This window comes from Falco cherrug, chromosome 9 (assembly GCF_023634085.1).
Source record: "Falco cherrug isolate bFalChe1 chromosome 9, bFalChe1.pri, whole genome shotgun sequence".
Taxonomy (NCBI): Eukaryota; Metazoa; Chordata; class Aves; order Falconiformes; family Falconidae; genus Falco; species Falco cherrug.
Genome location: NC_073705.1, coordinates 53,393,005 through 53,537,183, shown reverse-complemented (window position 1 = coordinate 53,537,183; position 144,179 = coordinate 53,393,005). Strand labels below are relative to the sequence as shown.

The following is a 144,179-nucleotide window of genomic DNA, read 5'->3' as shown; positions in this document are numbered from 1 at the left end:
GAGAGGAGCCAGCACAGAACCCCTGATCAGGCAAGAAGGGAAGGGCTAACGCAGCCACGACGAGGATGTGAGGCTGGAGAAAAACTCTGAGAGGAAGAAATAATTGCGGTGGGGAGGCAAATGAGAAATGTTTGATAAAAGGATGTTGGTTAGCTACCAGGGTGGAGCGAGTCACAAAGAAAAGATGAGCATGTCAGGTGGGGAATCGGCAGAGAGGGGTATTAGGACTGTCTCCACAGAGCACACAGGGAGATCCTGCCAGGAATGCTGTCTGTGCTGCTAGCCACCGCATTGATAAATGTGGGCTGAGTTTAAAAGAAAGCTTATATTCAACCAAAGAGTGAAGTTTCTTGAACTTCATGGGCCAAAGGAGTCGGGCAGTGAGGTCCCTTCCAGCCACAGACCCCTGTGTTCCTATCGGGCAATAGCCTTGGGGAAGTGGGACCTTGGTAATATTTTAGCTGTAAACTCAGTGTCTTTATGCTGGGGCTCTGGATTATCCTGTTGGACTTGGTGGAGCACATCTGTGTGTGCTGCAGCGGCTAGCCTGCAGTCATGCAGTGAGTAGCCAGGGATAAACTGCCCGTGTCATCATCTGCCAGTGAGGGTGGCAGCTCCCGACAGTCGGTTGCTTCAGCACGTGGCTGTGCCAGATAGGCTTTAGATCGACGTTCCTGCCAAAGCCTGAGATGTACACATTTTTCCAGGACGGAGGCTGAGCATCTGGGTACTTGGTTCTGACAGCAACAAAACTGCAGCAAGAGTGCTCTGCTTGTCTGTCGTAAGGGCAGTGCATTGAGGTTCTTGTTGGAAGATGCCTACCGAGCCTGACTTTGCACTCTGGTGTCACTGGAGATGGCATGGCAGAAGCCATGTGCAAATGGCATCCTGCTATCGGTGCCTCTTCTGGAGACTGAAGTGGTGGTGGGACTGCCCCAGGTGCCTGCAGCTGCCTGCGGGAGGGGAAGGCGGTAGGAAGTGGGGGGCACGTGCACCCCCACTGCGCGTTTTGCAGCAGCTGCCCTTTGAAGGAGCAACTGCCTGAGCTGGCAGCCAGCGCTGGAGAAGAGACGATAAAGACAAGTCATCCTCATTTCAAGTTGCGGTATTTTGACTTAGTTAAAATATTTATCTAAGAAATCTAATGGGGAAATGTAAAAATGTAAGTTTGTGAATGTTCCAAGGAATAGGAAGAAAAGACAAAAGGCCTGGGAGAAAATACCACAGTATTTTCATTCTTTTAATGATATCTGCTGGTTTTTTTAAATGCCTGGGCATGAAGGACTTCCTGTATTGGTCTGATTGCAAAGTACTCGTAAAGCCGAAGCGTAACAGTTATAAACAGTGCTCCTTTTCTGACATCCCATGTTCTCGAGCTCAGGAAGCGTAATACCAGCTATTCCCCCTCCTATTTATTGCATCCAGCTTTTTAAGTAATGGGCCAAATAATGATTGCAGATGCTATAATCAACATTTTTTTTAATGATACAGAGCTCTCTTTGCAAAATAATTAGTTCTGCAGAGCTCTATGGTACAATACAAGAGGAACACTCTCCCAACTTTTTTTAACCCCAAGTTAATTGGAAGTACAGAGCCTGGAGGTTGCAAGGCAGGCCAAGGGCAAGCCCGGGAACCTCAGCCCCAGGATTATTGTAGCCTGGTGGGTGTGAATTGAGCTTAAATACTGGACATGGAGCTGCCCTGGACACACCTGAATGCTTGGAAGAACCTGCTTGGCTCCTGATGGCCGCATAAGTGGGTTGTAGCCTCTGCCTGTTAAAATTGGGCTGTGCCCTTCTATCACATTCCTTGCAATTTTCTATAGGTTCCTTGCAGCTTTTCCAGAGGTTCACAGGAGACCTGTTCCATGGACCCAAGCAGTAATAACTGAGCTCTTGGGGATAGGGACCGCAGGGAACCCATCCCGGTTTCTTACAGCAGCAAATGCAGAGACGGTGCCTGACAAAACCAAACAGCTGACCCATCTTTTCCAAGGGGCTCTTGAAATCCACTTGAAAGAATCGGCTTTTGTGTCGTGGTTTAAACCCCAGGCAGCAACTGAGCCCCCGGCAGCCTCTTGCTCACTCGCCTCGTGTCAGGACTGGGGAGAGAACTGAAAAGGTCAAAGTGAGGAAAGTGGTGGGCTGAGACGGAGACAGCGTACCCGGCCAGGCAACACCGCGCACAGGAGCAAAGCAAAGCCCGGCACTGGTTCCCCGCTGCCCGTGGCAGGCAGGTGCTCGGCCATCCCAGGGGAGCAGGGCTCCAGCACGCCCAGCGGGGACTGGGGAAGGCCAACGCCATCGCTCCCAGCGTCCCCCCGTCCCCCTTCGTCCCCAGCTCCATATGCCGAGCGTGACGGCGCATGGCACGGGGTATCCCTGGGGTCGGTCGGGGTCAGCTCCCCCGGCTGTGCCCCCCCAGCTCCCCGTGCCCCCCAGCCCGCTCGCTGTGGGGTGGGGGAGGAGCAGGAACGGCCTCGGCTCCGTGTAGGCACCGCTCAGCGGTCACGGAAACATCCCTATGTCATCAGCACGGCTTCCAGCACAGACCCAAATCGTGGCCCGCACCGGCGGCTGTGAAGGCAACCAGCTCCAGCCCGGCCAAAGCCAGCACATCTTGCTATAGAAAAACCCAGGTGTGCTCTGTGTCCTCCCCGGATGGCCAGGACGGTGGCTGGGTGCAAAGTGGATGGGGTTTGTTCATGCCGTGGCTCCTGGCCGCTCCAGGCCACACTGGTGAGGTCCCTTCCTCTGTTTTCCCTTTTGTCTGTTTGGATTTTCAGCTCATGAGCAAAAAGGTCTTGATTCACGCTTGGCACAACATGGCTCTGATCTCAGCGGCAGATGCCAGATGCTGCCGGAATACAAAGAAATAATGAAAGTAACCCGAAATGTGTGAGTCAGCAGTAGGTGTGATGGGGGTGCCTCCTCTGCTTTCTTTGTTTCTCTGGTTTTCTTCCTCCATCCTCTCTGCCATCAGCTTTAGTCTCAGCTTCTCATTTCTCCTCCTATTTTCTTCCTCCAGCTTCATTCCCTTTTGTCTTTCTTTTCTGCCTTTTGCCATCTCCTTACTACCCACTCCTGTGATGCCCATTCCATGTTGTGGAGGAGTGACATTTCCCATGACGCTTAGGAGAGCTTGACTCTTTGGTAACTAGAAATCTATTTCCATGCTGCTTCAATTCCTTGGCACCCCCATACCATTAGTGCTGTCTCAGCAGCGGACATTGCATTTATGGAAATTCGGAGTGTTCCTTCCTTCCTTCCTCCTCTAAACACAATGCTGTGTGCGGGTGTCATTGCAGAAGTGCTAACTGCAGTCAGTACCTCTTGAAAAACATCGAAAAACGCTGAATTGCTTTAGTTCTGCATTGTGAATCGCTAATTTTATTTCTTCCTAACACTACGTACAGTTTCTACTGGTTCTGGAGGTCACTGGAGCTTTGTAAGTGCAGCCAGAAGTGTTTTAAATAGACATTGTGCAGCATAGCGATGCCATCAATCTCCCATGCCATTATTATATCTAGAAAGTTGGATTTGATATCCATTTTCATATTTAAAGTGAAATTACTGGCAAGCCGCCATATCCCGTAAGGCACAGAGAGTGGTAACTTGTTCATAAAGGTTTATATGAGTGTAATACTATTACCTGTTGGTTTGGGATATTTTTCAACAAATCAAGAACTGCTGGCAGCCAAATGGTTTTTGAAGAGGGTCTTTTCTCCTTAACTGGTCTTACTTTATTTGTTCATTTCCAAGCCTGTGTGTAGTCTAGCTCTAATAATGATTTGATCTTTTTAACTGGAGTCTCGTAAGCTTCAATTATTAGCTTGCCCAGAAATGCTTTGCTTTTTGGCTTTTACCTAGGGGGGGGGGGGGGGGAGGAAGAAAAAACTCAGAAAATAATAGCAGAATGTAAGTCTGTGGCATATTGAATTAATTTCCTGTTCCACTTCTGCATCAGCTAACCAGACAAATAACCAATTTGTTAAGGGCTCTGCTACTTCCTTCAATCACTTGCTCACAATACACTTTTTACATTTTATTTCCTGGTTTTTCCATTTCAATTCCTTGCATCCCCTGCAGGTCTCTCTGTTTCGGTGCCAACAGCAACATACCCACTGAGGGAGGGCAGGGTGTGAGCCTGCGCCTCCCAGCAACCCCATCCGCCCCCTGCCACATGGGTTTTCTGCAAGGTCCCTGACTCAAAGGACACCGAGTTCTTTGATGAGCATCCCTTTACGTTCCTCTTGCCAATTCGCAGGGACCCAAACTGAGGATCCTGCTGGTGCCGCCTCTGTTGCTTGGCCTTGCCTTATCGGTGGCGGCAGGGATGAGGGCTGTTTCAGGCGTGTTCCCAGTTCACTGAGCTGTTTCTGAGAGCACTGAAACAGGAGTATTGCCACGGCACGGCACGGCACGGGGAGGAGGGTGTCAGTGGTCTGTATTAGGCAGCAGCATTAAGCAATCGTAACAAACAGGGCTTTTATTATTTTCCTCTCCTGCCACATGATGAATTCTTTTGGAGACTGGTACAGCACTGGATAACTAAGCGCAACGTGGTTTTTTGCTTCGTTCAGTGTATTTTGTGGGTTTATATTTGTATTTAGGAAATTGATTCTGGACACTGTGCCAGGGGCCTCTTTCCAGAGAAATGGAGGCGACGGGGAGAGAAAAACCAAAGGGCGCTCTGCGTTTCTGGGTATGCTGCTTGAACTGCCAAATGTTTCCTTGCAGATAAACAATCCTATAGGAAAATCTCTAAGAAAAATAAAGACGTGTAATTTGAGACTTCTTGAGTAGAAGTTAAAGAGGGCTTTCAGTGTACTCTGACGGACCGGGGAGGAAGTACATCAATTTGATTGCAGTATTGTGTAGAGCATAATAAATATTTTATTACCAGAGACTATCCTTTAGTTACTAAACAGTGTGGGGCAGATTCTGCTCTCAGATGGTGTCCACACATTGGCAACTCTGTGAATATCATGCGAGTTTGTTTCTGTGGTTGAGGACAGTATTTGGGTCAGATACGGCAAAGTTTGCACATAAAATGTTCAAGCACCGTGTAAGAAAACTCTCCAGGCTGGCACCGTAGCAGTGCGTGTTAGGGCAGCGGTTGTTGTTATGAATCTAATGCTGTTTCTGGTTTGACCATAAAAATACTTTGGCCTAAGGCTGGAATTTGATAGATGAGATGAATTAGACTATTCCAATGCTGATGATACAGGATTATATGTATTTTGAAATACAGTGCAGCCTTGGCTATCCGAATGAGAGGGGCGGATAGTGAATGCTGTTTTGTAGGGTGAGCTGAGCAGGCGTAGCTGGTTAAAGAATCTTCGGTCTTTCAAAAGAATCTTCAAGAATCAGTTATCTCTAGGTTTTGGGAGTTTCTGCAGGTGTTTGCTGTGCAACGTGCATACATCTCTGTTGGAAACGAAACTCGAGCAAATTCCAAACAAAAGGTCAGTAAGGATGGATGGTTGGGAACCAGCACCGGTGCGGATGGAACTGCATTTGACTGAAGCAGTTCAATAGCAGATTCAGTGTGTGTGTGTGTGTGTGTGTGTAAATAACTGGGGCAGCTTTTTACCGTTGGAGTTTCTTTTTTGCGTTCAGTGTGATGCAAGGAAGCCAGAAAGCCAGTGGGAAACTGGGGAAGGAACATGCGTGAAAACCAGCAGCAGAAATCTTATTTTCTGGTAATCATTTATGAGCTTTCTCGCCAGCTACCACACTAACTTTTGCTTTCTGGTTTTCCTGCTGTCATACAGTAATAGTTTTAAGTTTGTCATGCTGGAGGGAGATGCCAGTATCAAACTGAGAATTAAGTAAATGGTTTTGATTGGTATTGAAAAGTGTTCTCTGCTTTAAGCTAAGTTTTAATTTAACCTAATTACACAATAATGTAATGGGTGTTCAGTTAATCCTGATAGTTAAAAATTCAGAAGGTAAGGCAAGAGGCATGTCCTTACCCAGACACATGGTAAGTGCTTTGCAGGCTGGCAAGGACGTGTGAAATTCCTTGCATTGCAGGTTTACATTCAAGTGACTCTTCGTGTCCCTTCATGTGCTTTTCCCTCTGGGACTTTTTCGGAGCTGTGTTTAATACAGAAGCACTAGGACACCCGTGAGTTATGGGACAATAATTCTGTGTCAGATACTGTGAGAATGAAGCTTATTTTACAAGAATTCCCTTTGATGGAAGTAGGGCCCCTAATTCAAACTCGAGTGCATTTTAAGAGACATATACATGCACACAATAAAATCCAGGGAGAACAATTTGCATAGAAAAGCCAGGAAACAGCTGGTCTTACAGACAGCTTGAGATTTTAGGGGTGGTTTTCTGGGGGAATAGAGGTAGAGTCAGGCAAAAGAATTTTAAATCCAGGCTGGTTTTGAGAATTTTGTTTAATATTGCATATGTTGGAAAAAAATCTAAAAACACAGCTGTGTGCTGGCTCCTGAGACCAGGTAATTTTACCTACTGTTAATATTGAGGTTGTTGTTCTTTGTTATTTTTAGCTAGCAGTAATGGTAAGAGACGCTTACTTGTCTGGGTCATATATGTATGTATTTGCTCTTATTTTAAATTCTTTCCCATAGATACAGTTCAGCACAATCAATGCCAACAAAATTATTTTGAAAGCAGATTAGATTAAAAATCTCATCCCTACTGAGCTTCCCATTGGTATATGAGACGATCCTTAGAGAATTAAGATTTGTGTCAGCGACAGAAATGTTCGCATGAGATTGCTCAGCCTCTTGCTGGCCATTTTCTCTTTAAATATTTGACAGAAGTGCCCGGCCAGGCTAAATTCAGTCAGTGTAGTATACTTCAGGAGGTTGATGACTAACACCAGAGCAGGAGAAAAGTATCTGAGAAGCATTTTTCTGTACGAGCATGTTTGTAAGTGTTTTTATTCCAGATTGTGTTGCTGGTGACTTGGGGCTCTCCTAGAAGCAGGTCAGGACTGTTCCTGTTGGGAAGGCGTAGCTGTGTGTGGGCTGAACCATTTCCAAACCCCAGCTGGCGGGGGTCTGCACTGGGAGTACCTCGGGTTTGCTTTTGTTGGGTTTCTGTAGAAGCGTTGTACCGTTCAGTGATAATTTAAGCCTGATCCTTGCCTCACGGAGCCAGAGGGATGCTTTCCAGTACTGTGATTTGAGTTGGGGGATAAGAGGATGGCGCGAGCAGCCCTGGATCGGGGTGATGGGGCTCGCACCCTGTGATGTTTCCCAAAACCATGGTGCCATGGAAGCAAAACAACCTCATCCCCTCTTTCTTCCCCCATCTCCTGGACAACTTGAAACATCTCAACCCCATCGTTTACAGGCTTGACTGTAGGTGTATGTGCACGCACGCACACACCTTGGTGAAACTGTAATAAAGCCAACGGGTTCATCTCACGGCACTTATTTATAAATGAGTTCTTTCTTCCCTGAATTTTGGTTGAACTCGCTGGTATTCATCCCACACAAACGTTCTGGCTGCTGCCAGCAGCCTCTCTGCAGTGATGGAGCCAGTTCTGGTCATGCGCAGTGGGGGTCTACAGGACTCGGACCTCAAAGTCTTTGAGGCAAGATCTTACCTTGCCTTTTCTACACTGTCTGAAAGCAGGTTGGTGCAGATTTGTGAATAATAAATGTAGAGTCTCGGGCTCCCCCTGCTCTGCCTGTATCAAATCCATTTTTATAGTCAAGGGTAAGTCCCAAGACTGGAAAACCATTTGGCTGCCAGAACACCGTGGTTCCAGATGGTTTAGGATGACAATAAAGGTATAGTAAAGGTATATTAGGGTCATTTGGTATCCTTGCCACTTCATGTATCTATTGTAGCAAATCATTTAATAAAAAATAAGCAAGGCTGTGACTTTGGAAATAAAGTTAGGGAGCCTCCCATTGTTGCTGCTTTGGTTGGCTTTATTTGAAACAGGAGTTACTCTTTTTATAGATTTATTGCCCCAGCCTAGCTTAAAAGGGAAGGGGGACAGGACAATCAACAGTGATTTATTTCTTTAATGCATTTTAAATAAGTAGACCCCCAAGAAGGAAGCAATGGTGCATAATTACATTACACTGGTCACAAAACTTGGGCTGTTCCTGCTGCAGGCTGATTATTTAACACCTGGTGAGTGTAAGTGAATGCACTCCTAGGGCTGGAAGCTGCGACTTCCTCTGGTTTTTACAAAATTTATTTTCTGGTAGCAATTTCTCTCTCCATTTCTGAAAGCTAACAAACATTTTTGCCACGTCTGGTAAAGCAGATTGTCTTAATGTTATCTTTCAGTTAAAGTGCTGTGTAGAGAGGTTTCACCCAGTGTTGTGTGAAGGTTGGTTCCTTTTGTCCTGCCTCCTTCTCCCAGTGTGAATGTGGGGAGCGGGAGGCTGGAGGAGGAGGGACAGAGGTTTTTCCCTGTCTCCCTCTGAACCCCATCACCTCTTGACTGGCAGAGACCTTTCCCCCGTCCGTCACATCCCACCAAAGGAGGAGGGGGAGGTGACTCCGATTCACAGATCCCCTTGGTTGAGTTAAGGTGAAACAACATTCAAGGTCTAGGCGCACCCATTGATTTTACTGAAAGACTTTACATAATGAGTTTCCCATACAGCTCGACATCCAACAATATTCAGCCTTACAGAAAATTAAAGTAAGCCTTGCAGTTGTTGACCATATGTGTGGGGTCTAGGCCTTGCGTTACTAAGAAAAGAAAGAATAAAAGGAAAGGAGAGGACAGAGAGAGAGAGAGAAGGAGGTCACCAGTCCTGGGTCCAGCGACAAGCCTGCTGGCAGGGGGTGTTTCTGTCTGTAGGAGTGCTCATCCAGAAGTCCCCCTCAATGGCACTTGCCTTCGCCTTTTATTTTTATGCTTCAATGTGGACCACCTCTTACCTAAATTAACCTTGCTTGCTATGTAAATTAGTACATCTGCTCCTTACAGGTGGGGGGAGGTGGGTAGGTGGGCAAGTCCTTTTGGTCTTGAATTGAGTTGGTGGTCGAGACTCGATTCAAGACCACCAGAGGTGGTCCCCCTGCTGCATTTACCTTCCCCCAGTTACTGCAGACACCTACTGCTTCAAGGCCACACAAAGTAAAATTTCGTTTGGTCTCGCGAGTGTTTGAGACATCTCTTGGACAAGCTGAGGGGATCTTCACCCCCTGTTCCCTTACCGAGTTTCATCTCCTGCCATTGCCCCGTACCCTTCTGAGCAAACCGTTCTCTGTTCCAGGGGGTTACAAGTTACCATGGTGTTAGGTTGGTTGTTCTTCCAGCTGGGTCTCCTACACTGTCCCTCACAGCCTGCTCTGTTTGCAGAGGTGCCAGTCCTGGACCTCTGCACTGAGGGTTCCTATAGCTTCGCTCCCACATCCATACACTGCCTCTCCTCTATCCTTGTCCTCCCTCTCCTGTATTCTGTGTGCACTTCCCTCAGAGGAAAGGCTGCGTGGAGCTCCTTTCCAGATTGCAATCTCTTAAATTAAAGAAAGCAAAATCGATTTGAATATTGCATTTGCCTACAAGGACCTCCTGCTAATTTCTATGGTTTTTACAATTGTGTTTTCCTGTTTTTGTTTAGTTTTTTTCATCTTTATCACTTCCCTGCTGCTGACTAAAGGAGCTACACAACAGGGGAAAGTGTGACTAACTCACTGCCTGCACAGGGGAAAGAGTGAGACTGCTTCTACACATGCTGGTGATAAATGTACAGAGTAAACAGAATGGAAAAGTGGAGAAAAACAGCTTTTTTTCCTACAGTCTCTTTTTTTTTATAGCAATGTTAGTCATTTCTTCCAGCAAGTATAGGTTAAAACAACTCCCATCATAAGGTTTCTCACAGAAGAAGCAGTATCAGCTTAAAATTTTTACTTCCTTCTGAAATTGTTTTTAATGACTCCTCTTGTAAGAAGGACTAAAAAATGTTTTCCTGCTTTTTTTTTTAGTGTCTCCTTTGGTTTGACAGCAAGTCATATAGATGCAATTTTTCTCCTTCTCCCTTGTGTTCAGGTCCTGTGTCAGCTTGGCAGGTATTGCCTGTATCAGCTGGGAGGGAAAACGTTTAATCAATGGGAAAAGGGCAGGGGGATTCACCCCGGCACAGGTCCCGAAACCAGCTTTAACTTTGGTTGAAATGGAGTATTCCAGATGACAGCATCCCTTTAATTAAGCAATGTAATACCAGTGATTTAAAGCCCGCTGAAATCAATGGAAAGATGTCATGGGCTGCAAAGGGCTCTGCAGCAGGTCCGGTCTCCTTTTGTGGTACAGAAACGATGCTTCAACAATTTAAGAGCCTGGGGAGGCTGAGTCAGAAGCACGACGAGTGACCTGCTCACGTATTAGGTCAGCGGCAGGGAAGAAATAAAGGTTTGAGCTCAGCCCTCACTGACTCGGGTGCTAATGAATGGCCACGTTTTCCCTTCACGAAGTGTTACGGCAGAGCTGCTTTTATATTTTTCCTCCAACTATCCCAGCGTGGCTTTGGAAAGGAAAGGGAAATCTATTTTGCTTGTAAATACAGTATTGCAATGTTTGTTTAATGTCTTTGTTTACTTTGAAAGTTAGTCCCATACTAATGAATTTATAAAACCTACATTATCCATAAAACTGTCACTGGTGCAAAATTCAGTAATAACTCAGGTAATGTATTTAAACCACTAGTGAGTGTGCTCTATCCTTGAGTTGATAAATTGTATAGCTTCATTGGGTAGGAATCAGCAATTTTATGTGGCAATTAATTTTAACAGCAATAGGAAGCCAAAGGACTAAATTTTTACCCTTGGTTTTCTGCATGTGTGTGGGAATATCTTCGTGTTTAACAGTCAGGTTGCAGACCTGGGGAACAGTGTGTGTGCAGGGGGAATGTCTCTTGGCAGGCGTTACGGCCGCACTGCTCCAGCTCACAGTCCAACCTGCTCGTTAAACCATTTGGGGGGTTTCTCATCTTTTAAAATATATGTCAGAAATATGGCAGATCGCAAAAATCATCTGTCCCCAGGATACATCTCGCTTTACCCCCCTCTCCTGCATGAACTTGCTGTTTGCCTTTTTTATTGTGTAAGTCACCGGCATCAGAGATGATGCTGAAATCATGAACGTGGAACCAGAGATGAGTGTTTCTGAAGTGATTCTGGTTGTTTGTTTTCCCTTTTCTGGTCTCTGATACCCAGCCTAGAAAGACCCCATTTGTACAGTTGCCTGCAAAGCTGTAATTGTGTAGGATCTGATCTGGGAACCCAAAGTGCCTTAATTCTAATCTTAGCTCCTGCTGCCATATTTACATAGTGGTAGCAGGTCATTTTACTTCATATTTATATCTGTAACACTAACTGCATCCTCAGGAGTGTACAAAAAGCAATGTAGTTCCCCTAAAGCTAAAATTTGCCTTGTAGCAATAAAAAATACCAAGGGAGGTAATCTGACGGGGATTTATTTATCATGCCATGTTTTGGGGTTTTTTGCTGTTTGTGAAACCATCTAAAGAGAGATGGGGTGCAGGGGTGGGTTTGGGCACTGCTGGGCAAAACTTCACATTGTTGAATGTATGGGGCGAATAAGGGTTTTGCTTTGAGGCATCCATCCTCGCTGCAGCAGCACAGCGGTCTGTAAGATAAGCCCAGGACCACAAATGATGAGCAGGGGTGGTGTGCGTAGCTCCTGAGTGTTGTATTTCAGATGTTGGTCTCCCATCTCTGGCCTTGGAGCACTTGGTGGCTCTGTGAGTGCCACCAGCTCATGGCTGTGGATGTATCTGCATTTCAAACATCATTTGTGTTATGGCTGTGTCAGTTCTCAAAATGGGATGGTGGCCCTGAAATGAGGTTTGGGAAAGTTATGAATGAGGTCATGGGCATGACAGAAATTTCATTTTGTCCGATTCTTACTCTGCTGTTTGGGGTTGCACAGAGTTACTGGTCTGTAAAATGAGGTCGCAGCCAGGAAAGAAAGTTTGGGAGCTGCTGCTTTAGCGCTTGGGATGAAATTAATTATTTGTATACCTTGGAGGGTTACATTTTTAAACGAGACAGCTGGGTTAAAAAACATGGTCCGAATTCATTGCGAAATGCATTGTATGATGGCCAGCTTCTGAACCGTGCACTCCCTTGGTACACTACCAACCAGAAATTTCAAATTGCCTGCTTAAAACTGGCCGTGTAGTCACCCAGATATTTCATCATGTTATTTTAAAAATCTCGGTGGCTCCAGATGCTCCAGGACCATGGAGGAGTTTGTTGTAGCTGCAGTAGGAAAAGTTGGTCTGATGTAGCTGTGCAGCTTGCATTATACCTGCAGATGACTTAGGCAGCAGAAATGCGGATGCAGAAAGGAAGGCTGGCCTGGCTAAAACCAGCTTAAGAAAAAAAATCATCACCAGTATAGGACTGGATGTGAAAAACGCAATACTGAAGTTGTAAACTGTGTGGCTTCAAAGGAAAATATTCTCTTAATTTTTCTAAGATTAAAATGCCTATAAAATAATACCCTTTAAAAAGCCGAGTACTTCTCAAACACCAATTCAAAATGCCAGTAATTCTCAATTTGCAAAAAGAAAAATCTACGGCAAAATTACTGTGGTTTTGTGCACAAAACCTGTGGGCTGTCTGGAAGAGAAAAACCTGATAAAACAGCAGAGCCAGGTACTTGTGTGTGCTTTTCAAGGGGAATTTCTCTACAGGGCCTCCTTTCCTGCTATGTCCCTTGCCACCCATTGCCTATTCTGTCTGCTGGTAAGCTCTCTGATCTCCCCACCATCCTCCTTGCTCTTCTGCTTCAGCGTGGCACACAGGATTATTTTCAAGGTGAATGTTTAGATGCAGGCCATGTTCATAAGAATGAGTCATTTATGTATTCTTTCGAGTCGTGAAGTGCTGACTCTGGATATTTATTTGTTTTTCTACTTGTTGCTTCCTTCTGAAAAAGTCCCGAACAAATATTTAAAGGTGTTCTGCTTAGGCTTGAATTGCTAATTAGTTTTCAGATCTCTGTGCTTTGGGGATAATTGGTCGGAGGAGAGGGTGCAGCCCTCCCTCGCTGTCCATGCCCAAGAGATGCCACGTGGGCAGCTGCCAGTTGGTAGTGCTCCTCCAGTTGCAAATTCAGCATTTGGTGGAGAAATTTCTCTTTGCCTCGTTCTTATGGTTTGACTTGTGACTTTATTATTGCATGGTCTGAGTTCCAAGGAGGGGAAAAAAAATAGCAGGAAAGGAAAGCAGGGTTTCGGTATGCTTCCTGCATCTTGAGGAGCCGTGCTTTGTGTCAGCTGCTGATAAAGAGGTCTTCAAACCCACAGGTTTTGAAACACAGCCTATGGCTAAGCATCAGAGAAAATAGATGCCTCTTCTGTCTCTGAAGTGCCATTTTGGAGCAGTCTGTACTAATACTCTTTGGCTGCAGGGAAGACATATTCCCCAGCTCAGGGCTGACACAGGTATTCAGCAGCTCCTGGACCACCAGACTCCTGCCCCTGTGCAGACAAGAGGTGTGAAGAAGTGCGGAGGACTCGCAAGCAGCGGATGCTGCTTTCCAGTGTAGCTGTTGGCTTCCGTGTTCCCGCAGCCATCACTCCAGATAGATAAGCAGGGCAGGACACTACTGTGCTGGTATGTCTTAGATGGCTGAAATGAAATTGAAGCTGCATCAGAAAATTTAGATGGGTTCCTTCAGCTGTTTTTCTCCATTTGCCTCGCTGGAAATGGTAGAGCAATGCAAGAAGTTGTTTTTCGTCCTATTAGATGTAGCGGAGGTGTGGATTCCCAGGCAGGTCCCAGGTAGCTGCAAAGATACAGATTTACTTGTCCTATTAGGCTGTATATCCCTGTGTGCATATGCAGTGCTGCTGGCCAAACTTTGATTAAAACCACTTCATCCCTCGCTCTCTTCAGTCTACAAAGCATATTTTGATTAGGAAGGACTTATGACCGTCCTGCGCTCTGTCAGATGCACCTTCCTGGTCCCCAGGAAGGAAAGCATTCACAGCTCAGTCCCCGCTCGGGGAATGATCGGTGGGTGTATCTGATGCTGCATGCGGAGCCAGGGCAGACACTTGCGGTACGAGGCAGTCCCGAAGCCTTGCGATATGGCCTTGCCAGAAGCGAACCCCTTCCTTCAGCAGCTGCTGTAACTGGCTGTGGTGATGATAGCTGGCTGCTCCAGAGACGGCTTATCCCATCACAGGCTCCGTCCTGCAAGACACGGCGGCACGTGTGGTGGCCATCTCTGCACTCGGTTGGTTCTCTGTCCTTTGAAATGTTGAAGCTTCCTTATTGCTCCCTCCTCCTTGCCCTCTCTCTCTCCTTCATTCCCCAGTTTCACCACTCTGTAAAATGCAAGCTTTGCATTTTTAGGGAACTGAAGAAATGGTCCATCTCCCAGGTTCCTTGGGTGGCACTGTGAGAAGACTGTGGGTGCAGGTGTTTATGCTTAGGAGTCACAGAACTCCTGCATGCTTGCAGTAGGTCCATGTTCACAATGGTATTTTATAAACCCCGGCCCGTGAGACCATTCTTCCCTGCTAGCACTTAAGATGGTGTCTACGAGTGTTGGCAGACACGGCACCGACTCTGCTGCAGGCTGCCCCAAAGCGGTGATTGTATTTGCCTGCTTCCTAGCAACTTTGTGTGCTGGTTCAATTACAAAGGACTTGGAAAAACGCGCTCCATCTGGTTTTCCAGCCCCAGATGCGACCACCCCAAAGAGTGATCTAATTCTTCTGTATTTAGACTTGAAAACTTCTCACCAGTTGGTGGTGCGGGAAATCAAATAAGAGTCCTTAGGAGCAATAAGATCCACATGCTGGCCTAATTGCACATGGAGCTAGACTGCTGCTCCTACTCCAGTGTATTTGCAATGCTGCTGTCAAAGGCGTATTGTTAGGCTAGGGGAAGACCCACAAATTTTAATTTGAGTAATAATTTAATGTGGTCCAATAATTAGCTATTCAGGATAGGGGCCCCTTGGCGTCTGGTGTGGTGTGGTGTGCTGTGTGGTGTGAGGGGAAGGCAGGCAGACAGGGCGCACGGGCAGCCTCTGTCTGTAGACCAAGGTTTGTATCTTGACCTGCGTTTCAGTACAGTTGTCTTAGTCTAGATTAGATCGTCTGGGAGTGTTGTTCTTGTTTTAATGTGTCTTTTTGAATTAGGACCAAAAAAGCGCTGCCGCTTTCCACCTCTGCGGGCTGAGTCGGGAGGGCAGGGTGCGTTGTGCGGAGCGAGGGGCAGAGCCCAAGCCGCAGAGTTACTGAGGAAAATGTCACACAACCTCGACGGAAAGCTGGAGTGTAAAATTTCCTCCCTCCCTCGCTCTGCGGAAGGCACTGTCCTGTAATTTCTTGGTTGTGAACTTTTTGTCAACAGAGGGCTTGGGATCGGAGCCTTATCATTTTAGGGCTTGTCCTTAGGCGCTGGTGGCTCGTCCTACCTGGCCCACACTGCACTTTCCTACATGTACAGAGCCAGCTGGGGAGCCTGTCAGGGAAAGTTTGAAACAGCTTTCCTCGCGCTTAAAACTTCAGACTGAGTTTTCACAAGGGGGTTACCAGCCTTAAACATGCCCTCTGTTGATTCATGCAAGCCCTGAGCCGCGCTGGTGGTTGTTTTCTGTCGGGGTTTCCTGTGGGAGCCCCCGCGCCGCTCAGAGGAAGCGCGGCCAGGCCAGGCCCACCGCCATCAGCCTCCTCGGTGGCCCGGCGGCGGCAGGGAGCAGCGCCAGCCCGCTGTGGAGGGCAGCCCCGCCGCCGGGCAGCTGTGGAGGTGAGCCTGGCTATCCACACTCACTCACACACACAAAAAATAGTAAAAAGGCACAACCCCTTGGGACCCATGTTTTGTCAACAAATCAAGCAGGCGCTATTTTAAGCGGCTATGTACCTAATGCTTCCTGTTTTTCAGAAGAAACTTCTTGTTTTTTCACTTTTATGTTGACGGATTTATTTTAACGGCTTGTTCCTGAGGCAGTGCGAAGGATTTTCCCCCCCCCAGCCCCCCCCTCCCTTGGCGAGTGGGGAGCGGTGGCCCACCCGGGGCTGCCGGGGGGCCGCAAGGCTGCCCTCGCCCTGTCCCAGGGGTCGCCCGGGGCGTTCCTGGGTGCACCGAGGGGCCTGGGCAGTGGGCAGCTGGCGGGACGGCCGCCGCGGGGCTCTCGTCGTTTTGTGAGCGCTGCTAAGTTAAGCCATGTGTGGTTCTCTTTCGAGGAGCGGTGGCCTAACCAATAAGGACAAAGTAAATAGCATTCATTTCCTGCTGACCTTTTAACACGAACAGATGTTTTCTCTTACAAGTACCGTAGGCCACTTCAGTCCCTGACCTCATCAAGTGGGCTGCTGCCGTTTTCATACTCAGTAGTCTATAAAACTGCTTTTTTAACCTGTTTTGCTGAGACCTACCTGCAGGAATGGGTCTCCTGCCTTGGTCAGGACCCATGTGCCTTTAAAGTTTCTGACTTTTCTGGATGAACCAACCACTTCCTCCTCATTTTTGTCCTCTGCGGAGGATGGCAGATGTTTCCTCTGATGGGTTCTATCAGGCAGCCCAGGGGAAATGAGTTTCCCTTTATAATATTTTCCCTAGCCATCCTCACACAGGTTGGATTTGCAACCCCATGGCTGGAGCAGTAAGTCCATCACCATTATCCCTGTTTGTGGTGGTTGAGCAGAATGGAAGGGGTCTTGGAGTCACCTCCAGGCTCAAAAAGTAAAAGGTTGGCTGTGCCGGAGCTGAGGTTTTCATCAGTGTAGTTTCCCTTCAGTGCTTTCTGCACTGCTGGAGCCATCTTGGCACCTGCTGGTGCCTCCTCCTCTGCTGCCCTGTAGGTCATGGTCCTGCTCAGGGGAGTGAAAGTGATCTCAGCTCCATCCCAGGCTGCTCTGCTTGGAGATCACCTGGGTGTTGCTTTTTTGCTGTGTGGTCTTCCCTACCTCATCTCTAAATCTGCTGCTGCAGATGATGCTGGGTGGGAATCTGTGCAGGAATTGAAGGAGTTTGGGAAGCAAATGTGTTGGGAAGGAGCAGTAAAGCTTTCTCATTCCGGCTGCCTTTTTATTTGCTTTCGGTCAAGGGTCATGCAAGTCTGAGCATGACTTGTGTGCCCAAAAATATCAGAGATGCCTAGTTCATCCTGGAGATGGCTACAGGAAGTTTCTGTGCTGGTTCTCCTGGCCGGAGCCTGCTTTCCTCGGCCAGTCCATCGTGGAGATCAAGGGAGCAAGCTCTGCAGTGAGGTAATGGAGGAGACAAACATGGAGGCAGGCGAGTGTGCATGCCGTGAATTCATTCGAGACCTTTGACTGTGGGTGAAGAGCTTTTTTCCAAAGTTGGCATTGCAGTAGTGTCTCATCTGATGTCATCAGGCAGGGCGAGGTGTTGCCATGTCTGGGATGAAAAACGCACACCTGTGGTGCTTAAAGGACAGTTTATTTGCTGTGCTGTGTAGTGCGCAGCTTGTGTTCCTGGGTTAGCAACGTTCAGTTCGGAGAGCAAATCATTTGGTCTTCTTTTGGTTTCAGGTGGAGGACATTGGGGATATGAATAGATACCAGTATGATTTTCAGTTATTGGGTTACACCATCTGGAAAGGGATGTATGTTAATTTAAAGTTCATGGAATAACCTTTATAAACTAATTTTTTTAATACCATGCTGAACGTAGGTTGATAGAGATTCCCAGGTTTCACTTGTTGAGTTTTTGGCCTTTCCCTAAAGAGATATTTTGTTTTGTATTTGTTCTTTTAGCACTCTCCATATGTATTTAGTGGAGGGTGTTCAGAAGTTTTACTCCATGAGTTGTGATTTCTATCCAAGAGCAGTGAGTCTGTGCAGGACAAATAGCTCTTTCTGTGGGTCAGGTTACCCTCCTTTTCCTGTTCGATTAAAAAGAGAAGTATGCACAATCTTTAAAATTCCTGAGTATTACCCAAACATTACCATTTTTATGGTCTGAAGTTTAGAGAAAATGAGTCAGAAGCATTTTTAATAAAGGATTGCTCAAAACAGAGTGGAGCGTGATTCACATTAACAAATCAAGACACAAGAGAGGCCACAAAGAAGCCTTTAACCTGATACTCACTCTTCCCCATGAGTATATTGCAAAGCGGATGGCTGAGATTTCCCCTCTGCCCATGGCGCCTGGCAGCGGGGGGAGCAGCATGCAGGGAAGGAGCAGCAATGGATGTTGCTGAGCGGTCACAACACTGCTTCTGCGGCAACTGGGTTGAGTGGGAGCGGTGCACGGTGCGACCGGCCCCTGCTCCGGTGGTGCCTGTCCTCTGTCAGCCCCTGTTCAGTCCGTCTTGCAACTTACCTGCTAACGTCTTCCTGGGCAGGTTGGTTGTACAAAGTGTTTACATCCCAAACATCCCTGCCTGAGGAGTAGGAATTCTGCCTGTCTTGTCTATAATTTTTTTATTGGTCAGTGTACTTAGAGGCAATGACTAATTATCATAGGTAACCGTGAAGATCAAACCTTTGAGCTTGAAGTGGAAGAAAGCCTGCAGTTTGGCACCTTTGGCAAATGCGCCTGGCTTTTCCTCAGCGGCACTCGGACCTAAGCGTGTGTCCAGCACCGCACTGGCCTGTTCTGAATGTTAAGGTCAACATGGCAAGAGAGATGCCGCATCTACAGCAGTGTGCTGCTTGTAGGGGCTTTGAGCAAGGAGCCAGCTTCTTTGGCTCTACCTGAAAGCAAGGAGCGTTCACAAAGCACCCTTGTAATACAACCTTTGTGAGAAGAATTGTTTAACAAATAGCCAGATAATCTAGGTTGCCTTTTCCACGGTGTTTTAGTTTGCCCTGTGCTGGCAGGCAGCCTTTCCCAGGTTTAACCTTGCACAAAAGATTTTATCTTGTGAGTCTGCGGAGATGGCTGCTGGTTGGGGAAAACATCACTGACTTACCAAGTGGATTACTGGGCAAAATCGATTTTACTTGGTACATTCATATGCTGAAAAGCAACATAATAGTGTCTGCTTTGCTTCCACACCAGTGAGGGTGAAGTGCCCCAGCGTGTATTGGAGACCCCATACCAATCTGAGAGGTGATATGCGTGTTTTGGACCATATTTATCACCAGCGTAATTCTGATGGCATCGTTTTGACTGACTGAACGAGACCTGCGGAAGTGCCTTAGGTATACGTACTGATGTATGTTTTGTGGCTGTCTTTACTTAAGTATTAAACATTGCCTGTGAGCAATGAGAGCGGAGACCTTCCCCATGCTCCTTGCGGCTTCTTTGGTTGATATATGGTGTTTTCCCTCCTTTTTGTCAAAGTGTCCTCTGTTCCAGAGATAATACAATTGCTATGCAGTGCCGTGCAAATACTCTTCTGTATTTGTATCTCTTTTCTATTTAATTATACTGTATAAATGTCCTCGGTAAATTTGATAAGTTGGATGAAGGATATTGATTTTTGAGTCTCTCTTGTGCAGGGCTCCTTGTAGTAGCGGCAGCCATTCACCAGGCCTATTTCCCGAGGAGGTTTTGAAGGTTCAGCATTTAAGTAGCTACAGGATAACAAAGGAATTTCTTTCTCTGTGCTCCCGGTTGAGCTGTTGATTGCAGGTTTTAAGGCCATAGAGAAAACATTAGTGTTGGGCAGGTTTTTTTTAAAGCCTTAGGCGCATGTCACCTGCAAAAGCAGTGGGATGGGAACTCAAGAGTACAGAATAGACCCGTTAACCTTCATTCTTGCAAATAAAGCCTGCTACCAGCTTTGGGAAGAAATGAGAGAGGGATGCTCCTGGGGTCGGATGAGGTCCTGGGGCAGCAATGGGGGGACCCTGGGCTTGCATCTGGACAGTCCTCGTACCTCACCCTTCCATCACCCCATGGCTGGTGGTGGGGCAGGAGGAGTGGGAGACAGACCAGTGGGCGTGCGTGGAGGCAGAAGGGAGGAGAGAGAATTTGCAGGGTTAAAACAGGAGGACCAGCGGCCTATTTTTAACTGCAGTTTTGAATGTGAAGTGTCACCAATGTTAAAAAAAGCTGCCGGTAAATGGTGGGGAAGATGCATGCAATAGTGGAAAGCCAGCTGCAGCTCTTTGAACTGTTCGCTGGTGTTTGTGAAGAGGCTGTGAACACTTGGTTAGTGTTAATGTTTTAATTTTCCTTTTCTCAGCCTGAGGTCTCCCTAAACAAGCGACTTTCTTTAAACTGTGCTTAGCTGTCAGCCTCTCAAGATTATTTTTGTTCTTCAAGAGGAAAAGAAGGGAGAAATGTAGATATTTGTGCACTTTCCTATTACACTCGCTTTCTTCACATTCTCTTGGAACATAAAATGTTTTCCTTTCCTTTTTTAATGCTGAAAATTGGACGGTGATTTTTCTGGCTAATTTCCATGTATTTCTCATACAAGATTTTAGCCTTGATCTATAATGCAGGCCTGTGGCTGTTCTTGCTAAAAGTTTGGTCCCGCTGGGGCTTTCATTATAAATCCTTATTTTCAGTAGCAAATTGCTTTCTGCAAATGTCACCTCTCGGAGCCGGCTGGTTTGGGTGGGTAGGGGGGCAGCATCCCCACACCATCGGGCCCCGCACCCCTTGGCTGTGCACCCACAGCTCCCCAGGATTTGGGAACCTGGGGATTTAGTGTGCTTGCCTGCTCGCAGCATTAAGGCAGGAGGCTGGAGCCATTGCAGTCTATCATGTCAATGATCCGTCGGATAATGCATCCCCAAGTAGTGGCTGTTTCTGTCTATTGTGTCAGCGATCTGTGCATTAAAGGGACCCGAGTAGGTGTTGCTACAATAAACCGTAACAGCTCTATAGGAGCCGTCACAGTTCATTGCATCAATAATCTGTGTATTAAGGCATCCCGAGCAGGCCTTGGCACACAATGGACTGTTATGGCTCCAGATGAGCCTGTGTAAATTTAGGTCAATAACCTGAGTGGTGTTAAATCCCAAAATAACCTTGCTACAGCAAGCTGGCATGGCTTCTAAGAAAGATGTGTAGATTATGCAAACGTGTGTTTGTTGCAGAGGATACTCTTGACTTACCACTAAAGGTTAGTGGCAGGAGAATTATTTCATCTTATTTATTACTGTTATCTAACCTCGCTCCACTCACTTGGCTCCCTCCTTCCCTCTCCTTTCACTCCTCTGGAAATTAAACTGTGTGAGCAATGCTGGAAGAGCAGTGAAGGCGAGATGTGGAGGGAGAGACGGGGATGGAGGGATGGGAGGAGTGGGGAGGAGGCAGCGTTTTGCAGTTGAGCTGCCCCAAAGCTACCCTGCATCCTGACGAACTCTTTCCCACGGGACTTCATGGAAAAACTGTCACACATTTCCATCCTGACTGTGCTTGTGCCTGACCCTGTGGAGCTCAGTATTGTCTGGAGCATGGGTTTTGCATGAGGGGAGCCCAAAGAGCAGGAGGGTCCCCCGGGGCTCGCCAGACCCTTGCTTACTCCAAAAGACATCCTCCATCCTCATCCCTGACCTGTTTTTTGATCCAAGCCCTCTTGATCCTTGATGCCCCAACATCTGGCTGGGCTCCTCTCCTCTCCACCGTGCTTAGCATCCTTCTCCTTCCTTCATTTCTCATCTCCCTTAGACAAGGCCCTTTTGTAGGTAGGTTGTGGGGAGAGGAGTGCCTTCAGCACAGGACGGCAAGACCCGTTTGCATTGTGGGTGTACGCTTGAATGGAGACGTAGCCTTGAACTCTTGAACTCTTTTTTTTTTTTTTTTTTTTTTTTTTAGAGTAAAGCTGCTGTGTGCTGACAAACAGGACTCACTCCGATGGAAAGAGACTGTATTGTAGGAGCAGATCTTAGACCACAAGAAATGGGGTTTTCCACATTTCATTCTGAGACTTTCCATTTGAGATTTCGCCAGCAGTTGGGCAGCAAAAGATGAATTAGCTGAGCTGTTAAAGGTATTACATGTGTTTCCCCCTTCAGAGACTTGTTAGAACATATTTTCTTCAGTGATAGTAATAAGTGTTACAAACAAAACCCAGTTTTCCCCTTTGAATATTCCTTTACACAGAGCATCATCTACATAAAAAAAAAAAAAAGTATGTTACACAACAAGAATAGCTTCAGGCTATTTTATTTTATGTTGCTAAATAAGTCAATGCAGATGAGGACTTTTTATGTAAGAGTGGCTTGTAAATATAAGCACTGAGATAAGGGCAAACTAATTCCAAAGATTTTCTGGAGACAGAAGAGTGTCACCTCTCCTTTTCACTATTCCTGGCCCAGGCAGAACTCCCAGGAGAGGCTCTAGGAGATTTGATAAAAAAAAAAGCTTGAGATATCTGTGATATAATGAGAAACACAAGGAGTTTGTTCCCTAGGGGGAAGTTCAGTGTGCTAGTGAGGGGCTGAGTCTCCTGGTCTGCTGGGCCATGGTGCAGGTGGGGCATGAGGGGCTTCACCTGCGCTCTTCAGGTGAGATGGGTCCATCCTGAGTGAATGGCAGTCAGTGCTTATGGTTCCTCCTCTGGCCCTCACCTGGGGCATGAAGGTGTGGGCTGGTGTGCACCACTGTGATCTTTCCTGGGATATGGGCATGTGTCCCCTAAGGAGCTGGGCTGAGGCCACCAAGGTACCATCCACAGTACACATCCGTGCTATTGCCCTGCAGTAGCGTTTGGTTGCTGTGCGACAGGACCCAAAGTGAATGTCCCGTGCTGCTGCTCATTGCTGGAGCCATTTGGGTAAGATGTAATTGTCTGATCCTGATCATGGAAGAATTAAGAAATTAAGAGTCAGAGGTAGTATTCAGACTTGGAGACACTTCAGTCCTACATCCTGTAAACCTGTAGGTGGGCTGTGGTGGCTGGCATGAGGGTGCTGTCATGTTCCTGTCACGTCAGCCCACTGATGCAGCTGCTGGTTACGCAGCATACGAGGTGGGCACCGCTGTGGGACTGAGGTGCCTTCACAGACGGGCTGCGAGGGGGAGATGCCATAGGGGAAGGAAGAACTGTACTCCCCGAGTATCCCATGTGTTTGCTTGTAAGGGTGCACTCATCTAGTTGCTTCTTCATTATTTCATTTTTTTAGGAGTGATACAGAGCCAAGGACTTGAAAGAGTTGCAAAGACAAGTGGTCTTGGTTTTAGTGTTGGTCCTTTAGCTTGGGCACCCGAAGGAAAGCATTGATATCCAGGGTCTTTTTGGTAGTCTTTGTGTTGCTGCACTTGCTGTTTTGAACTTTCGGTTAAGGAGGAATTCAGGAGTAACTTGTGAGTATTGTGGAAGTATATACTACGTACAGATGTTTAATGCAACCCCGCATAGGCGGGAGTGGCGGGTGCCGCAGTGGTGAGCGGTGGCCAGCCCTGTGCTTTCGGCCAGAGACCGGCGAGGGAAGTGGGCTTGGTGGGCCAGCGGTACAGAGCTGTGGGGGCGGGAGGAACGCGAGGCTTTACGGGGGGCACAGGGTGCATGTGTGGCAGGAAGGGGGTATGGAGGTTGGGAGGATGTGGCTCTTGGCCACATGAAGATGTTGGTATGCAGCTCTTACTCAGGAAGTTTGGCCACCCTGATTATAAACATACGTATATTTGGAGATGTACAGCAAGATATCTGTCTCTTTCCTTATTTGATTTGTATTTAGATGGAGGGAGGAAAACCACCAAAGCAGGGAAGTGGGTGGCTTTGCGTGGTTTCGTAGCCAGCAGAAGCTGTAAACGGTTTAAAGTTCACTTTTAGCATTATAGTAGTAACTAGAAGGAGACGTCTGAAGGTAAGTGGTAATGTCCTACCTCTTGGCAGTGAGGAAGCTGGATTTGCCTTTGTTCAGAAGCTCCTGAGGTGGATGAGCTCTCCCCTCTAGCTCCAGAGATGGGTAGTAGTGCCATGGTACAATTTAAAGAATATTCTTGGTTAATCGTTTTCAAACCTTAAAATACAAACTGCTGTTTGTGAGAGTAAAAAGGTTTGCTGTGTCAGAGTTAGCAGCGGGGAAGAAGTGCACAGAAATAAACCAAACCTTGGAAGCAACAATAGCTGCACACCAAAAGTGTTTATTTAACCAGGACTTTTCATAGCTGTTTCATCTTATTTTCCTTTTGTCCTTGCTCTTGCTTGCTCATCTATATACAGCATATGGAAAGGATGAAAAGTGGCAATTACTAAATGAGAGTAGACAAGAAACTGTTCTCCAGCAGCTGAGATGGGGGTTAGAGATGCTGTTGACAAGCCGTTCACTCTGCAGTATAAAATGCCCTCTAATGGCCACGTAACTGCATAACTCATCTGACAAACCAGCAAACAGTCATTTTTCTTGGGACTTCTAATTTGGCTACGCTGATTTTGGTACAGGAGCAACTAGTGGCTTGAGTAGAAGAGAGCTTTTGTTTATGCAGGTGCACAAACATTGAAAGTTCACCTTGCTCCAGCATTAATGTTTGCAATTAGTAAAAATAAATTACAAGTAATTTAAGGAACTCTGGTAAAACATAGAATGAGATTGTATTTTTCAGTATGGCAGGGACCTTTGGAGACTATATGATTATTTATTTACCGTTTCCTCTTGTTTTATTTGAAAGGTTAAGGGTAGTTTCCCAGCCAGTTATGAGCTATGGCAGTATCAGTGTGTGTGTTATCAGCATCAGATACTTAGAAAAACAAGATAAGAGAGGCTGAAGGAGGCCCATGATTAATTAGCAGATGGATTAGGCACTCTTGAAGCTAAGTGGATAATTTGGGTTCAGCTCCTGGATATTGTTTTGCCCACCACCAGGCCCCTGAAGGCTGTCGGTGCAGGGTAAGCAGAGCATCAACCTGCTTCACTTTTGATGCCGGAAAGAGAGATGACAGTTATTTTCTTTAAAGCAATTTTCTTGCTGTCTGTTTGCGTTGCTTGTTTGTATTTTAGCTTTAGGAATGAATGGAGTGCCAGTTCTGGTATTTCCTAGTTTTACTTGAAAACTCACAGAGGGCTCTTATTACCTGACAAGGGAGCATGCCTGACTCTTCTCTTCTTGAAGTCAAGAACTAGTCACTAATGTTGAAAAATAAAATTGGGGGGGGGGGTAAAGTTGAAAAATAAAATAGGTATCTCGTTCCTCTCTCTTTTGTACCATGACTATTGTGGCAACTTGCATATTGACGTTCCAGTAGGTCTTTGTAACATCTTTCTGGCTACCAAGAATCCAATCTGTAGTGCAGTTTACCTGAAATACAATTCTTAAAGAAATTTTAAAAAATTCCAGTTTCAAACAAAAGCCTCATGCTTTATGCATCAGTATGATGGAAAGGAAGGAAAATGCTACAAACCCATATGTCTTTTTCCTTTGAAGGGCATATATATGTATAATTGTGATTCTTTTACTGAGTCAACAAGCAGCTTTGATGGAACAGAATTGATGAGGGATACTCGCCGTGACTTTCAAGGGCTGAAAGGAATGCAAGATCCAGCCCTCAATGTCGTCTTTGAAGCCTTATTATTTTAGCACAGTCTGTATCTTGTTGCATAATGTTTTAAGATGTGGTCTGCATCATTATGTAGCGCATTTAATTTAGCAACAGATGTGCAGGCTCATATGCCGTTATGGTACATTTTGTTCACTCATATAATAGCAAGTTCCTCAAAATTGTTACCAGTTCTTCAGCGCAAGACTCCTACAGCATGTTGTTATTCTTTTCTGCATGGTGAAGAGCAGAAGAGCTCTTTATTTGCCATCAGCAGGTGCTAACGTGGGAGTGCCAGCTCTCTGTGAAGCAGGTTTAACCTGCTGCGTTACTGCTTTCTCTGCAGGGCTGCAGCACCCAGCGAGTGCACTTTCCCCAGCAGGTGGGGGACAGCGCAAGGTAGGCAGTGGAGGGGCAAGACTTCAGTTATTAGGTTTCTGGGCAGAAAAAAAGGGAGGCACCTAGACAAATAATGCTTATTGACACCCACGGTGTCATCTAGTCATTGCCACAGAGAGGCTTAATGCAAAACATCGCTGAACACTCTGTGGCAGAAAATTCATACTGGTAACTAGTAAAAGTTATTAACAGTGGTTTTGTAGTGAGGGTCCATGGGGGGGGATGCACGCTGCTGGGAGCCTGGCACTAAGGTAGTTCTCCCTGAAATTGGAAAAAAGCCTTTTTGTTTCTCCTGGCATCCTATTTCCCATGCAATGGCTGAGAGCATTTAAGGTAGTGGGAGAAGTCTGAACCCTGGCCATAGAGAAATAGTGTGATTCCTCTTCCCAAGTGTGAGGGTTTACATACCTCAGGCATTTAAAAGAAAATAAATTAACTTAGATTTTCATTAGCCATAATAAATAATATGTTTGTTCTCACTACTCATATAAATGTTTAATCCAGTTTTGGTTCCTGCTGGTCTGTTGGGCTTAATGGTGTCTTGACATGGTGAGTTCCTGTCGTGGTTTAACCCCGGCTGGTAACCAAGTACCACGCAGCCGCTTGCTCAGTGCCCCCTCACCCAGAGGGATGGGGAGGAGAGTTGGAAAGGAATGTAAAACTCAAGGGTTGAGATAAGAAGAATGTAATAATTGAAACAGAATAAAAATGAAAGAACAATAATAACAATGATGACAATAACAGTTATAATGAAAAGGGGGAGGGAAAGAATAAAATCCAGAGGGAAAGGAAGAAAGACAGACGTGGTGCAAAATGCAACTGCTCACTACCCCTCGACCGATGCCCAGCCAGTGCCCGAGCAACGGTCTGCCCGCCCCGGCCAGCCCCCCAGGCAGACACTGCACGCGTGACGCCCCGTGGTATGGAACACCGCTTTGACCAGTTGGGATCAGCTGCCCTGGCTGTGTTCCCTCCCAATTCCTTGTGCCCCTCCAGCCTTTTTGCTAGCAAGGCCTGAGAAACTCGGAAGTCCTTGACTTGGTATAAACAGTACCTAGCAGCAACTAAAACGATCAGTTCGTCATCCACATTGTTCTCACATCAAAGCCAAAGCACAGCACTGTCCTAGCTCCTGAGAAGATAATTAACTCCATCCCAGCTGAAACCAGGACAGTTCCGCATGTTGTTTTATTGTGCTTTAAAAGAAAACATCCAAAAAAAGGATCTCCGAAAGGATCGTGTTGCCTGTCCCTTCCCTTCTATGTGCTTCCCTCCTCCCCTGCAGTCATGCCAGGGCTTTAAAGAGAGGAAAAGGTGATGGGGCCTGATCAGGGGCATCACGCTTAAGGATGTGCTGCTGGCATAGGGAGGAAGGATGACACAGTGTTCTCAAAGTGTTCCTCCTGCATTGTACTGTCTCCTTTGTCCGCTTCCCTCCCCTGTCATTATCTCTGTGTGTCTCCTTCTTTCTTCTCTCCGCGTTGCCTTTCTTATGCTGAACTCTGCTTCCCAGCCCCTCCTGTCCTCCCCACGGCAGCTGCCGATGTCTGAAATCATCAGCTGTGGAAATGGCCAGCTAGTTCAGCACAGTTACCACCTGGTGATGCTAATGCAGGGCTTACACATTTCACAGCTCTGAGGGCTGTTCTTGCGTTCAAATCTCAAATCAAGTCCAATCGAACTTTGGAAAACTGGATCTTAATGCAAAGGAGGCTGCAGGGAGAGCTGTCCTTGGCATTGACAGACACTAACTTCATGATTATGGACCACTTGGGCATCCTGGTCTACTTCCAGCTGGGAGGACTGATGTCCTGCAGTAATCACATGTACAAAACCTTCTCTGGGAACCTTCCCTTTCCCAAGAGCCTAGGAAATGTCCAGTGGTATCATCAAAGCATTTGGACTGAATTTTCCCTTACTTAAGTAAGGAGTTGTACATGTGGAAACCTAATTTAGATGTGAGGAAGGACAGAAATTTTCCTTTGCTTGTTGGGAAATGGGAGCTTTTGCAGTTTGTGGAGCTAGGAGTTTTCTGTAGTAGAGAATCTCCATTTTGTTGTTGCTGTATTTCATAGAGGGTAGAAAATGTAGTCAGAAATTGTGAGCAATGGGTTTCTGACTCCTCTAAGAGTCCCGGAGTGCGTGCATGCTCTTTTTGATCGTTTAGAAAGATGCTTGTATTTGAAGTTAAAGAGGAGTCCCACTTAACCCACGACCATGTATTCATTGGCAGGAGTGGTGCATTCGTACCACTTGTTCACACACCTCGAAAGGCACCAATTGCAGTTTTATCACCTCCTGGCCGACGAGCTGCGCCCTGGGCAGGACTCACAGGTGCGGTTTCACAATGCTTACCAGAGCCTGCGGTGCTGCAGTGGGGCTGTGCCCTCGCATCGGCTTTGGCTCATCGCAAAACGGGGTGTAGGGAACACCATTCTTCTTTCCCAGAGCTGTGCACAGGGAGGGAATGCGTGAGACATGCTTTTCTCCGGAGTGTGCTTAATCACCTGCTGGGTGCTGCCCTGGTTTGATGGCAATGCCTGTGATGGATTCTCTAAAATAGATGTTGCCCATGTTTGTGCTCCTGTGCTACCTATGTACACCATAAAAAGATGCTGAAACGGTGCTAGTTGAGAGAGAGCTTAGAAGACAATACATTCTTCATAAAGCCACCTTTCTCTTATTTTTGTCTAACAGGGCATTTTATTTTGCCAAATCACCTTTTCTTTCTCTCCGTTTTCCATCAAAAGCAGGAAAAATAAGCTCTAAAAGAGCTTTCTCTGCTCTCATTTTCTGGCTCATGGATTGTGGTATTTAACAGGCAGTATTAAGAAGCTATTTAAATGTGTCACATCAGGATTGTTTTTTTCCTAAAATTTTGTATTTAAATATGTCCCTTCTTTAAATAAATAAATAACTGCTGGGCTATCATTGTGTCCGAGGGTTTTCAAGAAAATTTACATTTTGAAAGACACTGTTGGAGGCTAACATGGCCATGCAATTACTGTATGTAAATCACTTCACTTGTTTCCTAATCTTGCTGAAGATGAAGTACAATTTTTGTGCATGCGCCTCTCTCTCCCAAATTTCCTTATACAATGAGGTTTTCTTGTATTTTAATTGCTGACCATGATTTTTGTTCTGCCTAGCCTGATTATATTTATTTTATTGCAGGGGAAACTTAGCCTTGCAATTGTTTTGAGATTGGGTTGGGTGTAGAAATCATTGAGGGTAGATTGAAGTTGGGTGTGCAACCAGTTGCGTCCTCCATCCCACAAATGGAAGAACTGCTTTCTTAATTACAGCATCATATGAAGGCTAGGGACTATCTGCTTGTTTCTGTGCCCTGCACATCTGCTTTTCTCCATTTTATCCATCCCTGCCAAATCCTGCTCAGCAGCTCCTGCCACATTTTTAATAAGTCTTCTGAGTTGGGCTTTTATTGCTGGTTGATATCGTGGACACCTGTCAGACAAAGATGGAATAGTTAAACATCATTAGGAAGGAGTTCATTCATGGGCATTACATTAAGCTGTGCGGGATTCTGATAATATGAGCAGTAATTTCTCAGATTGTTATTAGTTTCTTTTGTAGAAAGTTTTTCTCCAGGGAGTAATGCAGGGAATTGAGATGGCAGGAGAAAAAAACTTTAATGGAAACGTTTGTCCCCCAGAAAATGCACTCTGTCAAAATTAAATACAGTTTGCATATTGATTTTGTTTGGGAAAGAAAGGGGAAAAGAGTTGCAGCCTCAACATAATGAATCATTTCAGCATTTTCAGAACAAAATGCTAACTTTTTCTCCCCTGACATGACTTTTTAATAACCTGGTATTTCTCCCTGAAATTGGAGTGGGATGTAATAGACGTAAAAATTCATGTGTATGCTTTTAAATGTTGATCATGGAAATGCTTTTAGCTACCGTGGCTTTAGCTACACTAACAGTTTAGGTTTTGTTGTAAGAAATATTTTGACTGTAGCAAGTGTCTGCCTCTGGAATGGAAGTTTTCTGCTTCTTTTAGAATGGTGCATTAATTATTAATGTGAGTGGGAATCGTGCTCTTTAGCATCCCTATGTTTAAAAAAAATCAATTAATTATTGCTATAAATCTCAGAGATTATGCTGCAGTTGCGCTGCTGGGAAATTGGCCATTAACTACCAGGAAATCGCCTATCTTCCCTTAGTCAGAATTCAGTTGTACCAACACAACCCTTTTCCTTTTATAAATTAACTCTCAATGTGATGCATAATTGATAACCATTTATAATAATAACAATAATCTCCATGAAATTGTCATCTCAGTACGCAGCGGCTTTGTTAGAGCCTTTACCCCTCGCAAGCTCAGCCTAGGCTATTGCATTTGTTAACTGTGTTTTCTGGGAAGGTATTGCTTCACTGGCGTGTTTTTAGGAGAGCTGTACGCTGTTGCAGAGGAATAAAATGTGAGGTAGAAACACCTGACTGGACTATGTGAATATGAAGAACCTGACGTGTTTTGAGAGGATGGGTTAATTGTTGCTATCACGGCTCTACAGAAGGGGAGGCAGAAGGTTACAGACATTGCCCAAGGTCAACTTTTGGACATCAGCCTGGATTTTCCTGGTTCGTGGTGTCTTCTTCTCATCTGTCCTATAGTACATGAACCTGGTGGTTTTTTACTTTGTTGTAAACATTTTGTTTGCAAATAATGCAGTTTGAATAAGTGGTATCAAGTTTATGGTTGTTGCTGGCTTTTCAGACTTTATTTTGTTAACCCTTTCTTGTACTTTGTAGGCAGGGTGGTTGAGACTTCGTGGCACGATACAGATGGCCACTTAGGAGAGGATTTCTTGCTGTGCTTGAGCTTGTGCCTGTCTTCTTCCTCTTCTCTCTTTGCAAGGCCTCCAAAAATGTGGTGGTGTTTTGCTTTGTTTCCAGAAATCATAGCTTTGCACTAATTCTGCTCTTTTGGTGCCTTTAAGTGGGCTTAAAAGGGTAGTGGATGGCTGGTGGGGGCAGGAGCCTCTCGAGCAGGATCCATCCCTGGAAGGTTTGTAGCTCTTAGCGTGGTCATCTGTCTTCACCTTAAAATAGAAACGGGGATATTGATTCACTGGTCGTATAGCATAACTCGGTAAAAAATCAGTGCATGTAGCGCTGAATTGTTTGAATTCAGTTGTCAGCATGACGTCTTTTCTTGTATGTCACGATTCATGAATGCTGCTGTGGAATCTGCTTTGAAAAACTCGTACCTGGATTTTCCAGCAAAGCTGTTGGGTAAAAGTGCCACAGTGGCACATTCAGGAGCTGCAGGAGCGTCCGGGGGTTAAACACACCTTTGGCGCTCTGGCAGAAGGAAAGCATCACACCTGAGAGGATCCGTTTAGGGTCTTCCTCCGTGTCACCAACATGTAGACAGCCTGCAGCTGTTATGTCTCTTTGTAGAGCATTTCTTGTAAGTTAGCCACACATATCACTCTATGGATTGCTTTATTTCATTAGCATTTAGAAGCGTGTATGCTAGAAAGAACAGAGCCCTGGCACCCAAAGTTTAATGTGAGTCCTTCAAGTCTGAAGGTAAGGACAGGCTACAGTGACAGCTGGAATATGGATCAAGGTCTAGTTGCAAATTCAAGGTCCATTGATGACTTTTACAGGGCAAGGCTTAACCAAGACATGACAGGGGGTTTGTGTGTGTGTGTGTATGTGTGTGAAAGTACTGGAAGAGCAAAAGCTCCTTCTGTTTTTCATACGCTCTCTAAGAATCTTTCAGTGTCTGTGAGCCTACAAAATAGCTTAATGGATTTTATCTGCTAGGAATAGATTTTTAAGACAGAAATAAAAGTAGGAAGGCCATACAGTGCTTCAGCAGTTCTTGTGTACAATGCTGTTTTTTCTGATCACCAGGAAGATAAAGGAGCCGGCTGTAAGCCTGACGTGCAGTATAAGATGTGTGACCGGTGGGATGGTGGAGTTGGCAGTGCTAAACTCACAGCTGTCCTTTCCGAAACCCTCTCTGCTGTTGGGGATGGGCAGGTCTCACCTGACATGCTGGAAACCCTAATGAATCCTTCCCTTTCTCTGCAGGATCGACAGTGGCGGTATGCACGCCAATTCCTGTGATTTTTCCTAAGTTCCTGGGGGAGTGCTTTGCTTTTTGAATCAGAAAGTTACAAAATACCATCAAGAATGGCACTTGTGGATAAACACAAAGTCAAGCGGCAGCGACTGGACAGAATCTGTGAAGGTAAGAGTACACTCCAGTTTTTCTATAGATGCTGACAGATGGGTAAGGTAGAACATCTAATTTTCCTTGTCTTTTACAGTGCTTAGACATAAAGAGACCCAGTTCCAGGACTAGATCCCCTGTCCTCTCTGTTGGCTCAAAAAACAGTCATACTGTTCTTGAAACACTGAAAAAGGATATACTAGTTACTCATTTGAAAGTTATCTGTAGTCCTTGTTAATAGTATTTTTGTTTCATTACTAGGTCTTCTCCTTTTATCCTTTATCCTTTTAGACTGAAATGGTCTAGTCAGTCCCAATTTGAAACATAGCTTAAATTTATACTGTCTTTAGAAGAGGGTTGTGCTCTGTTAAATGTGCTGCTTTCTGGAGGTCTCCTCCAGCCAGAGAAAGAGCCGGGACACAGAGGCTGGTACCGTAACTCTTCCTTCCCTTCCCACTCCAAGCAGGGCCAGTTGTAGTGTCCAAGACAAGTGTCACTCGAGGCGGTGAAAGTATACGATCTGTAATGTCGACTATCATCCTATAAGAAACAGATGGAAAATTTAAAAGTTGTTGTTGGAGTATTTCTTATGGTTTTGGACATATTGTTGGCACAGCATTTCTTTCATTGGTGTGTGGTGATAAGGCGGATTTGCTGTGACTCGTTCTTTATTAATAGTGTGTTACAGTGTCACAGCACAGCTGACTTCTATCCTTTATTTCAATTTTCTAGCAGAAAAAGTTTTTTGGGTAATGTTTTCTACTGCAGCTCGCATAACTACATTACTTATGATAAAAATCAAGTGATGGCAAACAAGCTCTGACATTCAGGTGTACACTCCAGTAACTCTCCTGTGCAGACACACTCCTGCAAGTTTTACCATCAGCAGCAAAAGCAGAACAGAGTGTTATTTTTAGGAAGAATATCTGAAGTTATGTCTCTTAAAGAGTTCCAGTGTTATCTGCTCTTAAGGAGATGGATAGTGGCCTCAAGGTTAACAATGTGCAGTATTACTTGACTGCCAACGAGGTGAAATAGGTTTTGCTCGTGGATGAAAGCACAGAGCTCACAGAGGAGTTGTACCACATCTGTTCGAGCAAAGTGGGGCTTTGCGGAGTTTTTAGCAAGTGTAAATGCTGATCAGCAGGACAGGGTGTTTTTTGCCTTGATTTTTGTGTGTAGCATATTGCTTACGCTAGTATGCCAAAGTAACGCTCCTTTGCTGTTACTTCAAACTTGTCATGAGTTACTTAGCTCTGTTAATTTTGGAGGCAGAGCAGAGAAGATGAGAACTAGGAGGGAGTATCCAGGGTACACTGCAGTGTGGAGCTGCATATTTCTCCTATTGAATGTCATAAACACTCAGGTGTAGTACGCTATCTCATCTTCAAAATTTACTTTGAACTTGACTTAAAAGAGTTGTATCAGCTGAGCCTGGATTTTCAAAAGCTGCCTTCCCGGTTTGATGTTTACTATCAGATCTAGTTGCTGAGTGTACAAGAAATTCGAAAGGATCGTACGACAAACCTGCTAACAGAGCTTTAGATGTGATTGAAGTTTAGATTATTTCCCTCTGATATATGAGCTTTTTTCATCTTTCTTGGTTAAAAGATATTCTTTTCTAATCTGTAATGTGCAGAATACAACTTTAAAGTATACTTTGTCATTTGCCACTTGTTTTCTGCATTGATTGAAATGATGGGATTCATCGTTGTAAGACACTTGTGTTGTATTTATAAGTAACAGCTTAAGACTCAGTGTAAACAACATGGTAAAATTACCTTGAAAATTGCAAAAAGCTTAGGATTTGACAAAACACTAGCCCTGTAGGACACCAGTATACTATACTGGCATCTCTGGTGGCTATTTTTTATTATAGGCTCCTAATCTTGGATTATAGCATAGCAAAGCATTGAAGAGAGGCCATCCCAGCTGCTGTGAAAACACACTTTGAAAAAGAATGAGCATTTCTCTTTGTTTTGTCTTAAAAGTTATAAGGAATAGTCGGTGAAAGATGAGGAGAAATTAGGGAACTGCTTCAGCAGACTGAGGAGAGGAGTCTTTGCTAACAGAATGGTGTTCAGTGAGAAGAATCTCCACTGTTCCAGCAAGCTGAGGGCAACGTGGTCCAAAGAAGTTGCTATTAATGAGTTCTTGTTCTGTGGATGCACTTGCACAGTTTTCTCTTTAAAAAGTGAATGGGCTACAAAGCTACTTGATGAAAAGCTAAATGTTTTGTGGTATACAGGTGGATTTCTGTACTTTTTATGAAGTTGTATATACTGTACCATCCCGTTTACACTTTACAACACAAACCCTTGGAGGGTTTGCTAGGAATGGACTTCATTTCCATGCAGAAGGATGGTAGTAGGTCTGGAGGTGGAATATCCTCAGGCTACATGTTGTAATCACTATCCATACTGCCGAATGGATTCTCCTTCATACAGGCTTACTAAAACATGTTGAAGGAAATAGCTTACAAACTGTTGTGGCATTAAAAGAGTATATTAAAGAAGCTGCAGTGTTTGTATTACTCTCTTAAACATGCATCTGGCATGGAAAAATAATCCAAGACATACAAGGAGGTGGTATCTTTGAAAACACCGGCTCATAGACTTTATAGGCAGGTTTATGAGTCTTCCAGGGAGAGAAGCAGTTCAGTCTTATTGCATTACTCAGCTTGACCAGTTCCTCTGTTTTTTTAATATATAGTTATGACGTCTCTGTATGACGGAGTTACTTTTTGCTCCAAGCAAGCTGTCTTGAAGAGGTGAGCTTTTGGCACCAGGTTACGGATTTTGCTCTATAGAGAAATACAGGTGGGACAAAGGAGATAAAGGAATTTTAGGGCAACAGCCTGCAGTAAAGACTTTTAAGAGTAGTCTGTTAAGAATTAAGCAGGTTTATGATCCCATCCAAATGAAGCTAAGTCAGTGTGCTCATAGTGATCGTGGCTTAACTGTTTCTTTCTTTTCTGGTTGTCCCAGAAAGCTTGGGTGCCTATTCTGTAATTGGATCCATGTGAATGGAAAGATGTACTCAGTGAATGACTGGGGCTTTTGAAAATAATATATGCAGCGTGGTTTACATAATTCCTGTTTGTGGAATTGTGTCTAATTACGTAGTGGGTCGAAATATGCTTTAGAGGCGGAGCTGCTGGTGCTGTGTTTAGTTAGACTTGTCCAGCACACCCTAGTTCAGATCCTGTTCCCATTAGCTTGTAATTCTGCCACATTTAAAATTTGTTTGAGCTGAAATTTTCCATTCCATGATGAGTTTTTAGCTCAGGGTGAATTTAAAAAAAAAAAAAAAAAAAAAAAAAAGTTCCGGCAAAAATTGGGAGCTGTATCTGAGTGGGAGATGGAGAGGGATGTTGGTTTTGCTGCGTTCGAAACAAAGGAGAGCTGCGGTCCTGCAGCCATGCAGTGTGGAAGCTGCTGTGCCGCTGGTCTGGATAAAAGGGGTCTGAATTTTGCAGCAGAGTTGCTGTGGTGTGAGGAGTGTTCCCATTACTGTTGTCAGATTTGGGGCAATTTCTCAGCCTTTGAAAGAAATGAAGCGAGCACAGGTAACGCAGCTGAGGGTCGTGCCACATGCTCTGTAACGCTCCTCCAGGTGCAGAGGTGGCAGGTGGGGGGGGGCACCTCTCACATGTCTGCAAAAGCCGAGCAGCAGGATTAGGTGAAGATGAGTGCAGAGTAAATCAGAGCAAGGAGGCAGGATGGAGCCTGCGCGAGGAAGGGGAGAGCAGGAGCTCAGGGAACTGGCCCTCAAACTTCGGTGCTGCAAGAAATAAGGTTACCCTTCGATCCTTCATGACCGTCCCTCATTTTAATTTGTTACGATGGTCTCCAGTTGCATGATCCTACAGGCATGTGTGTTATATGTCTTTGTCTTGTAAACCTGGCAGGTTCCTCCTGCTCTTCCTCGGTGCTCCCAGCCTCGGCGGCCTCCCTCTGGGCAGCAGAGAGTGAGTGAGGCTCCAGGTTGAGGAGGACCCGTGGCAGGCCCTGCGAAGATGACAGAATGTAGGCAAGATGTGCACTATTGCTAATATGCTGGGTTTCTTGTTTTTTCCTGTTTATCCCTTGCCGTTTCATGGAAGGGAAGGTTGAGCCACAGAATCCAGCTGCTGACAGTTGTGTCTCTCCCTGGCAGCACCCTGGTCAAGGTGGCTTGTTGCAGCCTGCAGGAATTTCAAACCAGCAGCAGCAATAACCCTCAGGGCAGAAGCTCACCTGCCTTTCATTTAGAAAACAACAACAGAGGGAGATCAGGTGTAGGTTTTTTCTGTGCTACCTGTGGTAGAACAAGGTGTCTAAGAAACTCCAAGCTCAGAAGACCATGGTACTCCTGGCACATGGCATCCATCACTCCTGTGGGACTCCAGTGCTCACACAAGGCATTCCTGTGCAAGGCAATGAAGTATCACTTCTGCTGCCCTGCCTGCTGCTTGCTCAGCCATTCTTTATCCTGTGCTTCTGTGAATATGGTTTAAACAAATATTAAGTGATACTGGGTCTAGACAAGGAGTGAGGAGTAGCTGTGCAGTTGCTGGCAGTGTCTTTGGGAACAGTCTGTCTCGGAAGCCAGAGGAGAAGGCGCTATGGCAGTGCGCAAGGTTGTGTTGTCTTTTCCTCACAAAATGCAGAAACTTAATGGGGACAGGGCAGGAGTGGTGGCACATCTAGGGTACAGGATGGCAGTGTCTTGTCTGTGTGTAAAACACAGGTTTCTTAACACCTCTGAATTCCTCTCTGATGATCCCAACTGCTGCCTCTGCTCCATACCATTGCAACTGTGCTAGCCTGCTGCCTTCAGCACCAGTGCCATGAAATTTTAATGCCTGGCTTTATAGGTTAAAGTTTGCGCTGACATTTATGAGTCAGTTAAGCTTTCAACACACGCCCCAAAAGTGGCAGCGCTGAGATGAACAAGAAGCAAAGAGAAAAAATAATTGCAAGGCCAAGTGAGCCCAGACATCTTCTGATTGAGTTTTTGCTTCAGGATTTGTCATTATCCAGTGGGAAATCATGTCTTATGCGTCAGTTTGTGCCACCAAAGCTCTGTACTTTGCAAAATAGCAGAACAGTTTGCACTGCCAAACAAGCCGCTCATATTCTTTGTTTTCTTTCAGGTCCTGTGATATGTCTAATGGCTGATAAATGCCAGCACAGTCACATAATACTTTTCAGTGCTTAATGCATGAGTCTTTTGGCTTTTGACTTACTGATTAATATTCTGAGTGGCACCCTAGTGTCATCTTCAGATGAGGCTTCTCTGGTGCTACCCATAATTTATAGTTCCTGTAGGAATTACTCAAGTATTTCCCTTCTGGTCCCTATAATATCTATGTGTGGTGTTGGACCTCCCCATACCCTTGTTTATCAGTGGGTGTGGGGCACCATCGTGGGTACTGATGCCTCTTGGATAGGTCTGAGTCCTTTGATGCAATAGTTTGTCTTGAAAACCTTGAATCAACACCTTCCTGTGATACACGGGCCAGTGGCGATGGTTGTTTTCTCTCTGTTCTCATCTTTCCCCACTGATTTTGTGGCCATTCAAAGGAAAAGGAACAGAAGCCCTTGAGTGATATACTTGCATTTTCAGGCTGAAGCAGGAAACTCAAGATGAACTAGGAGATGCCTTTGTTCCTCCAGCAGCCAGTTCAGTTGATTGCTCGTTATCTGTTTGTTTGCGGTGGTGCCTGCTGTTTGCTGGATTTGGACCAAGCCCTCATTAAGGAGGGTATCTGCTCTGAATTGCACACAGCATAGAGCACCTGATGGTTAAAATAAAGTACATACGATCTGAAAAGGAGCTGACGTCAGCAGCTGCTGCACAGAGCAAAATCCATGCATCCTGCAGCAGTTGGGAGACGAGGTGGCCCTAGTGCTGCGTATCCGCGCCCGTGTCTGGTCATTGGGCTGAATTACTGAGTTGGGGAAGCTCTCCCAGCTGCAGTTGCTGAACCATCCATAAACAACCCAACAACAAAATCTGGGGAGTTTTTCTGTGGGGTTAGCAGTCCAGGTTTCTTGCAGGCGGCCTGGAGGGTTTCTGTGGAGCACAATGTGAGCAAAACAGGGACTTGAGGTGGTGGGAGAGGTGTGGTAGCACTGGTGGGAGTCTAAAGCTGGCTCGTTTTTTTGCAAAGGTGAGGAGGGGTCTATGAAATGGAAGAGGGAATTTGGAGAAGGAAAGGATGGTTTCATCATTAACAAAATAACCTCAGCTGTGGCTGTGTGAGGCTGGTTAAGTCGTTTCAAGGGTGGACAGAAGAAATTCAGTATTCCACATTTTCACCTGTGATGGAAGTCAATGCAAACCATATCCAGTAATATTGGAATAAATATACTATGTAATGCTAAGTACTCTGGTAAATTCAAACCTGGATCTGTGGCAGGGCTGGGTTTTGCCTGCTGTTTATTTCGGTTTCTCATCCATAAAAGTGGACTTAATATTCACACTGTCAATTATTGCTTGAGGTGAATTTCCTTATAGTTAAAAAAACCCACAACCAACCCTCAATAAAAGTGCCCCTGAAGAATTGTAATGGTTCTGACTTTTCAGCAGTATTTGAACAGTGTGTCCTTGAGGTCTGGGCTCACATACCACTAACAGCAGAATGCGGCATAAGTTCTCTTTCAACAACTACAGTCCATTTGCGCTAAAAAATAGAGGAACCTTGCTCGTAGAAGCAGATGGGAAAATGTACTTAAAAACTACAAGACAGTCAGAATGAAAGTTGTACAAGCAACCTGAATTCTGGCATCCTGTTGGTTTCCAGGCCTTAGTGTTTTGTTAACATAGTATTGTGTAGGAAATAATCAGTTTAAAGACATTGTGGTACATGTAATGCCAGAAAATTATTTGTTTCAATGCTCAGCATCACTCTTCCAGGCACATCGCATGTGTGAGGGTCTCACGTGTGACTGGGCAACTCTGGAAAGTGGCTGCCTCCAATTCTTGCTCCTTTGTTTAGCGTAGCAGTGGCCAAAATCAGTACGTTTGATATTTGGGTGGAGGAATTTTCTTCCATTCTTGCAAATTTGCATGCCAAGTATCATCTGATAATACTTATTTTTACTGCTTAGAAATAGAATTTTATTATCTCAGGAAATTCTTATCACCACTAGTCATTTGATGAGAAACAATGAGTTAAAGATGATATCAAGTGTGGAAGAAACTGCTTGTCCTGAGTAAAAGTGACTTATTTAGAATAAATATAGACCTTTTTTTTTTCCTAGCAGACTTGAAGTTCTTTGTTCTGTGAATATAAAACACAGTACAGGGATCCCACCCCCCCTTCCCCAATAAAGCTTTTTATGCTTTTTTAGGAAAAAAAAAGTTTCCACCTCAAAGCACATAAACTATCAGGCTTTTAGGGAAGGGTTGCTTACCACATTTTGCCCAGAGAAAAAGCAATGTTAGCTTGTCAGATCCTCTGCCGTTGCAGCCTGTGCTGATTTATGCTAACTGAAGATTTGTCTGGCTGCTTCTGATGTTTTTCTCTTTCAAGAGTCCATATGAAGTTCTTTGGCCTTTACAGAGGTTTCAAAAAGTCGGTTCGAATTAATACAAAAGCTGAATTATAACTGGTTTTACCAGTGTGGGCAATGAAAAGTATGCCACCCAGCAGTGCTCTTAATTACTTTTTCACTGACAGAGTCATAGCAGGTTTGGGAATTACTTGCCATTAATAGGTTTTGTTAAAAGTTTAAGATTTTTTTAAAACTGGACAGAATGCTGTGGATGAAGAAAGTTGAAGTAACCTCCTTGGGTTCACAGACATTATTCAAGCTTATTGACCATATTCTATGATTTTCCAACTCTTTTACTGTGCTGAATCAAGAACTCTATATTTGTAAGTGGACGTCTGCTTTGTGACAGGGGTACTGTGTAGCTTCTATCTGCAGGTGTGCTGTTGTCCATATAGCATGGAGGCATAGGCTGTTCAAGTAGTCTTCCAGTTCTGTGTAGATTTTTTTTTTCTATACATTCACTTACATGCAGTCTATCTCCTGTGACACGCCATAGGGGGATATGCATGACAAGATGTAGAACTTGAGCCAGATATGAACCCAGCCTGGCAAAATCCCCCAGGGCATCCGGTAACGAGTAAGACACATTCAGATAAGGTTAGAGGCAAAAATTTTATTAATTTGGTGTGCAACTTTTTTGTAGTAGATACATGACTCAAGCTATTGCAAGAAGGAGAGCTCCCCTTTCCCTGAGCTGTATGCACAGACATAGGAGGAAATACCTCTGTTGTGTTCTTCTTGTGTTTAAGTCCACATTTATGGTAACTTAATACGTGTCCAACTCTTAATTCTGCCCTGCATTTTTCCATTTTCCCCAGCCTTAAGACAAGGAGGTTCCATGTAACATACTTTATAACTTCATGTCATTAATTAAGAAACAATTACAGATGATGACTTCAATACCATCAACTTAATTTTCATCCTCACCACATTTCCCATTTAAATTAACTGGTTTAGGGATTAACATGTTGTCATCATATCTGGTTTTTTTTTCCTCTTATGCTAAAACTTCCCCTGCATTTAAAGATTACTCAGAAAAGTGATAATATCCCCAGAATATGCAATGAGAAGCCACGTTAAGGGGCTGTTGGAGCAGTGGCCCTGGGGCAGCCCTATTCCCGAGCTCCAGAGTTTGGCAGTGCTGCAAAAGCTGCCTCCAGCATCCAGGGGCTGGAAGTTGGTTGCTTTACCTCTTCCAAGTACATGATGGGAAGTGATCAGTCTTCAGGGACAGATGAGAACAGGATGGATTTTCCCTCAAAATACCAGAATAAAACTGGTATCTAACTCCTAAGTTAGAATCTTTCAAGGACTAATGACATTTGGGTCTGGACCAGACTTTCAGGTTTGATTCGGATTCTATTGAATATTTACTAGCAAATATTTTGACAGGAGTAGGACATCTGGCTATACTAAAATAAAGCTGCAGAGAAACACACTATGCAACTTTTTTTTTATATTTTTTGTTATCCACAAACAGATGTAATGGATCGAAGTGCCAAAACAGTGAAGGTTTTCATTATGTCTTTTATATCTGAGAGCTTTCTTCAAAGAGCAAGTTTCCTAGAGATGGTTGTGCATTTTTGGTGCCTTAAAATTAAATGGCATTGATCATTTCTTACTGACACTTTTATGTAGCCCATTAGCTTAACACTATTAATCTGTTTTGTCTTTTTTGTAGATTGTCTTTTTAGTTTTTTTAAAACAAAACACTCTCTGCTGCCATCTAGCACCTCAAAACTTACTAATAAACAGCTTCAGTTCACAAAATAGCCCATACTTACAGACTGACATCTGTTTTTGAGAGGAAGCAATGTTGCTGCCTGCTGATGATAACAGGTATTTGATTGAATCAGCAAATGAACCGAAGCAAGGGGTGCAGTACTGGCATCGGGGTCAGCCCCATCGGGGAGCAGCTGTCCCCCATAACCATCCCCGGGGAAGGTGGGGGACCACAGTAAGACATACCTGCAGATGCGGTCCCTCCACATTTGACACTTTGATTATTGCAATACAATAATACATAATACCAATCTTAAAAAAGCAATCCATAAGTGTTTTTTAGCTGACGTAGTATTGCCTCCTGATTTGGTTCAGTTTGGTTTTGATTTTCATTCTGGTTTTTATCTGCAAGGGAAATATGCGTTTCAAGCTCTTGGTATCATCAGGCCAAGTAAGGCAGAGAGACACCCTGAACCCCAGCCTGTTTATCTCCTCAGGACCATGTTACAATCTAGTCATTAATTATTTTTTATGCAAAGCCCAGACATGCATGGCAGAGTTCAGAATTACAATATATATTCATTTAACAATGGTTTTCTCTACTGCTTTCTGGGACAGATATAATTCCTATGCTTTTCATTACATGTGCTATTTAAATCTTGATCCTGAATTCTTATTAAAAATGATGAGATTTGACCTCAAAGTCTAATACCCAGTTTTGGAGACACGGTGCTTGATGTGATTTCTAGGGGATTATTTTTTAAGAGCGTTCGTAGATTAGATCTTTGCGAATAGCTGAGGGATGTGCCCAATGAACCTTGTCTACTGGCTTTTAGACTGTCATTCAGCATCCAGATTGATTTTTATTTTGTAGTCCTTGAAAGTGTGTAGTTTTGTGGTGTAGGGATACATCTGATATTTTTATTATCCCTTTGTTGATTCAGGAATGTGACAATGCTGTTTCTGCTAACTCTTATTAGAGTTCCCCCGTACTCGAAGGCAAAATTGTTTCTGATTGAAGTTTTGAGAGCTTGTAGGGCTCATTCCAATGGCTCAAAGTGTGTTTTACAGCTGGGCTTCTTGTTTTTAACTATGAGTGTATTTTAGATGATTGCTAGCTTCCTGCATTTGTTACCTGCAATTTGATTTTCATCCTGGATAGCAAATCACCAAGGCTTTGCCAGAGGAGCAGGGTCACATGAGGTGGTAAGTTACCACTTGCTCGTCAGGGTGCTTCTGCACGTACCTTATTCTGCAATAAATACAAGCTAATTGGAGGTAGGGTACCCTTCAATGAAAGATGGGTGAAATGTTTCCAGCCAGAGAGTCGTTGGCATGTGGCAGTGATTTGAGACGCAGTGCTGGCTGGCTGGGAGGATGGGAAGGAGCCTGTCTTCTACACCAAACTCCTTCCGAGCAGACATAGGAACAAAAAAGCAGCAGAGCGGCACGTGGTCAGGTCCACAGGTCACTGTAGTTTCCTTGTGTAAAATGCTCCTGTGTGCCTTCTCAGCACGATGCCAGCTGGTGTGAGTGGAAGAGGCTTCGCATCCTCTCTCGTCATGTTGATGTGTAGGGTTTCAGGGGATTCTTGGGGGATTACTCAGGATGGCGCTGCAATAGTGTATCACCAGTTTTGAGAGTAAACGTCTGCTTTATTTGGCATGGGAAGCAGACTCCTTTGCTGTGCCTCCACATTTGTTTGAGTACAATACTGAGGTTTTATTTTCCATATGCACAGGTCCATTTGTGTGTAGCCAGTGGGAATGGCAATTGAACCCAGTTACAGATTCCGGTTTGTGCACAACATTTAGAGGCAGTGTGTGCTAGTGCATTCCTGTAGCTTGTCACGCATGTAGAGCCAATGGTTATGGCATATTTCTACCCCAGTGCCAGAGGGGTTGAGTTACAAATGGACATAAGCTTTTGTATTTTGCTTTAAAGTCATCAAAATACAGAGTTACATGAGGCAATGATTGTTTAATAATCGGCTGATCTTAAGAGTGTTTTGTTGTAACACACCAAGTTGGTATTTGAGAGTGTTTTGTTGAAGTTACAAAGCATCTATGCTTTTGGTTTGGAAATTGGTAAAAGCATGTGGCATGGCTTCAAGCGCTGAGTGCTTTCAGATGCTGTTCTGTTCCTTTGATTATTGAAAATGATTCCAGCACAATCCTGCTAATTTTCTCTTTGTACTCCTCTAATTTCAGGAGACTGTTAGAAAGTCCATCTAGGCAGAGTGCTTATTGCCACTGTGAGAGAAATTTTTGCAGAGCCAAATTTTAGCAAATGCAGTAATTTCCAAGGATTTGGAACATTTCCTTTGTGCTTTTCTTCTCCCAATCTTTTTTTTTTTTTTTTTTTTTTGGTGCATATGCATGTGTGTGTGTGCATTATTCACGGTTCATGCTATTCGTTTTCTTCTCCAAAGCATCCATGGTATACTGTGGTATAGTTTAGCACCAGCTTGTTTATGCTTCCCCGGTATCCTGCAAGCTGAATGTAGGAGGACGTTGTTCAGTACAGGATTCCCGAGCTTTGAGGGTCATTAGGCACAATCACATGTGGTCCTTGAGAGCCCAGGCAGTGAGGCCAGAAGCATTTATCCCACCAGTAGCTTTGTACCTTGTCACTTGAAAACATCTGACAAACACTGATTAATCTTAACACTGTCTGAATGTGATAGGTGTATATTATTATATACCTCTTGATGGAAGAGGAATCTGCAAGTAAGAAATTAAGCAATTTACTTGCTGACAGTGACATAGCAAAGTATAAAGGCTGAGTGTCCTGGTACCTGCTCTCTACATTAACATGAGACACGTTTGTTCTCTAGAGGATTTTGTACTACCAGGGGTAGGAATCCTTTCCTTTGAAAGAGAAATAGCCATTCCAATACTGATGCACCTTACAGTTTTTGCCAGTAATGACATTTAGCATATTCACTGCATTGTTTCAGTTCCACTCTCCCAGAAGGAAATGATTTGGGAGAAGACATCAACATTTTACGACATTTTTTTTTCTAATAGAAACAACATTTAAATTTGTAATTGAAGAGTGTTTTACAGTAATAAAAAAGCAAAACTAAAATCAAACTATTTTGCTGCACAGAGTAATTTTTCCAGCAACTTGCTTTCAAAATTAGTAATGAAAGTTTTGCATCAATGTCAATGAAATTTCACATCCAGCCTCTCCTGAGTCAGTGCTACAGACACCAAAAAATGTTTACACAGTTGTGTTGCAGGTTTAGCATCTTGATTTCTTACAGTAGGTTTTATGTGTAGAACAGACACTCCTCATGGGAAGAAGAGGGCACTTTCTGGCACTGGCTAAGATACTTGTTTCATATCCACTGCAAGTGGTCTCCAGACTCAGATTTCATTCATCTGGTTTTGAATGCAGTGTCTAAACGACAGGCCCACCTTTCTTCTACTCTGTCATTACCTTTTTTTCAGAGCAGACTTCTGTAGTCATTGTATCATAGCAAAGTTTACCATCTATTAGATCAACACTAAACTGAAACTCAGGTTATTAAGTCAAAACTGCATTTTTCACATGATCTGAAATACCAGAGCGTTTAATCTCTTGATCAGCTTTTTTTTTTTTCTTTTGTGTGTGGTTTTTTCCTCCCAAATACCTCCAGAATTAAAAGATAAAGGGAGGATAAATTTTCCGCCTGTCCTGCAGTCCTTCGTCTCCCCCTCATGTCAGGAATGCAGGTGCTGGTGCCTCCTCCACTCCCAAGAAGCGCAGAGGAGATCAGTTGTGTTGGGTTGTGCCCCATGCCTCCACGTCCTCTCTTGGCCATTGGTGCCTGGGCCTGAACTTAGAAACACCGACAGCTACAGGAATTTGCATAGGCATTGCTTTTAAGAGTGCCAAAAAAAGAAAAATAAAAGACCCTTACTTCCCAGCCATAAATATTTCATTCTGATAATTTCTTAGTCAGTCTTGATTCACCGGGGATGTCACGTTTCCTTTGCTGCTGTGGTGGCATGGGAGACTCCTGGGCCCATCTTTCCTGCTGGCCATGGCGTGTTTGGCAGGTCTTGGTCAGCAAGAAGAGGGGCCAGCAGAGCCCTCCAGAGCGGACATCTGCCCCATGGCTGAAGGGAAAAGTACAAGTCCTACAGCCCCTGGGCCTGCAAGTGTTTACCTCTGCTTGGCTTGGAGCACAGGAACAGTTAATTTGTTCCATTGAGGTCAGTTCATATGGGATGAATTATCCATATGCATGAGTGTTGCCAGCGGCAGGTCTGAAGTTAAAGTTTCCTGGCTCTTGCGACGCAGGTGTGAGAAGAACACATCCTTCTGCCCAAGGGCTGCGAGGCTGCAGGCTGGTGCGGTGGCACATGGGTGTTTTTGGAGCCCAGGCGTGCGGCTGCCCCTGCACTTGGGCTTGAAGGGAGTTCGGAGGTGGGTTGTCTGGTCCTGCTGTCACCCATGTGTGTGCTGGAGCTGGGCAAGGCATGGCCACCAGTTCCAGATCTGTTGGTTTGGGTGAGGTTTCTTTTGTGTGTCCATCATGCTGCCCAAGGGCTTATTAAAGCTTTTGTTTCTTTCAGAGGTAGTAAACGCTCAAAGCTGCCTTCTGACTTCCCTTGCAATTGTTCAAGATCAGCATTTTTGAAATTGAGTTTCTCTGTGGTGTGTTTTTTTCCATTGCAGACCAGGGCTTAACATGGTGGCTATGTTCATTAATGATTTCTCTGAACACAATGCTGGAGGATGCCCTTGATCTATAGACCAGAATTTTTTATTTTTTTATTTTTTAATACATTTTTGGTAGCTTTCTTCTGCTTCTTCAGAACAAACAAATGGCACAGATCTCACTGTATCCAGTTGGGAATACATTTTATTCTTTAGCAAAATGTTGTTGTAATAAAATGTTTTTGTTTGTTAAAATGTTCTCTGCTTTATTTATAAGCCACAAATGTGTCTTCCCATTTTGACTCTTACAAAAGAAGAAATTTTCCAATGTGTCTTAAGTTTGTTAGTTAATTCAATATAATGCCAATCAGATATTCTCTGAGAATTGCATAAATAATCTTTTGGGGACCATGTTTTGCATGTCTGTATAATATCCAAGATAATTTTAAAGACTGTGGTTCTTGGGGATGGAATCGGAGGAGTGAATGTTTGAAGAGGATTTATAATATTTACTGCAATAAAGAAATTTAGGGATTACTCAAAGATCCTGTCAGTATTTGGGTCAGAAATATAGCCCAGAGGTATTAGTATGATAGGCAAGTATAAGCATTAGACTGTATTAGTGATTTAGCTATCATAATAGCACAATGGTCTATCATGTGATGGCTAGTGCACTAAACATTTATTGTGGATTAGCCAGGAAAAATGTGCAAGCTGTCTTGCAGACAGACCAGGGAAGGTGACTGTTACTCCTTTTACTGGGTCTGTCCTGGAAGGGGCGTGTGTGAAGTGAAGAAATTTGTGATCACAGCAGAGAAAGGCAAAATCATTTATGTCTGATTTTTTTTTTAATTAAAAATGGAAAATGTTTCACTAGCAGTGGTTAGCAAAATAAGTAACGGTTGACCTATTCTTTTGAAAAGGAATACTTGAGCATGAGCAGCATGTGATAATTTAGATGCATGTTTTGGGGAGCCATTTTAATATCTCCTCTGAAAACAGTGGCTATATACAGAATTTTTTATTACATTCCCAAATAACAGGTTTCTTTGGCCTGATTCTGTTTAAATTCTTTTGCCTACTTGAAGTGTAAAAAAAAAAAAAAAGCTTCATCCATGTGAATATTGAAATACTGCTAGATACAAACTGAGTTTTGTCTGATGTTTCGAAGTGTTTTCCCATCTCATAAACATGTCATTTTGCCATAGGAAGACGAAGATAATAGGCAGAAGTCTCCCGTTCCTTTTTGGTTTGTAAGACCAGGCTTTAGATCCTTTGATCCTCCCCTCTTTCTCTGTGACCTCTGCTAGCATCTTAAAATTACACATTCCAGATTACACCTCCACAATTTTCTGTCCTGGGATGGTGAAAGGATTTGCGTATTATGATAATAATGTAAAGGATCCTTTTGGAGCCTAGTTAGTACGGCTAATTTGAAACTACAACAAAAAATGTAATTTCCAAACCAAATTACAATATTCATAAAGTATTGAACAGATACTTAACTAATTTCTAATCGCTCTTGTATTCTTGAGTATCTTGCATTGGCCTTTTTTTAGGCCTGCCTGCTTGCTGCCATTTAATTTGTCCTTAGCTGTGTGCAGTGGATTAGCATTTCATCAGAGTGGATTAAGATTGAGCTGACACTGAAGCTTTCTTTTTTATTTTTACATGCACGTGTGTGGGGATGAGCGGATACGTGCATGTTTTGTTATCTCACTGCCAGTTCCTGGTGGGTGCTGGTACAGACTGGAGCCCTGGGTGTGCAAGGAAGGAGACAACTGAAAAGTGTGTTTAAAAACCAACATGGGTAAAAAAAAAAAATATCATTCCCCCGGGAGAAATTGCATTGAGGTTGCTGGCTGGGTCGGTACGGGAGATTTCATCGGGCTAAAATGATGTCACATGGAGCAAGGGCTTTAGTGGTTTTATTTAGCTCCTAATCCCCACACACTGCTCGGCCAGTTGTCCATGTGCACGCCGTCCCCAGCGGCAGAGGATAAAGCATCTGGGCTGAGTGCAGCCGCCCTCTTCTGCGGCTGCACGGCGCAGGAAGGGTCTCTCCCTCCACCGACCTGGAGCGAGAGCGGGTGGCAGCAGCTTCTGCATGTTTTGCCTACTAAGGTTGCGAAGAATTAATAATTCAGGCAACACTTTGAAAGGCAAAACCGCCGGTCAGTGGTTTCTGAAGTCCCAGGGGGGCTCAGGCGAGCGCGGTCTGGTTTTGATGAGCGCTGGAGAAGTGCTGAGAAGGAAGGCACCTCCTCTTCTCCGTTTCGGCGGGAGCAAGTGGCCTTGCAGCGATGCCCATCCCCAGCAAGCACCCCAACATCGGCCGCTCGCAGAGCTGGGACGCTGCCGGCTGGTACGAAGGCAACTGGGAGAGCGAGAACGCCTTTGAGTACCAAAGGCTGCCAGGCCGGCGGAGCTCCCTGACCTACGGCAGCGAGGGCGGCTGGTATGAGCCGCCTCGAGCGAACAATATCATCTTGCAGGGCGGCGCGGAGCTGAAGCAAGAGGCGTACCCATACCAGGATGCCACCTTCGCCCCAGGGCCCCTCAGGAAAGGCTCTGTCCCTGACTTCACCTACTGCGACCGGCAGGCAGCCATGGCAGGCCGGGGCTCCCTGCCACCCCAGGATTACTACAGCGACCCGTCCCTGTCGGCTAGGTCGCCCAAGGACCCCCGCAGCTACCGCGACCAGGCGGTGAGCAGGCCACTGGCGAGCTACGGGGCGCCCGGCAGCCGGCTGTCCTGGGACCAGGCCTCGGGGCGCCCGCCCGCCCCACCGGAGGCCGCCCGCCTCTACAGGGACACCAAGCTGGCCCTGGACGGGCAGCGGATGCGTGGCAGAGATGTCCCCCCAGCCTGGTATGGCGCGGAGCCCTCTGGCCCACGGTACGCGGCGGAGCCGCCTGCCTTCCCTGGCAGGCAGGCCTACGGTGACGGGGCAGAGCGGCCCCCCCGAGCCAGGGGCGGGCAGGCAGGCTGTCCCCACCTGCCTGGTGGTGGACCCCACCAGCAGTGCCGGCAGCAGCTACGGGCAGGGCAGGGAGAGTGCTGGTGCCAAGGGCCCCTACGACAGCTACGAGGCAGCAGTGGCGACGCCTTCCCACCCGCCAGTTCCTCCCGCCTTCCCCGGGACGGAGGGGAAGAGAAGCTTCGACCCCGAGTTCGTGGCGCTGCTGCGTGCGGAGGGCGTCTCAGAGAGCACCTTTGCCGCCCTGCTGCAGCAGGGCTTTGACTCCCCGAACCTGCTGGCCATGATGGAGGAGAACGACATCAAGTCTGTGGCTCCAAACCTGGGGCAAGCCCGCGTGCTCTCCCGTATCGCCCACAACTACAAGACAGAAATGCAGCTGCAGAGGCAGGAGCGGAGGAGCGGGGCCCTGCGCCTCAGGACCCGCTCCAACAGCTTCAGCCACCGCAGTGAGCTGCCGGGAGACTATGGGGCACCCCTCACCTCGGGGCCTGCTGTGGATGGCCCTGGTGCCCCGCAGCCCCCGCCTCCGTTGCAACCACTCTCCCCAAGAGTGGGGGAGATACACCGCCGGCCATCTAGCGCCCCGACCCAGCACTTGCTGGAGACCACCACCTACCCTGCCTCCGCGGGGGCTCCTCAGGGGCCGCACTTCCTCCCCAGTTCTGGATACAGCACCCCCTTGCCTTGCAACGTGCACCCGCGTCCGGCCTCTGCCTACTCTGCTCCAGCCAGCGTGCCCATGACCACGGCCAACCCTCACGCCAGCCCTAAAACGGCTTACCCCACCACCTACACCGTGCCCATGGAGCTGATGAAGAGGGAGCGGACAGCAGCAGCGTCACCAGCGCCCAGCCCGCACGGTAGCCCACAGCTCCTCCGTCGGCCGGCAGCGCCGGGGGACAGCAGCCTGGCACCCACCGGACCTGCTTTCCCTGCCCAGCTCTCCCCGTACCCGAAGCTCAGCAGGCGCACGGGGCCCCCTGTCATCGTCTCCACCATGGCATCGCCTGAACCAAGTAATTTCCAAAGGGTCTTAGCCCATAGGGTAGTTTAGAACCACCTTGTTGTTGCTTCCTTTACCCCCTCAAAAAAACACAGTCAAATAATACAGAGTTTCATGCGTAAAGATTAGACTATTTTCTATGTAGAAAAGGAGGTGAAGGGGATTTCTTTGCAGGGCCATGCCGGCTGCACAGAGTTAAAGATGCTGTTTCTCGCTCTACAGTTAAATTCCAAATATTTTACTTGTTTAGCCAACTTCAGTTAAAAGTGAGCAGTATCTCGGATAATGCTTCCAGGGTTAATCTTGCCATTCCTGTTGTTTGTAGAGAACAGGAGATTAGATACTGCGCTGGCTGAGCAATTAGGACTACAGGGTTTGCTGCAGATTGACTTTTTACCGCTGTTATCAGGCGCAAATGTGTTCCTCCAAGGAAATGGTTAGCATTGTTTTGACTAAATTCATCAGATAGCTAATGGTGTTATTCGAGAATCGACTTACCTTTGGCCATTACCTTAGTCTTTTCTTCGTATTATTAATTTGCTGTTTTATCAGGCATACAAAATAAAACCCTTGATTTCCTTCTAGAGATGCCTGTAAGTGAAGTGATATAGCTGTTAAAGTAATAGGTCTGTGCTTAAAACTAAAAGCCTGTCATTAAGCACTAGAACAATAAAAATGAATGGTGGCTCCCAGTCTTCCCTCCCTTCCCCTTCTAGAAGCGCTCAGACCCTGGGCTGCTGAGATGTAAAGCTGGATAAGCTGAGCAGGCTCCGCTCCTCCGCTTTGGAGATGTACATTGATGATAACGCTCTGAGCCTGACAGAAGCTAACCCAAAACCCACACTGCTAAGTACGAGGAAATTTGGCAAATCCATTCATTTGTGGCTTGACTTGCTTGAAAAATGTTGAAAGAAATCCCTTGAAATGTTTTTCCTGGTAGTGACTCTTTGAGCAGGGAATTTGCTCCCTGTGCAGTTCAGCTGAACTCCCATGCACACAAGTCTCAAACAATGCGCCGTACCAGCATGCACGCACAAAGCTTAAATAAAAGGATACCATTTATAGGCATAGAGACAGTGCCAAACTGGTGATGCCGTTCCACAGGAATCTAAATAAAGAACGATTTTGTGAGTGGAAATGATAAAGTTGTCAAAATGTAGACGCTTGGCACACCCCTTTCCCCAGTTTACCATAATTACACAGCTAGGAAGTAGATGCTGTTTCTTTCAGGCTTGTGCGTCCTTTATGTAGCTGGTGTAATGTATTGATTTCTAAAAAATGCTTAAATATTAGGCAACACATTCTGTGTTGACATGGATCAGACACAAAAGCAGTACATCCAGGCAGTATTTTTAAATAAACAATTGCCCAAAGCCTGAAAAAAAGACAAACTGGCATAATGCGAGGAACACAAATATGTTCATTTATTTGCAGTACGTCTGACTGAGGCAGTCGGTACTGATGCAGGGAAAGCCCTGGGGCAAGGGACCACCAGAGCACATGCATTGGGAGAGACCTCCTCCACCACAAGGAACGGACCCCTTCTTCCACATCTCATATATAAACTGCAAACCCTATTCTCTAAAAATCTAGATATTATCCCTTCCCTTTAAAAGAATTACTGGTACGCAACAAGAGGAAGCCGGCAGTGTTTCTGTGCTGCTGAGTTCTTTCTCTCTACTGAACCCCTGAACCCTTTTTTTTTTTTTTTTTTTTGCCTACGACCAGCTCATTTGCATGGGGATGACATTTGTTGCTCCAGTAATTTCATCTGATAATGGCCAGCTTGCAAAGCGGATCTGAAAACATATTCCTTAATTATGTGTTGCTAAGCAACGAGAGGGTTTGGCCATAATCACAGAAAGATTATCTTCTCATTGAAGTCCCTGAAAGGTTTAGCTGAAGTAGGACCTGTAAAATTGTCTTCATTTTGATTTATTTCCCCTTTTATTTTCCAAATAGCCTGAGAGGTTTTCTTCCTGTTAAACTATATTTTAAAAGTAGAAGCCAAGGTAAGACACATGGCAAATGGAAGGATACGGATTAGAAATGGAAGGCGTGGCGGTTTGTGGATGTTTGAGCTGTGTTGAGAAATTGCTCTTTAAGGAACACCATTGCTAAGGAGTGTTCACACTTACATGCAAGGTGACAAGCGAATATTACAAATATGTTAAGATGTTTCTAAAACATTGAGTGGGTGACAGAAACTTGACTAAATGCAGGAAAATTGTATTTGCCAGCAAGAAGAGACAAGATGCATTTTTAGGAGCAACAGACCTCTTAGCTGTTGCTTTGGTTGTAGATACGTGAGACACAAGGTGAAAGCAAGTTCAGTATTAAGGTCTGTCTCTAAATGGCTGCAAATAATTTCTGTTGGTATAGGTTAATCTCTTCTCAGTTAGCAGAGGGTTATAAAACATGTATTTCAGTCTGGTGATGTTTTGGAGCTTCTTATATGGATAGGAGTTTAAAACGGATCATTTTGGTTATTTTTAAAGTCTCGTTGGACTATGTATTGTAGTCTTTCTACAGTGAGTTGTTTCTAGATACCTGATTTGTGATTTTGTGCTGAGCTTTGACACTCCATGTGGATTCTGCACAGCTACTGTGTACTTTGGAGTCTGGGCAGAGGGCTCACGGGAGGAAGGCGTCTTCTACTGCCTGGTATTTCTGATGGCAGGGACAGCGTCCTGGCCAGAAATATAGGCACACACCACATGCTTACGGGCCACTCACTCCAGTACGGTTCGATAAGGGAAAATGATCAGTGAGATTTATTGCTGCAACTTCTTTGCATTTCATAAAATAATTATTAAGAAGTTGTTGGATAAATTGCCCTTCCTGAGAATTGCAGAGTTGTATGAAGAGAAGATGGTGAATGAGCACCTGAAATCTGTCACTGTGGTGGTAGAGTGAGGGGGTATAGGTGCAGAGAGCGGTGTCTCTGGAGCTGAGCCGGTGTCCTGTCCTGGGAACTCCCCAACCGCAGCTCTGGCAAAGCTGCTTCTCTCTGAGTCATCAAGAGCTTGTCGGCGAAGCTGGCAGGAACGGCTTCCCCAGGGAGAAACATGCGCGGAGCTGGCTGCTCCTGCAGCCTTGCCATCCGTGGTATCACAGGTAGTGAATGCACCAAACCATCTCAGTGGCAAGCAGGAAAAAAACCCTGCAATGTCTGAGTGACAAAGCTATGTCAGCTGGCAGACTGCTGCCAGAGCCGGTTTGTGGCCAGCCTTCTGCTGGAGAGGGTGGTAATGCAGGAAATAAACAGTGTAGGTCAGCAAAGCTGGCAAGGGCAAACCGTGTCTAATGGTCACTGATCAGATTACTGGAGCTCCTCCTCCAAAATGCTGCATCTTCAAATTATTGTGTTTACTAGTATTTTTATTAGAGTACTTGATTTATATTTTTTTTAGCCACTGTTTGAGTCTTAAACCTGTTGGCTGATAATGTATTATTGTAGCTAGCCTAGACTTGTCCCGACCGAGTGGTCTGTCCAGATTTCTGTTTCTGATGATGGACTTAGGGGGAGCTCTGATGAGGAATGGGTGATCGCAAATATGTCTCTTGGATGGTTTTTGAAACTCTAGTTTACATGTGAAGATACAAAAGCTTGGTCACAAGAGGGGAGATGCTTCCCACAGGGATGAGGAGCAGGGCTGCCCCGTACAAGTCAGGTAGGTATCGTAAGGAAGAAGGAGCAAAATGAGCTTCTCCTGAGCAGGGAAAGCCAGGCTGAGGCTAGCTGCCTTCCTGAGACAAGTAGTTCCCTCCATTGTAAAGGGGACTCATCTCTTTTATCAGCTTAGAGCCCAGCTAGAAATGCCTTTCACTGTGATTAGCTCAGCTCAGATTATACTGTTTAACACTTGGTTGTGATTCTTTTTATTGGCATTTGCTGCCCTGTGACAGATAAAAATTGTGTTAACCACTCATCAGTTGCAGGTTGAAGCTCTGCATGTTGGCAGCCCACAAAGAGGAGAGGGCATAGTCAGGAGCAAGAGCCTTGATGGTTGTTCAGGGATGGTTAAACATTGTTTTAAGAGTACTGCATTGAAATTGTCGTAGCTTTCTATGGGCAGAGAGTTTAGTGGTGGTACTTCATACACAATATAAGTTTCATGAGCATTTGTTGATGTTGGTTTCTTGTCTGCCCAATGTACCGTATAGCAGACAGTTCAGAGATCAACTTCAGGTTTTCTTCACTGTGTTTTCTGTACAGGCTGTAGCATGTAATCACAATGTATACATGTAAGGCAGCTCAATTAACAATCCTGAGGGAAACAGCACCAAAAGAAGCTCTCTGTACTGAATAAATCTGATTTAATTTGTACATTGACCTGACAGACCATAGCAAGTCCTTGGAGTCATTCCCAGCTAGTGTGTTACTCAAGGTAAAGTGAAGTTTTCACTGCATTTGCTGGCAAAATTACTGACTAATGGTTTTAAAGGGAATTGTAACTTCCATACAAAAATACTGTTTGAAATAAGCAGACATGTCTGGCTAGTGTCTGCTGTCCTGATGGTCACAGCATTGTTCTCAAGACATTAATATCTGACGAGGGTACTAGCTGGAAATATGCGCAGAGAGTTTGGGAAGGCCTTTGAAAGGCACACAAGGACTCTCACTAACCTCAGTTGGGCAGATGAGTGTGCAGATGTGTGCTGTATGTGGATCTCAAAATTGAAGTTATCAGAACTGCTCACATTAGTAGGGTAAGTGGCTGAGGAACAGAGCGTGCGAGACCTGCTTTAAACTACCTTGATAAGCTATTGACTATCTTGGCCAATATGCGCACACGATTCACTGATTGCAGAGAATACACTTTTAAAACACTTTTTTAAAGGTTGAAATACACTTTTTATAATGGTTTTATCAAAAGCAATATAAAGTGTCAAACTCATTCCAGTTGCAATTCATTGACTTTAGTGCCATGGCAATAAAAATGAATCTGGTCTGTCAGAGGAGATGTCAGATGCACATGTGTTGTCATCTTCAATTTACACTTTCCTTTTACCTGGTGTCTGTAGTTCTCTATCATTGTTAGGACTTTTCTTATATCCAGATCATTCCCTGGCTATATTTGCTGACGTTTTTTTAGCTTTCTCATAAGTAGTTTCCATAGCTACAAACTTAGTGTTCATAGAGGGAAAAATTTTTAAAGGTTTCTTATCATTATTGTATTAAACATTTTTTTTAATTTCTTCTCCTTGTCCTTCTCATAGCATTACACTGCAGATGAGTTTAATGAAAATGCTACACAACTGAATTGTCTGTTATTTTTATAAGGAAAGTAGGTGCTGAGCTGAATCCTTAAAAAACAGACCAACACCGTTAAGCAACTGATGTAGAATAACTGTTGCAGACATAGGACATATATTAGTAAGGTTTATGTATAGCAACTGGCAGATGAGCTTTTGACTTTTACACCTAAATAACACCCGATGTTAGCATTCCACTGGCTTTCGGTAAAGAAAGCTAATTTTTAATCTTTTCTGTCTACTGTTTCTAGTGTTTTGTTAAAGATGAAATGTTACTTCTGGAGGTTCGATTCCCATGTGTTATTTTCCCAGTATTTAGTTTCACCTCTCCAGTAGAGGCGTGCTGGGCAGCCATGCCCTGCTGCAGTGCAACCGGTGCATCCTTAGGAAGGGTTTGGGCAGGGGTGCTTTTGGCAGCACGGTGGGACCCTCGCCCTCTGACTAGAGCAGCTTTGTTTAAACAGGAGGTTTCTGAGTCCTGTGCCTGGCCGGTGTGACCGCCAGCGCTGTGGCCGGGAGCCTTGCCTTCTGTACTCGCAATCCAATTACCTGCTCCAGAGCAGATGGAGCGGATTAGTGCCCGGCTTCCCTTCCTCCACCCTCTCTCCCAGTGCAAAGGGTGTCGAGGCCAACAATTGGCTTAAACATGGGTCCCATGGCACAGCGTAGCATGGCACTAGCCCTGCCTGTGCCGGGCCACCCTGTGCCCTTGCTGGGTGGAAGGCTTTCCAGCTACAAGGCTGCTGCAGTTCATTTCCCTGCTGCGATGGCTCCAGGTCTCAGGGAGTTCGGAAGACCTTGACTTTTAACCCTGTTTGCCAGGCATAAATTTCCTTTTTTTGTTATTAAGAAGCATCTGCAGAGCCCACAGACAGATGTATGAGAATGTGCTCAGTGTTTGAACAGCTGGTGCCATCGCTGCCAGCCATAGGGTCAGTGGTGGAGGCTTGTGGTTCCTTCCCTCCTGTGAGCACCCCACCAAGCCATGGGAGCACCCCCGGCCTGGGGGGGTGCATCTCAACCACCAGATGTGGGGTGGTCAAGGGAAATGGCCTCTTGCCGTATGTTGCACATGGAAGCAGAGGCAGCCAAGGAGGGGCTGGGAGAAGAGTGGGAGTACAGTACTCTTCCTGCAGTTCCCAAAAGCACTATAGTCCCTGGGAGGAGGGTGGTTTAGGCTCTGTAATCTGAGAGATAAGCAGGTTGTTGTGGTAAGAAGGAAACCAGCAGGGCTTACCTGAGTGGTTGAAGCCAGTGGAGATCCTTGGTAAATACTGATATGAACAACCAAGATGGCATTGTCATGTTTTATTTATATATGAAGATACACATACACATGAAAATGGGGAGAAAAACTCTCAAAAATACAATCAGTGTATCAGTTCTTATCCATTTGGGTCAGTACTTTTGCGGAGACTTCATTGTTTGCAAGTAGTGACTTGTTTTGGTTATCAAGCAATTTATTATTTCCTAGGTTGTCATACTGACTTAGCAAGTAAAAAAGCAGACAGGACTTTGCTTAGACAGCAAACACAACAATAAGAAATAATCTAGGATATACTTTTGGTGAAAAAAGCCAGAAAAAGAAGATCAAAACTGGGGTCCCATTGAAACATTTGGGATGTATTTTCCAGATGTGAGGGTGGTGTCTGCGGGTGGGTTACCTCCACACCAAAGCCATAGGTGGTGGGATACAAGAACTGGATGAAGCCCCCTTATCTTCCTTGCTGGTCTTCTTAACCCCAGCGTGTTTTCTGACGCTTGTTCTAACACTGCAAATCCCTGAGCAGTTTCAGGCTGCCTCCTACACATTCCTTTACTGACCCTACAGATTATCAGCCTTTTTTTTTATGATGGGCCAGTTTCGTATTGGAGCCTCTCACTGTTACCTACAGAGTGAAAAAACCCAGGAATGGAAATGTCACACACAGTTAGTTGTTGTGTTCTCTGCCTTCCTCTGAATGGTTTATTATAAAGTTTTAAATTAATATTCAAAAAGCGCAGTAGTTTATGCAACTGCATGTATTTTGCTCTGTCAGTGAAAGTAATCTTGATTAGTATGTATTATGAAAGATAAAAGAAAGTATTCAGTGTGGACAGCAGGGTGCCTGTCAGTACCTAGACCGTCCTGTTGGGACACTGAAGTAATCAGGAAAGCCGAAAGCTACAGCTTTAGTTATCCCAGCTAGCCAGCAGTTGCAATTCCTATCGATTGCAAGCTTTCCCTGTCTTGGAATTCTCACTCATGTTGAGTGGACCTGCATTGGAGTGGAATTTGTTATCTTACCAGCTGAAACATTTGGCTTAAGAATCTTAAATTCCCATTTCATTCTTGTTTGCAGCAGTTGTGGTTCTGTTTCATCCGCAGTCAGGGCTAAAAGGTCCAGAAACCAGAATTCCTATACCACTCCCAATGACTACACTATAATGCAATGCAGAGCAACTCTGCGTTGGGAGTTTTCCCCTTATGGTTCATATTTATTCAGCAGGGGCAGGTGTCCTCTGTATTTGCCATTCATCCTAAAAGCTCAGGATCCAGAGGAGCAGCGTGACATCTCCCATGCCATGCTCCAGCCAGAGGGCAAGCCAGGGTATCATCTCACTGGTGTATGATAAATAAGATACAGAGATCTCTGTTGTGGGCTAGCAGCCACGTGCTTTGGCTCATCAGCGCTTTTTTACTCCAGTTTTCTGTTTCTGAAGCTTGCATGAGAAAGGCCAACAAAGTTACTATTGCTAATTTTTGGAGAACATCTTTCTGGACAAGTTAGGGTAGTAATGAAGATTTGCTTCCATCTGAAAAATGGTAGTTTTGTCATTGATTTCAATAGAAGGCGGCTTTTACCCTCTCCTGCAAAAGGAACCAGCTCCACATAACTTACTTTTATTGCATTTTTTTAAATTAGATCTACAAAACCAATGGTTTCTTAAGCAAGAGAAGCTGTAAATTCCATGCATTGAATGCCTGTGCGTTATTAAAAATAATAGGTTATATTTGTCAAATGGATAATGAGTAGGTTTCTTTCTCTGTTTTTCAGTCTTTTAATGAGTACAGGAAATGTTTGCTATTTATTTGCTTTCAGATTTTACCAAGAAGCTCTGGAGATAATTGTCAAATTTCGAAGTGTGTATCAATATTTCATGAAGTGCTGTTTTTCCTCTGTATGTTCACGGGTTAGGTCATTAGCACTGGGAGTGTTATTAACAGTCTGAAGCAAGGCATAAAAAGGGATTCCACTGAACACTTGCAAGTTTGCAATTGAAAATTTCTGAAACAAAATTCTGATAGAGGGGTTTATGGGTAAAATAAATATCAGTAATGTTGGTCGGTTTCAGGTGTTGCATGTTAAATCTGTTAGACCATTTCTTGCTTAATCTCTGTTCCTGTGGTTTGTGGGCCTGATCTGGACGACACCGAGGCGTGTGTGCGTGCGTGTGTGTGTGCGTGCGTGCGTGTGTGTGTTTGGCCGCACGCCCAGCACTTGGTACAAATTCGGGTGTGCCTTACAGAGATAGGATATCCATCCACGTCATGCTTTGGAAAAGAATTAATTCCACCTTTCTTATTACCAGCAAATTAAGTTCTGTTGAATTATTAAAGTTCAAATTGCTTTTAAATGTAGTACTGATCGGCACTGATGTTGACTATTCAGTTTTCGGTTATTTTTGCATGGTCAGCCTGACTTCGAGGTGCAGGACTGGCAGTGTGTTAAGAACTATTGTTCTGGTTTGGACATTTGCCATTTAAAAGTGGTTTAGTTCTGCGTATGGTTGAATGCTTCAATGTTCTTCATTTCTGATATTTCAGTTTTACATGAAATCATATTTCTGTTCCCGTGCTGATTATGCCACATTCTTGGTTTGCTCAGCCTAAAACTGCAATGTGTCGGGCTGGCCTTTGCTCCTATTAATGTGCTAGTCCAGCCAGCTCACTGTGATGCTCTCAAGAAAAAAATAACTCAGAAAATGAAAATGATTCATAGATACAGTGCCACTGTGCTCTGCTGTAGAGAGGGCACTGTACAAAAATAATTTATAAACTTTTGTGGCTTTTTGACCATTATAAATGGCTGGGTTGCCATACATGCTTCACTAGGCACAGCTTAGTGGTATCTGTGCAAAGAGGAAAAACAGACTTCAAACTTGATTGAACTATGTGAAGTCTGGAGCATTAGTGTGGAAATCTAAAAGTGTACAGATAGCTGGAAGGTGGCTGGAAAGAGCATCCAGGTCTCCTGAAACAGAAGTAGTGCTTTGGAGTTAGAAGTCATTAAAGCAGAAAGGGGAAAAAACTGAGGCTTTTGCATCACTGAGAATGAAGGAGAGGATTTCTAGCTGGAAGTGAGTGGGATATCATGGGATAGTCCTCGACTCTCCTGGAGAAGAGGACTCCAGGTGAGGGGATGGGACATGCTGCAGCAGCAGGAGGTGGGACACACTGTGATGGCAGAAAAGTGTAGCTGGATTTGCAAGACCCACAGAACGGGAGGCACAGAAGGAGCTTACTTGGCTGCTCAACCACAAAAGCATGAATAATGGGCAAGGACCAGTGGCTCTTCCCTGCAGAAGGAGGGATGAGGTCCCGTGGGAAGGGCAGAGCTGGCTGTTTTACAGAGGGGTTTGAAGAACATCCTCAGAAGTGGCAGAAGATGTCAGAACTGGCATATCTGTCAGTATGCATTTTGGGATAATTTTAAGATTAGTGGCACTGTGGAATACAGTAAAGCAGGGGAGGTCACCTGTAAAAGCTAATGGCAACACGAATCATGGTAGCAGTTGAGGAAGAGAAAGAGAAATGGCAATTATGTCATATTGACGTGACAAGAGTGTGTGAAGATAATGAATTTGGCCATGGCTCAGTATTAGAAGTTCCACACTGTAGACAGGTATCTCTCAGGGGGGAAGGTAGTGCTTTGTAAGTAAATAGCACCTTGTAAAGGATGTGCAGCTGTGAGACATTCATAAGAGAAATCCAGAGCAGATCCATTTGAGTGTCTTGTTCTTCTAAGGTGGCACATGGAAAAGAGGGAGTTTGGCAAGTGGGTAGTAAGTATGATTTGTAACATGTGCTTAGTTCTGCAACTGATTTTTTTCTGTCTTGGTAGTTGTTTCATAGTAGTAGGTGAGCTTTGTCCTAGGAAATGCCAAGGGAAGTCCCATCCTACTGTGGCTTCTGTCCTCAGAATGGCAGTGGGACTGCGTGAGCAGAGGCTGGAGACAGCACGTAGCTATGGTGTTATGTCCTTAGTAGGGGTGGCATTGGAGAGAAGAATGGTGCTGAGAAAAGCAAACAGGACCATTTGATACCCATCCACGTGCATTTGTGTGCAACTGGCAGGTGGGCTGAGACATGGAAAGGGATAGGATCAGCGGAGAGGGAGACTGGTCTTTCACAGTCGTGAAGGAGGCAAGCACGTCGGCAGAGACATATGGAAAGCAGATCTCACAGAAGGTTTGGGAGAAACAACATTGGCTCCTACAAGGCTTGGTGCTCGAGAGGTTTTGCACAGCGCAGATTCATGTTATGCAACCGGTTACGGCATGGGAAGTTGCAGAGCACTTAGTGAGAGCCAAAGGAGATGCTCCACCATTCTCCCAGGGGGGAAGTGAGCTGCTTTTGCTCCAGGAAGGAAAAGGCGTCAGGTGCCAGTAAGGAAGAGTGCTGCTTTAACTCCTTCTGAAAAGCCTCTCACACTCTTCCCAGAGCCCTCAGGCTCCATAGCAGCAGCTGGAATCGAGAAGATAAGCAGTTTGCAATGCAATTCCTGTCTTGCTTTTGGTGGTTTTATGGTTCAGCCATGGATTGCCTGCACCAGGTGCCAAGGGTATATGATTCCTCTCTGCAATGCCCCCTGTCATGGGGAGAATCTGGCCATGCTTTGCATACCAGGACAGTTTCCTGCGGAATCTCCAACTTCCTTTACTCCCCCTCTGGGAAGTTATTAGACATGTTGAGTTAATGTGCCTCTTACCTATTTGGTTGATTAATCTGTTCATAAGGCACGTAGTGAAAGCACCGCAGTACTGAACAAGAAGTACGTACCAAAAAATGCTGGACAGACAGCCCAGGCAGCAGCCAGGTTGCGAGCACTGCTGAGCATGGGCAGGGCTGGAAACTGCCCAGCAGAGTCAAAGGGAGCAGCTTGTCTTCAGTGCAAGCATATCTGGAGGAGTGGGAGAGGAAGACAGAAGGTAGGAGGGCAGAAGAAAGGGGAGAATACTGGAATCGGCAGCCTAAGCCAAAATGCTGCAGTGGGACAGACAGTGCCCTAAAGGTAGCCAGTTTCTAGGAAAGTATTCCAGGCTTGGTAAGAACACTGCTGGTAACATTCACAGAATGTTTGTGTTTCAGATTTTTTGTATACTTCTCTCAAGCTGGTGTGGTTACGTGCTTTGTTTGTTTCTCTTTAGCTTCTACCCTCCATGCTGTTAGAAATACTCTGACTCAAGTCCATCCAAATACAGCAGTGCCGTGTTTGGTAAGTGGGTTGTGAGCCCTTGGGGTCTGAGCAATGATTTTCAATCAGAATTTGGCAAAACAGCAAGTTAAAATTGCTTTTTTAAAAAATTGATTCCCAGATCCAAGATTTCACTCCACATCGTTTAAGATTAATTTTCTCGTAAACAGAGTGTTTAACCTGTGCTTTGCTGCTTTATATCAAGCCATGCGAAGGTCCTGGGTGTCAGCCGTAAGGTAATTTTGCAGGTCTCCCGGGGTGATTGCCATGGTCCTGCTGCAGAGGTGTTTGGGGCAGCGACCCTCCAAGGAGCTGCACCTCTCCCTGGCCAGTTTGGGATGATTGTTTTTCATCTCCTGCATGCAAGGGGATTGCAAGGGTGTTCTCTGAGATTTTCTTTTTGGATCCACACTCCAAAAACTCAGCCTTCCTGCTGCCATTGCTCTCCAGTCACCTGTCTGCAGACCGCAGCCGTGCTCCTCAGCCTCCCTTAAATCAGACACCCACATTTCATTTCATTCTGGCAGCTGACTTGCAGCAGAAAAACACAAACACCCTGTCCTCAGTCACACGGGGTGGCAGCCCGCCATGGCAAGGAGCATGCGCAGCCCTGGGAGGCCACAGCTTCGTGTTCAATTACAGTAAGAGCATCTCAAGTGCACCGCTGGAAACAGTCCACAAACTGTGTTTATCCTTGGCCAGTCTTGTGCTTAGGAGAGGCATCAGTATGTTGGTTTTCTGCTGCAGCCAAGTGTTTTCCTCTTCTGCCTTGCTGGTCTCCCCAAACACGGCACAGCTGCCTCCTCCCCAGGAGTGCTGTTCTGGCCCCGGCCATTTGAATTTCCATAGCGGGATGCTCAATCATCTCAGCATGACAGGTGTCAGCTTCTTTCTGATCGCAGGTGTCAGGTGCTCGTCGGTTTGACAGACCTGCATGCAGCCAGCACCGGGCAAAGCTGCAGTTTGTTTGCCTGCGGTGTGTCTACCTGTAGTTTTCTTCACTTTTTGGTACAGTTACCCATCTCTGTCGGCATGTACTCCTTGCTCGCTTGAGAGATGTGCATGATCCGAACTGTCCGTCCTTAGGGAGTTTGTTGTGTTTTCAGGATGGGATCTGGTCCGCTGTTTAAAAAAGTACACAGCCTTCCCGGTTAGTGTTTTCCATTTGCTACGTGACTCGCTAGTTCTCCTGCAACAGCACGCGGGCTCTCCACCAGGACAGCCGGGCAAGCCCAGCCAGCGTGCGAGCACTGAGGTGTGGGTGTCTCAAGCTTCTTCACAGTTGGTCGCACAGCGCTGGATGTCTCTGTACTCAGCACCAGAGCAGGGCAGAGGGATAAGACCACCACTGCCACTGTATCGCCAGGGATTCCTGGACGCTGCTGAAGCTGGGTTGACTGATACTCTGAGAACAGGTCAGTAGTCTCATGGACCGTGTTGTGTGGTAGCAGCTCATGATATGAAATGCTTAGCTGCAGTAGGAATGTCCAGGGGATAGAGTGACAGCTCGTCAAAACTAGACAGCAGTTCTGTATTTGACATCTTGAGGTCAAAAACTGTCAGTTCCTTGATATTTTTATGGTGTCTTAAATTGCCTGGAGAGTGTTTTGAGCCTTGTCAAAATGAATCAATTAAGGCCAAGTCATTCACAATCTTGTACTGCTCTGATTCAGCAGCAGGACCATGCTTGATTTTCAGCCTAATAATTACAAGTGGTTTGGAGGATCGGGGGGGCTGATAGAGCCGCTTTCTGTTTCCCTCGGAGCTGCATGTGCTACACTTTTTACTTGCTCTTTGCCTTGGCTGTCTGTAGCATTGTTTTCCTCCTCCTGAGAAACACAGCCAACTTTCTAATTAAGGAAACCACTCCGCAGCCGTTGTGGCTGTTCATTGAGTTCTTTCTCCACACCAAAGTTTCCAGCTCCCCAAAAGATTTGAAGTCACTTCTTAATACAGCTGAAGGAAGATAGGAGCTTTGGCTTGGGGCAAGATCTTCCTTTAACTCTGTTAAGAAGCAGGCATGCTGCACCGAGCATCGCTGTGTGCAGCATATTCACTTCGTAAGCGCTTCAAATTCACCTCTGGCTATGACAAATAGTGCTGAGGTTATTTTTCTATTGGATTCTTGTATGAAAAAAAAATAGTTATGAGAAATAAGTATCACTTTGTGCTGGGCTTTACTGCTTACTGGGCTTTGAGCCTGAAAGGATTTAGAAGTCATCATGCTCTAAGGGAAAGTTGTACTAAGAGGAGGTGGGGGTTGCTCCAGCCAGCTGTTGTGATTGGGAAGAGGCTTGTCCTGACCAATGGAAAGGAGACCGGGGCTGAGACAGAGAGGCAGCCAGCACTGATGCAGCTACACCCAGTGAGATTAAGACCAAATTAGAAACTCAGCTTGCAGGGGTTTATCATTTCCTTTATATTGTGATATTAATAAATGCAAATATTTTTTATCTTAGTTGTTATCCTCTCCTCTATCTTCTGTTAATGGGCGTTGTCCTAAGTTCAGGCTGCACTGGTAACTGTATGAAGAGGATGGAGACATATTCACATGAGTTATTGTGCCATGCAAAAAGTACCTGGGTGTGCGAGGAAAGAATATGGGCACTTCTTCATGTCTGCGTGCCAGCTCCTCTTGTCAGCCTTGAGTTGGACGAGATTCCTTAAGACAATGCCATCCTAATGCATCACAGTTCAGGGCTTTTGATATTTCACAGCAAAGCACAGTAACGTTTTTTCTCATTTCATTTCTGAAGTACACAAAATTTGGAACATATGCACCGCATCAGGATTAATTGCTCTTGCCAGTCAACCCAGAGGAACAGCTCAGACCAGGCCTGGTCACTCATCCAGTAGGAACTCTTACTGTCTGCTACTCTACCTTTGCGACCCTAGCAACATCAGCACCTTCTGCTTTTCAGAACTGTTGTAGTTTAAAAATAAACTGCAAAGACCTGGCCATTCCCACCTGGTTGCTGTGGTGCTTTACAACTTTTTGAGAAAATTTGTTTAAATACTCTCAGAGCATCCTTGTGCTGCTAAAACTGGGTGCATGGAGGGATGGTGATGGGAGCGTACAACATGGTGGAGGATTTGTTCAGAGCCTGCTCTGCACCATGAGTCCAGGATGGACCGGGAAGCCGGGGCAGGAGGGTGCACGCAGCACATTTACACATCGTGTAGGAGCTGCACTGCGTGGCCAGCACGAGGGAATACACCCCGCCTCTGCCTGGCTGCACGGCTCCAGGGAAGGGTGAGCAGCCAGGAGCTGCCCAATTTGCACCCTTTGCCCAGGACTCCTGCACAACTGGGCTTCGCTGTGGAGGGCCATGGTGGCCTGGTGCTCAGCAGGGACTGGACTTTCCATCCCAGTAGATCTGCTTTCCATCCCAGATAGGTTGCATACGGAAGGGAGCTCTCTACTAGCCAAAATAAAGAGACGCAGCAATCTGCCAGAGCTGGTTAAAGCATGTAGTCTGTTACAGGCAGAACGGAATACAATTTGCGGTAGAGGCTACAAAATACATTTGCAAGGCATCTGAGCCTGGTGCTAAGACATTCTTTCTTTCAACGTTGTTGTTGCCAATAGCTTCTCTTGTGCTCAGACCAAAACTATTTTGGGTGGAACATTTGCTCCCTACTTTCTAGCAAGCCTGGTCACAGGAATGAAGAATGGATTCTTTTCACTGGCCGCAGCTGGTTTGAATGATCCCCACACTGAACCCATTGACTCCAGGCACTCCTCATGTGAATCGCAAGGAAGTAGCAACTGATTTTTTGTTCATGTGCCTGACAGGCCGAAACAGCAAAGCTGTCTGAAGTTGACTGAATGCTTGAATCCAGGCACATGCCAGGGAGGAGTCCTGGTGCATGCTCTGTACCTAATGCTGGCAGCAAGTGTGATTCACCAGCTCAGTGCAAAGTAAGGAGGCAGGAGAGGGTGAGACGTGTTTCTGTTGTGGGTGTCTGTGCAATGTCCTCTCCAACGCTTCCTGCAGGGCCCCTGGAGAGCACAGCAGCATGGCTGAGTTTGGTACAGAAGATCCATCACGCTCATTCAATGAGAGCTTGAAGAGAAGTCCTTCAAGAATTGTGACCTTTGCATTACATACAAACAAAAAAAATACCTTGAAGCCCATCCATGTCAATTGGCTAGACCTTGAACAAGGCATTGAGAGGGATCTGCACCTCTCTCAAGGTCTGCTTCTTGCAAGGAGCAACAAAATAGCTCGTTTAGAAAACTCTTCTTGTAGGTGATCTCTCTGTTGAGAGCAACTTCCAACAAGTTTCTACAGAAGAATCACCTTCCATTTTCCTTCTGAAGGAAGAGGATTTCAGGGAAACAAATGGGCCCAGCATTTGTGTGCTTGCAGAAGGAGGACAACAGGTCAGGGATGGTGACCCATTTGTTGAGCTGAGAACCAGGGAGACACTTGGCAAAACTCTTGCTGAAAGTAATGCTACTAAATGGAAAGGGGCTTGGGGATAATTACGAAGCCACCTCTGTATTCTGAAGTACGCTTAAGAAATTCAACTGGCCATGTGTTACGGATTTTTCACCAATACTGGATTTTTCTTTGTACTATCAAAGGTATTAATTAGAGTAATAGATTACACGGAGTACTGTACATTTTATCTCTCGGGTATTTGTGGAATGAACCATGAAAACACAGACATATTTGTGTGTGAAATAATTGTAAAATGCTTGTTTAGCTGGGTTTCTTGATGAGTACCATGTCTTATTTCACCTCTTGGCCATGTAGCCTGCACCTCTTGATTCCAGCGGGGTGATGTCGTGCCAGTGGCAGCTAATGTGCGAGGGGCTTTGGGATCCCCTAGGACAAAGGCACAGTGTAATGCTGTTGCTGCAGGAGCCGCCTTTTTCAAGATCCCAGGGAGTTTTCTCAGCACACTCTGTTTGTTTGATACAGATTTTGTAATCTGTATAATGTGATCAAATCTATAAACATGTAGACAGGGGTACGATGCATCAGCATCCGTCTTTGCCAACTGCTTTCTACTGCAAGGCAGGAGTTTTTGTCAGCTTTCTGAAACTTTGGTACAAGACTCACCCTTTCCCCCCCTCCCCTACCTCCTTCCCGAGAAAGAAATGAAATCTGATCGGTTCACTTTGCCATACCTCACTCTTCTGGTGGATTTGTGGCACAATTTCAGAACTAAAAAAATCAATTAATTGAGAATAACCATAGGGTATATAACTACAGCTCTTAGGTTGATAGGTGATGAGTTTTATTGAACCAATAAAATACAGAAAACCATTAGAGGAAAACGGCTTATGGCAGTGGTATCGTTCAGTGTGATTTACAGTTTTATAACTGTAGGCAAATTTGAAATATTTTTCACTACCTTCAGTATACATTATTAGATAAACCTATAGCCTGTGCTTACCTACATCAGCACTGACTTTCTTCTCTGTGATAGTGAAGAGGCATAAAAATGAAGACATTTTCAGCCCATTACAGTTTAACATGGTTTCAAGAGCAGTCAGTTTCTCTACAGTTTGGATTTTATTTGTCTCTTAATGTGCTCAGGATGTCGGTAGGAAATGCCTCCCAGCAGCCGCAGGAGTTTCAGTGTAGCTGTCTTTTGCATGCACAAGAAAATAAGACACCTTAAGAATGAAGATTATTGAGCAAAATACCACCTGATGAAAAAGAGAGAGAAAATACAGATCCTTGCCGGGCGTGCTTTATTCCAGCGTCCTGATCATCCTCCTTTAGCTCTTGTTGCATTGCTGAGGTTGCTCCCATGAGAAAAGACGTTCATCAGAGCTGGGGAGGGCAAGGACAGGGCTGCCCTGTGCTTCAGCGAGGTTCTTCGTGTGACCAAATGAGTGGAGTGAACTTCAGGGGCTACTGGGAGCTGGAACAAGCCAGGGCTGCAGTGCTACAGCCCCTTCCCAAGGCGGTGGGGGAGTAGGAAGTGCTCCAGGGTGACGGTCAGAGACCTCTGCGGGGCCCCACGTGGTCAGGGGAGAGGTGGGTGTTGAACTGCCATAGCACACAAATAGCTCATCATTCTTGGAATCGAAAAATATGAATCTGCCAGTGTGTTATCTAGATTAATGAAGATGAAATGTGCTGTATAAATACATCAGAAGTATGAACGTGCTGTTATCCCTTGGGCTGCTCTGGCTCACAAGGAGAAAAGGTTGATTTGTATTTGTAGATGATTTTGCTTGCTCTGCCAATGTTCATTTTTGTTTTAGTACGCAACCCAGGGAGCATGTATTTCTTTTGCTCAAAGATGTAGCAGATTAGCAAAGATTTTTTCTTGATTATCATAGCTGAAATAGCTTTGTTTTTAGATAAATTTTTCATCTGTCATTACTTGTGAGGGTTAGTGATACTATTTTAAACACTGGTGATAAATTATGGAGGTTGTAAGCTCTATTATTCAAGGAACTGTGCAATATTTGGACATTGAATGTGGTTTCCATAAACCAGAAGGTGCTTGTGTGCAGCTGACCAGGCTGAGTGTCCTCCAGCTGGTGCAGGAAAGGTGGAGATGAAGCAGCTACAAGGGTAGGATTTGCAAAACAATGAGAGTTTAACCTAGCCTTGACTTGAGCCCACCCTGGGTGCGCAGGAAAAAACCCATGCAGAAACCCTCAGCAGGGTGGTTGTCACTCATGCCGACAGATGTGGTGTCTCAGGGTGAATAGGTACTTCTGGTATCAGTAAGTTAGTGATGGTGTTTGGTAGGCATTGCTTGTTCCACCAAATTAAAGATGTGAGTTGTGTGGCTGTGAATTATCGCTAATAAGAAGAGAACATTTTCAGGGTCAGGGATGAGAAAAAAGATTAGGTGTGCTCCCTTGCCTGTTTGTGGTGCGTGCTGCTCATCCAGGGCCCAAGACGAGCCTGGCTGGAAAGCTCCGGAGGGGTTTGTTTCAGCCTCCAACAGCCTTGAGAGGACAAGGAGAATGAGGTGGAGTGGCCGGAGGCGCCACAGCTTCCACCCTGGGTCCTTACTTAGAGCTTCCTTCCACTGTCGCAAAAGAAACCACATCTCAAACATTATTTGAGATCTTCTTAGAAGTTTTGGGTTGTTCCAGCCACGTTCGGGTCCAAAGGCTGTTGAGGTGGTGATGTATCAGGAGGAGGTGTGTGGAGGCTGGGCTGAGGTCCCTGGCACTGCCCGCAGGTGGGTGCATGCCTCCCCTAGACCTGCAGGCAGTGTTTTGCAGGAAGGCAGGGATGCTAGCAGCCAGGAAAAGCCTGATAAAGGGGGAGAATAGAGAACCTGAAAGTTAATCATTAAACTTTTTCTGTTACCTTTAGTCAGCCAGAAAATTGAAGCTAGGTGAGGTTTGCAGGGAGACGTAATATCTTTTATTAGACCAACTTGTATAGTTAGAAAAACACATGTGCTTTGGGGACCACACGCTTTTCTTCAGGTCTCCACAATTGCACATTACATTAAAAATAAAATTCATTTAATTTTCAAAGGGTTTAATGGATATTTGCAAGAACTGAATTTAAAAGCAACTCACAAAAAATACCTCATTTGGTTTAATTTGGTTTGGACATTTTAGGAAAGATTTAATATCCATGAATCAATTGCAGAAGACTTTTTTTTTCCTGACTTGAAGTTTAGTAGTAGAGACCTGACATCTGTATACATGGCGTCAAAATTTCTGCATGCAGTCTCCAAAGCTTGTTCTTTTGTGCACCTGAGAAGTCTGTCTTAAGTGTATATACATGCTCTTACTTCTTTCTGAAATACCCTTTTACAATTTCAAGATGCTGTTAGCATAAGGCTCTACAAAGGTGCAAAGTCAGAAGGTTTAAAAAGAGTGAGTTTAAAATAGAGTTCTCTCTCCTGACCACCACTTTTTTCCCTCAGTCTAAAAAAAAAATATGATAAAATGATAATATTTTAAGATTTGGGAGTTTGTTACTAATCGCTGTATTGCTATTAATCGGTGTAGTTTCTGTGTTACAGGAGATAAGATGCTATTGTTAATAATATTTTCAGTAGAGGTCTTGGTTCACCCTGATCTCACGAAATTTTCAGCTTACAATCCCATTCTCTGTTGAGTGTTTCTTTTTTCTTTTTAGAGTGCTTTTTTATCTTTTTATTTTTCATAACCTTCTATGTTGTCCGGTACACCAATTTAAAATTCCCTCAATCCAGCTTAGTCTCAGCTGTATTAATGCATGGCTTGAGGGCACAAATAGCTAAAAAGGGCTGTATTGTGTGGCATCTCTAAAATCTTTTTTCAGAGAAGTTGGATAAAGACATTGAGGTTTCTTGGGGGTGGTCATGGGTTGGTTTTTTTGTTGTTTTTTTTTTTTTTTTTTACAGCTGAGTGAGGCAGCCTTGCAGGTGTCTCAGAGAGAAGACATCAGGGTGGCAGATGCTGCCAGGCCCCACATCACCCCATTTCTGTTGAACTCTCCAGGAGAGTATGCTCCTCTGGGAAGGTGGCTGCAAGCACAATGTGGGATCCTTCTTCATTTTACTGATGTATCTGGGGAGACAGCTTTACAACAATATTAAAAATAATAAAAGGTTTTAGTTAAGGAATGTGGGTTGAAGCAGGAGTGAGTTTCTTTTCAATACTTTCCCTAGGACATTACATACCGAGCTCTGTCTTCTTAATGCAGTCACAGCCAGTCAATCCTGCCTGAGGTAGAACCAGTCTTTTCCAAGATGTAGTAAAAAAACCCAGCAAATACTGGGGTTCTGTATTCAGCTTCAGAAAGTATAAGCGAAGGGGCAGGTCGGAGCCAGCTGGTTGTGCCCCCAGCGCTGCCGTTGCCTGCAGGGCCATGCCCCGGCAGAGCGGCTGGGCTGCAGGCAGGGCTGCGGGGCTGGGGTGCCCAGGGGACGATGCTCCCAGGTGAGCTGCTTCGCTTACTTACTCTCTGTAGCTGGGAGGACCCACAAGGTAGCCTCCCTCTGTAAACTGTTCCTCTGAAGGATAAAAAAATCAGTTCTCATTTGGCTGTGCTGTGTGGTGCAATCCTCTTCTTCATCTCCCATGGCAGTGCACCTTCTTGGCTGGCAAATAATTAATAATGCACCTCGAGGGGATGTCAGCCCAGTCCAAGGAAGCGCTTCTGTTAAGGACAGCACACGCTGAAATACATGCTAAGCTGAAATATGCGCTTGAGGGTTGACCTCAACCGTGGTGGGTTTCCTGGTGTCTCAGTGAGTTCCCTGGGTGAGAGCAGAAGGGCCAGGAGCTGGGGTACTCGGGAATGAGCACCCTGCCCTTGGGGAGCATGCCGGGGGACCTGCCGCCCGGGCTGGGGACATGCCTGCAGCTGCAGAAGTAGCAGAGAACAGACTTTGTTTGTTAATCCTCGGAGAGCTGGTGGGTTTTGGTGGTCGCTGCTGAGCCCAAAGTTTTGTTTGCTGTGTTTTTACGTTTCTAGGCTGCTTTATATATCAACAGGAATTCAACGTGTGCCTTTTTTTTTTCTTTTTTTTAGTGTTACTGTGATAAAATCCTACGATACGCTTGTAAAGCATTCATTGTAAAAGTAAATCAACTTTAATAGCAAGTAGGTTGTAGTTAAGTGCTTTTGAGTGTGAGTATTTAGGGTTTTTTTTCTCGCTTAGTTATGATCCTGTGCTACAGGGAAGTGAGAGTGTTTATCTTAGGGAAATGAGTGGGATTTGCAGGCATTCAGCACCTCCCAGGACCTTCCAGGGTTATCCCCTTGCTCATATATTTCCATTTTGCCATCCTTTCTGCACTAAGCAGAATTGGTCTCAAATTCCTCAGAGTGATGGGAGAGTACGGGGGGGGCTCCGGGTACAGGCTGGGATGGGGAAAGAAATGGAAAAAAAGAGACATAAAAAACTAGGACAAAAAAAAAAGCGAGAGCCTTGTACTGGCTGTGAATGTGCTGCAGAAAAGCTGGAAATGTGGTGGTGGTTGGGCTTCCTTTCCACGCAGAAGTTTCCTTCGTTTGATCTTCACTGTGAAAGAGGGCTGGGGATCTGAGAATGGGGACGTGGCCAGGAGCAGCAATAGGAAGGGAGAAAGTTATCTAAGGTCCAAAGCCCTCAGCAGAAACGTTACACATCGTAGGTTGAACAGTGGCTTTTTCGGTCTCCAGAAGGGATGACCTTGCAATGGGGTCGCTGAACAGACGGTTCCAGCTGGGCTTGTGCACTTGGCAAACGCCCAGGAGCTATTTTAATAGGTCTTACAAGGGATGAGGCCTTGGCAAGACCTGGGGGTTATGGAGTGAGCTCTCAGTCTTTTTTCCTTTGGTAGCTAGCAAGCGTCACTCAAGCTATGGAAAAGCCCCCGGGAGCTGTGTGGCTCACAGAGCTCAGGGACAACCCACATCCTTCTCTTTCCGCTGGTGCACGTCACTGCAAATGGCATCACTCACTGCTTGTGGCTTGAAGGTTTTGCACTTTTTATCGCTTTCAGTGAAGGCACTGGAGGTGTCCAGGTGGATTTTAATATTGGATCCATCCTTCACCCAGGCCAGGGCCTTGGGTGCTCCCTGGGTGGTCACAGCTCCTGCTGCAGCCCGCAGCCGATCCCGCAGCATTTGTAGGAGTGGAGGCAGCTGCCAGCCCTTTTGGGCGCTTTGCACTTGGCCAGAGGTTGGTTTGAGGAGGGTTTTAAAGTCGAGCTGGGCTCTGACTGAAGGCTCCCACATTGCCCTTGTGGAAAGAGCGTTAGGTAAAGCCTGGGTTGGATCTTTGGTGGGTTGATATCCCTTCTTACTGTGAACAAATGACTTGAGATGACAGCAGGTGGATGTGGAGATGAGGATTTATCTTTCAAAAGGCTGCCCAGGCTCCTGCCCCAGCAAAGCCCTGTCTCTCTAGCTTGCTCATCTGGGCAGTAGGAGCATCAGTTACAGGGACCACTGTAAGCCAACAGTGAATGGCAACCACTGTCCTCCCCAGCACAGAAGCTCCTGATGCCATCTTGACCTTCTCCTGAGATCTACAGAAAACCTCCAGCAGCAAAGCAGAGCAGCATGTAGAAAGCCCTATGTATATCTTGCCTAAAAGATTGGTAGCACTTTTTGTCCAGCATAATGGGAAAGACTAATGTCAGTGCTTAACGCCAGTGTAATTTAATTCCTGCAAGTATCTCACAATGCAACCTTTTGCTTTCCACTCAGAATCACTGGCTATCAATGTGCAAACACAAGTTTAAAAGGTGCTGGTGGCACACAGAGAGCTCATGTGATTGAGCCCATTGCTTCCTAAAAGCTGAATCTAGGTGCTTGCTTTGATGGATTACCTTTTTTTTTTTTTGTTTTGTTTGGGGTTTTTTTTGGTTTTTTTTCATTCAAAGGAAATGTCCAGTCTAAACCACAGGGCTGTCAGTTGTCCCTCTATGTGATAAAACTCAGCTTGCATCCTGCAGTGCTGGTGTGTTGTCAGCAGCCCTGGTGCTGGTCTCAGGTGGCCTCAGGTGTGTCAGGCTGTCCCACTGCCAGGGCTGTCTGTCTGTGCTGGTCGGCAGGCTCATCTTTAGCTTTGATTTTTACATCTCATCTTCCAAAATGTCTTTACAGCCTCTGAATAGCTTGGGGTGATTTGACAGCCTCCTGCCCAGATGGCTAATATCAGCGGCTCTCCCCTACACCCTCATGTAAAGCATCAGCATCGTTCTCCTTGGGTTTATTTAATTTTTTTTAAAAAAAAAAAAACAACAATGAATGCTGTCCGTTTCCTGGAGGAGCTCATTTGGTTTTTTTACTGCTGTAGGTTGTAGGAAACAACAATGTAGGTTGTTTCCATTTCGATAGAAGGGAAAAGATAAATGGATAAAGAGAATAGGGAGGGACCCAAAGGAGAGCTGGTGTTGGGATGTCATCCCTCCGGCATGATGCCATATGGCTGGAATGTGTGTCTCAGAGATGAACATCACGCATATGAAACGTAAAGAGTATATACTGCAGCTGAAGTGACCACACTGGAGAGAGAGTATTTTTTTCGGGTTTCTGGATAATATCAAGAAAGCCATCCACTAAGCACTACAAATACAGTTTGTTTTCAGCACTGGGTTTGGTAATGGAGCATGTTCGAGGAGAATTTGTTGAGGTTTTTGCTGCCTTCTCCATAATGGTTTTAATAGCAGCTGCAAAGCTCAGCCCTGGGCAGTGGGACAGTTTGAGAGTCCATATGGTGTCTGAATCATAACCACAGTACAAAGCCTAACTGGGTTTTTCCCTTTCTTTTCCTATCCCTCTCAAAAAACAAAAGGAATACAAGAAACGGAGCTCCTTTGAGCAAGCATTTTTTCTCTCAGGTGCTTCTTTTAGCTTTCTTGGTAGCATCCCTCACCACCCCATATGGCCTCTCCCATCTGCTCTGCCATCTCTCTCACGTGCCCTGGCAGCTCCCACTGCCTCCCCAGACTCGCCATCCCATCCATTCATCCCATCTCTGCACTCCTGCTTCTTGGGGTCCCCCAAGGTTCTCGGGTTCAAGGGTTCTCGGGCACCCTCTGTCTCCTGTCGTGTTGCATGGCCGTTACGAGTGTCACCCTAAGGCCTTGCTTAGCTCCTCTTGAAGTCGCTCCTGCTAACCCTCCTGTGAGCTGGGGCAGAAGGTCACAGGCTGGCGTTTGTAGACCCAGATTTACCAACCTAGCAGCCTGGGAATAACCAAAACACCGATGATTTGGTAAGGCAGGTATACAGCAGAGGCTACATAGTACTATTCTGTTACTTTTTTTATTATATTCCAGCAGTTTCTATACTTGTGGCTGTATCTAGAGAGCTCCTGGATGAGATTTAATTCAGTCCAGAGATTATTTTGTAGATGGAGAGTGCTCCAGAGTTTTGCAAAGTTTGTGTTTGGCTTTCCTGACCCAAGACTGCATCCCTGTGGCATCTTATGCCTATCTCGGTGCTTTAATGGGGGTACGCAAAAGGAGGTGAAGAGGTATCTCTGTTTCTGGTGTGTGTATCTACAGATATTCAAATAAGAGTAAGAAAATGCCATGTATATATATACTCCCTGTATTTTTACTGAGGATTTTTTTGTGGTTGCTGTCTGCTTCTGTAGTTCAGCTGGGGACTGTGATTACAGTGTTTGTATCACCTAGTAAGGACATTGTTTTATATGGGAATTTCCGATGCATTTTTAAAAATACATTCTTAAAGGAAGCCCTGAAAAGTTATCTGAAAAGGGAACTGGAAAAAAGCCATTTACGCTTGTGTGCTGATGGGAGGAAACATGCCGGAGAGGTCAAGAGTTTGCCCAGGCTCTTCCCCATGGCAGGTATGAGTTTTTCCTTCTCTAGCAGGGACCCTGCCCTTCACAGGGAAGGATGAGCCTTCCTGCCTTTTTGCCCATCTTTCTGGGGCTTGGGAGTTTCTCTGAAGTGTGATTTCCCTTGCTGGGGGTGGTGGCCGTGGTCCTGTGGGTTTTCACAGTGGGCTGGAAGTCGCCTCTGCTTTGCCATCATCCTCCTTCCCCATGGCAGCCCTGGCTGCAAGCGTGGAGCCCCTCAGCTCCAGCTGCATTATGGACATGGGTTCAAACACCCAGGTCTTCTCTAAATGAGAAGATTTTTCAGTCTTTCCTTGGTAGGATCCTGGCTTAAAAGAAAAAAAAAAAAGCATGCCTTGATTGTTTATAAAAAAGATACTTGATGTCACTTTATAAACTGGCTGTGTATTTGTGTGGCTTCTGTCTGTACAGTGCCAAGTGCCTCCAGAGTATTTACAATTACAAATAACAATAAATATCTGTTTGTTTCTTTCTTTCCCCTGACTGCAAGATAAGACTGTATTTCATTTTTGCATATGCATTTATTATGAGAAGCATTTATTAACAGGAAAGGTTAAGTGAAAGAAAGAGCATCACGTGTGAGTACACTGCAGTAGGGGAGGGTGGTCCTCTCGGTCCTGCAGCATCACAGTGCTTTGCAAAAACATCCCCATCCTCACAAGAAACCTTCCTTCAGCACTTCTTCGATGGCACCTTCACAACTTGCTTACACCTTTCTGCTACAGCTTGAAATCCCCACCCCATGTCTTACCTGTGACCCACAGAGATGCCTTCCCACGGGCTTCCCCTCCACACACCCCTGAAGCAGGATCAGCGCTGGTTTACAGCCCACGGAGAGTATGGCCCAGAGCCAACAGGGAGTGGGGACCCCGAGCCACCTCAGAAAGGCACTGGGAGACCCCGGCTTTCTGCCTTGTAATGGAGGGGTGATGGATAGGACAGTGATCTGCAGAAAATTTGAAGTGCTCAAGCAATGGTAATGTAAGTTCAAGAGAAAAATGTGCCTAATTCCCCTTGTCTTGTACTCGGAGACTGGATTTTAGGGGGGCTGACAGGTCTCTTAATGTTTATATTACAAGTCAGCATCAGCTTCAGGTAACAAACATTTGTTCTTCCTATTCCTGATCCCATCCTCTAATTCCAGGACCTTCCTGGGCATCCATAAGCATCCAACAGGGTCAGCAGGACCCTTGTCTGTTAGAGGCCTGCACGTGCCTATGAACTGCTGCCCATTTGTCCTGAGTGTTTCCCTGGGACCAGCTCTGGGTGGTCCAGACCCCCAGTCTGCAGAGGGGAAGGATGATGCTGTTTGAACCAGTGGGATGGTGGTGAACTGGTGATGGAGAAACACAGGTTTGCACAGGCTAACCTTGCTGCTGACAGATTTCCCCAGGGACTGCATTTCTCCCAGCTGAAGAACTGTAGTCGGTACCACTGGTGCAGTGGCAGTGCTCTGGTTCAGCTTTGGCTTCCATGACTGAAAATCAGTTTGATGGATCTGGGGTAGTTTGCAGAAAGGCCACCTAGATCCTTCTGTTAACTAACTTGCACTGCTCTCTAGCCAGGGAATGACAAATGGTAAGATGCAGCACTAACACTATTAAGCGGGAGCGAGATGCAGATTTTTTTTCTTGGATGAGGATTGTCTCCAGCTGTTGCTGCCACTGGCAATGGTGATGGCGACTAGAAAGAGAAAAAACCAGCTGCTCCAAGCCGTGAGCCACTGTGTGCCCTGGGGATGGGGCATTGCACAGGTACAACCTCCCCTCCTTCACCCTGTCCCGCAGCAGCCCTTCCCAGGAGCGTGGGACTGGGATGACAATGATACAGGGCTGCTTTTACCTGTTTGGGACAAACTGGTCAGGATGAGATGGGCATCTCTAAGAAGATGTGAATCTTGCCAGCAAGCGAGTGGGATTTCTGATGCTGAAAAGCAGTTGGTGTGGACACCAAGAAAGAATTTGGCCCTTCGTTTCTGGGTGCTAGATGAGATCAGCACAGCCCTGCTTTCCCCCAGTGCTTTGTGTTTGTTTTCGTGCTGCTGCTGCTGCTGCTAAAGGCTATCAGCCTGTTTCTGGAGCCTTGTTCAATATACTCTGCATGGAAAGGCATGTTTCATTTTTAAGTTAAAAAAAACCACACAAAAAAACCCAAACAAACATAAAACGCAGCGTGGCACAGATTAAATCCATTTGAGACAACTCCAAAAAAAAAAAAACCCGCTGTATGTGCAAGTCAATAGGAGGAGGGGAGTGGAAGGGGAAAAAGCAACTGTGACATATACAAACCCTTTAGTGTGCATAGCATAAGATTTTTTGGCTGGCACTCACATGATTTTATTCAAGGGCTGGGAAAGAACTACGATTAGTTAAAAGCTTCAGCAAAGTCTGGAGGGAGTGCTCTGAAGAGTTGGGAGCCGCGCAGAGGTGACTGTAACTCCTCTCGCAATTTCAGACTATTCTTCTGTGGCTCAGGACAAAAGCCTTTTCTTTTCCCTCCGTGTTCAAAGAGACATTTGTCTTGAGATGTTGCAGCTGTGGGCCGTGGGATTGCTTGTTTGAAGATACCCCCTCGTAGACGAAAGGAGAGGCAACGCACTGAAAAGTGGTAGTATTTTATCGTGTGTGGGTTCCCCCCCCTCCTCCTCCTCCCTCCCTCCTCCTCCACTGCCATGTGTGGTTTTTAATAAGAAGAAGAATGTGGAGGCAACATTTTCCAGGCAAGGGGAAATTTCCTGTTTCTTTTCTGTTTGTTTAATAAAGTGTGTAGTTGACTGTAAAACTGTAGCTACTTTGTTGTGAACGGGTAATTCAGGCGAGTGTCAGGATCGCTTCTTGATGCACTTTTATATACTGCAAGTGAACATGTTTAAAGCCTTTTTTATTTTTTTTATTATTTTTTTTTATTGCTGCGTGGCGTAGGCAACTGAGATTAATAAGAATTAGGCAAATGGCTTCTGCTTTTGTTTCTGTGAGATAGTACCAGCCGTCTTGCGGTCACACAAAGGCTGCCATTTACCAAGGAGCACTCCCTAATTCTCTTGGCAGGGGTGCCATTGGGATCGGATACAAGTGGGTGGCAAAGGGGAGGAGCGGCAGAAGAGGACAAGCAGGCTTTGTGTATTAAAAATGAAACAAAAGCACTTTATACGCGGGGCTGCGTGCAACAAGCGGAGCTGCCTGTGAGCCGGGGTGGAGTTTGAGTTCTCAGCGTGACTGCAAAACCTTTCTTTTTTTTTCTTCCATGAACCCTTCCTCCTCTCCCTCTTCCTTAGCAAGCTCTCCCCGCAATGCTCATGAGGGTCCGCGGGCAGCTGAAAACGCCTAAAAAAACCCCAAACATATCGGAACAATACTTGCCATGACTTTGCAAGAATGGCTGGGGGTTTGTTGGCAAAACCAGCTTCAGATGGCGGTGGAGCCGCCAAATTTGTGAGGCGGTTGGGAGGGAGAACTGATCCCACCCCAGCCCCAAGGAGAGATGGTCTGCTGCCTCTCCTGCCTGCGCCGCCCCCTCCCCCCCCCCCCCCCCCCCCCGCTGGTTCTGCTGCCTGTGGGGGGCGGGCAGCGATGGTCTTGGATTGCACAGCATCGTACCCCTCGGCGGAGGCAGCCCCCTGGTTTTGCAGTGCGTGGCAGAGTGAAGGGGTTAATGGCTGCAGTGTTTTATCAGAATTTAGGGGAGGTGTCTGGCTGTTTAATTACTTTCTGATCCATGGCATACCTCGTTCTTAATGAAGCAGTCGCACGCAGAACAAACATGCTGTATGAGCTTGGGTAAAAAGAAAAGCGGGCTGAGTTTAGCTTGGTTTTGTCAGCCCACATGTTTTGGTTTGAATGTGTTTATGCCAGAGGTAGGACGGTGAAGAATAGGTGCAGGGTGGTGGAAAGGCAGGTGAGGACTGTTGCAAATCTGTCAGTGGTTTTTATTAAAACCTAATTTCCATACATTATGCACTTCATCTCATACTGATGTGCTTCAAAACTTTCCTTGTCAAGCTGAAGTAAATTCCCTCATTGAAGTAGGAGAAGGGAGAGACGTTCCTCTGGCTACCTCGCTCTTTCCAGCCAGCATTCAACCTCGGCAACTGCACTTCTGTGTGCGGGTGAGGGTGAAATGCCTAAGAAGCCTGTGTCATCATGCACAATTACATCCCTAATCCTGGGCAAAGACACAGATGCTGTTTCAAAAAAAAAAAAAAAAAAAAAAGCCGTGTTTCGTTTGACTTTCAAAGAAGCTTATATAATGGCTGCATAATAAAACCGTTATTTTGGGGCTCAGATTAAATGTCAAAGTTTCAGCTAACCCGTGGTTTCATTTTCCATGTGCCGTGCTTGCAGGCAGCCACCACCAGCCTCCGTGTGCTGCTGCTCTGCCTGAGGCTGGTCCTGGTCCCTGGTGAGCACCAAGCTCAAGAGCTCAGCTTGTCCAGATGCTGGGTGGTGTGGGGACAGGGATAGTGGCCACCGAAGCAGGGACTGCCACGGCCACCTTGCCGCTGCATCCGATTCCTTGTTATTTACAGTTGCAGCGTGAGGCTGGTAGGTGATGCTCTAAGCCTTGGAGATCATACATGTTAGTAAGCGTTTAAGTCAGTGTTATAATTCACTCGTTAACCTGAGAAAATAATCTAGCTGCAGTATAGTGCTTCACACAAGGATTGTGTAAGCGCTCTGAGATTTGTACATGTTTTTATTCTTGCTTATCTGCTTATGGCAAGCTTCTTTCAGTTATCCAAATCGTCTCGGCGCTCTACCCTGCCTACTGACACAGTTGCACTTCCATCTGGATGAAATGCATGCAAACAAAACACATTGCTTCCAGTACATGCTAATGGAGAGCTTGGTAGGAAAGACAGAGAGGAGGACCTATTCCAAAAATGTTCACGTGTAATGCTGAAAATCTTCAGTCAGGTCTGCTGGGTTGGTTGTTTCTTCATTTCTTAAAGCAGATTCAATAAAATAGGAATGGAGAGCCGTTAAACCCACTGCATTAAACCTGCCTGTTTCCATGGGGTCATTTTTTCTCATGTAAAATATATGTAACTATGTGCTATTCCGAGTTTTATGATGCAGCAGTACAGATACCTCCCCAGGGTGATGCTCTTGGTGCCAGCACAGTCTAGGAGGCATCGCTTTGGCCTGTAGCGCCTGTGTCTGTCACATACGCATCAGCTGGTGGAGATCTTGCTAATACTTTATGTGACAGCAATCTGGACAAAAAGGCACATTTAATTTTGCCTTAAAAAAAAAAAAAAAAAAAAAAAAAGAAAAAAGAAATCAGTGCATTGCTCTTCTCATTAGTTTCTTTATCTCATTGTCACTTCTCTGGCACATGGGGCTGCAGTGACAGGATTCCTGGGGTTGACCGCATTCCAGAGGGCTGGAGCAGTACCCAGCCCTGCGCACAAGGGCCAGTGAAGGAGCCTCCCGCTCTCGGCTTTAGTCCCACTTACTCAAACAGTGCCACAGGCAGAAGCATTTGTTCTGTAATACTCCACATGCAATGTTTGACCCCTGCAAAATACCCCAAAACAACTTGGCAGTTTTCCTCAGTCAAGCCCTGTGCTTGCCCAGCTCACCAGCATCAGCAGCTTCACTGCGAGTATGTGGTGATACTGGTGATGTAGTGTGGCAGGGGAAAACACCAATCCAGAGGGAGTGAAGGCATTTACTGTGCCTGTTAGCCCCTCAATAAAAGGATCACACAACCACTGTGCTTAAAGGTGAGACAGATGTTGGCTGGTAGCCCTGGAAGGTTCCCGTGCAGAAGGGGGTTGGTAAGGAGAGAGGCGATGCTGGGGCTGCTTACGCACGGTGTGAAGGTTCCAACCCAGACCCTTCAGGCTGGGTCATCTCATGGTGGCAGCAGCAGAAATAAAATACTTTGTGCCTAGAGCCCCAGCTCCCTGCACCTATGTTTTTTCCCAGAAACCACCTGGGTAGCCAAAAAAGTTAATTGAGATATTTTGTACGGTCCTAATGTAGTAAATGCCCTTTTGAGTGGTAAAGGGAGGTACAGAAATTTCTGAGTGGCTTGTCCAGAAATGAATGCGATTCTGTGCGACCTGCTCTAGGTGAACGTGCTTTAGCAGGGGGTCAGACTAGATGATCTCCAGAGGTACCTTCCAACCCTGACCACTCTGTGATTCTGTGAACTGGTTAATCCCTGGCAGAGCAATAAATAGGATATAAAACCCGGCCTTCTGCAGCCCTTGGTGGTGATCTTTCCTTTCCTCACCTCAGCCTGGAGAACATGTGAATGTGAAATGAGAAAAATGCAGCACAGCTCAACGGACCCTGGAATACAAATAGTTTCAAGGGAGCAGCCCGTGGCGAGGTGTGTGTAAGTGGGAGAGGAGCGGTGTCCTGCACTGGCATGAGAGCACTTGCTGCCATGGCTGAGCAGGGTCTGCGGCCATGCCATCCTGTTATACACGGTCCTTCACACTGGCTCCAGCCGCACATCCCGGAGCATCCTGCGGGATATGGGGAGAGACCAGGTTTGGTTTTACAAAGTAAGCTGAGCTTCACTGCTCCCACCTTGAAGCCTTTTGGTAGCTGGTAATAGAATATAAGCCTATATGCTAAAGAGATCTTCTTTGTCCTGCTTTTTGTGTGGTTTTCCAGTAATCCTTTTTTTTTTTTTTTTTTAGTGGATATCTGTTTGGACTTGTCTTTCTGAGGTGGTCAAAATGGTAAAGTCATTCCTTAAAAAAACAGACCAAGTGCCAGTGTACATCTGTGGAACAAAACCTTGGCCCTCCTGCAGGCAGGGAGGGGTAAAAATGACTGCTGGCTTGGGGTTCACTCCTAAGGTGCTAAACAAAACGGTTTAAGAGGCCAGCAGCTCTGGTGTACGTGGTTTGATTGAAAGGTGGCCTGTGTCGGTGAGGATCGGCAGAGTGGGGATACACCCCCATAAAGTCACCAGTGGCTGAAATGGGGTCATCCATCCCTGTCCTGGGAGCAAGCCTTGCTGCGTTTTCTCTCCAGCCAGGGCAAAACCGCAGCCCTACTCCCAGAGGGGAATCTGGACCTTGTGCTAAGCTTTGCACTGTGTTGCCATCATCCCCTGAAATTTGTTGTACAACCCAAAACCAGGTACCGCTGCCCCTCACCTGACACAGGAACACACGCAGGTACCGCTGCTCCAGGGGAACCTTCCGACTGCTGCCGGTGTAAAAACTGCGCTCCTTCTGCTTGCAGGTATTCGCCCTCAAATCATGAACGGCCCCATGCACCCCCGGCCCCTGGTGGCACTGCTGGACGGGAGGGACTGTACGGTGGAGATGCCCATTCTGAAGGACTTGGCGACGGTTGCATTCTGTGACGCACAATCAACTCAGGAGATTCACGAGAAGGTAACGTGCGCTGCGAGGGCATGGGGGGGCCGGGCTGGGAGCCGGTGTGCTCCAGCCTTCTCTTCCAGTTCTTGAGCAAAATGTGTACCCAGCTGCACTTCGAGTCAATCAGCAGATAACATCAACAGAAGTCGCCGCAGATTAAAATTCATCGAGGCTGTTTTAGAAGCCAGATGTTATGGGGGGGGGGGGGGGGGGGAGACACAAAAAAAGTCACCTTATCTCTGTGCATCAGGTTTTTTACATCAGTATTATTAATGTTTCTCATTTTTTTTGGAAGTCCGCTTGCTCAGTGCAGGAGTGACAACACTCTGCGCTTCCCCAGGGTGCGGCACAGTTGCTCTGGCTTTGCTAACACCATCCCACACTGCTGATGGGTCTCCTCGGGTGCTGGCTGCACCTCCAGCAGCTCATTTCTCCCCAGCAAGGAGTAAGTGAGGTTGGGGCAGCATGTAGGCAGATATGTGCAGTGTGGATCGGTGTTTCTGCTTGGAAGCTCAACTGCTTGCTTTTAAAAGTATTCTTTGTGCACATTTAGATAATCCCAGTGAGGTTTGAAGTTATCAGAAATCGCTTCCAGAATCGAGGGAAGAGAACGACAAATAGCATCACTGCTGAGCTTTGCAGTGCTTCAACTACTGAATGTGGGGGAAGGAGGATGGAGGGGTTTGTGCGACATTAATAGATGATAGGTGAGCCAGTCTTGGAGAATTTACATAGGTCTTGGGTTTCCAGAGCACTGAGGTAGCTTGTGGTGAGCACTAATAGAGGTTTGAATCTTCATTGAAGGGGACGAAGTACAGCCTTATGTGACTGCAAAGCCTCACGCAGATCTTCTTAGGTACTCTGGAAAACATACAGAAAAGGTTAATGTGAACAGTGTGACAGGTACTTGAGCTTCCAACATGCAAAAGAAGGTCAGGGAGTTGCAAGTGACACAGAGTCATGTCCAAAACCAATAGATACTGCCATAAAACCTAATTCCTTTTTAAAGGGTTGGAAGTAGAAGGATTAGCAGATAACCACCTGGAAAAGGGTCTGGGTGAGCGACAGGCTTGGTTTTCCTTTGTCTTGTCTTCTCAGACATAACATCATAATTTTCAGATACCTATCCGATCCATTCCCAAAGGGAATGGCCTCGGAGTCGGTAGGTGACACCCCTGACGGTTTTAGTGACACCTTGAAGTGTCAGCTTGCACCGTGCCTGGGTCAGATAGTCAAATCTGGGGTCAGCAGTGCAGATGTACAATTCACTGATGTTCTGATTCGGGAGCTGTAGCTTTCCCCTCCGGGTGTCGTGGTGGCTCTTAATGTCTCTATTCTGTTCCAGGTATTAAATGAAGCTGTTGGGGCGATGATGTACCACACCATCACGCTGACTCGAGAAGACCTAGAGAAGTTCAAGGCCTTAAGGGTCATTGTTCGAATAGGCAGTGGCTACGACAACATTGACATCAAAGCTGCGGGGGAGCTTGGTAGGTCTCAGCTCTGCACCCTGATTCCCTCCCGTGTCCTTCCAAGTCTTTAAAATCAGCACAAATACCTGCTGCTTTCCCTAGGGGTGTGCTTGCAGTGCGGGCTTGCAGGCAGGGCCTCCAAGGGGCCTTAATTCAGCCCCTAAAACTACAGGTGCCGTTGGCATTTTTTTTTCATGTAGAGAATATTGTGACAAGAAAACTGGTGTGGTTTTAGAAGTTTTAGGAGGCAGCTTTTAGGCTCATACTGTGTTAAAACTGCCCTATCTGAATCCTTGATTCCTAAGCTGTCCCTAGTTCCAGGTGCCCACTTGTACTCAAGGATATTTGTATGGCTGTTCTATTTCTGGCACAGGAGAGTTGATCTAGCTCTAGAAAAATTGGAGGAAGGGTGTTTTATTATATTTTGTTAAGCAAGATTAGTCTCTTGATCTGATCTGGTTCTCAGAGTCATGCCCACACTGCTGGGAAGGCAACGTGTCAGATGGTAGAGCAGGAATTGTGCGTTGGGTTGCTGTTGCCTCCTTTGCCATCTCATCAAAGGTGCCTCAGGAACTTGAAAAAGACATTCACCGTGGGTCCATGGTACATGGACTGCCAAAACACATGGATCACGTTGTCAGAAAGGAGCCCTTATGTCCCTTATGTGGGATTTTTCTGGGGTCAGGGGTGCGTGCAGGCTGCGTTGCATGGCTGTCACAGTGCTGGGGACACCGGATTTCTGTACTGGTTGGGATGGTCAGAGGCCTTTGGCTGCACACCCACAGGTGCAAAAGCTTAATTGTATCAGTGATTTTAGCAGCTGAGTTACAATCGGTTTTGATCATCTGATCCCAAGATTCAGTCTATCAAGCAGTCCTACAATAGTGTTTAGGATATCTTGTATTAAAGGTTATCTCTGGGGAAGTGAAGAATAACAGCCATTTCACGTGAGCCATTTTACAAAGATAATTGCGATAAGAGAGTTTCAAATAGTCATTCCTAAAAAAGCAATTCTCAATATAGTGAATTATTTTTTTTTGAGAGGAGAACAATGTCTTCTCGATGTAATGGTTTCTTCACGTTTTTAACTCTTATTGTTATTATCCATTATAACAGTGTTCTGAGGCTTTGAACATCAAGAAGGGGAAAATATAACGACTAAAGTAATGGGATACTGCAGTATAATCCTTCTTTTTATACTTGGCAAATTGGGTGGCCAAATGATGTGGTTTCAAGTAGAAAATGTAATGACTACCCACAAATGTAGCGTAAAGTTTAATTGGTATTGCCTTCCATAAGGTAGTTTTTAAACTGTGCAGTCAATAAATGAATGACCAGTGCCTAAACACGGTGCCTGGCCACGCACCAGTGGCCACCTGTGGGACCAGGTCTGGCCCAGAAGACACCCCCAGAACAAGATGCTGGTGTTGAACTATCCACTGTGGGTATTTAACCCCCTGGTGCCGGCAGCTCCTGCTCCTGGGGGCACGAGGGCAAATAACAGGGTAAGAAGCTCACGGGAAAGGCAGTCTGGTGTCATCCAGCTCTATAAGCAAGTGGTCCAGCAGAAAAGGGACAAGACCCAGCAGGGTTGGGGATGGGGACGCTCAGCAGAGCTGCAGGCTGACAGGACGTGCTGCTAGAGTCACCCGTCACCCTCCAGCCTTCTTGTCTCTTCTCTTCCCCCACGAGCAGCCACGGCCTCTGCCTACAAACGGGCAGGAGCTGTTGCCTGGTGCCGAAGCGGGTGGTCATCTTGGGAAACCCTCCCTGCTGCTTCGTTAGGGCCTTGGGCAGGCGCTCAGCATGGTTTCTGGGCTGCACCCACATCCCCAAAGTAAATCAAAAGTTGCCCTCTGTGGAAGCGATGGGGAATGTAAAATGGGACAGCACCAGCTTTAAGAGCTCATGGGGACCGGGGCATCATGGCCCTGTCACCTGAAAGGGAGAGGAGGTGAGCAGTGGTTTAGGGGTTAGTTGGGGTGGGGTTTTCCACCCTGTAGAGTCAGTCAGTTTTTCTGTAGGTCTTTCAAACAGCCACGGGGTGGAAAGCAGTTTTGAAAACAGAAAAGCAGCTCCTGGGAGCAGGGATATTGACAGGGGGATGGGAAACAGATTTTCGACTTTGAATCAGTGGCCCTCACAGTGGAAGGGGATTTTCTGAGTCTCTTACGCTGTCTTTATCTCCTACTTTTTCATGGTTTCTACTCAAAGGCCCCAGTCCAGTAAAGCACGTAAATACACATCCATCTTTAATATGTGTGTTTAAATTGCATTGAATCCGGTGGGATGTAAGCATGTGCTTAACTGCTCTGCCGAATAGAGGTGCAGTTCAGCACCCCCTTACACACACTACCGAGCCAGAGCCTGGACGGGGCAGCGAGCGGGGAGGCATTGCCAGTGAACTTAATACTTGCAGCTCCGAGCAGGGACACAGCAGCTTCAAATAAGCCTTTTGTGGCAAAGGAGCAAAAAGTCTGTTACCAAACCTGCGCCAGGGCAGGCAGGCGTGCAGCGGCAGTGCTGGGGTGGGGGAGCTGCTCCAGCGTGGCTGTGCCCCCTCCACTTGCCACATTCTGAGAAAGCCTCCAGATTTTGCAGCAGGAGCAACTGGTTCTTCCTGCAGAGTGTGTGGTGGAGGCTGCACTGATGGTGCACGTGCCATGGTGGTAGCCATCACCCCAAGCCTTGCTGTGGGGTGTTTTGAGTCGACTGTTGTGGTGCTTGTTGGTGGAAGGGGAAGCTGACCCTGCCATGCCAACCTGGCACACCATCCTGCTTGAGCGCACCAAATTATTGATCCCTAAATAATTTAATAGTTGAACAGTCTTCTTGTGGAAAAGGAGTGACTTCTGCCAGCATGATTTAAATCACTTTGAAGGTAGATTAAAGTAAGCAAGAATAAGACTTCCTATTGCAAAACAAACCTTTGCTGCTAGAGTTACTCCTGCATAGCTATTGCACTTGAAATCTGCACTTGTCCTTACTCTAGAGAGACGCTGGAGTGTAGGGGACCCCTGAGTATTACAGGTCACTGTGGTTTTTGCAGAGATTTCAGGCAGTTGTACCTAAACCAGGCACATCCTTAGCAAACGTTGCTCCAAATGCTTTAAAAAAAAAAAGGATGGGCTGGCTGAGTGATGTGAAGATGAAGTGCCAGGAGCCCCCCTGCTTTGCTGTGGGGTGGGTGGCCGGGGCTGCCCCCCCTGAGCCACGGTTGTGCTTTGTGGTGTTGCCTCTGCAGGGATCGCCGTCTGCAACATCCCCTCGGCCGCTGTGGAGGAGACGGCCGACTCCACCGTCTGCCATGTCCTCAACCTCTACCGACGGAACACGTGGCTCTACCAGGCACTGCGGGAGGGCACGCGGGTGCAGAGCGTGGAGCAGATCCGGGAGGTGGCCTCCGGTGCTGCCCGCATCAGGGGGGAGACACTCGGCCTCATCGGCTTCGGTAGGTGGGCGAAGGGCAGGCAGCCTGCGAGCAGCATGTGCAGCACTGCTGGCCCCATGTTCAGCCTCTGAGGAAGACTCAGCACCACTTCACTGCCCTGAGAAGGACCTAAAATGAGCATTTTCAAAACCAGAACCACCTCTTAATGCTGATTTTTTTGGTGAAGGAGCTGCATTTTGTGAGCCTTGGCTGAGTCCTTGGAGAAACACTGGTGAAACCCAGCAGTGCCCCAGGAGGGACTACATTTGGTAGTGCTGCCATCCTCTCCCAAAAAAACCTGTCCCTGAACCACAGCTACACCAGCCTGGCTCTTCCTGAGACATTCTGCCCTGCATGGGGCAGGGCTGGGGAAAACAAAATTTGTCTTCAGTTCACCCATAGCTATAGGGAGTTTCAGCATCAGAGGGATCATCAGCACCTCTGCTGACAGCCCTCTTGGATATCCCTTCTGGGAGCGAAGCCCAGCCATCACGAGAGGGATCAGGAGGTGTGTTCAGGCAGCTGAAGCTCACCCAGCACTTGATGGCCAGGTGCAGGCAAAGTGGCACCATCGTGAGCAGAGATTTGGCGAGGTGCTGGTGTAGGGAGCAGTTCTGGCTGCTGGAGGGTGGCCGCTGTTGGGGTTGTGCCAGCCGGGAGCTGCACCACAAATGCCACAGCAGCATCTCCACTTGGTTTCTGTGCCACAGCCGTTTGCCCCACTTGCTTCACGCTGTTGTCCTGCAAAGCCCTGGGCTAATTAGTGCAAAAAAGCTGGCATATGAGCACGTTTAAATGGGGAAACTGGAGCAAGGCGGGTGGGTCAGGTTCCAGCAGGAGGTCGGGGTTAGCCAAGGTCTGTCTGGCAGGGCGAGGGTGAGGGCGGCAGCGCGTACCTGGCTGTGTGCTGGCAGCTGGATGTCCATGCAGGCAACCGGCTGATGTCCCCTGCTCAGCCATGCCTCTCTGGGGCAGCAGCAGGGCGTCAGGTGTGTGCATGCACGGGGGGACATCACCGTGCACCACTAACCGGGCACGCGCTGGGCTGCCACGCTGCTGCTAGCTGGAAAAATTAACAAATAAATAATTGAGACCTGACACACAGGGCACGTGGAACTTGCACAGCCTGTGGCGGGGACAGGCCGGGGGGGTCTGTAGCAGCGCTGCACGTCCTTCCCCAGCACAGCGGCCATAGTAGCCCTTTGCTTCCAAGCCACGACAGTTGCCTTCATCATGCCCAATTAACCAGCCGTTCAGTGAGAGGCTGAAAAATCTATCGCAAGTCGTCTAGAAAAGGCGACACTCTTTTTCTTCCATTTTTGGCTTTTCTTGGTAGACACGGCACCGCAGAGGATTGTTTCTCTGTGATGTCCAGAGCTGCGTGTTGGTGGGGCCAAGGCACACACTGGGCCTTCCCTGCCGGACCTGCATGGCCATGGATCGTGCCACATGTTCAAATGGCCACGAGCTGGCAGGTGCCTAATGGCCTCACCCTTTGCTTTGTTTGGCTTTTTTTTTTTTAATTTTAACATAAGCATCTGACATTTGCTAGAGCCAAGCACAGCCCTCCCTGTGCAAGGTGGCATGGGTTCTCCCCTCCAGCCAGCATCCCTTCAGGGGCTGTCTGGGGAGCCCAAGGGGTCCCAGGGGACCCACGGCAGCCCCCAAGCCACGCTAGGGGATCAGGCCATGGGGCAGCTCAGCAGTGTGAAGCCAGGGAGGTGGGAATCAGTTAAATTACTGCCTCTCTTCCCTTCACACACAGGTCGCACTGCACAGGCGGTCGCAGTCCGAGCCAAGGCGTTTGGCTTCAACGTGATCTTTTATGACCCGTACCTGCAGGATGGGATAGAGAGGTCCCTGGGAGTCCAGCGGGTCTACACACTCCAGGACCTGCTCTATCAGAGCGACTGTGTCTCGTTGCACTGTAACCTTAACGAACATAACCACCACCTTATCAACGACTTCACGATTAAGCAGGTAATTCACTTCGCATGCACAACCAAGGAGAGTGCTCTGCTCTTCAGCGGGCAAACCCGACACATCACTGCTGGCCACGCATCCCTCTGCAGTTGCGGCCACAGTGAGCCAGCGCCTCAGTGCCTAGGGGCTACCTCCAAAGTAGCTGGTTGCACCCACCAGCCCATCTGTTTCCCCACGGTGCTTACCAGGGGTAGCATGCTGCCGGGTACGCGTGCCCTGCGCCTGTGGTGGGGAGGCAACGGCAGGAGCGGGTTTTGTTTGCTGATACCAGCCAGAGCTGGACTTTCCCTAGAAAACCCACGTGCAGCAGGGTGGGGACTGCTCTGGGGCAGGAGCACAGCCACTCAGCCTGAAAAGCGGGGTGCAGTCCCAGCGGGAGGCACCCCAGGGCACCTGCTGCTGCGTCGGGACAGGAGTTGGGTCACTGCACTGAGCTCACCCTCATCTCTCTCTCCCCGGCCGCCGCCAGATGAGGCAGGGAGCGTTCCTGGTGAACACGGCGCGCGGGGGGCTGGTGGACGAGAAGGCCTTAACTCAAGCCCTGAAGGAGGGACGGATACGAGGGGCTGCGCTTGATGTGCACGAGTCTGAACCATTTAGGTAAAGCTCCAGTTTGCGGGGCCAGGGGACACACAACACCCACGAGCCTTGTCACACACTGCCAGCGCTGGGGGATGGTCCTACTGGTTTGGGAAAAGGCTGTGGCACCTTGTGGTATCCATCATTCGTGGGCTGGCACCGGGATGACAGATGTTCAAAGGGACACTAGGAGCATAAAACAAGAAATCAGCCTGGTTTTTGTTAAACAAAAAACCACGCTCATTAATCCATGAGAACAAATTTAACATGTTGAATGTTGGGCATTTTTGCCCACAGGCTGCTGCTAGCTGGGAAGGGGTTGGTTGTAAGTGGGAATGCAACTTCTCTCGTTGAAGACCGTTTGCTTGTGTTTTCAGAAACTTTTTTTTAAAAAAGTAAGTGTGCTTCTATAAAGGGTGAACCCCCACCTCCTCCCACCCTGGGCTGGGTGATCCAAAGCCTGTGCCAGCATCCCCAGCGCTGCTGCAGAGACACGCCCAGACATTTATTCCTGTGGAAGCATTAAGACCAACTACCCAGTAGGTTGGGGGTTCAGCCCTGTTGGCTCTTTTTTGGTGCATTTTCAGTTGTGCCATGCACGGGAACTGTGCTTCCTCCCCAGCACTTCTGTGGCCATTTTGGGCTGGCAGGACCCTGTCTGGCTGCTTCCAGCCCCTGTGCCACAGGTGAGGGGCCGGGAAAGGAGGCTTGCATGTGCAGAGGACAGGCCACAAATCTTCTGCTACTCATAACATCTTTTATTCTCTCTTTAAATCTTGAGTAATCTTTGTTTCCTCTCCCCCTGCTCCCAGTTTCGCTCAAGGCCCGTTGAAAGATGCTCCTAATTTAATCTGTACTCCACACACTGCTTGGTACAGCGAGCAAGCGTCACTAGAGATGAGAGAAGCTGCTGCTACTGAAATACGGCGTGCGATCACAGGTACCCAGCCCCGCGGAGAAGCTGGGGTTAGCTCGTGTGTGTGTGCCTGGAACGGGAGCCAGGAGAGGCACAGACAGGGCTTCACCCTGTTGTGTCTTGGCAGGATACTGGGGAAAGGGGCCTAACCCTGATTGTATTCCCAGCAAAAGAGCTGAGACACAAAACTTTACCCGCATTTGAGCATGTTTGTGGTTTCTGTGGGGGTTTGTTTTGTTGTTTTTTTTTTTAATTAATGGGGCACTTGTGCAGTGTGGCAAAGACTAGTGTGCGTAAGTGGGAAGCAAAGGACAGCGAAGCGATAATTGCTGCCCAAACGGTGGTGCAGACCACAGCCGACTGCATGCCAGAACCAAACCCCGAAGCAGGGAAGGCACCTGTGTCCAGCTCTTGCTGTAACTCAGCTTGCTCCGAGGTGGCAGTCACAGTACTCCAGCAAATGGGTGGTTCTCTTGTCCTAAAAATTGCCCTCCTGGTTAAGGTGGAAGGCACAGCATCATCCCTGGCGGACTCAGAGGAACCACCCTTCCCGAAACAGAGTTGGGACTGAGGGTAAGAGACTGTGCTGCAATGTGCACCTGGGGACAGCCAAAACCTCCTCCTGAAACAAGGCGTATGGGATGTGTCGTCCCCCCCATCCTTTACACTAACAAATCTAGTGACATGCAAAAAAAATGTAGCTTATTAGAGGGTGATAAAGCTAGGACCCACCTGACGCATAATTACCTTTATTACCAACTCCAGGGCGCATCCCAGAAAGCCTAAGGAACTGCGTGAATAAGGAATTCTTTGTCACAACGGCTCCGTGGTCGGTAATAGATCAGCAGGCGATTCATCCGGAGCTCAATGGCGCCACGTACAGGTGAGCGGGGGAACGGGAGGGCTGCACCCGCGGGCCCGGCTGTAGCGCTAGGAGCCCGGCTGTAGCGCCCAGGAGCCCGGCTGTAGCGCTAGGAGCCCGGCTGTAGCGCCAGGAGCCCGGCTGTAGCGCCCAGGAGCCCGGCTGTAGCGCCCAGGGGCCCGGCTGTAGCGCCCAGGAGCCCGGCTGTAGCGCCCAGGGGCCCGGCTGTAGCGCCCAGGGGCCCGGCTGTAGCGCCCAGGAGCCCGGCTGTAGCGCCCAGGGGCCCGGCTGTAGCACTAGGAGCCCGGCTGTAGCACCCGCGGGCCCGGCTGTAGCGCCCAGGAGCCCGGCTGTAGCACCCGTGGGCCCGGCTGTAGCGCCCAGGGGCCCGGCTGTAGCGCCAGGAGCCCGGCTGTAGCGCCCAGGGGCCTGGCTGTAGCACCCGCGGGCCCGGCTGTAGCGCTAGGAGCCCGGCTGTAGCGCCCAGGGGCCCGGCTGTAGCGCTAGGAGCCCGGCTGTAGCGCCCAGGGGCCCGGCTGTAGCGCCAGGAGCCCGGCTGTAGCGCCCAGGAGCCCGGTAACGGCTGCTACCTTGACTCAGGCGGCGACTGGGATCCCCCTCCCTGGGGAGCAGGGATGCCACCGCGGGGAGTACCAGCGCTGCTCGATGTAACCACGGGTTTATAAAGCCGCCCGTTTACGCTGCCTTCGTTCGGGTGGGCCAGCAGTGACGGCTGCAGCGCCTCCGTAAGCCGCAGGACCCCCGGGCCTGCAGACACGCAGGACGCAGCTTTTAAAGCGAAGTAGCGGCTGCAGGTTTGCTCTCCGCTTCGGCCCGTGCCCTGACCGCAGGGCGCCTGGCCCAGCTCGCGGGGTCGCGAGCCAGGGTGAAAGCTCCAAATATAGGTCCGTAGTCAGGTGGCCCAATTTCCACCCAAATCCCTGAGATTAGGGTTACTTACTGCTCCACTTTGGGTGGCTCAAAGCACGCCGATAAGAGACACCAAGGCACGAGGCCTCAGCTGGAACACGGGCAGCTTTCACCATATCACCGTTGCCAAGAATACTCAAGATACAAAAAAAACCCTGCGGGACACATGGGGTGGCATTAGAGGGCAGGGGCGGGCAGGCATGCGGCCGGCCGCAGAGCCTTAGGTCAAGGCCCCCGGCCACGCATGTGCCATGGCCCTGCGTGCTCAGAACCTGCAGGTCCCACACAGAGTGCACAGGCTGGAACATCCGAAGCTGGGGCAGGCATGCCCCTCCGTCCTGCTCCGGCTGCTCTGAGGCATGGGGACAATGCCACCACCCCAAGGACAAGCCTTGGCTGCCGCCACAGGGTGCTTCATCCTTGCTAAGCCCCTGGGGAGCTGCGGCCCCGCTGCCCTGGTAAGCGGACAGGGGTCAGCTCTGCACCTTCAGGTAAAACCTTCCTTCCCCTCCCGGCTCCCCCTCCGCCTTTCCCTCCAGAGATGGCAGCCACGGGAGGTGCTGGTGGTTGGGGTGTCCAGGAGCCCTCCAGAGGGTTATGGTCACATTGCCCCCATGTGACAGCTTCCCTGTGGACAGCTCAAGAAATCCCTTCTTCTCTTTCTCAAACTCTTGGAATTTCTTGGAACACGCATAACTCACCCCATCCTTAGAAAAGAAGATGAACCAGATCCTACCCCGTTTTTCAGCTGCGCTCTCTGGTTACACGAGGAAGATGCAGCTACCCTCTGGAGAGGGAAAATTTACAACCCGGGTGTAGGTGTTCAAAGGTATTCACGTGCAGGGATGATTTAAGCCAGCGTGCCAGCATCCCAGAGCACTCTAGAGGATTCCTTACCCAGTTTTTCAAAAGAGAAAGGTTTCCTTATGGTTCAGCCACCTGCTAGAAGGCACAGAACAAGATGCAGTCCTGTGGAGGACATTTACCCGAGACGCAGCAGCACTGGTTTAACATTTAACATTGAGCTTTCCCTTGTAGTCTAAAAGAAAAACCAAACTCAGCTGTAGTAGAGAAGCGGAATCTCTTTGCTGCTCGGTCTTTCCATAGCCTCTGCAGCGGTGGTTGTGCTATTCGTGCTGTCTGTGGCCAGCTCTGACGTGACAAACTTGCCTCTCTCTGTCCCCTCTCCCAGGTATCCACCTGGGATGGTCAGTGTCGCACCAGGAGGAATACCGGCAGCTATGGAGGGCATCATTCCTGGAGGCATCCCTGTTACTCACAATCTTCCCACAGTGGCACATCCTTCCCAAGCTCCATCTCCTAACCAGCCCACAAAACACGGGGACAACAGGGAACATCCCAATGAGCAATAGCAGATAATTTAAAAATCATTCAATAAACTTAGGACCAAGAGACATTGGAAAAGAAGTTATACACAAACTAAAAAAAAAAGAATTTGATACGAAATTTGTAACGTTGATTTTGGACAGACGCATCATTGATGTTCCAGTGTTAATGACAAAGCGATAGCAGTCAAGACTGGGGAGAAGCCCTGAAGAAGTCACCTTCTGAAACTGAAAACTAGGATGTGATACATTAATGATCAACTTCTGTTATTGTGTGTTAAGTTTCCTTCATCTGTGCATCAATCACATGAATAAAAATAGATATTTTTTTCCCCCCCTCAATTCCTTGGGAAGGACAGGGCTTCTGCACCTGTTTCCAAACCATTGCATTAAGCCATCTTTACAGAGTTAACATAGAAATGTTAGAGGAAACCATTATGTGGCTTCAGCCCTTTCCTTACTCTTGTATCTGGTTACCTCTTCTAATGGGAGGCATCAGTACTGGCTTAGAAGTGGAAGAAAAAAACCAATGGTAATAATAATCCTTTTTGCAGTCTTACAGGGCCAGTGACATATAACAGAAGTTCTCCTGCCAGGTTTAAGTTCTAGCCATTCCAGCTGGGATCTGTGGGATGGGGAGGGCAGAAAGGGCTCCCGGTAACAGCCGCTGCCCTCCCAGGCTAATGAAAAAAGAAACTGCCAGTCTCTTCTCTGCCCAATACACTGAATAAAGTAGCTGTGCATTCACCTATGCCCTCCCTGCAATGATGCAAGAAAAAAAAAAAAAAGAAAAAAAGAAAAAAAAAAAGAAAAAAAGAAGAAAGTATTAAGTTTCACACACTATTTGTACTCAAATATATTTTCTCAGTTTTAAATCTGCAGCTATTTTATCAAGTGGAAAAAAGTCTTGAGCTGGAAAGGGTTCAAGAATAATGTTGCATTTCCTTATGTCTCAGGAAACACTTTTTATGGTAACTTGTCAGACTGTCTATGAACAAAACCCACTTTTTTAGACATTGATAAAAGTCTTCTTTTCTTCACGTGATATTTTATACAAGAACACTTCAAAATGTGTTATTAGATGTGACTGATTTTAACAAATCCTATTAGATTTGTATCAACTAGTTACATGTTATATTCATAGTCTTTTGTGAATCATCGCCTTTTTGTTTTTAAAAAGATGGCCTATTTTGAGCCTTTGTATGGGTACATTCCTGTTTCTGTGACGAAAAAAAAAAATATCTTAAGCTGTCCCAAACAGAAAGAAAAAAAAAAAAAACCAACATAAAAACGAATGGCTATCAGAAGTATGTTTTGTTTTAGTGTGTTACCGTTATTGTATTTGTTTATTGTAAAGGTGGACATTTAGCGTTCAGTGCAGTTTTCAATAAAAAGTGATAAAATTTCTTTAATTTCTGAAAGGTAAGAGCTCTCGCTGCAACCTGGCTAATGCTTTAAGTTGGAGACACTGAGAGGTACAAACTGTAACGCTGATGGCTCTGTGCCCTCCTCCAAAAGCGAACAATTTTGCAGCAGAGAGCAGGTAAGTTTTCCTCGCGTCTGCCTTCAGTACCTCTGGCACGTGAGCAGCCACTGGGACCTGCTCCTGTCCCCGCCAGCAGAAGGGTGACGCTTACAGCAAACTGTGATGGCATCGGCCGAGGAATGGCCTCGGCTTCCTGCAGCAGCCTTGGAGAAGTGCTGTAGGAACTCTGTTCAGGCTTGCTGCGTGCAGCTCGCTTCTAAAATTGCACTGCTGGGAAACAGCTTGCTGAATTCAGTTTCCCATCCAGGCTTGCAGGGGGTGCTATCCATAAGCTGTACATTTGTAATTTGTGAATATTTAAAGTCAAGTGGGATATTACATGCAGCCTAGGTGAAAAAGTAAAAAAAAAAAATGCTATGGTTTCCGTTAAACTACAAAGGCAACTACACCTCAGCATATTTTGTGCACACAAGAAACGAAGCATTAACAAACCACTAGTGAACAAAACTGAAAAGGTGCTCTAGAGGTGCTAGCGGCTCCGAGCCCCACCGGACAAAACACCCGTTCATTTGCTTCCACCCTGCATCAGAGTGCCAGCACACACGGCGTCAGACGAGGCACGGAGCTTGGCCTGAAGAGGGACCAAGAAAAAAAGCTGAAACCAAAAAGCATCTAGGTTACAAAAGTCTGTATTTTGTTTGCTTTAAATTAAACTGAAAACTAATTACTGACTTCGCACATGTTAAAAGTTGGTCACCGTTTATAGATGAGTGACCGCTCTTTGTCAGCAATCAACATAGCACAGCAGTGATTATCCGTGACCACCACGAGAAACCAGGATGATAAACCAGGTTAGTTACAGAGAAGGTGTTTGGGAAATGCTGAAACGACAGTAAAAACCAATAGGAAACCATTTCATTGATGTTAAGGTTTAGAGTTGCTTTTAAAAATAAACTAGCTCTGGTACTTTGGTTTGTTTTTCAATAAGCAGTTGCATCCCAGATGGGTGCAAGTGCTTCCCTGCGTCGCAGGATCTTGTGCAGCGGTTGTTCCTCGGGGATCTGCTGCCAGCAGCGGGGACCGCAGCCGGACAGCGAGGGGCTCGGCTCAGACCCCCCAGAGGACAGGCAACACCGTGTTCTTCAGCTGACACCCAACCTGCCTCTCAACCCAAACCAAGGACGGATGCAAACGTGGGCAGGCAGCTTCCACTGGAGCGCTGCAAGCTCCACAGGAGCGGAAATCCGAGATCCCAAGGGTTACAAACGAAAGGACACGTTTTGGTAACAGGCTGCAGTTCGAGAAGTTCCCTCTGCTGTTGGGTTTCAAGCGTCTGCAGCGCAACCACCAGCAAAACGTGCAAAGAGAAGATCCATGGACGTGGAAAGGGAAGAGTATCATCGCAGTTACCATGTGTTAAAGTGCCGGGAAGCAGCATGCTGCAACTCTCAAATGGAAGATTATTGGGGAAGGAAACGGGAAGTAAAGGAGTCGCTGCTGCGGCTCTGTGCCGTTACTTTGCTGACAGAGCCACACTGCTGTCATGCTTTGGGCAGGCAGATGGGGAGGCTCTCCGTTGACTATGGATGTCAGAGCAGCTTAAAACAAGCAGCTTGAAGGTGACAAGACACCAAATAAAACCTAAAAGAAGGTGTTAAGGGAAGTTACTGAACAAAGGGGTGGGGGCAGTGGGGGGAAGCAGCAATTAAATAAGGGTCTCTATAAATGCACACAAACAGATTCTGTTAATGGAATAAACACGATCTAGTAATATTTGCCATAAGCCATGCAGCAGAACTTTGGAAGAATCCAGAATTACTAAATTTTAATATATTAAAAACAAAAGAAATACAGGGATTTTTCACTGAGGAATTCATAAATTAAACCAGAAAAAACAACCAGATGCAAAGGAGGTAGCAATGAAAAGCCAAGTTCTGTGCCAGGAAAGCACGTGCTGCTGCGAGCAATAATATGAGGAAAATAACACGGAGAAACCCAATTTTATATATATGTACTTGGCTAAAAGAGCAGAACTTGCTGACAAGCTGCAAGGTAGCATTTGCAAATTAACCTCATTACTTGTAAACTTTCAAGTATGTGATTCAAGGAGAGTACCCATTAACATACACTGACTACCGTGCTAGCACAAAGCAGGGGATTGCATCTCTTTAATCTACAGGTACATGAGGTTTGGATTAACTTGGATTCTGAAAAAGATCCTTCACCAGTTCCGAAATGACCTGTGAAGCACGGTAACCTGAACATACCATTTTACAGCACATCAGAACAAAACAATAATGATCAAAAAAGCCAAGAGCTCTGAAGTACCAGGACTGCCCTCTCATACCAGAACTAGATAAATACCGGAGAGCACGGTGCATGCTTTTGAAAACGGCTGAACTGACTCATGGTGAACTTCCACTTGCTGTGGTGAGGTGGTGGCTGGGGACGGGGATCGTCAGGCCACAACGCAGGCTGCCCACGTACAGCAACGGGAGGCGAGGAAAGGCGCTCGTCAAAATTTGGCTCAAGGTAGACTTTCACATCGGTTATTCCCCCCATGTCACACGGAAGCTTTACTTCCTTAAACGGAACAGTACTGCAGAAAGCAAAGAGGGGGTGGGGGGTGTTAAAGTTCTGCACACCCCGTGAAGTAGCCAACTGAAGGCAGGAGCTTATCCTTTTGTCCACCCAAACGGTGGTCTGCACAGGGGAGCCAGTCCTGGGTAAGCTGGGATCTGAATTTACAGCAGCGCGGCCACTGAAGCACAGCTGCTCAAGCTGGCAGGCCTAGCCCTGCGCTAGAAGGGCCTCCAGAAGTGGGGCAGGTTATGCCACAACGGATCAACGATGCCACCGAGCACACCAGCTCAGATCAGGGAAACTCTCATCCCAGCTTACTCTGCACTCCGCTCCCCCGACAGAAAACCTTCACGTCCTCAGCTAGACAAGGTATAAAAAGGATTTCACCGCAAGGTAAGAAAAAAAGGAGAGAAAAAAAACAAACCAACCCAAAACGATTTAGAAAGCAAACTTGAAACAGGACCATATGCTTGTGAAGAACCTCTTTAGTATCTGCGGTTTGCCTATTTAGTTCAGGTAAATCATACGTACATTGCAGATAAGCATGCATTCTTTGAAATTTGCGCATGCATCCATCTTGAGGAGATCTAATGGCCAAAGGAAGAAAAAAAAAAAAAAAAAAAAAAAAGGTGAAGACATTTCATAATAAACCTCAATGGAATCTGTGCTGGGAAAATTGCTAAATTAATACAGTACTTCATTATTCCTATACTTGCGGTGCTGTCACCAAGTTTATGTAGGAGTTGTGCACATTTCAACACCATCTAAGCAGCATTTGGAAGAAAAAGCAGCAAGTTCCTCAGGGTTTCCATAGCTCTGAACTACATAAAAATATGTGCTATGGGGCTTCTTTCCAAATTCTAATTCAAACAATTTCATCTACTGCAAAATTCCTTAGTCAACCACCACACCATCAAAAGTGCTTTTCCAGACAACCTGAATTGCACTGTATATGTAAAAACTGGCATTAACCTTTAGTGTTTAAGTGAGATTTTTAGATAAACTTTATCCATTACAGGTTACATGGCTAAAGTTATCAAATATAATAAAATTTCTACTGGAGAATATACTCTGAACTTACAATCTTAGGAACTTACATAAGTTTAAGTATGGCCACATCAATCAACATGCAAGAAATTCCCAGGTTTACATACTGAGAAATATATAACAGTGCTTTTAATAACAACTTTAGCATAGATTCTTCTTTTTAATCAGAACTGCCGAGTGTATTCTCACTAGATTTAATGACTGAGGAATAACCCTTTAAAAAGGTGTTTTTTCATTTGCAGCAATGTTTGAGTTGATGAATAAACGATAAAATGATATATAGTTTGTATCACAGCAAGACAGAGTTCTGACAATATGAAATTCTCAATCATGTCTTGAGTTCTCGAATTTCACACAATTTTGTTTAGTGTATGCTCACTGGAATAAAATCCCTATATTTTAGGTCACTTCTCTGAATAAATATTCTTACATATACTGAAAGGAATCTATTAACTATTAGAAGAAAAAAAAATATGAAAAAACCCAACCAAAAAAAAAAAAATCATCTTTTCAGGAAACAAATAATTTCACTCAATGAAAAATTTAGCTTCTCTTCCAGTTTGTTCCGTAGAGTTTAGATTTTATTATATGGGCACAGCAGTAACTCAAATATTAGTAAAATAATGAATGTATTTTGCTTATGACTTGCTGTGGCTATTTTGTGCAAACAAAAAAAAACCCCTCACAATCTGACCTGGGCACTAGTGAGATTTCACATAAATGGGCCTTTCACGGAACTGTGTCAGAGTATCTAAAGGGTGATGCAGAATACCAAGTTCTACTGTAAAAGAATCTCGGAGGGAAGAGAGATCCGTCTAACATGTGCTTTCATAAGTGCCCTTATTTGAAAAATTTCTTCGCAATAATTAAGATGCTGGTATACTTTTCCTATTACACAACCTCTTACACAACCACATGCGGTACATTTATAGACAGATTTACAATCAGAAAGAAAAATGGTTTTTTTCTGTCTTGATAATAAAATTAGCTGTTTTTTGTTTCTTTTTCTTTGTTTTAATACAAACTGTAGTCCAGCCCATTTTGCTCTCTTCACGCAGCAGATGAGCTTCTAGACTCTCTCCATGCTGGTTAGAAAAACCCTTTACAGCACGTTTCCCCTAGAATTGGGTCGTTCCACAACGAACTGCTAGAGCACAACGCTAACTCCGGGTCAGACACTCTGCGCTGGTAATTTCCAGTTTCTTCCTCATCATTCATCATCATCATCCTCATCTTCCTCACCATCAGAAAGCGATGTACAAGGGCGGATCTGTCGGTAGCGATCAAGCCACTTCTCTACCATCTGGGTGACCAGTGGATGATTGCGCCTACGGGAGCTTTTCTGCATCGCCACGAGAACCCCTCCTTCTGTCACACAGCAGTCCAGCCATTCCCGAAGCAGTTTCTCTTGCTGCTCCTCATTACCTATCTTTGGGGGAGAGAAAACAGATTGAGAACGATGCTTGAAACGTCACCAGCAACTTTAGGCAAGCCACCTGTGATATTCCGGAGCACCCAGGCTAGGGCAGCAATGCAGCTCCTTTTCAGAGCTGCCAGAGTTAGCACACTACTTCACTGCAGCTGGGAGTCCCCAAAAGCCACACGGATGCACACTGCATCTTCCACCAAAATTTGAAGGGTCTGGAAATATTCCCCAGCTATTCTTCCCTTCTGCATTTTTCAGATGTGTATTCCCAATATAGTGCTCCTATATTTACTTGTAAGCAACTCATTATTTATGGTAGGCACCATATATAAGGAGGATAACTCCTAAAAGAGTCTTCTGGCTTTATAAAGTAGTTTTTAGGAACCTAGAAGTTCTTGGCATGAAATATTTCCTCTTTTAAGCCATAACAAATGTTGCAGCTTACTGAAAAAAAATATCCTTCTCTAGATTAAAGCCCATACCTTTTCTCCTTTATTTACAGGATGCCCACTTTTAGCAATTACTTCAGATTTTCCAACCCTCCCTTTCCCCGTGTACACACCTCACTGAGGTAGTTCCCTGTCTTTTATAAAGAAGAAGAGAGTTGAATTTCACTAGAAAAAGAGGTAGAGCATGCTGTAACTACTGGCCAATATTTGTGTCACATCTTTTAAAAAAAAGAAACCAAACAAAAAACAGCTGTATTTCAGTCTCACATCAGTGTCAGAATCCTTATTTCTCGGTCCTTTTTAAGGTACGCTTGTATTCGCATGCACAGTGAAGTTACATTCAATTTACAGAGCTATAAATAAGCATCAAATTTGTGGGAAAACACCTCTCAATCACCTCAAATGACGGGGAAGGCAGCAGTATTAATTAATCAGAACGGTACACTCCCTGGAATTCTCTGAACTGCAAAAACATATGGGGCTACAGAGACTGCTGAGGCCACAGCTTAAATAAGCAGCTGTGACAAAGGCGACCAGCTACACAGCTATTTCTTACCTCTTGAGCAGAAAGGAAGTGAATGTGCAGTAATTTCCTCTCGCTATCCACCAAGGGTAGAAAGGTAACAGTAACATCATCATCAGTGTTCAAGTTAGCACCAGCACCTCGATTGCCATAGCCATCGTTCTCCATGGCAACCAGAGCGGAGAAATGGCCCCTTGTGTAGCCCAGAGCAATAGGACTTTTCCAACAAAAACTCTGTTCCCATAACAAAGGCAAATATACACCTGAGACAAGTTAAAAGAAAGGGTAAGACAAAACTGCAGTGTTCAACAATGAAGAATTCGGAAACAAACCTTTTGCTTTTGGCTAAATGCAGTAGCAGCGACAAATTACACAAGCATTTTAAATGGACTTGGTTTGGTCTGCACTAACATAGGTCACACCTTTCATACAGCTGATTATTATTAGGTTAACAGGAGATTAGTAAAGTATCTCTGCAATTGTACAAAAGCGATCACAATTACAACCAATACCACGTTACCCCAAAAACCTATGGTCTATAATATAGCGATGAACAAAGAACGAGGTTAGAAGAGCAGTCTTAGGTTTAGCAACTCTTCTTAAATATGTCTTAAAAAAATTACAAAGGGAAAAAATCAGATTCTGCATCACAGAAATAAAAGCTACAGTCAGATGCCTATTTTTACCAGAACAAAAATTCCACCACCTGCTTACAAAACTTATTATTAGAAGAACTTGCTGCACTAAACGTTATTCAGCACCTAAGCATGTAGCCCATCCCAGAGGCAATGGGACTTCTCATAAACATTGTATTAATAGATTAAAATAACCTACATCAACTATGCATACCTAGTCTCCAAAAACAACCCCCACCAAAACCCAAAGCAACCAACCACCGAAAAGCTGATCCTATTTTACTCAGCTACGACAAGTTACCGATGTCACAAATTCTGAAAGAAACTGCACTTTTTCCTCACCAATGTTTTTATTGCTAAAAGACAGGAATTCGCTTGAGGTGCATGAAGTCTCAAAATAAAACTCTAGCTCCTTTCTTCTAGGAACGTCAGTAATTCTTGGTGTGTACTGCTGCAAGACAACTTAAGCAAAAGCATGCCTTACCTTGTGACAGTTTAAAAATAGCCACGCATAAACTTAAGTGCACGTGTAGCATAGCAACCTTTCCTGGTACAGCTGCTGCCAGCAAGCGAGGAATAGACGCCGCAGCAAAACAAGGCACTTCACTTCTACTCCAACATCCATGGAGATGAGGTCTGAGGAGGGGGTGGGTTTGGAGGTTTTAACTGAGTTTAAAACTCATCTTTGCCGCAACAAAAATTAGCGGGGGCTACCAGTAAATACTTGTCCCTTGTTTACCCTATTCTTGAATTAGCAATCAAGAAATACCTAAAAGTCTTTCTACTTCTTTGAGGTTAAGATTCCCACAACTTTTAACAACATCTAGTTCTAAGGACAAATCCATTTAACACCTTTTTAGCGCTGCCCTCCTCCCATCCCCGTTACAACGAAGTCTCACTGTGATTCAATGCTAAACACAAGAGATGCAGAACAAGGGATAAGCATTAAGTAGAAAACTTCAAGCCTTTACACTGCAGGAAAGAACCGAGCATCTGGTCAAAATTCAAAATTACACTGAAAATAACATGCTAACTGTCAAACGTAGCAAAGACACTCCCTCAGTTCCTGGCAATCCAGTCTTAATGCATACTCACAGAAATAACTTCATGAACTTTTTTCCAATCTTTCTTTTGAAGCAGCAGCAGAACAATCAAGCAGCCGGGGGGAAACCGATCTATGAATATTGTATGCTTTGTTTAAGTATGACGGCGCTACCTACCTACATGTTGGTTAGGTTACCGAGGCCTTTCAGAACTCAAGGCATCCGCACCCTCAGGATGACTGCTTACCCACCTTCTTCCACAAGTTATGATCGTAGAGATCTATCAGAAGGTCCTCTCTCTCCACTTGCCACCTGTGCCAGCTCCTCAGGACAGTTACACTAGCGTGGCAAGTTGACCTTGGCTAGCTGCTGAGCACCCACCCAGCCGCTCTCTCACTCCCCTTCCTCAGCCAGACGGAAGAAAACACAACGAAAAGACTGTGAGTCAAGATAAGGACAGGGAGATCACTCACCAGTTACCATCACAGGCAAAACCGATTCGATGTGGGGAAGATTAATTTAATTTATTGCCAATGAATACAGACAGTTAATGCCTTACTGACCTCAACTGGTAGATTTTGGCCCCAGGCACTACACAATGCTTTCAGGGCTACAGAAGTCACTGATAAGCAAAGGGTCTCATCTCTGTGGCCATCTCATACCGCATCTAACACCACAGAACTCCTGCATCAAGCACAGCTACGTGACCTTTCAGGAGTGGAACTAGTCTGTTTGCCTTGCTGTGATCTCTACATTGAAATTCAGCAACTTTGTGGAAATTTTTTCACACTATTGTTTTATCTTAGTAAGAATTCGCCACTAATAATAACCCCAAGACAGAAGGATGTGTTACGCTTTCCATTCCTCCTCAACATTATGTGCTGAGCTCCACAAGAAGGGAATTTCAAGCATTATCAGGGAGAATATCTTGTGCTCTTAAGATTTATAAAAGGCAATCTGATATAAATTGATAAGGTAGCATAAGAACAGTTGACAAGCACACAAGCCATGGAAAATAAAGAGTACGGGGTAACACCTACCCGTGAAGCCATCCACACCGGGTTCAGTTTCTCCAGCCTGACCCGATAATCATTTCGGTCACCTTTTTTCCTGTTTAATTTTAAAAGCTGTATAGTCGTGCCACTAAATACATGCGGCTAGACCAGGAGCACGCTTCAGGCCGAGTAAATGGATCTTTCACTGTCAAAGCTTTAATATTTAAAGAAGCATTAACAGTCAATTGCAATCTAGGAAACAAGGAGGCTGTCAGTTACGGGATTCACAGCAGTTACAGCAAGGATCCCACGCTGGAGCAAGGAATCCTGGAGAACAAAGTTCTGATCAGGGAGATTTCAGGGGTGGACAGGGTGTGTACAATACCTGCCACGGCACTATGAACTGAACCGTGATGTTAAGTTAAAAATCACTTCCCCACCTCTATTATAACCCACAATCTTTCTTTTTTGGTGAATGTGATCTGAACACACAGGCAGGGTGCTACACGGCAAGTCCGAGAAGCCCGAGCACTCCTCAGAGCTCCACCGAAGGGGCACATGCCAAGCAAGGCTCGCACACAAGCCCAGAACACCACGTCTTGTACCATTTACAGACCTGTCTTGGCAGCCCATACTACTCCGAGTCCGACGGCTGTTTGGTTTCAGCTGTGCTGCTAGCATTTAATTAGCACACATTAACCACAGAAATGTGGTTGGACAGGGACAGAAGTTACACAGGACTCCCAAGTTCACCTGTTCAGTGCTGTGTGTTTCTATGTATGGATGATGTGGCTTGTGGCAAGCAAATCACAAGTCATAAATATCCGTCTGACTAAATTCCTGGAAATGTGTGTCTAGTAAAAGACTGTCCCCCAGACACCCGGTTACCTTCTGGTTCACAGAGCTAGAAAACAATTTCAGCGTATTTAGGCCACATAACACTTGTCTGCCTCAATGCCCAATCTATAAAATAAAAACATCTTGCAAACCACTCAGCCTTTAAGTTAAAAAGCAACACAAACCTGAAGCGTCAGATCTGTATCACATGAATAACTGTTCTTTCCCAGTCTATCCTTTCATCATCTCTAATAAACGATACCATGTAACTACAAAGAGTACCAAATTTTTTTTATACTCTTCAAAAGAACATTTCATTTCCTCACAGAAAGAAGTTTTGTCTCTGCCCCAGACTTACAAGCCGAGTGATTTTCTGAAGACCGAACAGTTCTAATAGGTTACACATGCGACGTTAACGCCACAGTCTGGAGTTCTACACAACACAGCTCTGCCCACTTCCAAAGGTAGCGTGCTCTTTTTAAAATCACAGGAGAGGTTTTGGGAAGTCCTCTGCTAAGATATAAATAAATGGCGATGTGTTGGTGAAAACAACTGTAGGAGAGCTGTCAAAGCAGATGTACTTGAAGGCAGGAAGATGAACCATGGGAAAAACCAACACCCTGCAGCACAGCCACAGCATCTGATCAAACAGTTCTTCCCACATGGGTTTTGTTTACTGCTGAGCATCTACAGATGCTCCCAATCCCCTCTTGGGTTTTTATTCTTTAAATAATAAAGTGTTAGCGCGTGATACTGGGGAAAGTCACCCAAACATGTATTTGGCTTGCAAAACAGAATACACATCTTTATAAATCTACAAACATATGTCTAAGCAAAACTGGACTGTCAGCTAATCATCTTCGCATTTATCTTGAGGATAGTTAGGCTGTTTGCCCAGAAGACTAGGAGGAGGAACAGTCAGAAGGAACCTGATCGAGTTATGCAAGTGTATAGTACTACTTGAGAAATAGGTCACTATTTTGCATCACACTTGCTGTAAACTGCGAATTACAAAAACTCAAGACAAATTTTAAAACCTTCCCTTAACTACATCACGGAATTCACTTTCGCAGAAAATGAGATTTACATTATCAGTCGGCCGATATTTTGCAATTGTATCTAAGTTACCTAACCTCATACCTCATAATTATCTGTTGGTAGAGCACTTACGAACAGAATTCCTTCCTTTTCAGCCTCTGCAATATACATTCAAGTTGCCACCTCTTCTACTTTAATCAACTACAAACAAAAGCTCAACTTTATCATTCTCAACCCTACTTTAATTTCTCTGCCTTTCTTTGTATACCCTTGCCTCTTGCTTCGAGGGTGGCAGCTTTCCGCTGTTCTTAAGGACTGCCTCACAGACCACCTCCTGCAGTGCTGCAGAGTGCCAAGACGTGCTCCTTCGTCCTGGAAGAGCATCCACAGATCCCACCATCACTCTGGTGAGAGACTTGCCAATGCAAACACCTTCTGCCTGCCTCGCCCCCAACTTTACGAGCCTCCTTCAGAAAATGCTAAATACGATACAGTTTCCAAAATGAACATCTGCAGCCATTAGTACCAGTGAATGAAATTTCAAATTCCATTTATTAAATCTCTTGTGTCTTACAGCAGTACAAACCATACAACTTCTGTGAAGTTTTCAGTCCGATTATTTTACATAAATTACCAACTAAAGGCAAGTTGAGCGGAGGTAGAAACACATTTTTACTGTGGCTACAGGCAGCATGCCCACTATACAATGAAAACCTGCAAGTTTTCAGGGGATTGTTTTGGGTTTTTTAATAGCTAACGAAAATTCACCTAAACCATAATTTCATCCTCTTCCAACTAGTGGCGTAATGTCACTCTCCTTCCAACTTCCTTTGCGTTTATGATTTATAGCTCAACTCTTTTTAAAACTCAGTTTGAAAGACTAAAGGCTTACCTTGAAAGCGGGTATATCCTAGTGTTTCTCCTCGGAAACTCTTATAATATTTTACTCCATAAACTATAATTGGTCTTCTAAGAATATGTGCAAGTACAAAAATGTGTGTCTGCTCCAAACTCGCTCCAGGCTGAACCAAACACAAAGACAGACATCACTTGAAGCAGAACTTATCATTCTTTACTCTGAAATTTGAAAAACACATCTCCAAATTGAGACAGAAAATGCTTTTAAGAGTGATCTAGCTTTACAGGAAAAACGAAACACTGGAAGACTATTACATGTCAGTTGGAAATAAGCAAAAACATTTCAGCTTGCTCCAGAATGTAACCTGTCAGTAATAATTCTTTCTCCTGTCATCCAGATTCAATCTAACATATTTCATTCCCCAGTTAGAAGTGAAACTCTACAAAATGTTTAGTCTAAAAATAATTCACTCATCTGAGGACAGGTTAAGCTAAATACCTTTCGATGATAGCAAGAAAGCACATCCAAAACAAAGAAAATAGCACCAAAATCATGTTTATGCTTTAGAAAATGAGCTAAAAATATTCCTGTAGTTGGAAGCGTACAGGAACGTACATCTCTTTTTTTGGAGGGGAATTACAAAATACCAGCTTGCTGAAGTTCAAGTAGTTTGAGCTTACAGATTTGTAGGCATGCTCTAGGAGTCAACACATTAAATACACAATTGTGTATTGGTTTATTCTACAGACTTCACTCTGACACCAAAAGACCCATACTTTTTTGTACTGTACTGCTTCATGGTAAGCTCAAAAATTAGAATTTTAAATGAACCCTTCCCTCCTGGCAGAAGAGTCTAGCCAGTGATACTTTAAGATGGCTGGCTTAAGGGGAACGTTTTCCTTTGCACATGGAAACTCTTTATTCCTGAAGAATACTTTGGGTCCTTGAAGTTTCTATTCAGAGATTAAAATATCCTTTCTAAGGGCCATCTCATAAAGAAGTTTTCTTACCTGGCTCGCAAGAGAGAGTATGAATGCCCAGTCTTCCTGCCACTGTTCCTCTCGCAATGAGAAATGTAAACCAAAGCTTTGGGAATACCACGACTCCCACTCTTTCCAGCGCGTATAGAACCTAAAACAGTAGAGAAAGAGTGGTAGAGACAAAAATATTTACTCAACCACCATACACCAGATAGCAATGTTCAATCCTTGTAATCCTTCATCCCAAGTCTGTAAAGAAGAGGGATGAGAGTATGTCAGGAAAACTGGGTTTGGTTTGGGTTTTAATCTTCAGCAGACTCCATTTGGTAAACCTCATTTAAGAAATCACTTGGGATCGCATTGCCTACAGCAAACACGTGTAATAGATGCAAGTGCCTAACAGGCTCCTGGCTACTTTGATGCTTCTTGTAATAGGGGTTTTTTTAAGCCTTAATTAAGATTATTTATGTGACGATATGCAGGGAACATAACTAAGACGTTCCATTTCAGGTAAGAGGAGTTGTTCATTCTTCTCACACAAACAATACAAGTATTCCCTATAGCTGACCATATCACGAGCCAATTAATGCCAAAATACTTCTGTATCAACTTCAAATAGACCGTTGTTAAGAGGCAGAATCTGTTGTAGATCAGGTTTTGGAAGAAAGAGTATGGTAATTTCACATTATATGGAATAGTTATAAAGCAGCGTAAACAAGATTCAGATACAGAAAGTAGAATTAATCTGATTTGCACTGAAAGTTTTAAAGTCACATAATTTCTATTTTCCTGTTTAAATTAAAATTAGCATTTTTATACACTAGTTCTAATGTTTTACCTTTCTTAACCAATTCCTTAAAAAAAAAAAAAAAATTACCTACACATTAAAAAGCAGATGCTGGCTTTTTAAAATTGTCAACTCAAGCCTGATCACCACACTATGGAAAGGCCACAACTTCACATTAGGAACATGGGTTTAGCGAAGGGTGCTAAGCCAACTTTTAAACAATGGCCTTTACTGTGAATACAAAGAAACCATTCTGAAGTTCAGCTTATTAAAAAAGTCATTGAAATGAACTCATTTAATTAGAATCTGAGAAAATTAACAGACAGGGAGCGTGTGTGGAAGAAACCTTTCCTATGCTTTCAATGAAGATGCAATTATCCTAAAATCTTGGTGTATGTAACAGACCTCACCAACCAGGTTGGCTTTCCCAAGTACAGCTAAAATCTTTGCATGGCTTAAAAGGCCTATTAATAAAGACATTTTGATAGGTCTCCGTGCTCATTCACAGAAAATGAAGGGAGGGAGGGCAGGAGGACAGAAAAAGAAACTACTTCCCCAAAAGCTCTACTGTGAAAGTGTTTTACTAAAGAAATTTCTTCCTTGAATTAGTCAGCCAAAGCCACAGTTATCTGTAGATGTTCACAGGAGGTAGCCTTGTAGACAGAAGTCAAGGCTCAAGATTTGCATCTAAAAAAACACCCGAAAAATAATTCTGAAAGCCCACTTAGGGGCATATGCCCATTCTCCACCAAAAGCTTACAATGGAATTTAAACAGGGACAAATCAGAACACACTTCTGTGTAAGCTAAAAAAAAGTGTACTCATCTAAAAGGTGAGTGGAAAAGATGCCACAGGCCAGAGCCTCTGGGAACTTCACCACTGAGCTTTTTCTGAGTAGCGGACACTAGACTGTCTCTAGTAAATAGATTCTTCTTTGTTCAGCATCTGAACAAACACAACAAAATGAGGCCAAATGAGTTACATGAACGTTCTGTGTCTGAGTATAGAAATACCCATTTTTAAGTGTCTTTGTGAAGGCTTTGAAGAACAATTCCACTTGAAAACAGTTTAAGCATACTGTTGTTGAGACTAGCGGTTACGTTTAAGAGCCTACTCCTTCAGCACAGTGACAACAATGTCACTTCTACCTGCTACACATCCTAGCCCACAGAATTAGAAGTGAATGTATCTTCCCACATAGATTCTATACAGCAAGTAAAGGATGTACAGGGTGATCTATTTACAACTGAACTTCAGTAAAAAGACCTCTCACACCCTCACTCGATCTTTTGAAAGGAATTATGACTCAAATCTGACCTAGTATCACCCAGACTGACCTTGAAGAAGTTGATTCTTTACGGATTTCCATCACTAACAGCCTCTGCAAGCAGGTAAGTTCCTACCAAGGATGTAGCTCTGTAGGGGTTTGTACTAGAATCTGTACTAATTCTTCCACTGACAAACTAGTATATAAAATTATCCAGACTGAAGGTAGGCACCTGTACTTAAACAACTACGAAGGAACACATGAATCAGTCAAAAAAATCTGTGCTTTCAGTAAGGATAAAGATTAAGTAAATTCAGAGTAAAAATGCAAATTCTGTCCAGAACGTGAACTAAAAAACTTAACCAGATTTCATAGAGTCTAAATAGCGAGTGTTACATTAGATACAACAGTAAGTCAAGAACAGTTAACACTAACATTTTGAAAGACTGGTTTAAACATCAAAAGTTTGCAGCATGTTTTTGGATACCACACTTGATTTTGTTACCATAAAGAACAAAACCTGACCTATCATAAATCTCTGTTCTGGCCTCAGGGGAGCTGCTTATAATGCCAGGGACATTCCTGCATGGTCGAGATGCACACTCCATTATAAACAACTTCAGAGTAGCAGCAGATCCATTCAGAGACAGGTCCTCAGGAGGACAGTTACTGAAGCACCACTTTATTGAACCCAGCTCTGGATGCTAACTGGGGGAGTTTTCTCCGAACTGCAGGCAGCTGGGGACAGTAATCACCAAGGCTACGTACAGGTACCCCCAAAATTAACCTTTGTTGTTGACTTCATGTACAGCACAAAGCAAGGGGACAGGCTCTTTCTCTAGTATCCTTGCTTGCAGTGTTTCTCTTGCCCTTGACTACAAGAACGTAAGAAAACCGACCACCTGTGTCTTACACAATCTCTTCCCTTAGTCCCTTTACGCACTCAAGAATTGTTGGACACCATTGGGGTCCAACTGTAAGAATTTTTCCTCTAGTAAAGGCAAACCACAGTATCGGACTAAAGAAGGTTGCCAGTGTAAAACAACACAAGTTCTACAGAATGATAAATTAATTTTATGTCCAAATGACAGCGCTGGTTAAAATGTCAATGCTCTGTCCTTAACTGCCATTATTTTAGCAGACAGAACAGAAAGAAAAAAAAAAAAAAAAAAAAGAGCAATACTGAATAAAGCTGTAACTAAGCAGACGGAATGAAAATACTGAAAAATTTGTACAGGAATAAAAGGCTATCTTCCATCAACAATCTTCTGCAAAGCTTCCACAAGGCAGCGAGGCATGGCATGTGCATGATTTACACTGCAAGTATACAGAAATTCCAGTCTTAATATCTGTTCGCGTACTTTTGACAAGCACACAGCATAAAATACTTTACTGTGATTTAAATGCCGTTTGTTGAGTATCACATACCATCGCTGAGTTCAGAACATCCAAGTTTCCAGTGCTTGCATTTCAAATACACTAGATCTAAATGACCATGCGATTCACGCAGTGACTCAACGTCTCTGAGGCACACAATCCACAGTAAATTGGGGAGCAGGGGTTGTGTTTCTTTTTAATACTATACTACTACCGACTACTATGCTACATGGAAAGCTGTCTTTAAATTTGACATAAAAAACCCCTAACTCACCAATGTGAGCAGTCATGTAAACTGTCGTGAAGAGCTTTCCGCAGCACTGAATCCTTGTCGTAAATGCCCCAAGTGGCCTGTAGTACTGAATCAAGCAGGCAGTCCCCTGCAGTCCGATTCCAAAGTGCATATAACCTGCTGTCCAAGCGCGTACCCAGTTCCAGTGACCAGTTAATAATGGGAGATTCCTCTTCTAGCTCTGCAACATGACAACAACCTCTTTTAAAACCGATGTTTGTTTGAAGTCTCAGAGAATCCAAACAGCACAGTAGTGGCATAATCTCAATAATTTACCCATTTACCAAGTAAGAAGTTTTCCTTCTTACTACAAAACCAGGTGAACTACAATGGCTAAATGCATTCCTTGGGCAAAATACTGTCAAGAAAAGAAAAAACAAACACCAAAAACAACCCCAAAAAAAGCAAAACAAACCATAGCCTTAAAGCATCACATCATTTGTTTGAGGATTGCTACTGAAGCAGAAAGATTTTTTTCCATTTTCTTTAAAGAGCTTGTGACTTATAACTCTAAAGCTTTAGAAATCTTTAAAATTCAAAAGATACATTATAAACATGATTTCTACAGATTCCATTCTTGCTCTGCCTCATAAATAGACTGTAGATGTTAAAATAATTCCAGGGTGAAGAGTAACTTGAAAGCAACAAATCTGTATTTAAAACAAATTCAGGCAACAAAGCCACATACATACACACACTTTTTTCCTTTCTTTATTTAAAAAAAAAAAAAAAAAAATTTCCCTAAAGAAAAGCAAGGAGAGATTCTAGCTATTCTCAGAGCACTTACCTTTCTGAACATCTCTGTCAAGTACTTCATCAAATAACTTTTCTTGGACTGTAGGCGGTAAGTCTTCAATATCTGGAAAAATAGAAAGCAAATATAAAAGTCACTTAATACTGCTGTAAGAGAGAGATTACGAGCTGGTGCTCAGGAGAACTTATGCAACAGCTTTTGCCCCATCATCCCTAATGTCTCCTCTGAAAAGCTGCTGTTACTTTCAGATCTGTCATTTGTGAACACAGGCTTCATACAGCACGCTAAAGTAGGCATGTATCCCAGACTGATTTTCATACCTTTTACACAGAAAGGATCATCACAGCACGCAGAGGGTAAGAATGGATTTGTCTGAACGAGAAAGCGAAGTAGAGAACCACTTTGACGTAGGGAGGAAAAAAAAAAAAAAACCCAACACTACTGCTTTCATCCCTACTGTACTTAGGACAGACTCAATCCTAAGCAACAGTTTTCCACCCATTTGAAGGGCTTTCCCTCCCTGGTCTCCCCCAGGGGACAGGTACAGTTTGCAAGAGATTTGTTCTTGTACAGAATATCCATTTCATTAGTCATTCCATGCAAACTTCAATGAAACAGTGCAGAGAACCCCAAGGGTTTGCAGGCTGCAGTTTGCACATTCGAAAATAAGAAACGGAAAAACTAACTATTGAGCTATGACACCAAAAATACCACTACTGACAACTGTTCCAAGAGCTCTACGGACAAAACCTGAAACTGTGAATGTAGCTCTTAAAAAAAAAAAAAAATACACAACAACAAAAAAAAAAAACAAAACCAAAAAAACCCCACAAAACAGGGATGAAAATTGTATACTGGGCAAAACCCTTTTGCAACTCCTGTATCACGTACATTAACACACAGTGTCACACATTCTAAACCACAAGCATCTGCTACACCTTAAAGATCAGGTTAAGTAGTAAATGGCTGCTAGGCAAATCAGCAACTGAAGAAACTTTGCTAGCCTCAGCACCATTGTGAAATTTAAATACATTAAAGTTAAGGAAGTAAACCAAGTAGTTACACAGAAACATCTAGCATCCCTTCAGGCAGTCTAGGGGATAATAACTGGGCTCTAAGTGGTATTTCAAGGGCATGAAGATTTCTCTTAATTCCAGTGTCCTCTCTGCCAGTCCTGCTCAGATGCCCAATACCCTCAGGCTTCTAAAAGCGAAGCCAACATTTAGGCATATGAGTTGCTGCTGAAGCATACTATTGTTTGGTGCCAGCAGAGTGTTGTGGGATGGAGTTTTTTGGGTGGTTTGTTGGGGTTTTTTGTACGATTCATTGTTTTTTTTCAAACTAAAACTGACTTAAATTGGTTGCTGGCCACTATAAGACTTTTGCACTAACGTCTGTTCATTGGCTTTTCAGAAGGATCCTATACATTTCTTTGAAATATTGAGTGGAAACTGGTTCCTAAATTACATCATATAGGTAATATCCAAATAGGATTGCGTGACTTACACTACTCTACTTGGAAATGCTGTGTTGAGACCAGCTGCTAACTGTTGACTACAAAAGACGTTCAGTTGCCTAAATGTGATGGAAGTGGAAATACACTGACAGCCTTGATGGACAGAAGCTTTTGAACATTCTTATTCTTTAATTATTTAATGGTTCTTACATGTATCAGAAAGCTGCACAGTGGTTTGAGACAAGTCTCTTGAAAATAATGAAAAAATTCCTCAGTTCTGGCAAAAGCAACATTTCTCATGCAAGTTACAAGATTGTTCTGTTGCCCCTTTTTCCCTTCTCTCCCACAAAGGGCAAGGAAGCATTAAGTCTCTAACCCATGCCGTTTGCCTCTCATATGTGACCTGCAGAACAAGGCTGAATACACCACCTCAAGTGGATAGTTGGTAGATAAATGGTAAATATTATCCAGACTTTTTGAAAAGGAGGAGATGAGGTAACACTAAACCAAAGATGCTCCAAATAATTTTCTGATAATACTACTGCTTCATTAAAAAAAAAAAAAAAAAAAGACAAATGGATCTGATTGATTAGTACAGTTTCCATCTACATATTTTCTTACCTCTGGTAGCATTACTATTAAAGGAAACCGCTACTGAAGATTAAAAGCCTTCTAATAGCTTTTTGTTAATAGGTAAAAATTCTCTAATCACAGAGTACCTCAAAAGTATTCAAAAAATTGTTACTGCTATAACCAAGTGCAAATGCAAAAAATAGCTCTGGGCCTTAATGGAAAGGACCAAAAGCTAACGTAGCTATGTGAAAGGCCCTATTAGAGCCCAGAAATATCTAGGCTCCAATCTTAACTTTAAACACAGCCTTTCCTTAGAATACACCACTTTTCTTCAGTTTCCTAGTGTTTAAATAGGGTAATAGATGTTCATTTCACAGGAACAATGTATGGATCAAAGTGTGCAAATACTGAATATTAATAAGCAAATTTAACTGCTAGATCTGACCTAAGCTATTAGAACTTAATAAATAAAACCTAATACACACACAACTACCATCAGAAAGCCAAAGTATACATCACATCCAAAACAAACAATTCTCAACTAGGTGAGGGAAAAAAAAAAAAAAAAAAAAAATCATCTATCAGTAAGAATTTTGTAACTACCTGCAGGTAACGTAAATGTTACAAGGTCAGTCAGAAAATAGCAAGCAAAGTCTCCCTTTCGTTGATGAAGAGATGCAGCAATTTCACGACGAATTTGTTCCGTGACCTCTGGACACACCATGGCAGGAATGCACTTTGCTGCATGTTGCGATACCTGTAACATCACAGAGTTACTGCACTCAGTATTATTTCTAGTTAAATACGAAGACTTAGGAGTGATAATCGCCAGCGGACAGTATTTTGTTAGCAAGTAATGCAACAGGAGTATAAACAGTTTTATACTTTATATACCCAGAAAAATTAAATGTTTGGTGACTGTCAATGAATTAATGTTTCATTTGCTATGTAGCTGATAAACCAAGCTGGTTAAACACCTCTTTTAATCAAAGTGAATTAACAGGGGACCACTTCCAGCAGGAAAACAAACAAAAAAAAAAAAACCCCAAAACCCAAGAACCAGAGACCAGTCACACATACCTCAACTCTTATGCATGAGCCCTGTCTACATTTAAGAAGGAACTTTGCTAACACAGCACAAGACAGTTTCCTACAAAGAATCTTCCCAAAAAGTATTAAGCTAAGACACCTAAGACACTTAAATTTCTCCAGATTCTAATCATCACTGCCACCAAGAACTCATTCAGTGATACAGGGCAAGTAACACAGGGATGACACTGCATATATATATATATTAAAAAAAAATTTAAAAAAAAAAAAGGCTTTAAGACACACATTTTCACTAGTTAATACTCTAGCAAAGGTAAGGATCACTGTGGCTCAAACACTACTACTAACGATTTTGACACATGGTATGTGGAGTAAGTATTCCTAGAAACTGAAACAAAACCACACAAACACTGTAAGACCCTATTTCCAGCAAATTAACTTGTTTTGAAATGCGTAACTCCATCCACCCAGACAGCTATGTAAGCAGCACAGAACTACTCATATTAGCCATATATATTCTTCTCGAGGTTTTAGCTATATTTGTCTTGCTTCATTTACTTTTTTTAAAATTATTTAACCCTACACATTCCATAATCCTTATGCCCTTCTCAGGCATGCTGCTTTTCTTAGGAACACAAACTTTCAGCATTGTATTAGGCATCAAAGGAGGCAGAATAAAAATTTGCCTCTGATCAGGTGAGGATCCAGAAGTCTGAGATGAAGAAAACTGACCAAAAGAAAAAGATAACAATTACATATGGGCGTAGCAGGAAAGCAGACCACCAGAACTGAGGTGGATCGTACAAAAATATACAAGGAAATGGAAGGCGCAAGAGCTAGGAGACCACAGAGAGGAACCAACTAGCCTATAAAAAGGGCAAAGAGCAGGAAAAAACGCAGCAATTTTTCAAAGCAATGAACTTGCCTTTCTCTTGCAGAGAAGGTCCCAAGAAAACCAGAGAAGACAGACCAAGCAGACTTGTTCATTAACAAAACTCAGAAAAAAAACTACGCTGTCATTGATGTCAGTGTTTTGCTTTCAGGGCATTTCCTCTCCCCCACCCAAAACTCAGGAAGCCTCACAATAGCTCACTTCCACCGCCACTAAGGTCAGAACGTGTGCCAAGACCACTCATTAATGAGAAAAGTGAACATCCTCAAGACCACCACGCACATACAGCCTTAAAGTAAATTTGCTCCTTAAGGAGAAACAGCAACAAAAGCACAAAGCAGCAATTGATGTATTCCAACAATATTAGCCTCTATCTTCTAGCAAATGCCACTGGCTGCAAACAATGGTGCAGTTACAAAAGGTTCCTATTCAGCCTACACAGGGGCCAAAGTAACTCACCTCCGTAAGCAAAATTGCTAGCATATCTTGTCTCTGAAAGCGTATCGCCAGATGCACAAGCGTGTACCCAACGTCAAAAGCAGAAGGGCGATTTAGCAGGCGCACTTCATCCGCAGTAAGCTGCCGGGCAATATCTCCTCCTGATGACTTGTAAGCTTCAACAGCAGCTAAATCACCTTCTACAACTCCTGAAGAAAAAACAAAACAAAAAAATAATCAAACAGTTCATTTTAGCTAGTGAATGAGCCATTCTGGATCACGCTATCTTACTTAACCCTATCTATTCTGGTACAGACCCAACATACAAAGACCAACTGCATATCAAGAAACTTGCTTTTTATTTCTTTTCTTGAACAGACATTATAAAATATTTAGACTTACCTCACCTCCTAGACCATTTCCACTACGCAAACTAGCTGGAAGATACAGCAGATCAAAGGCCAGCTACGAAGTGGTGCTGAGGACCCTTGATGAAATACCTAGCGCAACATACTCACTGGTTTCATTTGATCAGCAGTGCTGAAGGAAAGTCATTAATTCATAGGACAGAGATTAGTTCAATTATTATATCTTCCCTTTTAAATTATCTTAAAAACAGACTACTGGACCTACAAAAAATAGATCTATCAAAAGATTTTTGGAACAAGTCTCAACCCCCCTCCACATGGTTTAAAGCAGTGTTGGAAAAGGGTTCAGAACACAAAGTTTCTCTTCAGCTCACCATCTCTGCTACTAATCGAACTCAGGCAGTTATCACTCAGGGTACTCTATTAAAACTGAGTTAAAGTCACACACACACTGCATACGCTTTCTAAAGCAAGATGCAAGGGGAACCCTAATGTCTTCTAGAGTCCCTGGGAAATTCTAGTTTCTGTACCATGCTTCCTATCAAGCCCATTCACGCTGAATGCATTCCTTAGCTGCAATTATCAGGATACACCATCAACAAGATGCGGTAGTGTTAACAGTATCAGTTCCAGTATTAGACTTTCTAAATTTAGAAATCCCTTTAAATATAAAGGTTCTATTTTACATATGGGCTTCATAAGAGAATAGTGTAACACTGAACTGAGGAAACAGAAAATTGATCTTAAAGCCATCTTTAGTAGATATGTAAATAGAAGACTTCAAATTCACTATTGAGAAGCAGCTCTATTTGCAGCAGCTCAAGATCGCAAATGAGAAAACCCCCTCCCATTCTCTGCAGATAAACCTCCTTAACAACTCCTAAGAGTCAGCAGTTGAGCAGAGGCCATGAGGCTAGAAACTGAGACTCCAGTTTATCCTTCACTCAGTTTGCTTAACAAGACTCAAAAACTGTTCAGAAGGGCAAGAGGTAATTCTCAGTCAGGGCACTCACTCCCGCTCAGGACCAAGATTCAAACAGACACCAAAAAAAAAAACAAAAACCACCCCAAAAAAACAACCCACACCACACAAAAAAACCCACCAACAAGCACCAAATACCACCACACAAAGGACCAAAAAGGGGGGGGTGGGGGTGGGGGGGTGGGGCAGGAAAAAAAAAAAGCCAAATAACCCAAAACCCCAATAGAACAAACTGAACTGCCTACTACTAGAGAAGCATACTAACCGCTGGGTTGCTGGTTAATCCAGGATTTAGGAAAGCGATTCTTAGCTCGGCCAAAAAGTCTATCATTTTCAATAGTGAGATTGTAAAGCTTTCCGAAGAAACGCAGGGGGGGAAAATGGATTATCAGTGCAAGACGTTTCTTGACAAAGTTATCAGCTCTACTTCATAAGCCTCTACAAATAAAAGTTAGATTATTCATTTTAACAGCGGTCTAAAGCAGAGAAGTTCCAGAATACAAACTCAACTGCAAATTTCAATCAGACAACACCTACCTATTCATCAAGGGCCCAAAAATCCTAACAGGCCAGGCCAGAATGAAAGCAATATGGGATGACAATTTCTTAGGGTTTTTGTTGCGTGTTTCTGGTCTGCCTGTACAGGAACTCATTCCCACTCCACCCCAGCACCAATGCCTCATTCTGCTTAAGTGCCTGCCTGTGTACTCACCCCAGATGAGTTAGAGAACTACTTATGCCTGTCCAATTTTAGTTCTTGTTCCATAAGATTTAGAACTTTGCTGATGAAAAAATATTTGATTTTAAAGAAAGGAGCTGCTGCTTATGGATAAAAGCTACTTCAGCGAAGAGAAATGAACACTGAAAAGTCATTGGTTTTCAAGACATTCTCCAAAACACACATCAAAGGAATGCAGCATGGGACGTGATGAACATAGCTGTGCTCCTCTTGCAATACTTCCAGCTCTGAGGGGAACCAAAACATACCAAAGCAAAAGGTACGTTTTTGTCAACACATGCTGTATCCATAACAAGAATGCCAACCGCAGCATTTTATTTCCATGCAATCCCATTTATGCCACTGATAAGGCAATACCATCGCTGCCTGTGATACATCATTCCAACCAAATGCAGCAAACTGACCTGTTGGGGGGTTTTTTGCATAGTAAGTAACCAAAGTCAGATTAATTTCCATGACCCACTCTCTTAAAACAAGCTATACTACAGCTCTGGCCCAAGTTCAGCTGTTGGCAAACCCAAGAATCCACAGGGAAAGAAGAACCTTGACAGACGAGTAAATTCTCTTCTATCTTATGACACCCTTAATTTTTTATCATTAATTTATGAAAGATATTTTGTTGAAGACTAAAAGCCACTTCATGCCCTTTTGTATTTTAACCACTTGTATTGACACAGGAAGGACTCCTGTTACCGTACATGCACACTCCACCACACCACCCAATGACAAACATACTGAAGACCACCTAAGACAGGCAGGTAGCCACTCTCGACAATCCAAATATCACAGATTAATTTCAAACAAACATCCCAAAAATGATCTTTCAATGACAGGCGATCAGACCCAAATCATGGCAACAGTTCCAGCTGGCCAGCTTGCCAAGCACATACAGCGATATGTGCTACCACAGACTTAAGTCAGTACCCAGTCAATTTGTATTTGTAATTATTCTTTTAGTCCCTGACCCTCAGCTGCTAAGGCAATTTATTATCATCCCACTCTTCAAACAGCAACAACTGAGGCCGAAGACCGATGCTGAGAGGCAGTCATGTGAGGTTTGGCAATGCCTTCAAGCGCTAACTACTAAAAGCTGCGATAGGGATCCAAATCAGTGACATGTGCTCTTCACAGCACTGCCAGTTCTTGCAGTTTATTCCCACGTCTTGCAATACTTGACATTCCTAAGAGCCCCATGTTCTAGAATTAACTACTAAAATTTTTATATAAGCTGTCATTTTAAAAGTACATTTCTAAACTTTGCTGAAGTTTAAGCTAAAGATCAACACATCAAAACCAGGCAAACCACATATGCTTTCTAGGCCTTATTTAAAAAACAGAGATTGTAAATTATTTTTTTTTAGGTATAGGGTTGGCAATACTTTTATCTAGAAGTGAAGAACAGTGATGGTGTGCTAAATGACACTTCAAACTAGCACAGTTACAGCTCATGGAGGGATGGTGATGTGACTATGTGCAAGCATCATATTTGGTCATCCTCTGTTCTTTAATCCAAACAGCCAAGTGACTATTTATGGCTGGGGGGAGCATCAGGCAATTTTTAGATCAAGTCCAGACAGACAAACTCACTTCTGGACGCACTAACTATTTTGTAACTGAGCCTCAACAGATGAGCATGAGACACAAAATCAAACCATACGGAACTCACTCGGCATAATTTTTTGCATAGAGCCCATTACAAGTCTATTTCTTTTTAAGAAGCTTCCTCTTGCAAAACTGCTGCGTGCTCTAACGCCTGGTACTAACCCGCGCTGAAATACCGTGACCCCGGTACCCAGAACATCACTACTGCAGGGACAATATTCTATGGTCACTGCAAGTCTCCTTGGCCTCTCCTTGCCACAGCAAGGTAAGTCCGAATTTCTCTTTAGCCGTTCCGCCAAGTATCTACTCTATTTTGGTTGCTTCAAAACAAGGAAAATTCTTGATCCTGGCTCATTAGGTGCCAGCCTGACAGTACAGTCCAAGCCTGCACTGAACACCAAGCAAATATATAGCATTAACAGGCAGACTGCCAGAAATCTGAACCAGAAAACACAAATCCTGCCCCAAAACTATGGGATAAACTTGCCTACATGCAACATTCATCAGAACTGCCTGCAATTCCTAAATTCAGTATCGCCACTTCAAAATGAGGTCTTAATATGCTTTCATTGACAATAGGAGGCATATTCCTACAATAGCTTTGATTTCTGTCAGATGAATGAGAGCCTCCAATTCATTAAGTCTATTTAAATAAAGCTTAACAAAACACTATTTACAAAAAATATTGCAGAAATATTTACTGATGTTCTAATTCACTACATTTCATAACACACAAGTGCCTGATTACTTACACAAGCAGCCTCTGAATCGCGTTCTGATACAGCACCATGCCAATTGGATTACTCCCCACTGACACCCACAGCATTCCTCAGACTGTTAAAATGTCAAAAGAAAGATTGGCATCTGTCTTAAGATTGTTCACACAGCATCCATGAGTGCTCCAGCAGCTAGACCTCTTGCGAGGGCACAGCTCCGATTAGCCATAAGAGCTACACAAATGCAAACAGATCCTTATGACTCAGTGTCTACTTCTGCTCCACAGCAAGAATAGCTGTTCTTTGAAGTGGACTCCAGAAATGTTAGTTTGGTGTTGCAACTGAAGACATCACTCTGTGTGTGTCTCCCAACAAGTTTTGCGTTGCTTAATGCATACGCATGACTACAGCCTGACACCCCAAGCGACAGGACAGAATGCTAAGTGCTGCACCCAAGTAAGGAGAAAATACAAAGTTAGTATTCCACGTTTACAGGTTCAACTGTGTTCCCATTTGCAACTCAGGCATTTCCTTTTATTGGAAGTCTTCCACAGCACAGGCAGCCAAGGTTTTTTCTTTTTCTAGTAAAGCCCCAACTCTTACAAATAGCACAGATCTGGAATATGAAATCTCAGTGCACGTGAGATGATACACAACAGAGATTAAGGAGATTATTTAAGAAGGCTAAATTTTACAAATATTAATCACCCAATAACAACTATTTGTACGATCTTGATCCTGCATTTTTGCTCCTATGATGACTGTTACAACTATCTTCTTTATTACGCATCAATATTGCTTGCCTTTGCTCATATAAGCCCATAATGAACGGAGCTGCTAAAACCAAACTACTTCAGCTAACGTGCTGTTAAGTTTATTCTTTAGAACATGTAAATATTTATAGGGTTTAGTGCAGTTAAGTAAACTTGGAAAACCAGCAACAGCTTACAGGCATATCCAGAAAACTAAATCCTGGTTGCCCTCATTGCACAGTCCCAGTGACTTCAGAACAGCTGGATGTACAAGTTTCCAGAGAAAACACCACAGCAGCAGCCTTTATTTACTTCACTGTCTCTCTGACAGACCTGGAGTGCGCTGGCTGGCACAACTTGCACATGAAATCGGCAAATTCTTCCAAATAGATTGATGTAGTTCTGCCGCTTATCTACAGGGCAGAAGAGAGGCTGGGGGAGGCAGACCTGGGCAGCAGCACTGCGCAGTGGATCAGGACAGGGGCCCACCAGCTCCACACACAGTTCCCAACAACAGCAAGGTTTAAACATGCAGTGAGAAGAGACTAAAAGCAAGTAAGAACACAGATTAGTAACCCTCACTTCAACAGCATTTGCTGTCAGTTTAAAGTTTCCTGAACAATTCAATTCCTCAGTTAAACTGCTGTGGAGACAAATGAGCCATTGCAGAGCAGCAAAAAGCAGTGGGTCAGACAGCCCACAGCAGCGGATTCTGCAGGAGGCTCCTAACCCTCAACAACTGTTAGAAGCATCACTGCATGAAAGGCACATCCGCAGTCTTGCATATACTACGGGGCAGGCGTTCTATATCTTTGAAAAGGCTGAATAGGATTACGCTGAAATGAAATGAGCAAAACCAAAGAGAATTAATTTCAATCATATACCTGCTAAAAAGAAGTACAAAGGGTTTTGCTAAATTAATGGAAGAGTGTGAAGATGCCTCTGTTTAGATAAAACATGTAAAAAACCACCCAGAGATTCAAGATTTCTTTGATTCAAGAAGGTAGCAATGCTGCAGTAAACAATCTGTTCTCACATTTGTGTAGACTAAAAAGGAAACACTTCATATTAAAGAGGTCTTCGTGCCTCCTATGTGGGACAATCGCAATCAACTTTACTGTTCCTTGAACGGCCTGGTCATAGAAGGCAAACTTCTCAAACAACCAAATTATACATTTTAAACGTCAGCAGCAGAGTCAGATCCCTCTGTGACATACACCAGATCAGAAGCACAGAGCCCTGTGCTGCTTTCTCTTCTGTTACAGGCACGATTGCAAGTGATCTGTATCATCCACATGCTCTCACTTACCCGTCTACAGACCAAGCCGAAGATTCGTTTAAGCGCCAAGGTGACCTTCCACAGTAAGTGAGGGGCCAATCAACTGACCCACTAAAACCTAATTCTGACACTTGTTAAAATCCTACCGCTCCTCCAGCATCAAGAGCGCTGAGGACCGGTGGTACGACCACGCAAGCTGTAGCACTGGAGCTCAGCCCGCACCCTCTTCCAACTGCTCCCCAAGGGCACATCAGGTGACCATAAAGGAAGATCTGTTATCAATAATTGCTCCACCATTTCAGCATTTGGAGGACAAAACACATTCAGTCTGAGAAGAATTCCTCCTCTTAGAGGAAGAACTCTTTTGCAAACAAATATGACACATCAGTTAATACAAATGATTGTCTGAAAAAACTTTATGGGCCTCTAACCACACCCTCCTGCTCATTCTCCTCATTCTTCATTTCCAGGACCTCTCTTTTTAGTATTAGCACACAATCAAACAGCAGATCACTCTCCAGGTAACAACAGCTTGAGACTGAACCTTCTATATACTAATTTTTTTCAAAAAAAAATTTAACCTCAGCAACTTGTATTAACTTAAAAATAACAACTTATAAGACATGTACTTTAAAACTAAAGCATGCAATGCACGACAGTATGACTATCACCTAATTCTTCCCCCCCCCCCCCCCCCCCCATACAGTCCATTTAGTACATTCATAACCTATCATTACAGGACAAAGCAGCACACATGTAAGACCTGCTGAAAGATGTCCTTATCCCCTCTCCTTATCTGTCAGATGCATCCACACCCCTTGTGGCGTTAACAGCTGATCAGCTGCTTGCAGGGTTCCACCCAAAAGGGAGACTGGACAGTGGAAAATTATGAATGATACTCAAGTTAACCATTAGTGTTTCCAAGGCAAATTTAAATAACTATTTAACTTGATAATTTATTCCGTCATTTTAACATAAAATATCACCAACCATTTAAAAAAAAAAAGTCTTTTTTTTTTTTTAAGCCAAGAGACCAAAATAAAAGCGTGTTTCAGGAGTTAAGATTTTCTACCAAGGTGTACAGCCTGCAGAGTACTCTCAAAGATACACACACACACAAAAGCAAAGCATTTATGGTAGAATATAAGTACAGGACACAGACAACAACACAACAAGATTTCTTACCCAAGTGAAAGTTGTACGCTTATGTCACTGTTACCTGGCACACTACAGACAAGTATGCCAAGTCATGCTTCCCAGCATCACAAAGGAACAGGGAAAGGCAGCAACTAGCCCTACGGGCAACTGTTTGCCATACTGAGTCAAGGCCAGCACAGCAGGTAATCACCGGTCACAAATTCATGCTCTATTTCCCCAAACAGTTCAAGGTAGCCTAAACTGACACTAGCAACGGCTGGTGCATGACCCTTCCCTGCTTCCAGCAGCTTGTTCCCACCCATATCCTCACAATCCCTCATTACAGCATAAACAGCCCCATCAAGACTCAGCTCTACTATGGATGGGACGAGGAAACTAGTCTAGGTTTACTAAAACAGCAAAACCAACAAACACCACCACCACACCCCAACACAAAAATATCGCCTAATCCAGTTTATCAAGCTTCATTTTCAGCGAGATTAGTCTCAGATGCACTTCTTCACATGCAAACACGCCAGGAGGACAGAAACAAGCAGTCAGGAGGACCACTTTTGGGTGGCAGTGCCAGCTGAAAGCACCTTGGTGCATCAGTCCCTTCAGGCTGCCTTTATTGTCAGTGAAGAGCCACATGCTCCGCAGGACGCAGGGCAGGAGGTGGCCTCCACATCTCCTGGAGCTGCAGAGCAGCCTGGGACACTGCCCGGCCGACTTCATACCTGTATCTGGACAGAATGACTCTCCTTTCCCACAGGGTTTCAGAACGCTTGGGTAACACATTTGGCACTATTTCAGAAAACCGAAGGGAGAAAAGGACAACGAAAAAAAACAAACATAAAAGAGATAAAGTAGTTGACAAAGGAAAAACTAAGCAGACACATATGGAGGAATACCAGGAATGAACTAACAGTCCTTTTAAGGATGTACTGCAAAACAAGATTCATTGCAGTTTGCTCTAAATATTTTGGATTGTTTAAGAAACACACTCTTATCCACTTCTTCCACAGAGCCAACAAGAGCGCGTGCCTACTTGGCTCTGAGGCCACCACCCCCAGCAGAGGAACTCTGGCCCACGATGGCAGTAGCTACCTCACCGGCCTGAGCTGAAAGAGAAGAGCACACTCTCTTACAGCAGTTCATAAGCAGGGTTGGAGGAGAAACGAAAAGAAGAAATGCAGTTCTTCTCATCCGTGGGCTGCAGTTCAAGCTCAGGAGTTGAAGACACAACCCAGGAAGCCCCAGCAGCGCCCTGCAGCTAACACGCGCTGCTAGCACCGCTGCAAAACCCAGCCCTGCAGTGACAGGAGAGGGGAAGCTTCAGCAAGAGCTGAAGCTGAACTGTAAGTCCCAAACAAACTCTGAGAGTTTTTAAAGTCATGACCGCCTTCATCCATTTGTACTGCTTAAATCCACAGCCAGCTGTAACCAGCTTCACCAGGCCCCACAGCAGGACTGCTCCTCTTGCATGTCAGATTCCCTAAGCCCCACAGGCCACCGAACCTCTTTGGCATAGATACCGCGAGTTATATAAAAGACAACGGAGCTTAATTTCAAATATACATTAGCTTCCCTCCCTCCTCCAAGAAATGAGTCACCTTGGACTTCACATTAACCTTGTACTAGGCCAGTACAGTAGAAAGCCTCGATGTCCTTGCAGAAGACATTTGTGATTTCTCACTGTAATTCAAACTGGCAGTTGTAGCAAGTCATGCTATTCAACAGCCATACTTACTAGACATTCTGTTTTGATCTTAATAAATTTTAATCAAACAAATTGGTCCTAAAAATCTCATCCTTTTGAGAAAGAATCATTTGACTGATACATCCACTGCTGCAAAAACCAAGTCAGTAACAACAAAAAAACCCCATTAAAGTACATTTACTTGCAGGGTTTGAAAGGGGGAACTCCACTAATCCTGATTTGGAAAGGATACACTCCATCAAGGAAACTATGCTGGAATGCAAGAGTTGCACTCTTCACATTCTGTACAGCCTAGATTTCAAGGAATAGAAGCTTTGACGACATGTTTATTTACTGAGGTGGGTAGAGCATTAAAGGATGTCTCCAACAGGGCAAGAAAAACCCCACAAACACACAGAGGTACTTTTTTAAATCCACACAAGATATCTTCATGTTTCAGCTAAAAAGAGCAGATGTGGGAAAAAAGTAATCCAATACATGGTTTTAATGACACCCGACATTAAATTTAAAACCTAGTAAAAATAATTTTATACTAGAGCTGAGATACGAAGATGCAGTTCAACTAAACAGCTGTCCTAAAGTATCAAACATTTTCCTTTGTACCTTTTGAAAAATACTACCTCCTAAGAGAAAAGATCACCAGTCTGCCAAGAATTACTCCTCTAATCTTTGAGTTCAGAAAAAGCTACACTTTGCACATCCAAAAAACTTTAAACTGATATATTTCTCCTACATAAGATAGAATCAAAACAAATGGATCCTCCACAACCGACGGAGCTTAAACTTGGAGCTGCACAGCCTGAAGTTACCAAATACTAACAAGTCACCACTTGTCAGCTGAACTATGGTAACAGACTACACACCAACTCTTAATCCATCAATTTTCACAAACTTGCTTGATGGACTTAGCCAAACACAATTATAAAATAGGACAAGGATTTACAAGTATCAAGGTCAGCTAAAAGTTCACAAGAGCTCCAGCTTGCTAATGAACAGTAACTCACTAAGTCACCATAACTCAGTTGATTTCTATGACAAAAACATATGCTTCAGGCAAAATTGTTCAATTGATAGTTAAATTGTTTTAAGTATGTCACACTAAGACAATAAAACAACCAGCACAAATGTGGCTTACTGCTTTTAATTTTTTTTAAAAATACTGGTTAAACTGGTACACCTTTCCAGTATCAATACACTCTGCAAAACGTCCAGAGACAACCACAAAAGAATATATGAAACTTTCATCAATCTTCCTAAGGTTATTCCAGCTACAACAAACATTTGGAAAAAACATGACATCTATGATATGCAAAATGAAATTCTGAAATGAAGGATAATTAACAGCTTTGGTTGCTGGTCCCATCCCTCCCCCAACAACTCCCCCATCCCCGCACAGTTAAAAAGTCAAAGTATAGTAAGTGTTCAAGTTACAGAAAGAAATTATGCAATCTCTCAGCACAACAGTATTTTTAAAAAAATAATAATAATCAGCACACAAGTCTATTTGCATTCTGCTTTTCTCATCAAGATCCCTTCAACATCCCTTCAAACTATTTTCATTTTAAAAGAACCAAACCATTACTGCCTTACAAAATTTCTATGAACATAGTTTTGAGTTTCATGCACAACTATAGTCACAAGCCACACTAAATACTTTTAAAACTCACATTCTAAAATATACACACAACCATTCCCACACAGATTAGAAAGTGTGAAATATTTTAAGTAACATTGCAAGAGTAAAAAAAAAAAAAAAAAAAAAGTCTAACATTTAATACAACTGGTATCAGAATAGACTCCTGTAAGGCGAAGGAATGACCTCCAACAATTGGTCTTGGGTATTCAATGACTTAGAAAATACCATACAGAATTCCAACTGCTTCATTTCAGAAGGAGAAAGCACTGCGCATCTACTAGCATGTAAGGAGCTGAAGGTATCAGGAAACAGAGGCATCTATTTTCAAAAGGAAATGTGCTTGTCGAACTACTAACGCAACACAAAAATAAACTGGGACATTTATTAGCTCAGAGAAACCAAACCCACGATACCCATTAAAAAATTTACACCTGATCAAATCTATCAAACGAAGCAGCTCCACAAATTAATTCCTCTACTATAACAAGCATGGAGTAACTTCATGAAACATTAAGGAACAGTACAAGACATACTAGTAGTGCCAGAGTTTCACATTAAGTGTTTTACTCTAAAAATAGTTGTGTATTCCAAGCGTTTAACCTGCATGTACACTAGGCCACAAGGTATCTACTTCTGGGAAGTTACAGCACAAAAGTTAACCCACAAGGTCAGTAACTGAAGAAAACCCTGCTCTCACATGTCCCTGTTCTTTAACAGCATTGGGAGAATTACCCACAATTTCCTTAGGAAAGCACTAAAATGCAAAACAAAATTGGTATTTGAATTTTTTGAAGCAGTTAACTACAAAAATACTTCGAGAGAGCCTGTAAACATTTACAACACAGTAGCTGTATTAATACAACATTATTACTTTCAAGGTCAGTATTACACATGCAATTTCTTGGAGCTACATATTTTGGTGTTATTTTTAACATCTGACAGAGCATCTTGTACTGTTGCAAGCTCTACACTGTTTACAAATACTCCCAAGCTGCAGCTGCTGATTCTGCTAGCAAATCTTACCATTGCAAAGAGAAAAGTAATTTTAATGATCCAGTAATGGCATTTTTTACAGTACCATATGCATTACATTGTTCTGTAGACTGCCTTTGTAATTTTTCCACCTTTCAATGACTACATAGAACTACAGGATTTGATTACAAGGATATCCACTTCTACAAAAGGTCAGAAAAATCCAAGCACAGTTGGGAAACACGTCCAACACTATTCAGATTATGGATGAACTCTACACCTTCTTTTAGCTGATACTATTGCAGGAGTTTCTACATGTGGTTTACTTTTTAAAATTAAAATGCAGAGATTAAAAAACTCCATTGCAAAATGTCAAGCTTACATTTTAATTCTTCATTCTCCCAAAATACCTAACCACAGGCAGAACGGTATAAGGTAGCAGCAAACAACTTACCAACACAAGCATTTAGAAACAGCCAGTCAGTCTTTTTCATTCTATTTTTAATTTGCTTTAGTTTTTTGAAGTCCACTTCAAGTTCTTCCTTGCTGCCAACAGCTCCAGCCAATTCAATTCTTTGGAAGTCCATTTTCACATCAGATTCACGTTTGGTTGTAGGTGGAGATCTTCTTTGGCTATTACCACTACTACAGCTTCCTCTCCATCGAGCTCTGTCTTGCTCATTTATGATTGAAGAAGGCTCTTCTGTGTCCGCCAGTTCTATTGTTTCTATGTTGTTAGGTCTGGGATGATCACATACAACACATTTCCTGGCCTTCGCCCAGTTTTCATATGTACAGACAGAACAAGTCCAGTGCTGAGCCCTTGTGTTTAGTTTATTTCTGTCATTATATTCCTCACAGGGATCAACAGAAAAAGGGACTGGTCTTGAACCAGAACCTGAAGACTGAGGAGACTCTGTGGGACTCCTGGTCCTGCGTTGAGACAAGCACTGAGTACACCTGATTGCTCTTGGCCAGTTCAAGTACGTGCACATGTGGCACGACCATTTATTTGCACTTTCCATACTGTAAGATGATTTAACTCTTGGTCTTGCGCTAGAATCTGGACATATCAAAGGACTACTCCCTCCTTCAGTGCTCGTAGGATCCCAGTCTCTACCAATATCACTTGAACCGCTTTTAAATGGATCTTCTGTGATAATTGTTCCACTAGGTCTTGGAGCACGACACATGGTACATTTGATTGCAGATGGCCAATTTTCATATGTACAATACTCACAAGCCCATTTAATTCCACGCTCTGTCATCGTGCACTTCTTGAAATTAACTGCGTCAGGCAGAAAGCTAAGTAATCAGAACACATCATTAGTACACACTGGCTGTATAGGAGCTCTGTTTAAAAAAAAAAAAAGTAAATTAGACTCAATCCAGTTGATGTGTACTACACCAAATATAAAAATCAGGCTGGGCAAACAGGCAATCCTTTTTTCTTGATACTATCCAAACACCTAGGGGGAGAAAAAACACTATGAAAAGGATAAGACTTGAGCTAACAGCACTTTAAATGCAGACTTCAGGATTACCTAGTGCAGAAATTGTAAGATAACTCAGCTCTGCATTTCTAAAGTTTCTTAAACTTGCACAAAGGCTTCCAAACAATGTGTATCTGTTTTCTGAATTTAAGCACTGAGAATATTGAAGAAGAGACCAGTATGGCTACAGAAACAAGCTACATACTAAATTATTAAAATAAAACTCAACATGAATACAGCAGTACAAGAAAAGGAGCACAAAGCCTAAATCTTGTGAGGTCTATTACAAGACCTCACCAGATTTGGAAGGAAGGAGTGTAACAGGTGAGCAGCTACACAACGAATCAGTTCTTTTGGAAAAGTAGGTGTACAAGTTTACATAAAATGCACGCATCTGAAAATTTTATACATGTGCTTAATCAAGACTAGGCCTTGACTGGACACCACTCATAACAGTACTGTTACAAAGTTAAAATACCACTTGGAAGCAAGCACAAGCTGTGTGTGCTGGCAAGCTAACATAGTATTTTTGTTCTACAAATCCAGATTTCAATCCAATTACAACTCACTTTTTCTCTAGTGAAGAGGGGATTCTGTCCTCATGCTGGCTCAGACCTTTTCCTCAGATTGGCAAATATGAAGGATGAGACTAAGCAGGTAACTATTCCTGTAAACAAAATGAAAACAGACTCATTATAGGTTTCCTACTGGACCTGAGTAACCAGAAAGTTAATTATTAAATGCCACACCTATACTGATCCCAATTTACTTGTTCAAACGCAGTCATGACCTGCTGAGACTAACATATAGACTGGTTAAAATAAACCAATATTTATAAAGAACCAGTCACCACACAAGCAATCAATCTGCTGAAGAACTATTATCCAATCAACGTCAAATTCACATCAAAACATCTACAAACACTCTTACTGCAATCTGAAACTTAGGATGGGGAAGAAAAAAAAAAAAGCTTTGCATAGAAAGCATAGCAGAGGGAAAGAGTGAGGCAGGTAGATAAAGGACAAACAGACGAATGTATAGACTATTTCCTCTGTTACCACAGAATAGTTACCCAACACGTATGAGACAATTATGTGCTATTTTTAAAACATGCAAAACTGTTAAAAAAATAAATTTGTCATATCAAATGACTGAGAATTCTCAGTCATCATATTGCAACTCTCTCGGCTAACAAAAACACCCAGAGTCTAGTAAACAAAAACTCTAAAAAAGTTACACAACAGGATTAAAATCAAAACTAGACACATCAAACTAAGAAGTAGTTTATACCTGTTCTCCGATTAGGAAATGTTTTATGAGTTAGTACACTCTTCACCGAAATACCTTCACATGCACCTTGCTCTACCAAGGCATAGCTAAATGTCCACTTAAATTTGTGACCCTTATTCCTACTATCTCCCTTCTGTGGGCTCCAACACACAGCGCAGGTTTTTTTTCCAACAGCTCAACGCTGATCTATTTGCCAGATCAGGTGGCTGCATGAATGAGGGGCTATCGCATGGCCAGGACAGAGGAAAGGGTAGGACTATCCTTTTCAGCAGCAATCCATATTTATGCTGCATGAAAGCAGATGAGCAATCAGGAACACAATCAAACTTTCTCATCAAGCTCGGGTTCTAGTATCACTTGTCTGAACAGCCTGCAGAACACTTCACTCCCACCTATACGTTATAAAGCCGTGTCAAACTACGGAATGCCTTCTCGGTACAATTAGCCTTCCTACTGCCTCCGCTCCACCATTCCTCATAAACGTCCATGGCCATGCGTAAGGGAAAAAAAAGCAGTGAGATCATACTAGGGTCCCCATTACCTGTAATAAAATAAGTGAAAAATACATATACACGAGAATGCAAAGTCAACTTGATTTTACTAAAGGTGACTTCATAAAGACGACTTTTCAGAAACGTGGAGAAAAAAAAACCAGTTTCTCTACTCCATAGACAAACTAAAGCTTTACCAAAACACCTCCTGTATGAGTACACTATATGCTAGATTTATCTATGCCACTTGGTCAAGGCTTTTTCCCTCAATTCCCAAAATAAGTTTTTAAATTACTTTATAGAGAGAATAAGCCTATTCACAAATGTTAAACAGTAGAGTTACCCGAGATATTAACACTTTCTACTTAAGGATGTAAGACAGTTGAACGTGGGTTTCAGAAAGGAGAAGGAAGCAGCACACCGCGCACACATCTGCCAACGGCCACCAACAGAACCACCAAGAGCAGTTTCACTTCTGCTACCGAGGACAATCAGAAAGTGGCTGTCCCAATGCGGCGATGCCCAACACAAGCTTGAGAATAATTTCCACCTGAGCAGAAGCTGGCATGTTTTGAGCAGGTTATGCTTCCAACCAAAAGCCAGATCCATATACAATGTGTGACGAAGCCCGAGAGGGATCTGTAACTGTAAATTGTCTCTTACCTGCCCTAGTTTGTAAAGCCTTAAACAAAGCAGTTCCCACTGAAAACAAATCCCAACCCACATCTGGGATAGGGCAAGAAAACAAAGCATCATCTGTTTTACTGACATTAAGGCTGGGAAAGGGGAGTGCTGCTCAAGTTGAAAAGTAGCTGGTTGCAAAAACAATCTAAACAAATACAGAGATACTACTTATGAAACTAAATAGCACAGTGCATGTTGAGTGACAGAAAAGCTTTCTTAGATATTGTAAGATTAGGGGTTTAGCTGCAATTATCCTCTGCGCTCCTGAAAAAGCTAGATGCTTTCAGATGTAATTCTTGGAGAGGCTGAGTATCTGCAGCTTCGAAAGCCACCGAGATATGAGCTCACTACCTCTGAACACGAGGCCTCGGGTTATTATGAAGTAAAGCAGATGAAAAGGCTCAGTGGAGCAATGCAATTTCTCTTCTTTGATAGCTCTGCCAACACCCACTACAGCACAGCTAGATGAGGCAACTTAGCACTTCCACCTACCAGGGGGTTCTTTACCTTTAGGTCTTGGTCTGACCCCCAGCTGCACCCCACCCCAGGGACACCAGAACCATCTGATTTACTGGTGACACAGGATTATCATCCAGCCACCCAGCAGTTTGAAGACTGTTATATTTTTTCAGAGTTACTTCTTTGCCACTCTGTCTTCAAATTAACTTATTTTAGATTCTTCACAGAGGAGAAGCTGAATCATGTAGTACCTCCTCCGACAGAGAAACAACGCAACAGTGACTGTGAAGTGCAGGTGCATGCCGTATGTCCAAAAAACATGAGCAGACAAGAAATTAAAGCCCACAAAACTCCAAGCAGATTCCAATTGATCAGTTTATATGGTGTGCTAAATACCTTCTGGACAGACTAGTTAGTAGAGTAACTCAGTACATTAAAGAGGATTTATCAGATCTTAATGTATTCTCAAGTAACAAAGAAAAATCAATGCATTATCAGACCACTTTTTACTAAATTAAGTCAGTTGGAAAAGGTCTCCTAAAACAAATGAAATTTTGTTCTGCTTTGTTTCAGCTTTTAAGAATAGTCTTCTTTTTAGGTGCATGGGAAAACGCAAAATGGCACAGAGAAATCAGGAAGAAACATCAGTTTCTTCCCAGTTGGGAAGTCCTTAAATAACATTATTATGACAGGTTATATTATACTCCTCTCAATTTAGTTATTCAGTGTCCAAAAGGTATTTTTGAGCTCTGTTTCATTAAACAATCAAACCCTTCCCCGTGAACAGGGGACACCAATTTAAACCAGTCTACACTATGGATTTTTTTGCTGGGCTGGTGCTGGCATCTGTGCTGGCAGAAACCTCGTGTAATCACACTGACCGAATCAGTGTTCCCACCTTAACTCATTTTGCTCACATGTACAGATTTTCAAACAAATCTAACTGCTTCTGCATTTGCACGGAAAAGAGAGCTTAGGTATCAACGTAAGCCTTCAAGCAAGACCTGCAAGGCAGAAGAAATCCACCCTTCTTCCCCCTGACCTAGCTGCCTCTCTCAGGCTGCTCCAGAAAGAAAAGCGGGCTGGTTTATTTATTTTTATTTTGAAACACTGAAGCAACTTTTCGGAGGAACAAAATAAGCGGCAGCATCTTGTTCTGAAAGAGAGGACCCTATAACCAAAGGCAGAATCTGTCACCGCAGCAGCTCAGCAGTGCAGCGGTAACACCTCTCACACACCCGACCACAAAAAGGAGCGCAGAGGAACAGGACTGCGAGTCAAAGCAAAAGATCAAACAGCAGCACTTTCACTGACTGTATTCCTTATGTACGATGAAACATGGTGTTTTTAAATGTACACCTACCAATAACGGGTCTCAGTCTAACAGCTGTAATTGCTCACTAACAGCTGGATAACATTGCTGTGGAGTTTATATACACACAGGATGGGCAAACAGCTTTAAGAAAAACTGCCTATGATTAACCCTAGATAGTCTGACGTACTTGCAGAAGTACTTGCTCCCCTTTGTACACCACCACCTCAAGTTCTCTTCCAAGTACCCATAAAAAAATTACCATGCTTCTTAGAAAACTGAAGTTCATTTATACACAAATAAACTTTCTAATTAAAGCTGTAAGAAGAGAACCTGTTAAAAACACACATCTGGATGATCACCTTAAATGGTTACGATAAAATATGCACTAGTCTGAATTCAGGTAGTTACAGCTGGTTTTGTTTTATAGAACTGCAGAATGTTTTTAAGAGATGCCTAAGATGAATTCGAGTCAACTGTTCAAAGTCAGAAACAAAGCAATGGATTGATTTCACTGTTTCCAAATACATTTATAAACACTGCCGCTCTTGCTGACCCTGACCACAGTGTCTTTCTAAATCTCACATAAACTGCACCAAGGGGCTCAAACAAAAATTTTGCAAATTTTTTTAATACAGCCAGTAGGAAGGTCTAGAAAATAACATAGCTGTACACAAGCTTAAGTAAAAAAGGCCAGTTTGTTTCTTTCAAAGCTGTAAACTCTCTGAAAACCTCCCCAGTGATTTGCTACATAAAAGACATGGTTATTTAACTGGCTCAAATTCACTTTTGTTATCTGGGTCCAAGAATCCTTGTGAAGTATCACACTGTCTATACACTTCAACAAAAACAACTGACATTTTTAAATAATCTAGTTGAAATTTATTGCCAAGTATTAAGAATCAATTTTCACCTAAATCTGCCTCACCCAGTAATTTAGGGTGGAATTTTACTAACGCTTTCTTCTTTTAACGTACTATACTTGCTTACTCCACCTTCAGCTAGCTATTCTGTTCTTGCATGACTGCTTTCTCAAGAATTCGGCATAAACTGCAACAGATCATTATATTAAAAGCATAAAACTCGAACCTAAGCTTCTATAGTTAGAAAGGAACCAACAACAAGTTGCATTGTCATCTCTGCATATTAGTTTTTTAAAAAATTAAGAACACTGACCTTGTCAATGAGACAACCAAATCAAATCAGTGCTGAATCTGGAAACTCTGCATTAAGGGCAATAATTATGTATTATAATAAAGAATGGAAAGATTACTGCAAAGTCACAAATGTAGAAGCATTCTCTTTATTAGCCTGAATACATTGAAGCAAGGAATTTAACAAGTAAGCATAGCTGCTTTGATTGTTAGGACAGTTCTTTAGAAATGAAAGGACACTGTCCCAAACAGATCAGCAGAAAGGAGAAAATACTCTGTCATCTCAGGAAGAGAGCACCGAAATAGTTTTCTGCAAGCTGCTCTACAAGGTGGGGGTTTTTGCTTACAAAATTTTTCTTTCTTTACAGAACACCAGCCAGCTATTTGCAGTGCAGACAGCAGGAACTGGCCTCTCACTGCTGCGATCATCACAGAACGCAGAAAAAAGCCCTTTCTGATAAAATACAGATAAAAAGCAAGAACCATGCTGGAAGACAGAGGCTCTTGTCAAACCACATTATCCTTCCCAGTCTTATCCCAGTAAGAGCACTGCTCTCAAAACACGAAGTATCACCTTTGCTCTCCTCCGAGTAGTAGAGTTCCTCCTTTGCTCCCAATAACATGGATAACAGGGAGAATGTTGCTGTCTTAAGACAGGCGTCATTAAGATTGACACATATCTCAGTTCTGAAGACCAAATCATTGCTATGTAAATCACAACACAATCTATAAACTGTAACATTAACGGTGCACGAGAAAAGAAAAACTGAAAATATTTTGCTCATAACTGAGTAACTATTTACAATCTAGTACGTTAAATGAGTTTTAACATTTTTCTTCAATTTTGATAGTCTGGGCTGTCAACAAATACTCTGCACTGCAGATTTGTAGGTGTGACCTTTGTTACACATAAGAGTGTATGACAAGTTGCAAGTGGGCAATTAGTTAAAAATCCAGAAGACTTGATCTTTCACAAAGAAACAACGCTGCAAGAAATGCAGTTCCCTTAACCAAAGTAATTCTGACAAAGTAGAAACTTTCGAAAACATTCAGAAGTATGTTCATTGGGTGAATTCTGACAGGCTTTGTTTATATATAATTAATAAAAAATTGTTTTAATTTTGATTTATGGATACGCATCTCATTTCAAAGCGCCCTAAGTCTACTGCGTTAGGTACTTATGATATTCAGAAAAATGATGCTGGTTTTGGTTCAACTTTCTTTTCAATATTCCATCCACACTTCCAGCCCAACTGCTATCACTTCAAATAAACCCTAAAGCCTGACTTTTCGTAAGCAAGAGAATTTATATGCAGTTTTAATGCAAAAGGATAGCTAATTTTGCAAACATTCTATGCAGTAAGTAGTCAAACGTTTTGGAGGTTACAGATCCCAGGAGACATCTGAAATACAAGATCTGACTGTGAACTTCAGGTTAGGGTGTAGACCTAACTATACAGACTCTTGCACAAAAGCTGAAAACTCATCACAGAATTAACAGGTATTTGACAATATTCAGCATTCACTCTTTCTGCTGTCTTTTTTTTATTTTGATGTTTATCCCTTGAAGCATTTTTGTGCTCTTAACCACTACAGTTAATGTTGCTGCGTAACTTGCAAAGTGCAAGTTTCCATTCTATTTGCTACTCACTCCTCTGGGTCAAACTACATATAGCTCTATTAAATTTGTGACTAAAAGCAAGGAAAACTTTAACTGCTGTAGCAGCTTGCAGTTCAGTCCTCTTTCTTATTTCAGGAGAGAGTTACATTTTTCAGGTTTTTTTGGTTGGTTTTGTTTTGTTTTAAACTCAATTGAAAGTGAGCAACTACTTAATGAGATGTTACTACACATTAGGATGGACCAAATACAACCACTTACTTAGAAATCAATACCATTTGGTAAAACGAGAGTAAGCAGATCAACAGTTACATAATACACAGCATCTCCCACACAACCCTAATCAAAAAAACAAGCAAAGTGACTCAAAATAATGAGCTCTGATGAAATATTCACATAAATACAGCCAGCAACATTTAATGAATGTGATCATCATGAACAGTCAGCAACAGATAAATACTGACTCAAGATGTACAATACAGCAACATATGTAATAAAACACAACAGAATTGTTAAAACTTCATTTTTAAGACATGTGCATTGGACAAAGTACAGAAGTTGAACAAGGGCATTCTTTATTAGAAGCAAGATCAAATACAAAAATACAGTTTATCTGTGTTTAGACTATATGCCTAAAACACGTGACTCAGTTTTGTTTAGATCTCAGCCATCCTCACACAAGATGAGGAAAACCAGATGTCATGCTCTGACTAAAAACACACTGTGGAGTCACACATCAAACTTGAAAACACTTAAACCTGTCCAACAACCAAGGAACATTATATTAAGGCTTGTACATTTGACATTCAGTTCCACTAATTATCCTCTGGACCTCCTCAGTACTGGCTGATCATAAATTAGATCATGGCTACATGCAGACATAGTCACCATTTGGTGGAGAAAAACCACCTGCCTCCAAATGAAACAAGGAAACACACACTCAACATCAACTGTTGTGTAGTTTCCTCCTAATTAATGGCAAACCACTTGCAGATACAGTTAAGGACTGACGTCGGTATACACATGTGCAATTGGGCTATATTTAAGACTAGTTCTAGTAAACCATACAAGCTACACTATTAGCCAGCTCTTCTTAAATACTGGGTAAATAGCAAAATACTGAAAAAGGGGAGGGATGGTAAAAAGAGAAGCCAAAGTGCTACTATCACAGCACACATAAAAACCACTACTCTGTGTGTCACTGCTTCACATAGTGCAAAGAACTAGTAACCAATACCACAAGAAAAAGAAATTCAAACTCCTCCTAGAGAAGGAGTGGTATCAGTTTTAGGGAGGGGGGGGGAAAGACATAATTATTTTTTTAGCCTTATGATTAGTAACCTGCATTTTGCTCATAACTATCCAGCAACCCCCAAGTTATTCACCACAATGTACTCTGAAACTTTTTAGCATCTCAGGGTAACAGCTCTAAACAGTAAACCTTCTGCTTTTGAGGGGTGGGGAGTAACTTACTCCTAGAGACAACACTGAACAACCTTCTTGAAATAAACCATTTAAAAGCCATGAGGTGACAATTATTTTTATCTCCGCCAAGCTAAACAGTAATGCAGAGAACAAAACTGATGTACGTAGCTCAGCAGACCACCGCAACCCTTCAGCAAGATAAAAATTAGCTTCTGAACAAGCACACAGTAAAGGGAAGCCTTTACAACCAAAACCTAAATCCACAGGCTCATCCGACAGATTGCATAAATGACAACATGATGATCAGATATTGTTAAGACACCTAGTACAAAGTACTCCTGACTTACCATGGTAGCATGAACTAAAAAAATGGAAAAAAAAGAGAAAAAAAATAAAGGCCTAGCATGAAAACAAGTATATATTCAACACTTCCTGTAGCTGCAGAAGATTTGAGACTGAGACCTGGAGATTGAAGCTGTTTCAGGGGAGTATTCAGATAGCAGCAACTAATAAACATGCCAGCTGTCTCTACTGAATCCCTGCTTAGATACTGGGAAGATGAATGGAGACAGAAGAAATACTTTCAAGCCCATCAGCCTGAAAGAAGTACAAATCAACACTTACACAATGCACTTACAGTCTTTACAACCACAATAAACAGGATTCTCTCCTAAACCCACAATCACCTTCACAAAGCAAATTTCCTGTTTTTTGCTAGAATTATCCACATTATGAAGTCTATGACAGTCATTTTTCTTCCCAGCTAATCAATGCACCGAGTCGCACGGTTATCAAATGAATAGACCTACAAAAGTGTGTGCAACTTCAAAGCCACTTGATCATAGATTACATAAAATATTACTTGATCACAATAGTTCTCATCTACTGGAAACAAAACTGATCACTCAAGTTTATTTTTCTTTCCAGTGTCACATAAACCATGGTTCTGACAATCTTCTTTAACTCAAGAAAACTAACTCCTGACTATCTCTGGAAGATAGCAAAACTCCAATGTAACTTAGAAAAATTTTCTTAACATCTGTAAACTCCCCGCCAACTCTGACTTTTTCTGTTTCATTAAAAACAGCTACTCAAGACTAGATGCTAAATGAAATCAAAGTCAAAGAATCACATGGAGGATTTTTAAACCATAACATTTGTTTACAATAATAATGGCAAACATAACCCAAATAAAACATCACCACAATTGGCTTCTGGCAAGGTGGGAGTAAGGAGAAGAAAAAAAAAAAAAAAAAACAAACCCAAAAACACACACACACAAAACCGTTGCCTCCTTGCTCACAGGTGATAGTTTCAGAAAGAAGCCCTACTGACACTTACCAAAACAGACACAGGTCCATACTTTCAGACCCCCATCCCCTGGACAGCAGGTTGCACACCTGGTATTCATTTTGTACCTAGCTCTCATTACTTCAAGTATTTTCAGATCAAGTCTGAACTCAACCTTTAAAGACAGATGTAAATTCTGTGCCTTCTCCAGCATCTGTTTTAGGAGTATTTTCCTTAATTTAAAATGCACATGTGAATACAAGCAAAATTAGCAGCCATTCTTAGCAAAAAAAAAAAAAAATCCACCTTACTGGGGAAAGAAAAAAAAAATACTACTGCATTATTATTAGCAGAACAGATCATATCACGATAAACTCAAATAACTGAAGGGAAAAATGCCAACTTAATTATGCCTGCTGTACAGCAGAAGATGCAAAAGGGCTGCAAACATGACTGCTTCACAGGCAAGATGCTCTGTACATACCAGTAACTATGCTATTTCCAACATATTACCCTCCCATGTGCCTCCTAAAAAAAAAAAAAAAAACAACAAACCAACAAACAAAAAACCCACAACAAACTACCATTTCGTCTTCCTTCTTGAACCAAGGTCTCCATATCAGCCCCCTCTTGACAGCTCCTTCTTCAAATGTCACTGCACTCATTCTATGCTCCACCCTCTCCAACACCTCTCCTGGTCTTCAGCAAAATGAGGTTTTGCATAAATGGGACAGCAGCACAGAAAAAAAGGTGTTTTAAAAAATGCTAGGTGGATACAACTACAGTTCAACTGCAGAGCTTCTGAAAACCTGCCCATGCCACAAAAGAAGGAAACACAAAATCACCTGTATTATTAGAACGAGTTCTTAGAATTGACAAAAGTTCTCTTAATGTATGTTAACTGTAGGACACCAAAAAGGTAACAGTCCTATCATTAATCTTGTATTTCAAGAAAGTTCCAAAACAATTTACATACATATGAGAAGTTGCGCTTCAGCAACTGATGCTGCAAAATCACACACAGCCACAAAACCAATCCAATCCTGTGCAAATTAAAGCAATATCAGCTATGCAAGAAGTGCTATGAAAAAGAGTAAGTACCAGGAAAGCGTCTGAATTCCTAATGTTTGAGATCTTAATTAGAAGATAGAAGTTTTCTTTTTAAGGTATAACAAATTCCATTCAACTGACATTACAAAGTTATAATTATCTGTGATTTAACTGATTTTACCAAGCTATGCCATTTGACAAGTGAAGCAGTAAGCTCTTCATCAGCTGTGTTGAAAAAAATTCTTTCAACTCTGCCTCATTCCCCTCTTCATATGCAGTACTACTTAAAAAAAAATAAAAAACTAAGAACTCTGTCACAGCTAAGCCAGCCATTTTCAGCTGCCAAACTAAAGTTTAGTTCCATTTTAGTACCAGAAGACTGTGGAACATAATTCATGCAGTTAAAATGAGGATTACTTGTTGACATAAATTCTGAACAGCTCAAAATAACCAAGTCTTCAAACTTAGGGGGGAAGAAGGGGCATGAGATTGCTAACAGAACTGGCAGTAGCAGTTTAAATGCTTTGCTGTGATTGGTAGATGGTATATCACAATAAAGAGCATATTGACCTGAAGTTCTGTACAATCTTGACCCAGTGCAAAACCGGTATGGCAAAGGGAAGCTGGAAAGAGAAACTCCAACACCTAAGTTAATACCACATGAAGGAGCCTGTAAATCTCACGTTAAAGTGCCTAAGAGTACATCTGATTATTTGATTGACTGTATTAAAAATAAACTCCCTTACAATCAGTAAAGTATTTTCTACTTACACTTCCGACTTATTTACAGATCCATCTTGCAAAGAACACCAAAGACGGATGGGATTTCCCATCCCCAAGGAATTTACGTATCGCGTGATGTACAATTAGCATGGCAATACACAAGGCCAAACAGGCTGTACACAAGGTTAAATAGGACTGAAAATGTTGCCCTGACCAATTTTGCATTTTAACTAGTCTCCCATTTAAGTCATGCCTCTGTGATGAATCCCATTGATGTTTTACGCCACTGAGCATTCCAATTAAATTAGTGTTTTTAATTATACTTCTGAGAAAATGCTAATGGATACAACTCTACAATAACAGATCATGGCCTCATTGGTCATCCCCATATGCCAGTCCTCACTTAAGCAGCATAAGAGAAGTAAAGGTAACAATTTCTTTTTTTCTTCCAGAGTTACACCACGTAATTAGTTTCACAAATCCTACAAAATGCAACACATCCAAAAGCATTATTCTCTTTTAACGCTGTGACAGAATTAAATCAAAAGTGATCTTTTACATATGACATGCTAGACTCCGCATGCTGAGACACCAATTCAACTCAGCCTTCGGAAGGAGGCAAATGAAAGAGTTCCAGAACACCTCCTGCTGCTTACCTGCTTCCCCACCTCTGAGTAACCACTGGAAAAGGAGAGGGAGGGGGGGAAAACCAGCCAAAAAGGATTCACAAATCTTTCCTACAGTCCCCGAAGACCAAATGCTAAATAAGCAGAAGGGAGAGCAAAACTTCAGTGCAACAAATATCTCCTGAACTACTCTTACAAGGCTCTTCTCACACCAGAATGAGCTTTAACACAGCACGTATTAGAAAAAGGAGGAACTTAATAGACAGAAGACATCTCACCTTTCAATCTGTGCATCAACAAATGTATCAACGTGTTAAACTCACATGCCAGCTTCACCACTTATGACACAGCAGGTTGCTAGTGAGCAGAGACTGTTCAAGCACAGCACAAAGCCTGTCAAACAACATTTGTGTACTACACCGGCTCCCAAGAATTCTAGAAAAAGTTGTCATTATTATCACTGAAAGTCACCGTGGCAACAAGAAGTTCTCAGCGGCTGCGCTGTGTCTACAGAGACCCAGATGAATCGTCTCCCATCACCTCTCCCACCCCGCTGCTGCCGGGAGAGCGGCTGGGTGCTGCGGGGCGCCGGGAGCGGGGGGACCCCGGGACTGGCGGGCACTCTGACCTCGCCGAGAAGTTTACCTTCCCCTGGCAGCCAGCTGCCGCAGCGTGGGACTGCGAAGGCAGAGCCAGAAAGCTGGGAAGGGGTTTGCCTCACTCGTTCATAGAAACTTTTCTCATCATTTTTAACCTCCGGCTCCCAACAGCGAGCTCGGCTTTGAGATACCTCCCACGGCGCGCTCCGTTCCTGATAAAGCACCGACGATACGCGGTGTCGTACGAGGGGCAGCATGATGGAAGTTGTGCTAACCCAAAATTCACAGGCACAAGCCAGCAGCTCCCATCACCCATCCTATCGGGCACACAGACCCAACCAGGCAGCTCCAAAGGGAAAAAAAAAAAAAAAAAAAAAAAAAGAGGAGGGAGGGAAGAAGTGGGAGGCAGCAGGGGCAGGATCTCGCCCCAGCAGACCGAGGTACCGCAGCCCAGCGCCGGGAGAAGCCGCCACAGGACAGAAATCAGAGTTTCCTGCCTTTGTAGCGAGGCTCCAGCCGCCGGGGCACGGCCGGCCGAACGCCGCCTCGCCGGGCGGAGGGCGGCACGCCGCAGCCCGCTGCCCGAGCGGAGCCCCCTTCCACGCGGGACGGTGACCCCAGCGGGGCAGGGCCGGTCACGGGGCCACGGAGGAGGCGACTCCCCACACGGCCCCTCGGCCGGGCCGCCCCCGCTCCGCCGGCGGCGGCCGAATCCCGGCGGGTCACCGGCCGGGGAGCCGCCGCGGGCGGGCTCGGTTCGCCCCCGCCGCCAGCCACCCCCCCCCCTTCCCCCGCGGGGGGGCTGCCAGCTGTTCCCCCCAGTGCCCCGTCCTCCCCCAGCGCTGCCCGAGTAAGGGAGAGGGGCTTTACCTCGCCGCCGCCGGGAGCCGTCCCTCGGGCACACGCTCGCCGCTGCAAACCGCCTGCACCCCGCGCCGCCGCCGCCGCCGCCGCCGACCCCCCCCCCCCCCCCCCGGCCCGCTGGCTGCGGCGTCCTCTCCCCGCTCAGGACATGGTCTCTCCCAACGCGGCGGGCTGCCGCGGCCGCGGGCGTTCCCACTCGGCGCGGCGGGGGGAGCCACTCGCCCCGCTCCCCGGGCTCCTCTAATGGCGGCGGCTGGAGCGGCCCAAAGCAAAATAAACCCCCATACGGCCAGGAGCCCGCACGTCAGCCCGGCCTGCCAGCCTGCCCGGCGCCCATTGGTGGAGCCTGCTCGCTCCCCTCCGCCAATCAGCTTGCGCCTCTTTGGGAAGAACGGGTGATGTCATCCCTGCCGCTGGGGCGCCTCGCTGCGGGGGCGCTGGGCCTTGCCCCGCCGGCCGCCCCGCGCAGCGCGCTCCGTGCCGGCCCCGCCGCCCGCGGGCCCTCTCCCGGCACCGCCCACGGGCTCCGGCGGCCGCCCTGCGGCGTCTCCCTCACGCATCGCCCGGTCGGTCCCCTCGGGGCCACCCGGCCCCCAGCGGCCTCCCCGTTGGGGCTGGCGCTCGGCCCTGCCGGGGCCCTCCCTGAGGCAAACCTGGGTCCGCCTCGGTCAACAGCGTCGGGGGTAAGGAACGCATTAGAGGTGGAAAC

At 44.5% G+C, this 144,179-nt stretch overlaps 2 protein-coding genes across 5 annotated transcripts; one reads left to right on the top strand and one right to left on the bottom strand.

Moving 5' to 3' along the window:
* The first annotated feature begins 47,861 nt into the window (after positions 1 to 47,861).
* On the top strand, positions 47,862 to 95,109 carry CTBP2 (C-terminal binding protein 2). Its single transcript, XM_005439232.3, is given in 10 exon segments — positions 47,862 to 48,838; positions 48,840 to 49,878; positions 82,045 to 82,199; positions 83,530 to 83,674; positions 86,901 to 87,107; positions 88,852 to 89,066; positions 89,539 to 89,669; positions 90,461 to 90,588; positions 91,330 to 91,447; positions 93,549 to 95,109. Coding segments are annotated over 10 exon segments (2,976 nt in total). The 5' UTR covers positions 47,862 to 48,181; the 3' UTR covers positions 93,730 to 95,109.
* A 1,887-nt stretch (positions 95,110 to 96,996) lies between these two features.
* ZRANB1 (zinc finger RANBP2-type containing 1) lies at positions 96,997 to 143,741 on the bottom strand. Of its 4 annotated transcripts, none has more exons than XM_055719629.1 (12): positions 143,477 to 143,741; positions 142,286 to 142,400; positions 130,455 to 130,552; positions 128,847 to 129,745; positions 116,511 to 116,698; positions 114,713 to 114,866; positions 112,114 to 112,185; positions 111,309 to 111,507; positions 107,634 to 107,754; positions 106,657 to 106,786; positions 101,250 to 101,479; positions 96,997 to 100,247 (listed from the first exon to the last, which is right to left on the bottom strand). In XM_055719629.1, exons 4-12 carry the CDS (start codon positions 129,658 to 129,660, stop codon positions 100,029 to 100,031), a joined length of 2,127 nt encoding a protein of 708 aa, XP_055575604.1. In that variant the 5' UTR covers positions 129,661 to 129,745; positions 130,455 to 130,552; positions 142,286 to 142,400; positions 143,477 to 143,741; the 3' UTR covers positions 96,997 to 100,028. The 4 variants fall into 4 exon arrangements, with proteins under 4 accessions (XP_055575604.1, XP_055575602.1, XP_055575603.1 ...); XM_055719627.1 differs by having other exon boundaries at positions 128,847 to 129,697; positions 143,477 to 143,740; XM_055719628.1 differs by lacking the exon at positions 142,286 to 142,400.
* Positions 143,742 to 144,179: the final 438 nt, after the last annotated feature.

What these genes read in the sequence shown, in the direction of transcription:
- ZRANB1 (XM_055719629.1), bottom strand. Translation starts at nt 129,660, where the DNA reads ATGACAGAGCGTGGAATTAAATGGGCTTGTGAGTATTGTACATATGAA. An exon ending in AGGATATACCCGCTTTCAAG is followed by an intron (nt 101,480 to 106,656) that starts GTAAGCCTTTAG and finishes AACTTGTCTCAG; the next exon opens with GTGTATATTTGCCTTTGTTA. An exon ending in ACTTCCTTTCTGCTCAAGAG is followed by an intron (nt 100,248 to 101,249) that starts GTAAGAAATAGC and finishes TCTCCCCCAAAG; the next exon opens with ATAGGTAATGAGGAGCAGCA.